We start from the raw sequence: 119,601 nt of genomic DNA, 5'->3' as shown, positions 1-119,601 counted from the left end.
ACTGGAAAATTTAATAGAGAAGCTTCTGAAATCCTGGTCATGTTCTGATTCTCCATCTGAATGCTGGTTACATGAGTGGGCTCGGTTTGTAAAGCTATAGATGATATGGGCATTTTTCCATATCTATATTATTTTTCATTGAATTGTAAAACAAAAAAATCAATTGGCCATAGATATATGGGTTTATTCTAGATTCTCAATTCTATTCCATTGATCAATATGTCTGTCCTTATACCAGAACCATGTTGTTGTGATTACAGTAGCATTTTAGTACATTTTGAAATTGGGAAGTGTAAGTCTTCCAAATCTCTACTTCTTTTCCAAGACTGCTTTGGCTATTTGGGCCCTTTATAATTCCATATGAATTTAAGGATCAGCTTTTCCATTTCAGCCCAAAAAAAGGCTGTTGGAATATTGATAGGGGTTGTGTTGACTCTGTACATCACCTTGGATTATACTGATATCTTAACCATAGTAAGTCTTCCAATCCATGAACATGGGATGTGTTTACATTTATTTAGGTCTTTTAATTTCTTTCAGCAATGTTTTGTAGTTTTTAGTGTACAAGTCTTTCATACCCCTGGTTAAATTTATTCTGAAGTGTTTTATTCTTTTAGATGCTATTTTATTTGGAATTGTTTTCTTACTTTCGTTTTCAGATTGCTCATTGCCTGTTGTCTTAGTTTCTTGGTGGTGCTATCACTGAAATACCACAAGTGGGTGGCTTTAATGAACAGAATTTATTTCTCAGTTTAGGAGGCTAGAAGTCTGAATTCAGGGCACCAGCCCTAGGGGAAGGCTTTCTTTCTCTGTTAGCTCTGGTGGAAGGTCCTTGTCTTTTCAACTTCTGTTCCTGGGTTCCGTGATGATCTTCATGTGGCGTGGCCCCTATCTACCCCCATCTGTGTGTGTTTGCTTGCCTTTGTGCTGAATCTGCTCTTTTATATCGCAAAAGTGATTGGCTTATGACACCACTGATATGACTTTATTAACGTAACAAAGAAACCCTTTTCTAATATGGGATTACATTCACAGGTTAGGATTTACAACACGTATTTTGAAGAACATAATTCAATCCATAACGTTGATGTATAGAACCCACCCAAAACTAAACAAATGATTTTTGTTTGTTGGCCTTGTACCCTGCAACTTTGCTGAATTCATTTATTAGTTCTAGTAGCCTTCTTGTGGAATCTGGGATTTATATATATATATAGGATCATGTCATCTGTGAAAAGAGATAGTTTTACCTTTTCTTTTCCAATTCAGATGTCTTTTATTTCTTTTCTTGCCTAATTTCTCTGACTAGGACCTTCTGTACAATGCAAAATAGTAACGGTGAAAGCGGGCATCCTTGTTTTGTTCCTGAGCTTATGGAAGAAAGATTTCAGTCTCTCACAATTGAGTATGATGTTAGCTCTGGATTTTTCATAAATGTCCTTTATCATGCTGAGGAATTTCCCTTCTATTCCTGGTTTGTTGAGTGTTTTGAATTTTGTCAAATGACTTTCTGTATCAATTGAGATGACCATATATGTATTTTTCCTTGTTCTATTAATGTTATATATTACACTGATTTTTTTTTATGTTCAACCAACCTTGTATTTCTGGGATAAATCCACTTGATCATTGTATACGGTCCTTTTAAAATGCTGTTGGTTGTGGTTTGGTAGTATTTTGTTGAGAATATTTGCAGCTATATTCATGAGGGTATGGCTTGTAGCCAAGAACCTTTCTGTTCTTGTGATGTCTTTGTCTGGCTTTGACTTTGGGTAATAATGTCCTCGTAGAATGAGTTAGAAAGTGTTTTCTCCTCTTCTATTTTTTTGTTTGAAAGTATTGGTGTTAGTTCTTTAAATATTTGGTAGATTTCACCAGTGAAGCCATCTTGTTCTGGATTTTTCTTTGTTGGTAGATTTTTGATTACTTATTCAATGTCTTTTGTAATTAGTCTGTTCAGATTTTCTATTCTTGAGCCAATTTATGTAATTTGTGTATTTCTAGGAATATGTCCATTTCATCTAGATTATCTAATAGGTTTGTATAAAATTGCTCAGAGTGTTCTCCTATAGCTTTTTTTTTTTTTTTTTGGTAAGATCAGTGTTAATATTCCACAATCATTTCTAATTTTAGTTATCTGCCTCTCGCCTCTTTCTTCATTATCAGTCTAGCTAACGACTTGTAAATTTTATTGGTCTTACCAAAGAACCAACTTTTTTTTTTCCTATTGTTTTTCTTTCCTGTATTAATTTATCTTTACCCTAATCTTTATTACTTGCTTTCTTGGGTCGCTGTGAGTCGGAATTGACTCGACGGCACTGGGTTTTTTGGGTTCTTCTGGTAGCTTTCTGTTAGTTTGCTTTTCTTTTTCTAATTCTTCAAAGTATAAAGTTAGGTTAGTGATTTAAGATCTTGCTTCCTATTTAACCCGGGTATTTTTTTTTTTTTAACCAATAAATTTTTTTAAATTGTATTTTCATTTTCACTCATCTTAAGGTATTTTCTGATTTCCCTTTTGATCAACTGGTTGTTTAATAGTGTGTTGCTTGATTTCCAGATATTTGTGAATTTTCCAGTTTCTCTCTGTTACTGATGTCTATTTTCAGTCTACTGTGATAAGAAAGATACTTGGCATGATTTCAATATTTTTAAATTTATTGAGTTTTTTTTTAACCTAATATATGATCTATTTTGGAGAGTGTGCACTGGAGAAAAATGCATATTCTGCTATGGTTGGATGGAGTGCTCTAAATATGTCCATTATGTCAAGTTGATTTATAGTATTCAGATCCTGCACTTATCGGTCTTCTGTCTAGCTGTTCTATCCATTAAATCAGTTGACCATAGATGTACGGGTTTATTTCTGGACTCTCAATTCCATTTCATTGGTCTATGTGTCTATCATTATATCAAATTACCGTAGCTTTAGAGTATGTTTTGAAGTTGGGAAGTGTGAGTTATCCAACTTTGTTCTTCTTTTATGAATTGTTTTAGCTATTTGGGGCCCTACCAATTGATTTTTGACAATGCTGTAAAGTCCATTCAGTGAGGGAAAGAATAGTCTCTTCAACAAATGGTGCTGGAACAACTGTATTTCCACATGAAGAGGAATAAAGTTGGAACCCTATCTCACAGCATAGATGAAATCTAATTAAAAATGAATCAACAACCTCAATGTAAGAACTAAGTCGTAAAACTCTTAGAGGAAAACATAGGGTAAATCTTCATGACCTTGGATTTGACAATGGATTCTTGGATATACCAAAAGTATGAGCAATGAAAAAAAAAAAAGATAAATTGCACTACATCAAAATGAAAGACTGTTGTGAAGAAAGGACATTTTTGAAAAAAAAAAAGCACTATGCACATTCTACTCCAGTGCACATGGTTCATTCTCCAGGAGAGACCACATCTTAGGTTACAAAGCAAGTCTTGATAGATTTAAAAAGATTGAAATCATACAAAGTATTTTCTCTGACCACAGGGAAGCAAAGCTAGAAATCAATAACAGAAAAAAAAAAAAAAAAAAGAAAACCTGGAAAATACACGTGATTAAACTACCAATGGGTGAAGGAAGAAATCAAAAGAGAAATCACAAATTTCTTAGAGTCAAATGAAAGCACAACATACCAAAACTTATGGGATGCAGTGAAGGCAGTACCTGGAGGGAAACTTACAGCAATAAAATACCTACATGAAAAAGAAGAAAAACCTCAAATTAACAGCCTACCTCAACAACTACAGGAACTAGAAACAAAAGAGCAAACTAAGCCTAAACCTGTCAGAAGAAAGGAAATAACAAAGGTCAGAGCATAAATAAATAAAAGAGAAAACAGAAAAACAGAGAATAAATAAAACCAGAAGTTGGTTCTTTGAAAAGACCAATAAAATTGACAAACCTTTAGCTAGGCTGACAAAGATACAAATAACCAAAATAAAAAATGAAAGAGGTGATATTACAAATGACCCAATAGAAATAAAAAGAATTATGATGGAATATTGTGAACAACTATATGGCAAAAACTGGATAACACAGATGAAATGGACAAATTCTTAGAAGCACACAACCTACCCAAACTGACTTGAGAGAAAATAGTCTCAACAGACCCACAACAAGTGAAGAGATCAAATCAGTGATTAAAAATCTCCCAACAAAAAAAGTCCTTGACCAGATGGCTTCACTGGGGAATTCTACCAAACATTTAGAGAAGAATTGACACCAATACTATTTAAACTCTTCCAAAAGATAGAGAAGGAAGTAATACTCCCTAATTCATTCTATGAAGCAAACATAACCCTGATACCCAAACCAAACAGATACCACAAGAAAAGAACAACAACCAAAACTACAGGCGAGTATCTCCTATGAATATAGATGCAAAAATCCTCAACAAAATACTAGTGAACAGAATCCAACAACATATTAAAGAAATCATACACCATGACCAAGTGGGATTTATTCCAGAAATGCAAGGATGGTTCAGCATTAGAAAATCAATCAATGTCATACACCACATCCATAGAACAAAAGAAAAGAACCCCATGCCCATCTCTATGGATGCAGAAAAAACATTTGATAAAATCCAACGCCCTTTCTTGATGAAAATTCTCAAGAATATTGGAGTGGAAGGAAAATTCCTCAATATAATTCAGGGCACATATGAAAAGCCAACGGCCAACATTATACTTAATGCAGAAAGACTGAGAACTTCCCCCCTTGAAATCAGAAACAAGACAAGGGTGATCACTCTCACCACTTCTGTTCAATATTGTATCAGAAGTTCTAGCCAGAGCAATAAGACAAGAAAAAAGAAATAAAAGGTATCCAAACCAGAAAAGAAGATTCTCTCTCTGCACAGATGATATAATCCCATACATAGTAAATCCCAAAAAGTCCACAAGAAAAGTTCTAGACCTAATAGATGAATTTAGCACAGTTGCAGGGTATAAGCTCAACAAAGAAATCAGTTGGATTTCTATGCAACAGTGATGAGAAATCTGAAAGGAAAATTAGAGAAACAATTCCATTTATAATAACATCTAAGAGAATAAAATACCTAGGAATAAATCTCACCAGGGACGTGAAGGACTTACACAATAAAACTAATGAAACACTGCTGAAGGAGATTCAAGAAGACTTAACTAAATGGAAGGATGTTCCATGTTCATGGATTGGAGAACTTAATATTGTTAAGATGTCAATACTACCTAAAGCAATCTATAGATTCAATCCAATTCCAATCAAAATTCTAACAGTCTTCTTTACAGAAATGGAAAAACCAATCCTCAACTTTGTATGGAAGGGACAAAAACCCAAATCCATTGCTGTCAAGTCAATTCTAACTCATAGCAACCCTACGGGACAGAGTAGAACTGCACCACAGGGTTTCCAAGGAGTGCCTGGTGGATTCGAACTGCCAACCTTTTGGTTAGCAGCCATAGCACTTAACCACTACACCACCAGTGTTTCCATATGGACGGCAAGAAGACCCAAATAGCTAAAAAATGTTGAAAGAGAAGAACAAAGTAGGAGGACTCACACTTCCTGATTTTTTTTTTTAATTAACTTTTATTGAGCTTCAAGTGAACGTTTACAAATCAAGTCAAACTGTCACATATAAGTTTATATACACCTTACTCCGTACTCCCACTTGCTCTCCCCCTAATGAGTCAGCCCTTCCAGTCTCTCCTTTCGTGACAATTTTGCCAGCTTCCAACTCTCTCTATCCTCCCATCCCCCCTCCAGACAGGAGATGCCAACACAGTCTCAAGTGTCCACCTGATACAAATAGCTCACTCTTCATCAGCATCTCTCTCCTACCCACTGTCCAGTCCCTTCCATGTCTGATGAGTTGTCTTCGGGAATGGTTCCTGTCCTGGGCCAACATAAGGTTTGGGGACCATGACCACCGGGATTCCTCTAGTCTCAGTCAGACCATTAAGTATGGTCTTTTTGTGAGAATTTGGGGTCTGCATCCCACTGATCTCCTGCTCCCTCAGGGGTTCTCTGTTGTGCTCCCTGTCAGGGCAGTCATCGGTTGTGACTGGGCACCAACTAGTTCTTCTGGTCTCAGGATGATGTAGGTCTCTGGTTCATGTGGCCCTTTCTGTCTCTTGGGCTCTTAGTTATCGTGTGACCTTGGTGTCACACTTCCTGATTTTTAAACATACTATACAGTTACAGTAATCAAAACAGACTGGTTCTGGTATAACAATAACTACATAGACCAGTGGAATAGAATTGAGAGTTCAGAAATAAATCCACACATCTATGTCAGATGATTTTTGACAAGGTTGCAAAGTCCATTTGATGGGGAAAGAAGAGTACATTCAATAAATGGTGCTGGGAAATTTGGATTTCACAGGCAAAAAAATGAAACAGAATCCATGCTTCACACCATACACAAAAACAAATTCAAAATGAATTAACTATGTATGCAAATTAAAACGATAAAATTCTTTTAGAAAAAACAGGGGCAACACTGTCAGGCCTAGCTTTCAACAATGGATTATTTAATTTAATAACAAAAGCAGAAACAGCAAGAGACAAAATACATAAATGAGACCTCGTAAAAATTAGAAACTTGTTCACCAAAAGACTTGGCAAAAAAAGTGAAAAGACAAGCTACCGATTGGGAGAATATCTTCAGAAACCACATATCTGACAAGAATCTAATAGGCAAAATATATATAAAACTACAACAACTTAACAACAAAAAGACAACCCAATCATAAAATGGGCAAAAGACTTGAACAGACAGTTCACCAAAGAGAACATTCATATGGCCACCAAACACATGAAAAGATATTCAACATCACAGCCATTAGAGAGATGCAAATCAAAACCACAATGAGATACCATTTCACTCCCACTAGGATGGAAACCCTGGTGGTACAGTGGCTAAGAGCTACGGCTGCTAACCAAAAGGTCAGCAGTTCAAATCCACCAGGTGCTCCTTGGAAACTCTATGGGGCAGTTCTACTCTGTCCTATTAGGTCACCATAGTTGGAATCCACTTGATGGCAACAGGAGGATGGCTAAGCTTAAAAAAGCAAACAAACAGAAAATAACAAATGTTGACAAGGATGTGGCGAAATTGGAACCCTTATCCATTGCTGGTGGGAACACAAAATGGTACAGCTGTTGTCGAAAACAGTGTGATGGTTCCTCAAAAAACTAAAAATAAGACTACCATTAAAAAAAAAAACCCCGTTGCTGTCAAGTCACTTGGGACACATAGTGACCCTATAGTCCAGAGTAGAACTGACGCATAGGGTTTCCAAGGAGCGGCTGGTGGGTTCGCACTGCCAGCCTTCTGGTTAGCAGCCGAACGCTTAACCACTGGGCAACCAGGGCTCCAGAACTACTGTATAACACAGCAATTCCACTCCTACGCATATTCCCAAAAGTCTTGAAAGCAGAAACTCAAAAAGAGAACTGTACGCCAATGTTTATTACAGCACTATTCGCAATAGCCACAAGATGGAAACAACCTAAATGCCCATCAACAGATGAGTGGATAAACAAAATGTGGCACATACATACAGTGGAATACCACTCAGCTAGTAGGAGAAATGAAGTCTTGATACATGCTACGGCATGGATGGAGCTTGAAAATACCATGCTGAGTAAAATAAACCAGTCACAGAAGGACAAATATTGACCTCAATTATGGAAAAAGACAAGTATAGAGACCAAAGTTTATAAGTAGTTACCAGGGGTGGAACGGAGCAGGAAAAGGGGAATCAACAGTGATGGAAATGTTGCATTGATTAAGGGTAGGGTTGCACAGCCATTTATTGTAACTGCTGTCACTAAGTTGTAAAAAGTTGAATTGGCAAAAAAAAGAACACCATCAAGAAAGTGAAAAGAAACCTTCGGCCATTATCTGCTAAGGATTTAGAAAATGTCTATTCAAGTACTTTGCCCATTTTATGATTGGGCTGTTTATATTTTTGTTGTTGAGTTATAGTTCTGTATATAATCTGTATACTAAATCCTTAGCAGATAATGGCCGTAGGACATTTCTCCAAAGAAATGTCATATGAAAAATAGCTCAACACATTAGTCATTAGGGGAATGCAAATCAAAGCCACAATGAGATACCACTTCATACCCACTAGGATGGTTATGATCAGGAAAATGGAAAACAACAAGTGTTGGTGAGGATGTGGAGAAATTTGAACGCTCATCCATTATTGGTGGAAATGTAAAATGGTGCTGCCGCTGTGGAAAACAGTTAGGCAGTTCCTCAAAGAGTCAAAGAATTACCACATGACTCAGCAATTCCACTCCTAGGTATACACCCAAAAGCCTTTAAAGCAGGGACTCAAACAGCTACTTGTACACCAAGGTGCAGCATGATTCACAATATCATTGCAGCATGATTCACAATATCCAAAAGGTGAAAACAGCCTGAATTTCCATTAACAAATGAATGGATAAATAAATATGGCATATACATACAATAGACTACTACTCAGCCATGAAGAAAACTGAAATTCTGATACAGGCTACAATATGGATGATGCTTGAAAACATTATGCTAAATAAAATAAGCCAAACACAAAAGGACAAATAAAACATGATCCCATTTACATGAAGTAGCTAGACTAGATGTCAATAAAGACAAAAAGTGCATTTGTGGTTACCAGGGGCTGGGGGGAGGAAAATTGGGAATTATTGCCTAATGGGTATAGAATTTCTGTTTGGGGTGAAAAATGATAGTTGCAAAAATAAAAATAAAAAATATATTTAAAAACCACAAAAAGCCTCCTTTTACCCACTAGGAGGGCTAAAAAAAAAAAAAAAAAAAAAGACAGATAAAGCAAGTATCGGTATGGAGAAACCGGAAACCTTATACATTGCCGAAGGAGCTCTGGTGGCACAGTGGTTAAGCATTTGGCTACTAACCTAAAGGCTGACAGTTCAAATTCATCATCGCTCTGGGGGAGAAAGTTGTAGCAATCCGCTTGCATAAAGAGTACAACTTTGGAAACCTTATGAAGCAGTTCTATTCTGTCCTATAGGGTCATTATGTGTTGGTATCCACGCCACGGCACACCACAAGAACAATACACATTGCTGGTGGGGTTATAAAATGGTGTAGCCACAGCAGAGAACAGTTGGCAGTTCCTCAAAACTTAAACATTAAGTTACCATGTGAACTGGCAACTCCACTCCTACGTATACAGCTAAAAAAAAAAAAAGGCCACGAGAAACTTGTACAGAATGTTCACAGCAGCATAATTCAGGGGAGTCAAAGAATGAAAAAACAAAAAAACCTTGTATGTCCCTCAATTGATGGGTGGATAAATAAATTGTGGCATATCCATACATCAGAATAGTATTTAGCCATAAAAATGAATGATATACTAATACATGCCATAACGTAGATGAACCTTGAAAAAAATTATGCTAAGTGAAAGAAGTCAGACACAAAAGACTGTATATTGTATGATTCCATTTATATGAAATGTCCATAGAGACAGTAGATAAGTGGTTGCCTAGGTCTAGGGGGACGGGGAGCTGCTGGGGGATGTGGGGAGTGACTGCTGATGGGTACGTGGTTTCATGTTGGGGTGATGAAAATGCTTTAAAACTGATTGGGTGATGGTTTTTCAACTTTGTGAATACACAAAAAATACTGAATTGTACACTTTAAGTCAGAGAATTGTATGGTATGTGAATTGTATCTCAATAAATCTTTTAAAAATACATAGGATTACAAGCAAAACAATTGTTTTGAAATAGTTACGAGTATTTTTAAAAGTATAAAATAGTATTGTATGTGCTTCTTTATATGTTAAATAAGATCTAGAAGGGGATCAAATGACTACCATAATTTCAAAAAACTATGAACATAACTGATATTTTGAGATATTTGCAATAAATGCCATGAGATATTAAAATATTTACCATTTCTAGTGGTAATAAAATCACAGGTACTGTCAATACTATTGTGGTTCATTGCCAACGTTCATAAAAGGAAATATTAAGTTTTAGTTACAGGTTAGTGAAAGTAAAGATACAATTTTTTCCCATCTGATTTCTCAAATCCTCTGATTTTTACCCACAAACACTATGGGAGTCTGCAGACCCCACAGCAGTAGTACCTGAATTAGAAAGGAAACCCGTAATAAGGTTAATATGGAAGTCCAAGCCTGTGGTGGTGATTCGGGCTAAATTATAGGGGGATCTGGTGGTGCACTGGTTAAAGCGCTAGACTGCTAACAAACAAAGGTTAGCAGTTTGAATCCACTAGATGCTCCACAAAGAAAGATGTGGCAGGAAGTCTGCTTCCATAAAGATGACAGCCTTGAGAATCTGCTGGGGCAGGTCTAGCCTGTCCTATAGAGTTGGCAATGGGTTAATAGGTAGTAGGATTGAGAAGAGTGGGTAAATTATAGCCGTGCTTTGGGAGCAGAGTCTATATGATTCAGCAATTGAGCGGATGTGTGCAGTAAAGGAGATGGAGTAAATGATGCTGCCTGGGCTCCTGCTTGTGTAACGGAGTGGCCAGTGAGCCATTCATGGAGACAGGAAATGTGGAAGGAGCAGCAGCTTGAGGCAAGCGAAATTGCAGGAAAGTGAAGAGTTCCATTTGGAACGCGTTTACTATGAGGTATATTTATGGGACATGAGTGAAATAGCCAGTAGAAAATTGCATATATGGTTCTGGAGCTCAGAAGAAAAGGATAGAGTAGAGATACAGATTTGGGAGTCATCAAACCAGAACGGGATGCAGTGGCACAGGAAGCACATGTAGGGATGGAAGACAGCCAAAATTAGAAGCTAAGGCACCTGCAATGTTTAAGGGAAGCGGCAGAGGTCTAGGAAGCTGCAAAGATGACAGGTGGAGCAGTCAGAGAAGTAGGAGGAAAACCAAGAGAGTTATTGGATTCCTAGCACCAAACAGACTCAGGACACACGTAAAAAATTACACACTAAGTTTATATACTAAAGACATTTTTTCACTCAAGCAACTACAAAACAAGGCCAGGCAGTTGCTGATGTTCTGAAAGATAAAATAAGGAAAAAGAGAGGACACGTTTAATTACTTTAATTGGGTGCATTACAATTTCTTCCTTCTACTTAATAAATTAAAAAATGTCTTTTCTTGGAGTTAAGGGTAGAGTATAGAATTTCTCAAGGATTTCACAGGCCAAAGATGTGCATGTAAACTATTTTGTACACTTCAGTGTTTTATTTGCTCCAGCAAATTAACAGACCAACTAAAAGAAAAATTCCAAAATACGTGAGTAATTGGATTACTCAGAGAAAATTGCTGTGAAATTATAAGACAATGTATTATTAATAGGGAGTCCCTGGCTACTGTAAATGGTTAATGCACTTGGCTATTAACTGTTATAACCTAAAGGCTGGCGATCTGAGTCTACCTAGAAGTGCCTCAGAAGAAAGGCCTGATGATCTACTTCAGAAAAATCAGCCATTGAAAACCCTATTGTCTTGGTTATCTAGTGCTGCTGTAACAGAAATACCACAAGCGGATGGCTTTAACAAACAGAAAATCATTTTCTCACAGTTTAGGAGGCTAGAAGTCTGAATTCAGGATGCCGGCTCAAGGAGAAGACTTCCTGTCTCCTCCAGCTCAGAGGAAGGTCCTTGTTTATTTGAGCTTCTGCTCCTGGGCAGTCTTCATGTGGCTTGGCATCTCCCTTCCCCCATCTCTGTTTCTACTCTGTTTCTAGATCGCTTGTTTAAACTCTTTTATATCTCAAAAGAGATCGACTCAAGACACACACTATACTAATCACTTCTCATTAACATAACAAAGACAACGCATTCCCAAATGGGATTATAACTACAGGCATAGAGGTTAGGATTTGCAGCACATATTTTGGGGGAACATAATTCAACCCATAATATTCCACCCTTTGGCCCCACAAAATACATGTCCTTCCTACATGCAAAGCACATTCACTCCATCACATCATAGCAAAAGTCTTAAATCAACTCCAAGTCCAAAATCTCATCTTCTGAATCATCTAAATCAAACGTGGGTGAAGCTTTAGGCATATTCCATCCTGGGGCAAAATTTTTGTTCATCTATGAACCTGTGAAATCCAGAATACAGGTTATCTGCTTCCAAAGCACGATGGTGGAACAGGCACAAGGTAGACATTTTCATTACAAATGGGAGAAATTAGAGGGAAGGAAGGAGTAACAGGCACCAAGCAAATCCAAAACCCAGCAGAACATATTATATTAGCTCTCAAGCCTTGAAAATAATCCTCTCTTCTCTGAGATCATCTAGGCAATGGCCCTGCCCTCCAGACTCTGGATGTTGGCCATGCTTTCTGGATTCTGGGTGGAGGCCCCTTGGCTGTGAGCTTCAGCTCTGCCTTCCAGGCCCATTGGGATGGCAACTCTGCTCCCTTAGCTTTGGACAGCCCCATTCTCCTAGTCCATCCAAGTGGCGACCCCACCCCCTCAGCCCCAGCAATCCCTGTTGTTTTGCCTCTTGGTCATGACAGCCCTGCCCTCTCAGCTTTGGGGAGCAGCCCTGGAATTTATGAACAGCAGGCCTACATCTGGAACTGAGTTGATGAAGAGCTGTCTCTTTGAAACCTAGGAGGCCCTGGCCCCACCCTTTGAAACCCAGCAGGCTGTGCTTTCACCCTTTGAAATCGAGGCAGTCCTGCTTCCCGTGCTCCCTCCAACAGTCTGCTGACCTCCAAGCTGCTCCAGGGATGATCCTTTTCTTTTCTTGGAGGACAGCAGATGCAGAGAATTCCAAGAGGCAGATAGCATTCTTTCCTTTTGTTCTTTCTCTATCGTCTATGGTGTAAGCTGATAGGTTTTCTGCCATGGTAGTTGGTTAGATTCATCAGTCACAGGCTTAATCTCTTTAACAAAAGATTGTGTAGCCGCGTCTTTGGTGAACATTCTAGGACATGTGTCCTTAGTTTGTACAACAGAATTTTCCAAATTTTGTGTGACCGGACACTGATTCTCCCCTGGCACAACCTTCCACTTCACTGGGCCACCTTCAATTTTTAACAACAGACAGATATCTAGGTTTAGCTGTCTCAAAGGTTTAACATCTGAACTATTGTTGTGTATCATTCCATGCTTGTATAAAAGAAAAAAAAAGTATGAAGATTTGTAAAGGTCTAGAATGAAGTTCTTACAAACATATAAATTAAGATAATTCATGGGTTCTGGTACCAAAATCTTTAATCTTGAGACTATCCTCTATACTTCCCTGCCTGTCTTACTCTTTGTCTTCTTGGCATCACGCCCATGATATATTATCTGAATGTACTGAGGCAGTTTCTGCTTTTATAATGCCAAACAAAGCCCAGGAAGTGAGCTAATTGTGATATAACTTCTTTTAGACAACATCGTGGGACAGTTTACTGGTGGATATTGCAACCATGTGCATGAGAAAAGCATTCAGAGCTGCACAAAGGAAGGGTGTAATGAAGTATTTATGATAGGCTACACCTTGGAACTGAGCTCTCGTATGGTGGTGACTATCCCCAGTACCTATGGCTAAAGCTACAGAAGAGAAAATGCGTATAATCTACAAGTAAGATCCCCAGAGGCTAGCTACCATTACACAGTAGACACTGACTTTTTTCCCAGCTACATTCATGGCTAGGTGAATGGCCCAGATAAACTGTCTTATTGAACTCATAATAATGAGTTTTCTATGATAACTAAGTTTTTTTATTTTTTATTTTTTATGATGACTAATCCAGTTTAATAAAACCCTTCTCAATAAAAAAAAAAAAATTTTTTTTTTTCTCAATACCTGCTCCTAAAATGTGAGTTGGGGGAGGGGAGCAGGAAGTGCCAGATTTCAAATCTTTTCAGAGATAACCTCAATTTTTGTAAGACTACCATCATTTGGTAATTTAACATGAAAGTTAAGCAACAGGCAAGGAGAAGAAAAAGAGGAAGTATTTAGGCTGTAGCAGAGCTCTGCAGAGTTCTTTGTTTTGCAGTGATTATCTTTCAAAACCTCCTTGCCAACTTGGACAAAAAAATCAACTGAATTCATTGGTGCTGTGGAAAGGTGGGGAAATTTGGAGGAAATATGAAAGTCTTGTTAGTGGAGATGCGTGCCATGCTGCCTTTCCCTCCCCTCCCCCCAGCTTTTGTTGGCTTGAACAGATTTGTGTTTCCTTTCTAAATCTCTGCCATCTTCATAAAAGATAACTGAAAACCTCTTTCAATGCTCCTTCTGTATTGTGAGAAATGTGATTTATAATGGAATCATTATTCCATAGTTGAAAATATGGTTTAGTCTTCTGGGAAAACATACGCATCAGAATGAACTTGTAGCTCTGGAGGCCAGTGGTTGCTATAACAACCAGAAAAAAATGATGTAATAACAGCTCTTCCTCAAAGCTGGAGAACTCGCTAAATGATCAGAGTTGTAAATGCAGATGCTTGTCATATAAAAGCAGCAAACACATTCATTTATTTCTTCGTTCCTTGGGCACTGACTGCATATATGGCACTATGCTAGGAACTGATGAAAAAGAGAGGCGTGGGTCCTCCCGTGTTGGGAGAGTACGTTCTAGGGAAAGAGACAAACACTAAAGTGTAAAACAAATCAATAAACTGAATAATTCTGGCATGTGAGAAGGGCCCTGTCGTCGTTACTTGCTGTCAAGTCAGTCCTGACTCATGGCAATCTTATGTGTGCAGAGTGGAGCTGTTCCATAGGATTTTCCAGGCTGTGCCCTTTCAGAAGCAGATTGCCAGGCCTGTCTTCCAAGGCAGCTCTGGGTAGGTTCAAACCGCCAACATTTCTGCTAGCAGTCAAGCACTTAATCATTTGCACCATCCAGGGACTCCAAGAAGGGCCCCTACTGGAAAAAAATCGGGCGTGATCCTGACCTAGCCGCGAAGTGCTGCTCCACTTTAGAATATGGAGGAGAACCTGGTCATAGCATATATCATACATACATGCTGTCTTTCAGCTTTTAATAAAGTGAAGGAATGAAGAGTGAAATCTTAAAGTCTTTATGAAAATAATTGAAGAAAAAAACACGGAACTGCTAACTGAAGCATTATATATTTTTTGCTGACAGAGTTTAACATATACGATTTCCAGAATTCCCCTTGACGTGGGTTTCATACGAAAATAATTAAACTTGCTGATCTTAGAAAATAAGAGTTGTGTGTTTTAATAATGAGTATTGTTTCATACCAGCTTTATTTGTGATAGCAAAAACTGGAAACAACTCAAATGTCTTTCACTGGGCAAATGGTTAAACAAACTGGTATATACACACTTCATAGTGTATGTGGTATACACATACTATAGTGTGTGTGTATATAATGTATAGCAAAACATATATATATATACAACATATAGCAATAAAAAGGAAATTGTTCTTTAAATAATAGTTTTATTGGAATATAATTCATATACCATAAAGTTCACCTGTTTAGAGTATAAAATTCAGTGGTTTTTAGTACATTCACTATACAAAAACTGGTTAAGATATCTAAGCTCCTTAGAGATTTGTGCAACCATCATCACTAATTCTGGAACATTGTCATCACCTGCAAAAGAAACCTCATCCCTATTAGTAGTGGTTGCCACTTCCACTTAATGCTCCATTCACCCCATCCTCTGGACCTAGACTACAATGAAACTATTCTCTGTCTATATGGGTGTGATCGTTAAGTTTGTGTGTCTACTCGGCTGGCCATGATTCTCAGTGGCTTGGCAGTTATGATGTAGTTTGGCAGTTTTATAATGATGTGATCACCTCCATGATGAGATTTGATATAATGTGATCACCTACTTGATGGGATCTGCTGTGAGTAGCCAGTCAGTTGAAAGGAAGTATCCTTGGGGGTGTGACCTGCATCCAATATAAGTGGACTTTCTGGCAAGGCCCATGGGCTTTTGCTTGCGCTGGATCCTGCAGCTGGCTCCTGTTTGTCTGGTCTCTGGTTCTTGGGACTTGAGCTAGCAGCTTACCTACCATTTTGCCTGCTGATCTTGGGATTCATCAGTTTTTGCAGCCTGTGAGCCAGGGCCCTGCTGTCTGACTTGCTGATCTTAGTTCACCAGCTCCTACAACTGTATGAATCAGCAGAAGCCTCCAGCCTGACCCACATTCCATCCTCTACAACCACATGAGCCATTTCCTTATTATGCTTTACTGGTTTTGCTTCTATAGAGAATCCAGCCTAAGACAATGGGTTTGCCTATTCTGGATAGTCCATATAAATGGAATCATGCAATATATGGCCTTCTGTGTCTGAGTTCTTTAACTTAGCATAATTTTTCAAGGTTCATCCATGTTTTAGCATGATGTATCAACACTCCCTTCCTTTTATGGCTAAATACTATTCCATTGCATGGATATACAGTGAAACCTGTGAGAGCTGAAACTTGACAGGTCTATCTTTTTTTTTTTCTGTGTCTCAAAATTCTTCCACTTTTGACAGGTGCAGCCTTACCACTTTTCTCTCTGTATAAGTGGAAAATATTTGAGTTTTCTGCTTTACATAGGTTTCCACCTTACATAGTTTCCGGCTTTTGCAGTTTTTACTGCGTGACATTTTGTTTATCCATTTATCAGTTGATGGACATTTGGGCTGTTTCTATTTTGGGGTTATTATGAATGATGCTGTTATGAACATTTGTTTACTAGTTTTTACGTGGACATATGTTTTCAATATCTAAGAGTGAAATTGCTGGGTCCCATGAAACCATGACCCTAAACCTCCAAACCAAGAAACTAAATCCTATGAGGTGTGTGGTTGTACATAAGCAACCTCAGCAGCTACTTTTTTTTTTTTGTCACTGTTGTAAATATGTCTATCACACAAGTTTTGCCAATCCAACTTTTTGTAGGTGTACAACTTAATGACAGCACTTACAATAATCACCTGCAACCCTACCCTTAATCAATGTAATTTTTCCACCACTGTAAACCAAACTCAGTACACCCTAAGCAAGAATCCTCACTTTTCCCTTCCCTTCTGTCCCTGGTAACCACTAATAAACTTTGATCTCTATACATTTACCTTATTTTTTATATAAGCGAGGTCAAACAATATCTGTCCTTTTGTAACTGACTTATTTCCCTCAGTGTAATGTCTTCAAGCTCCATCTATATTGTAGCATGTGTCATGACTTTGCTTCTCCTATTGGCTGAGTAGTATTCCACTGTATGTATGTATGTACCACATTTTGTTTATCCATTCAGCTGTTGATAGGCATTTCAGTTGTTTCTACTTTTGGCTATGGTGAGTAGAATGTGCACAGATTTTAGGTTTAAATTTAGATTGCATTTTGAAATAAAATATGACATGATTGTATCTTTAAATTAGTATTATAACACTATGGAAATTGATTCAGATTCAGAAACTATTTTATTGTTCCTCAAACATTCATTGAACTCATATTCAATGAGTAACAGAACAGAAAATTTGGGAAAGCACATTTTATTATTCGACATGTTTAATATCATAACCATGAATTTAAATACAAAAATAATTTGACATTTATTCAATTTTTTTAATGTTCTGATTGAGATTACTAAATCTGAAATGAAATGGTAAAAATATACTAAAAACACAAATACTATAAATACTAAATTTAATACTAAAAAATAAGTATGATATAATCCTAAAAAATAATGTTATGTGTTTTAATATACATAAACCTTCAAAACCCACTGCCGTCGAGGCGATACATAAGAACTTATAATTTGATCACTGGAAATTTTGGTGGGTTCTATTTTGAAACAAAACAATATTTCTTCATTTCCTTTCTCAACTGTCCTAAATTTATTTTGCTTCAAGTCTGGGCCTCTCTTTATTCAGAGTTCCAAGTAAGGGGTCCAGAAATTCCAGACTCAGTACCCTAAGGTGTATCAGAACTCAATTGGAGGACAAAAAAAATCTCAAGCAGGATAATGGTGATTTTACTTTCCAAGTCCTATGTTTGAGATCTTTATCTCAAACACACTGGAAAAATGGTATAGATTCCATCATAAATGCTACTCAGGGTACAAGAGGGTATACTAGAATGCCATGCTTTAGGAGACAGAAAACATAGTTCTAATTCAAGTTTTACTAATAACCTAGGGACCCTAGATAAATCATTTAAAGTTCTTTGAGTTTAAATGAGAAAACTGGGCTCTGATATTCTATGATTCTAATTGATGAAAGAACCAAGAATCAACTTATGACCAAGAACAAAACATAGAAATTAAAAACATTTAAGGATTTTTTTTAAAAAAAATAGAAATTTCAGTAATATATCTTATACTGATAATATCTAGGCTATGCACAGCTCTACTTCACAATGATACTTCCAGTATTAACTTTTTTTTTTTTTAAATAACATATTTTCGGTGAAAGTTTACACAGCAAATTAGGCTCCCATTTAACAATTTCTACACAAACTGTTCAGTGACATTGGTTACATTTTTCACAATGTGTCAGCATTCTCATTATTTCCATTTTGGTTGTTCTGTTTTCTGTAATCTAATTTCCCTGCCCCCTTACCGTCTCATGTTTGCTTCAGAGTTGACCATTTGGTCTCATATGGCTGATTTTTTAAAGGAGCACAGTACTCATGGATAGTATTCTTTAAGAGCCAGTCTGCTATTTAGTTAAAAGGTGACCTCAGGGGATAGTTTCAGTTCAAGGTTTAAAGGGTATCTCAGAGTGGTAGTCTGTGGGAGTCCTCTAGTTTCAACTGGTCCAGTAAGACCAGACTTTTTAAAAATTTGAATTTTGTTCCACGTTTTTCTCCCATTCCATCAGGATGCATCTGTTGTGGTCCTGATCAGAATGGTTGGTAGTGGTAGCCAGGCACCATCTCGTTCTTCTGGTCTCAGGGTTAAAGAGGCCATGGTTCGTGTAGACTATTAGTCCTGTAGAATAGTTTCTTCCCTGAATCTTTGGTTTTCTTCTTTATCTTTTACTCTGGATGAGTAAAAATACTCTGGATGAGTAGAGACCAATAATTGTATCTTGGATGGTGGCTAGCAAGCTTTTAAGACCCCAGACACTACGCACAAAACTAAGATGTAGACTACAAGTCCAACACCAATTCCTGACAAAAACCCTCAATAAAATAGGTATACAAGAGAAATTCCTCAACATAGTAAAGGGCATCTATACAAACCAACAGCCAACATCATTCTTAATGGAAAGAGGCTGAAAACATTCCCCTTGAAAACAGGAATAAGACAAGGGTGCCCTTTATCACCACTCCTATTTAACATTGTGCTGTAAGTCCTAGCTAGAGCAACAAGGCAAGAAAAAGAAAGGCATCCAAATTGGTAAGGAAGAAGTAAAACTGTCCCTGTTTGCGGATGATATGATACTATACATACAAAACCCAAAAGACTCCATGAGAAAACTCCTGGAATGACTGGAATAGAAAGATTCAGTGGAGTAGCATGATACAAGATAAACATACAAAAATCAGTTGGATTCCTATACACTGATAAAGAGAATGATGAAAAGGAAATCAGGAAAACAATACCATTTATAATAGCCCCTAAAAAAAAATAAATAAAAAATACTTAGGAATAAATCTAACCAGGGATGTAAAAGACCTGCACAAAGAAAATTACAAAACACTACTGCAAGAAACCAAAAGAGATCTACATAAATGGAAAAACATACCATGCTCATGGATAGGTAGACTTAACATTGTGAAAATGACAATTCTACCCAAGCAATCTACAAATGCAATGCAATCCCAGCCCAAATACCAACAACATTCTTTAAAGAGATGGAAAAACGAATCATTAACTTTATATGGAAAGGGAAAGGGCCCTGGATAAGTAAAGCACTACTGAAGAAGAAAAATAAAGTAGGAGGACTTCCACTACCTGACCTCAGAACCTACTATACAACTACAGTAGTCAATACAGCTTGGCACTGGTACAATGACAACCACATTGACCAATGGAACAGAATTGAGAACCCAGATGTAAATCCATCCACCTACAGTCACCTGATCTTCTCAAGGGTCCAAAGTCCATCATATGGTGAAAAGTCAGTCTTTTTAACAAATGGTGCTGGCAAAACTAGATGTCCATCTGTAAAAAAATGAAACAGGACCCATACCTCACACCATACACAAAAACCAATTCAAAACGGATCAAAGACCTAAGCATAAAACCAAAAATTATAAAGATCATAGAAGAAAAGATAGGATCAACACTAAAGGCCCTAATACATGGCATTAACAGTATACGAACCACAACCAACAACACACAAACTCCAGAAGATAAGCTAGATTACTGGGATTTTCTAAAAATTAAACATGCTCATCAAAAGACTTCATCAAAAGAGTAAAAAGAGAACCTACAGACTGGGAAAATAATTATGGCTATGACAAACCCGACAAAGTTCTAATCTCTGAAATCTACAGGAAAATCCAACACCTCTACAACAAAAAGACAAATAATCCAATTAAAAAATGGGCAAAGGAAATGAACAAACACTTCACCAAAGAAGACATTCAAATGGCTAACACACATGAGGAAATGCTCTTGATCGCTACCCATTAGAGAAATGCAAATCAAAACCACACTGAGATACCATCTCACCCCAGCATTACTGGCAGGAATCAAAAAACAGAAAATAACAAATGTTGGTGAGGCTGCTGGGAGATTGGAACTCTTATGCACTGCTGGTTGGAATGCAAAATGATACAACCATTTTGGAAAATGATATGGCACTTCCTTGGAAAGCTAGAAAGAGAAATACCATATGATCCTGCAATCCACTCCTATGAATATATCCTAGAGAAATAAGAGCCATCACACGAATAGACATGTGCACACCATGGTCATTGCAGCATTGTTCATAATAGCAAAAAGATGGAAACAACCTAGATGCCCATCAACAGATAAATGGATAAACAAACTATGGTACATACACACAACAGAGTACTATGCAACAATAAAGAACAATGATGAATCTGCGAGGCATCTCACAACATGAATGAATCTGGCGGGTCTTATGCTGAGTGAAATCCGTCAATCACAAAAGGACAAATACTGTATGAGACCACTACTATAAAAGGTCGTGAAAAGGCTTACACGCGAAAAGAAACAATGTTTGATGGTTATGAGGGAGGGGAGGGGTGGGGATGGAAAAACACTTAATAGATATGTGGAAACTTCGGTGAAGGGTAAGACAGTATACAATACTGGGGAAGCCCGCACAACTTGTAAAAGGCAAGGTCATGGAAACTCCACAGACACATCCAAACTCCCTGAGGGACCCAATTGCTGGGCTGAGGGCTATGGGTCCATGGTCTCAGGAAACATCTAACTCAATTGGCATAACAGAGTTTATAAAGGAAATGTTCTACATCCTACTTTGGTGAGTAGCATCTGGGGTCTTAAAAGCCTGTGAGCAGCCATCTAAGATACTCCACTGGTCTCATCCCATCTGGAGGAAGGGAGAATGAAAAAAACTAAAGACAGGCAAGATTAGTCCAAAGGACTAATGGACCAGAACTACCACAGCCTCCACCAGAAACTGAGTCCAGTACAACTAAATGGTGCCTGGCTACCAACACCAACTTCTCTGACAGGGATCACAACAAAGGGTACCAGGCAGAGCTGGAAAAAAATGTAGAACAAAATTCTAAGTCACAAAAAAAGACCAGACCCTACTGGCCTGACAGAGACTGGAGAAAACCCTGAGAGTATGGCCTCCACGCACCCTTTTAGCTCAGTAATGAAGTTAACTCCTGAAGTTCACCCTTCATCCAAAGATTAGACAGGCCCATAAAACAAAATGAGACTAAAGGGGACACTGGGCCAGCAGCAAGGACTAGAAGTCAGCAGGGGACAGGAAAGCTGGTAATAGAAAACCCAAGGTCAAGAAGGGAGAGTGTTCACATGTCATGGTGTTGGTAACCAATGTCACAAAGCAATATGTGTACTAACTGTTTAATGAGAAGCTAGTTTGTTTTGTAAACCTTCCTTTAAAAAAAAAGTGTCATTTTTTCTTGCGTATGTCTTAGTGACATCATTTACCTTGATCAAGCTGTGCACACCTCACCCACATTCGTTGTTACCTTTCCCACCACCAAAAAATAACAGGTGTCTACTTTTTTTTTTTTTTTACTATTTAGAGAGTGATTTCTGTTCTCCTCCACCCACTCATCCCTTGTAACCACCAGTGAACATTGGTTTCTGTGTGTATCCAGTCTTAAATGTTTTTTCAACTGTTCAAGGCATTTTGATTGGCATTATGAGAGATACAAAGATGAAGGAGACTTTATCACCTCTGCTCTCATGATGCTCACCAGTTAGCAGGTCACCTTCTCAAGCCCTCTTCCCCACACTGCTCCATTTCTTTCAGCAGAAAACCTTGTCTTCTAATTCCAAGAGAGAATTAAGGTTAGAGGTATAAACTACCACAAGTTTAAAGTCATACCTAGTAACTCATCTCCCTCTACGTTATTCTCTCCTTCTTCCTCCAATTTTGGAAGAACAGAGATTCTGGCTCCCATCCCAGTATAATTCTGCCTCTTGTGCCCATGGTCTATCCCTCCCTTTCCCTGAGTTTGTTCTAGGTCCAGACCTGTCTCATTATTCTTTCTAGTGGCTTCTTGCCTGAAGCCTAGTAAAGTGTTCAAGACTCTAACCATAAAATAACAGCAACAACAAAACTAAAAGACAAAACCTAGATCTTCTCTCCCTCCCTTGTGGAGAACAACCCGTGCTTGCTGTTGCCACTTTCTCATATCTCACCATGTTAAAAAAAACCATGTTAGGGAAGTTAAATTACCGTTGAAACTGTGCCAATTATCTTGTGGATGTCCAACATTCTGGATTTGACTAACTGCTTCTTCATAGTGTTTTTAATTCATCCTTCTAGCCACTGTGTTGCCTGTAAAGTGGATGTTAGTTCTAATGACTTAATTAGATTGAGGTCAATGTTTATGGCAAGATATTTCTTTATAAGAATATGAGGTTTCTTTTTGTTATCATGTCTCAAGAAGGGCTGTGGAGCTTGAATTTGCCTGTGACTTTTAGAGGTGGTCGAGCCCATATTTGGCATGTGGCTAACCAAAGCTTCATCCCATTTACTCTAATCCATTCCTACCAGGCTTCTGCCCCCAAACAATTGTTCAGCTTAAAATTCTTAGCAAAATTCCACCAATCACCTTCTGCCTGCCAAATTAAATTTCTGTAATGTGACATGGTTTACCACACCCTGAGAGTGATATGGCATAGTGATTAAGAGCTCAGCTCCTGGGCAAAATGTTAGCGGTTTGAATCCACCAGCTGCTCCTTGGAAACCCTATGGGGCAATTCTGCTCTGTCCTATAGGGTCTCTATGAGTTGGAATGATGCCACAGCAACGGGTTTGGATGTGTTAGTGAGTTGATTACCGCCGTGGGAAACTGAGGTTCAATCCAGCAGGGGATCCTCTGAGGATCCATATAGAATGTATTTCAGAATTGTTCCCTTTGAAGGTTGGAACACTGATGCACTTATCCACCACCTCCCACGCTCTATTGCTTAAGCATGAACTGGCGACATTAACTTCCCCCTAAACTCCTGGGCTGTGGTTGCAGAAGCATTGCCCAAGAGAGCAACTACACCTTCAGAGAAAGTCCTGAGGCCAAAAGCCAAGCAGGTGGCCTGTTAGCATGTTTGGAGAGTGTCCATCACAGCTGCAGCTGACATCAGAGGTGGGACAAGGGGCTGTGATGTTGAGTCCCCAAATCTACTCTGCCTCTCATAGCCCCCAGTGCAGTGAACAACAGCACTATCCACCTAGTCACTTGTTAAAAAAGTTACAGACTACTAATTGCTCCAGTCCATTCCCTTCTTCCTTTTAGTAACAGTGAAACCTTCTGGCGGGATAGGATGAGTGAGCAAAGCTGGTAGGTTCCCAGAGGAGAAGGAGAGGGAATTAGAGAAGAGTTTAGGGGTTTTAGGGAGAGGATCCGGGACTTTGGAGGCTTAATTTCTGCCACTTCTGGAATGAGGTGGGAAATAGCTGGGCTGATAGGACTTAATGGCAGAGGATGCAAGGAGTATTCGTGTATATGTTTGTGTGTGTGTGTGTATGTGTGTGTGTGTTAAAGGTGCTGAGGGTTACAGTTGTTTGTAGAAAATCATTATTCAGCATGATATGAAATGTAAATGTTGGCTGTGAATTTTTTGTGGGGAAAAGTTTACAGGGAGATTTGAAATGACTGTCATAGCAATGGCACTCGCATGGTGTTGTGAAATGCCTGTATCTGAGTACAGGGTGCCTAAATATGTCTATACTAAAATATATTACTTTATTAGTCTACTTAGCAATAGAATCCCCTGAATTTTAGCCAAACTAAAGCTAGTGACAGTATTTCCCAGTCTACCTTGAAACCGTATGTGGTAATATTACATTCTCACTAATAGAATTCAAGCAGAAGTGATACAAAAGCCCTTTAAAATAGAACTTTTTGCCCTCCATTTCCTCTCTTTCCCTTTTTCTTAAGGCTGAAATAGAGATACAATTCTGGTGAACTTGCTTTGCCCACGAGGATGACAACTTAATAGGGCTTGGGGGAAAAAAGATGAAGGAAACTGGGCCATGAATGATCTCATAGGGCAGAACCATCCTGCCAACACTTGACTGCTCCTTCTGGACTGAATGCAGAGAAACAAGTCTCTATGTTATCGTATTTTGGGTTTCTTTGGTATAGAAGCTTGGCCTATATCCTAACTAATGCAACACCCAAGCAAGAAACTTGGGAACCAGCCTACATTCCTTCCTTTCTTATACTCCCCAGAGCTCACTCACACCCCAAACATACAATTAGAGGTCCAGATCAATCTCTTTAACCTCCCTTTGTATCTATTCCTTCCTTATCGAGCCCCCAACTGCTGCCTCTCTTGAAGTCCACATCATCTGTCACTGTCTGGAGGCTATTTTACCCAGCCACCCTTGCAGCTAGGCGTGGCCATGTGGACTAGAACTTTAACTGTTCTCCTTGCCCCCACCATCTTGTACTGTGAATACATCCAGCAGAGGGATCTCAATAAGACATAAACTCAATCATGTCGAATCGCCACTTAAAAATTCTCAGTGACTTCATGCTGTATGTAAATAGTTCACACACTTTGGCATGGCACACAAGGCCTTCAAGATCTGATGCCTACCAATTTTCCAGCTTTGCCCACCCCAAGCTTCTCCTCATATCCTAGGATCAAGACACATTAAATTACATGCTGTATCCTGAATATGCCCACCTTTGGAACCCTGTTGTCTCCATAGAGTCAGACACTTTATTGATCTTATCTCCCTCCCAGAGATATTATAAAATACTGCCTCTTTTCACTGGGGTTTCTAAGCTGGTAAGATGTGGGTCTTGGGAGTTCTGGCAATCATTCTGCCCGCCATTTCATAAAATTTAACTTGAGAGATGGTGTGTCAGATTGCTATTTAAAATTTAGTGACATGTCTTCTTCATTCTACAAGAAAAAAAAATTGCTGTCTAGTCAATTCCAACTCATGGCAACTCCATGTGTGTCAGAGTAGAACTATGCTCTATGGGGTTTTCAATGGCTGATTTTTTGGAAGTAGATCACCAGGCCTTTCTTCCAAGGTGCCTCTGGGGACTTGAACCTCCACCTTTTGGTTAGCAGCCAAGCATGTTAACCACTTGCACCACTAAGAGACTCCATTCTACTAGAAGGAACCACTGAATTTTAACTGGATATATGGTGATACAAAATAAAGACTACCACTCCCAACCACCCTTGCAGCTAGGTGTGGTCGTGTGGTTAAGATCTGACAATGTTATGTGACCAGGAATGATATACACAACTTCCCTTACAGGGTCATGCCCTACCCTTCCCCTTTCTCTCTTCGTAATAGCTGGAATATGGGCATGATGATGAACCAGCTTAGACCATGTGAGCTAGGGCAATACCCTAAAAATAGCAAAACACAAAAATAGTAAAGCCTGGGTCTCAGATGACTTTCTAGATCAGGGCTGACATACCAGATTGGACTTCATATGAGAGAGAAACTTGTACCTTACTTAAACAACTAGTGGGTCCCTGTACATATAACCACACCTAGATCATATCTAATACATAAAGTGAGAGAATGCTATTGCTCCATGATATCATCTCTGTACAAAGAAAGCTCTGAGGACATTCAGGCTCTGGATCACATGGTGCGTGAAATGAGAAACATTGTGTGTTTTTCAGATACAGTAAGCAAAAAAAAAATTTTTTTCCTTAAGTTGATCTGAGTTAAGATTCTGTTGTTTGCAGCTGAGCATCCTGGTTCTTCTCTCTCTTTAGAGCGCAAACATATCCATTTTGGAAGATGTTGCCTTTCATTTACATACAGTCTTGTTTGCTAGTTTTCCCAGAATTAAGGAATTGTTTGCCCTAAAAGAAATTCCCGATAGAGATATGGTGGTTCTAAGAAGCTAAAATTGCCTTGTAGGTGAGAATGTAAAAGGTTTACTCCACTGGAGAAAGGTGACCCCCTTCCCCATTAACTAGGCTGTTTTAGGAGAAAATAGCTCTGATATGGAAGGAATGGTATGCAGTAGCGTGTTTCCTATTCACACTCTGCCTTGGACCGCGTTGAGTCCACAAGGTTAGAGATGTGAAAAATGGAAGGTGATGAAATAGATCCAGGTGACAAAACAGTCCGAAGTCCAAGAAAGGGCGCCCTTCTCCATTCTGCACGAAACCTACCGCTTCTTTAGTCCTCTTCCATACCAGAAGGTTTGCCAGCTTCTGTGAACGAACCTTTATGATTTTTTTGCCATTAAAAAACGGTTTGTATATATTTAGCCCTCTTTTCAATTCTAAAATAGCTTACCAATGAATTCTCTTGGGGTTGCTAGCTAAAGCCACATTTTCTATAATCTTGCCTCCTAATACTTTCCTGTTTATCATATTTAAATGTTCTTTTAATGTTAGTTGGAATGACAAAAAGGGTGTTGAAGATTTTAAGCAGATATAGGAAAGAGACTTGATGAGAGGACAGAGGCAAGTAAAGCACCTAAAAAGTCAGCAACATAAAATGATTCCAAGAGTTCAAACTCAAAGCAGAATGTACATATCTCATTCAATGATAATCAGACTTTTGGATTTCAAAGACCAGTAAATTTTCTTTTAGAGGACAAACATAGGGTTCCACCTTTTTACATTTCCAATTTATGAACGTTAAATCAAACAAACACAAATGAATACTTAGTTTTACATCTCATTGTATTTTCCCACTTCAGCACAATATCAGGCAAAGGATCCTGGTTTAAAGAGCGTGAATAGCAAATTGACTGTTTTTATTGACAATATTTTAAATACGTTCCTTGTGGATAGATATTCTTTTCCAACCACCTGTCTACCTGTTCATTATGAGATAAAAAACTTTGGCTGCTTAGACATATTTCTAATAAATAGCTGTGTCAGCGATGTGAAACGTATTTTGCTTTATGACTTGATATGCACACAGCATTCTTGGATATATCACTTTTATTTATATAATGCTTAATTTTTCAAAGTTTTCATATACATTAGCTCATTCAATTGACTCCTTTAGATCATTCAAGTTATTTAAAATATTCTCATGTTAATCACCATGAGGAAGTTTAAGTTTCAGAAATAAAATGTCAACTTGGCCTTTCTTCTGAGGTAGGCATTTTCACATCCCTTTCAGATGGTGAACGTACGTATGTGTATCTTTATCTCAGTTTTAGGAATGGCATAACATTATGTACTCTACCCTTGACAACATTTGAGCTATGTGCCTTATGAAAAAATGCTAATTCCTTTTATAGACATGTTCTTGGGACTGTGTCACAGGTGTTCTTTTCCTGGGTATGTGGATGAACTTCAGAAGTGCCATGACACCATTTGAAATTATGAAAATACGAACATGTGCCTTTTTCTGGAGGTATGGATCAAAAGCTTTGTCAGATTCTCAATACAATCCAGGTATGAAAACAGAAAAAACGCTGTTGAACTAAAGGAAATAGAAGGGAACTTGGAGTCTGTTAGTGTCCTCCCAAAATTCATGTCCACCCAGAACCTCAGAATGTGCCCTTATTTGAGAACAGGGTCTTTGGAGATATAATCAGTTAAGAATCTCGAGATGAAATCATTCTGGATTTAGGGCAGGCCCTAAATCCAATGACTAGAGTCCTTGTAAAGAGAAAAGGTCATGTGAAGACGAAGGCTATGCCCCCGCCTCAAACCAAGGGACACCAGAGGCCCTCACACTAGATGCAAATTTTAAAAAGTTAATTGCTAAATTGCTCTTTTATTTTATCCTTTTGGAAACACCGATGCCATTTATCCTTTGAATTTCGGGTATCTGAAATAATTTGCGTTCTCTGAGCTTTTTAGAATATAGGCACATATATATAAAAGACAGTAATGGTCATTTTAAATCTTACAAATAGTAGTCCTGTAAGCCATATTGAGCATTTGCTAAAAGATGTGATTAACTGGAAAACTGAGACAAGGGTGCTTTCCTGTCAATTAGGAATTTCAACACTACCTAGTTGTGTCATTCACTGACTAAGCAGAAACACTGAATTAAGAAGTCAGGAGGCCTGGGTTCTAGTGCCAATTTTATTTGCAACTAACCACATACAAATCTCTTACCTATAAAATAATGGCTAACATCTACTCCAATTCACAAAAACGTAAATTATGAAACTGTAAAAACAAAATGCTTCCCAAGAAAAACCTCATGGTAAATGAAGATATTACTACTATTTACTTTTGGCTTTAACTCAAAGGCTGAAAATGACAAATGGGAGAATTTGTCTTTTATAAATTAGCTGCATACCTTAATTCTGCAGATGGATGATCTGGTTGAGATAAGCATTGTCTTATATTTCAACTTTATAAAACAAAAAGCTATCAACAAGAAATTACTGATGAAAAAGTTGGCCAAGAAAATTACACTATCGAGAAATAGCTATGTTAAAAGCAGTGCTTATAACATCCTGATATCAAATGGGACAAAATTTAGTTTTAGGCCACTAAAGCATGTTTGCCCTTTTGAAAGAACACATCGATAGGGCAAGCATATCATTTCACTAAAAGTAATGTTAAACAGGAACGTCCTGTAGATTCTTCTAAAGGCCAATCAGAATGGCTAAGAAAACATTGTTTTTCCTTATCTTTTTCTCTCTCTCCCTCTTTTTTTTGTCCTCTGACATTTCATTAAAAAATTCAGTTCCCCATACCAGAGCACACTCCTCTGTACTCTGCCAGAGTGAAAGAAATGATAGCATTCTGTCACTAGAGAACAATCATACACGAGGGATTAGCGTGTTATCAAAAAAGAAAAAGATTCAGGAAGATCATTCTAAATGGGAATAGAAAAATTAATACACTATAAGCATCTGGCCATTTATCATGTATACGTATCAGGCCAACCATATGTATTACAAGCCTTCAAAAGGTAAGCACCTGTATTTTCCTGTACCTAACAATGTCAGTTTTGTGCGATTTAGTCTCTATTCTGGACTTTCCCTTACATTATGGTGACTCCTCCCCCCCAACCCCCGCCAAAAAACACTGGACCATGATTCACATAAAAACACGGAACAGATACAAATGCCATAATAAAATAACCATGTATACCACTTCTTAGGGAAATATTTTAGAGGAAACATACTTTCACAGTTGGCCCCAAATGCCATCATTCACTTATGTTCTTTAACTGTCAACTTTTAATACAAAAATACCTTAAAGCTGATAATTAAGAACATTTACAGGGACTTCCAAAACTGACAGAATATTTCAATGCTATACACAGCTTAAAGTTTTAAGGTTTTTTGCTGGCACTTGATTTCATAGTTGATAGACACAATGACTACTGATCTCAATAAAATACTGTTTTTAGCTTATACATATTTTCAAAATCCCGTAGTACCTCACAAAAACAGTAAAGAACAAACCACTTTCTAATCAAGAGTCCTCTAAGATGAGCACCAAAACTATAGTCAAAAGGTTTTAGGAAAGCAAAGCTTTTAAGTCAAGGCGTGACCAATTGATAAAAATTTACCTTACCCAATATGTCCAATGAAAAAAAGGATCATTACTCTGATTCAATAAAACATCTATCAGGTATAGATCAAAAATATGAACCTATAAAACTTGTTCCTTTTTTTTTTTTTTTTTTTTGGTTTAGAAGGGTTTTTAAATGATTGGTGACATTATCAGAATGGCTTTTTTTTAAGATAGAAAATAGAGATCATTTAGCAAATACACATTTTATATTCCAAATTAAAACTGGAATTTCTTTCAAACAGTGAAATCCTGATTTTTTAAAAATCTTCCATGAGCTAGTAAGGCCATTCTGTACATTATCAAAATGAAATCACTATTCAATAATCTTAACGCACATATCCACTTTTTTTTTTCTCTGCAAAGGGGAGGAGAGCCAAACAAAAACTTAACAAATTATGTTTAACTTAAATATACATTTTTAAAAAAACAACTAGTTTAAAATTTTGGAAATCTACTGCTTTCATTATTGTGAAGGAAAATACATACCTTCAAAACCCTACCTAGCAATTCGTAGTCCAGTAAGTTTTCTATTATAAAAATTCAAATAAAAAGTTACATTGCTTGCACCACTGAACAGAATTTTAAAATCAATGGACTAAACTAGGATAATTAAATTATAAACATGCTAATTAATCAAAATAATCCACTGGTACTTTAACAATGAAAAAAATCTCCAAGCATTTTAATCGATTATAGAGTTTAGTTTTTTCATAGAACTTTTACTATTTTAATTTTGGACTTTTAGCACGGTAAATTATTAAATAGGCTGATTTCATGAACTGTTTAAATTTTGTAACTTTAAGTTAGTATTTCAAAATATTACCCTTTCTAAACCAAATCTGTGGTCTTACTCAAATTTTTTTTTTTTTTTTTTTTTTTAGGAAAAAGAAGGCTCTTTTTAAGATACATTCCAGAGCAGTAGAAACGCCTTAGTATTATTTACAATGAACCCTGCTGATCCTGTGCATTTCGCTGAGGCGCTACTTGCACCCAGACTTCATCATCAGAAAAAGAACTTGAGCTTCCTGACTCAGAGTCCAGCTCACTAAATCCATCTAAGTCCCACTCAGTACTAGACTCACTCCGTGCATCATCTTCCTCAGTGATGAAACTCTGACCAGGTTCAAGGCAGGAAGGATACACACGAGCACAGAGGCAAATAAACCCAGAGTCAAACTGCAAGAGGCCTAACATGGTACCGATGTTAATCCACTGGTCTTCTCTGGTATCATATTCATACACAGTCACCCTGTTCTTTTTCCACTGTGGAGTGGTCGAGGTGATGAGCAGCAATTTTTGGCCATGATTGACAATCTGATAGTTGTGGGTCTCTGAGTCCAAGGGAATATTACTAATACGCCTCCATTCTCCCCTGGCTGGGTTGTAGACCTTCATGACCGGGATGTCACAGATACAATAGATCTCATCATTGAAGACACAGGCTTCCTGAAAGTCACTACGTTTAAGAGAAGCACAGTTCAGCCACATATTGTGGCTAGGATCATAGCAGAGCATGCGTTTACTATTTACAGCATAAAGATAGTTCTGAACCACTATTAGTTCAAAGGAATAGAAGGAATGGGGTACAGGAGCCACCAGAGCCCACTGGTTCCTCTGAACACTATAGCATTCCACTTCCTTCAATTTAACACCAGTAACAGGATCTCGTCCACCCAAAATGTAAATGTAGCCATTGAGGTATGCCACATCCATGCCCTCACGACACAGCAAGCGGTCTGCAAGTTGCTGCCAACTATTCTGGGCCGGTTTATATACCCAGAGGTCTTTCCTGGGCTGGGCAGCTAGATAGATGTCATGGTCTGGAGAGATACAGACAGCCGAGGAGGTGATGGTCTTAGTGTGAGCCAGGCTGGTCAAAGGTGAAGGCATTGTGTAAATGTCCCCTGAGTATGGGTCATAGCAGAGAAAAGGATCTCTGGGGTGTCCAAAGAAAATCACCATCTCCTTGGCACACATACCCATCCTCTGGGGTGGATTTTCTGCTGAAGATACAATAGAGCCGGTGCTGCTGTTTGGCGTGGGCACCACAGTCTTGTACATCGTATCACCATAGCGCATTTGTAGGGCCCCTTCAATAACGTCCAGACAATGCTTCTTCACAATGGGCTTGGTCAGCAGCCCTTCCAGGTAGTCCTGATCCTTTTCAGTGAAGTGTGTCCAACGGACACACTTGAAAACTTCTGCAGCGCTGGGACCACGCTCTTTGGGAGCAGCCTCCAGCCACTGAACAGCCACATGGCACACAGTCCGCTCACTCTCTATGTCCAGACTATCCAAGCGCAGGACAGCCAGCAGCTGGGCCAGGGTCAGATCTGCCAGAGTCTCCTCCCGATTTGAACCCATTCTACTGAGCTGCTTGAAGTTGTGAGCTATAAAGGACTGGGCCTGAGACCGCAACTTGTGATGGTCGAAGGCGTCTGCGAACTTCAGGATGGCGGTGCAATTGGTCAGGTCGAGGCGACGGGCTAAGAAGGAGGCGCAGGCTTCCCGCACATACTCGAGCTGAAGCATGTCAGAGGCCGCATAGAGGCGCTGCACGTTGGCCTCGCTCAGCGCCACGCGGCCCGTGTAGCAGTAGTCAACCAACACCTCGAAGGACTCGGCGTCCACATCGTGCATGGTCACACTCGCCTGCTGGCTCTCGTACATGCCGCCCGTGAACATACTCTTGAAGTATGGGCACGCGGCGGCCAAGACGTTGCGGTTGCAGGAGAAAAGGCGACCCGTGCCAGGCCCACTACCAGGTGTCACCACCTCGATGGTTACGTCGCATAGCAGACGCGCGTCGTAGAAAGACTTGAGCTGTGCCAGCAGGGCTGCTGAATGGGCCGAGTCCTTCAGCTCCTCTGGGCCGGTGAAAAATGCCGAAACCGAGGGTTTGGAAATCCTCTTGGGCCGTCTCCCGCCGCGGGGGCTAGCGAGGCGGCGAGAGCGCGGGGCTTCCTCCCGGGACTGCATGGTGGAGATGGCGGCGTACTGAGGGCGAGAACGATCGCAGCCAGCGGGCTCTGGCTCCTCCTCACCCTCCTCTCGCTGACGTTATTTGCCGGGCCCCAGAAGAGACTGCGGCACGGGCCGCACTTAGTGAAGTCAGCCCTACACCGCGGAGCTCCCTCGATTTATCGCTTAGACAGTGCCTGACTCACCCTCTTTCAGTTTCACGCCCTTTCGCCACCTCAGCACGCCCTCACAGGACCCGCCGGATAGAGCCGAAAGAGCCGCCACTGCCGCGCTGGCAACACCGGTAGACACCCAGGAGAACTACCTCTCCCAGGGTGCCTCTCGCGCCCCGAGGCATGCTGGGGCCATTCAGACCCAAGGGAAGGGCCTGACGGACAGGAGCCGCTTTGCATGTTGGGAGTAGTAGTTTGAGTAATATCGCGAGATTTCTAGGCGTTAAACTGGTTTAAAAGGCTGTCAGAATTACTGGCAATTTTCCTCGATTTTATGGTTAAGAATATTGACCTTGCAAATCAGATTAGACGCTCCTTACTAATCTTCATAAAACTGTTTCCTCTTCCTAAAATGGATATTTCATATGGTTGTATGAGGCCTGAACGAGACACCTTGCATCGTGCGTAGGGCGCTTCATTAAATATTTGATAAGTAGAATAATACAGTGCTTATTCAATGCTTAACATATAAATATTCCATAAATGTTAGCTCTTATTTTAGAATTTATTAAAAATGAGGCACACACTCATTTGAAATTGTGAGTTTTTAAGAAAAAAGCTTGCATATTTCTGCAAAGGAATCCATTCCGGTTTTAAATATTGCATCTTTTGGATAGTTCAGAAGGGTATGACAATAGTTTAAATATTACACAATATCTGTAGGGTCTTTTAGATGTTCTTGAGACTATGTGGAGGTCCTATAAAACAACATTTATGGATGGCCTCAAATATGCAAATCAGCCATAAATACCTGATTTGGTCTCATCAGATCAACATTTTATCTCGTGGAAAGAAAGAGTATTTTCATTAAGCTCTTAATATGAATGTTTTCAAATTGTCTAATACAGCTCCTTTCACTGCTACTCCACAAATCAACTGAAGGTTCTGGAATTGTATTTATTAAGCAGTTTTAGAGTTTTAAATACAAATATTTCAACAAACAGATCTTGTAATGTACCTTACACCTTGTCAGTTCTACACGTCCTAACATTCCTTGACTTAATACAGTTTAGTCTATGTACAATCGTGTTTTATACATGCACTGATCAACATTGTTAAATCATCAACATAAACACTGCTAAGTCATTGATGGTTAAGTTCTTTGTATCTTCCCTTACTGTGTTGTTTGGCATAGATTACCTTTCACAGAGTCCAAAATACTAGTAGGTTTTTTATGCCCTAAGGTCTAGAACAGTGCTGTTCCATAGAACTTTCTGCGATGATGGAGATATTTTCTAAATATATAATGTATATTTACATGTTAATATTTATAAGTATTTTATATTTATACCAATAAGGTAGCTACGAGCCACACATAGCCCTTGAGTACTTGATGTATGGCAAGTGCAACCTAGGAACTTAAGCATTTTAAATTTTAGCAACACCACATTGGCACCAATGCAATTTGATGGGGGATAGAAAGTCTTTTCAACAAATGGTGCTTGAACAACTGGATCAGTATATTTAAAAAAAAAAATAACCTTCGACTGCAATATTTCACTATAATTAATTTGAGATAGATCTTAGTAAACAGAGAAGTAAAAATTATACAGCTTCTGAAAGAAAATATGGGAGACTTTCTCTGTGATCTTGGAATAGGCAGAGATTTCTTAGGACACAAAAAAACACTAATTGTAAAAGAAAAAATTGATAAAATGATAAAACAAAACAAAAACCAAACACACTGCCTTTGAGTCGATTCTGACTCATAAAGACCATACAGGACAGGGTCGAACTGCCCCATGGGGTTTCCAAGGCTGTAAATCTTTACGGAAGCAGACTGTCAAATCTTTCTCTGGTGGGGCAGCTGGTGGATTCCAAAGACTGACCTTTTGACTAGCGCTTAACCACTGCGCCACCAGGGATCCTTAGCGTAATACTTCTCAGAAATAAAAAGGAAACAATCTTTGATCTGCACAATAATGTGAATGAGTCTCAAAAATATTTTTATTATGAGCAAGAGAAACCAGACGCGCCAGAGTACATATTGTATGACAATTTATGTGATGTTCCAGAAAAAAGAAAATAAACTATGGTGAACAAAAATCATGACAGAGGCTGCCACTGTTAGGGGATAAGGGTGATGGGTTGCTGGGCTGATTGAAAAGGAACATGAGAAAGCTTTCAGGGATCCTGGAAATGTTCTTTTCTTGATTGGGCTGCTGGTTACACAGGTGTATACAGTTTGCCGAACTCTTTGAACTCTACACTTAAGATCGGTACATTTTAATGTTAAACATATCTCAATTAAAAAATATATACAGCATCAATTTGGGGAGAATTTTTGTTGGTGTATATTTTACTTTTGCTTAATCTTTTCTGATGTATATTATTAGGGTGATTACGAATTTAATACCAACATTGTTCTTCAAAAAGCAAGTAACAGTAGTTTCTTGTGCACATGGTGATTAAAGGGTTAAACAGTGGTGTTACTAGGGTTGTTGTCACCCAGTGCGCTAACTCATGGTGTCACCCCTCCATGCTGATTATCACAATATTGTAGCTAAAACACCAGAAAAATCGACAAAATCAGCAACTATTAAAAACACCAGCAGGAACAAAAACAACACCATGTGATTGTAGTGTAGGCAAAAACCATGTGATTTGAAGCACCATTGTAATTAGGTAATAATGACAAATCTGATCTGAATGTATTGGAAGGTTCAAAAAATAAACTAGCGTACACTTTTAGACTTGTGGGTATATTGATCCATGTAAACTGGGCTTATGGAAAAATGTTTTTGTTGTTATAACCAACTACAGAGATATTTTTATAAAAAATAAATTTCTGCTGAAACAGCACAAAAAAATAGTCATTTTGGTGTCACCCCCCGTCACTGGGTGAGGTCCACACCCCCCACAGCCCCCTAATGATGCCACTGGGGTTAAAAGAAATAATAAGTGAAAATTACTCAGAGAGTGCCTGCACACAATAAATGCTTAGCAAATGGTTTCTATTATTACGATTACACATACAATCATAATTCACTATATATATGACTCCACCCTATTTCCTGTGAAGCCACCAAATACAGCTCTAGAAGCCTTATTCACTAAACTGTTGTCTAGGGTATTTGAATATTTTGGCTTAGCTCTTACCTTCCGCCTCTCAAATTTTTAACTCTAAATATCTACTTGTTTCCCTTCCTTTCTGTGCACAGAAATAAAACTCTGCTCCAGGAATAGGGAGAATGTGTGATTCTGTTCTAACAGATTCTAGAGCAAGGGCTGTAAGTGATCTAGAGATAGTCTACAAAATCCCATCTAAATTGAATAGTCTGATTATCTGAATATGGAATCCTTAATACCTCCCCAGACCTATGAATGGCATACATTAAATCCTATACCACAGATAAAAAAAAACGCAAAAACATAGAGATATTAAAATGGTAGATTATATATTTAAAAGGTTATGTATATTGATGTGTGTCATTGCTTCTGGAAACCCTGGTGGGGTAGGGGTTAAGAGTTCAGCTGCTAACCAAAAGGTTGGCAGTTTGAATCCACCAGGTGCTCCTTGGAAACCCTATGGGCAGCTCTACTCGGTCCACTATGAATCCGAATCGACTCGATGGAGACAGGTTTGGTTTGGTTTTGTTCATTGTCTCTACAGACATTGATATCTACTGATTAACAACCTTACTAAATGTATAGTGAAGTTTTCCCTTCTTCAGTGTTCTATTGCAGATGACATTGGCAGTGATACAAAATCTTGTTTTCATATTCGATAACATATCTGAAAAAATACCAAATAATTAATATACGGGTTTAAATAGGAAAAGTGTTACAATATCCTAAATTCATTTGATGAAACCTTGTTTATTTAGTTGTACATGTGAATCCATTGGTTTGGAGTGATCAACATCTAAACTAGACATGAACACTTATGACTAAATATGTCTTTCCTATCTGACCTCAGCTGGGGCCTTCTCTATTGACTCTTATCAAACATATACCTGTGGAACCTTACCTTAAATACATCCACCAACTTGCAGCCCTCCCCCTTTACTTCTTTTGAGTTAGGATTTCCATCTTTAAGAGGATGAGAGTATTGGGAAAAAGAAGGTGAGAAAGAGCCTGTTGATTCTATGTATATCATAGAAAATATATTCAATGATGCCCATATTTCAGAGACTTAGTCTTCTGGAAAAGACCAATCTTGAACCCAGGTTGGTCTGAGCAAGGATTATATATAAGTTACGATTCAATGCAGAAAAGGTAAATATGAATGATAGAGAAGAGTTTTTCCTGTCATAGACAGGATGAGAGAAAATGAAGACTAATGGAAGCATACGTGTAGGAGAATAAAATTAATTTATGTTTGCAGGAAGATAGTAAACTCCAACTGAGAACTTGTGTATTGACACTACTGCCTGACTAAAGTATATACTAGCTAACCACCCCATAGAAGTAAGAGGTGAGCTACATTTGAAAGCCCTAAATGCGAAGGATCTCCCAAAAAGTCACGAAAGTGATAAATTCTAACAGTAATTTTTTTATACTATTAATTTTTTTTTTAATAATCTGATATTCAACTAGAGCCCTGGTGGTGCAGTGGTTAAGAGTTCAGCTGCTATCCAAAAGGTCGGTAGTTCATATCCACCAGCTGCAACTTGGAAACCCTGTGGGGCAGTTCTACACTGTCCAATGGGATCACAATGAGTTGGAAGTGACTTGATGGAAATGGATTTGGTTTGGTTTGGTTTGATATTCAAACAGAGTGTAGAATCTGTTCACTCCTTTTTTTCTATATTCAAACCGACTCTGCACTGACTTTAGTGACTGGCTACCACAAAAGTTTTTATGGGTCTCTTCTCCTTCTACTGGAAAATGGATAGTCAGTGGGCAACCCCTAGTGAGTGGGCATTATTTAGTGGCTGCTGTTGTTGTTAAGTGCCGTTGAGTCAGTTCCGACTTATAGTAACCCCATGTACAACAGAACTAAACTCTGCCTGGTCCTGTGCCATCTTCATAATCATTGCTATGTTTAAGCCCATTGTTGCAGCCACTGTGTCAATCGATCCTGTTGATGGTCTTACTGTTTCGCTGACCATCTATCTGCTTTACCAAGCATGATGTCCTCCTCCAGAGACTGATCCCTCCTGATAACATGTAAATTACGTGAAATGAAGTCTCACCATCCTTGCTTCTAAGGAGCATTCTGGATGTACTTCTTACAAGACAGATTTGTTGGTTCTTTTGGCAGTCAGTGATAAGTTCAGTATTCTTCGCCAACACCATAATTCAAAGGCATCAATTCTTCAATCTTTCTAACTTATTGTCCAGCTTTCGCATGCATATGAGGCAACTGAAAATACCATGCTTGGGTCAAAGACACCTTAGTCTTCAAGGTGACTTCTTTGCTTTTTAACACTTTAAAGGGTCTTTTGCAGAAGATTTACCCAATACATCGTTTGATTTCTTGACTGTTTCTTCCATGGACATTGATTGTGGATCCAAGGAAAATGAAATCAATCTTTTCTCTGTTTATCATGATGTTGATTATTGGTCTGGTTGTGAGGATTTTTGTTTTACGTTAAGGTATAATCCATACTTAAGGCTGTAGTCTTTGATCTTCATCAGCAAGTGCTTCAAGTCCTCTTTATTTTCAACAAGCAAGGTTGTATCATCTGCATATCACAGGTTGTTCATACTCCTTCCTCCAATCCTGATAGCATTCTTCTTCATATAGTCCAGCTTCTCAAATTATTTGCTCCGTATACAGATTAAAACCCCCATATGTCTGTCAGTTTGTCATAATGTGGGGGCTTGCGTGTTGCTGTGATGCTGGAAGCTATGCCACCAGTATTCAGATACCAGCAGGGTCACCCATGGAAGACAAGTTTCAGCTGAGCTTCCAGACTAAGACAGACTAGGAAGAAGGACCCGGCAGTGGACTTTATTATTATTATTATTGTGCTTTAAGTGAAAGTTTACAAATCAAGTCAGTCTGTCACAGAAAAACTTAAATACACCTTGCTACATACTCCCAATTACTCTCCTCCTAATGAGACAGCCCGCTCCCTCCCTCCACTCACTCTTTTCGTGTCCATTTTGCCAGCTTCTAACTCCCTCTACCCTTTCATCTCCCTTCCAGGTAGGAGATGCCAACATAGTCTCAAGTGTCCACCTAATCCAAGAAGCTCGCTCCTCACCAGCATCCCTCTCCAATCCATTGTCCAGTCCAATACATATCTGACGATTTGGGTTCGGGAATGATTCCTGTCCTGGGCCAACAGAAGGTCTGAGGACCATGACCACCGGGGTCCTTCTAGTCTCAGTCAGACCATTAAGTCTGGTCTTTTTATGAGAATTTGGGGTCTGCATCCCACTTTATTATTTTTATTTTTTCTTTTTTATCCCACTGCTCTCCTGCTCCCTCAGAGATTTTCTGTTGTGTTCCCTGTCAGGGCAGTCATCGGTTGTAGCCAGGCACCATCTAGTTGTCCTAGTTTCAGGCTGACGTAGCCTCTGGTTCATGTGGCCCTTTCTGTCTCTTGGGTTCGTAATTATCTTGTGTGCTTGGAGTTCTTCATTCTCCTTTGATCCAGGTGTGTTGAGACCAAACGATGCATCTTAGATGGCCGCTTGCTAGCGTTTAACACCCCAGACACCACACTTCAAAGTAGGATGCAGAATGTTTTCTTAATAGATTTTATTATGCCAATTGACTTAGATGTCCCCTGAAACCATGGTCACCAAACCCCTGCCCCTGCTATGCTGGCCTTTGAAGCATTCAGTTTATTAAGGAAACGTCTTTGCTTTTAGTTTAGTCCAGTTGTGCTGACCTCCCCTGTATTGTGTATTGTCTTTCCCTTCACCTAAAGTAGTTCTTATCTACTATCTAACTAGTGAATACACCTCTCCCACTCTCCCTCCCTCCCCCACCTTGCAACCACAAAAGAATGTTTTCTTCTCAGTTTAAACTATTTCTCCAGTACTTATAATAGTGGTCTTACACAATATTTGTCCTTTTGCAACTGAATAATTTCACTCAGCATAATGCCTTCCAGGTTCCTCCATGTTTTGAAATGTGTCACAGATTCCTTACTGTTCTTTATTAATGCGTAGTATTCCTTGGTGTGAATATACCATAATTTACTTATCCATTCATCTGTTGATGGGCACCTTGGTTGCTTCCATCTTTTTCTTATTGTAAACAGTGCTGCAATAAACATGAGTGTGCATATATCTGTTCGTGTAAAGGCTCTTATTTCTCTAGGATATATTCTGAAGAGTGGGATTGCTGGATCATACGGTAGTTCTATTTCTAGCTTTTTAAGGAAGCGCCAAATCTATTTCCAAAGTGGTTGTACCATTTGACATTCCCACCAGCAGTGTATAAGTGTTCCAGTCTCTCCACAACCTCTCCAACATTTACTATTTTGTGTTTTTTGGATTAAGGCTGGCCTTGTTGGAGTGAGATGAAATCTCATCGCAGTTTTGATTTGCATTTCTCTAATGGCTAATGATCGTGAGCATTTCCTCATATATCTGTTAGCTACCTGAATGTCTTCTTTAGTGAAATGTCTGTTCATATCTTTTGCCCATTTTCTAATTGGGTTCTTTGTCTTTTTGTAGTTGAGGTTTTGCAGTATCATGTAGATTTTAGAGATAAGGCTCTGATTGGAAATGTCACAGCTAAAAACCTTTTCCCAGTCTGTAGGTCGTCTTTTTACTCTTTCGGTGAAGTCTTTGGATGAGCATAGGTGTTTGATTTTTAGGAGCTCCCAGTTATCTAGTTTTCCTTCTGCATTCTTAATAATGTTTTATATGCCATGTATTAGGACTCCTAACGTTGTCCCTATTTTTTCTTCCATGATCTTTATCGTTTTAGATTTTCTATTTAGATTTTTGATCCACTTTGAGCTCGTTTTTGTGCATGGAGTGAGGTATGGGTCTTGTTTCATTTTTTTGCAGATGGATATCCAGTTATGCCAGCATCATTTGTTAAAAAGACTGTCTTTTCCCCATTTAACTGTTTTGGGGCCTTTGTCAAATATCAACTGCTCAAATGTGAATGGATTTATGTCTGGATTCTCAATTCTGTTCCACAGGTCTATGTATCTGTTGTTGTACCAGTACCAGGCTGTTTTGACTACGGTGGCAGTATAATAGGTTCTAAAATCAGGTAGAGTAAGGCCTCCCACTTTGTTCTTCTTTTTCAGTAATGCTTTACTTATCTGGGGCCTCTTTCCCTTCCAAATGAAGTTGGTAATTTGTTTCTCCATCTCATTAAAGAATGTGGTTGGAATTTGGATTGGAATTGCATTAAACGTATAGATCACTTTTAGTAGAACAGACATTTTTATAATGTTAAGTCTTCCTATCCATGAGCAAGGTACGTTTTTCCACTTATTTAAGTCTCCTTTGGTTTCTTGCAGAAGCTTATTGTAGTTTTCTTTGTATAAGCCTTTTACATCTCTGATAAGATTTATTCGTAAGTATTTTATCTTCTTGGGGCCTACTGTAAATGGTATCAGTGTTCTTTTTCTTGGTGTAGAGGGATCTGATTTTTGTATGTTGGTCTTGTATCCCAAAACTCTGCTGAACTCTTCTATTAGTTTCAGTAGTTTTCTTGAGGATTCCTTAAGAGTTTTCTGTGTATAAAACCATGACGTCTGCAAATAGAGATAATTTTACCTCTTCCTTGCCAATCTGGATGCCCTTTATTTCTTTGTCTAGCCTAATTGCTCTGGCTAGGACTTCCAGCACAATGTTGAATAAGAGCAGTGATAAAGGGCATCTTCGTCTGGTTCCCGTTCTCAAGGGAAATGCTTTCAGGGTCTCTTCATTGAGCATGACATTGGTTGTTGGCTTTGTATAAATGCCCTTTATTATGTTGAGGAATTTCCCTTCTATTCCTATTTTGCTGAGAGTTTTTATCATGAATGGTTGTTGAACTTTGTCAAATGCCTTTTCTGCATCAATTGATAAAATCATGTGATTCTTGTCTTTTGTTTATGTGATAAAAAAAGATGGATTACATTAATTGTTTTTCTAATGTTGAACCATACCTGCATACCTGGTATGAATCCCACTTGGTCATGGTGAATTAGTTTTTTGATATGTTGTTGAATTCTATTGGCTAGAATTTTGTTGAGGATTTTTGCATCTAAGTTCATGAGGTATATAGGTCTGTAATTTTCTTTTTTTGTGATGTCTTTACCTGGTTTTGGTATCAGGGATATGGCGGCTTCATAGAATGAATTTGGGACTATTCCATCCATTTCTATGCTCTGAAATACCTATAGTAATAGTGGTGTTAACTCTTCTCTGAAAGTTTGGTAGAACTCTGCAGTGAAGCCGTCCAGACTAGGGCTTTTTTTTTGTTGGGAGTTTTTTTGATTACCTTTTCAATCTCTTCTATCGTTATGGGTCTATTTAGTTGTTCTACCTCTGTTTGTGTTAGTTTAGGTAAGTACTGTGTTTCTAGAATCCATCCATTTCTTCTAGGTTTTCAAATTTGTTAGATTACAATTTTTCATAGTTATCTGATCTGATTCTTTTCATTTCAGTTGGGTGTGTTGTAATATCGCCCATCTCATTTCTTATTCGGGTTATTTGCTTCCTCTCCTGTTTTTCTTTTATCAGTTTGGCCACTGGTTTATCAATTTTGTTGATTTTTTCAAAGAACCAGCTTTTGGTCTTGTTAATTCTTTCAATTGTTTTTCTGTTTTCTATTTCACCCTAATTTTTATTATTTGTTTTCTTCTGGTTCCTGAGGGTTTCCTTTGTTGCTCTTTATTTGTTCAAGTTGTAGTAATAATTCTTTGATTTTAGCCCTTTCCTCTTTTTGTATGTGTGCATTTATTGATATAAGTTGACCTCTGAGCACTGCTTTTGCTGTGTCCCAAAGTTTCTGATAGGAAGTGTTTTCATTCTCATTGGATTCTATGAATTTCTTTATTCCATCCTTAATGTCTTCTATAATTCAGTCTTTTTTGAGCAGGGTATTGTTAAGTTTCCAAGTGTTTGATTTCTTTTCCCTGCTTTTCCTGTTATTGATTTCCACTTTTATGGCCTTATGGTCAGAGAAGATGCTTTGTAATATTTCAATACTTTGGATTCTTCTAAGGCTTGCTTGATGACCTAATATGTGGTATATTCTTGAGAATGTTCCATGTGCACTAGAAAAGAAAGTATACTTGGTTGTTTTTGGGTGGAGTGTTCTGTATATGTCTGTGAGGTCAAGTTGGTTGATTGTGGCATTTAGATCTTCTGTGTCTTTATTGAGCTTCTTTCTGGTTGTCCTGTCCTTCACCGAAAGTGGTGTGTTGAAGTCTCCTACTATTATTGTGGAGCTGTCTATCTTGCTTTTCAATGCTGATAGAGTTTGTTTTATGTATCTTGCAGCCCTGTCATTGGGTGCATAAATATTTAATATGGTTATATCTTCTTGGTGTATTGTCCCTTTAATCATTATATAGTGTCCTTCCTTATCCTTTATGATGGATTTAACTTTAAAGTCTATTTTGTCAGAAATTAATATTGCTACTCCTGCTTGTTTTTGATTGTTGTTTGCTTGATATATTTTTTTCCATCCTTTGAGTTTTAGTTTGTGTCTCTAAGTCTAAGGTGTGTCTCTTGTAGGCAGCATATACATGGATCGTGTGTTTTAATCCATTCTGCCACTCTTTGTCTCTTCATAGGTGCATTTAGTCCATTTACATTCAGTGTAATTATGGATAGGTATGAATTTAGTGCTATCATTTTTATGTCTTTATTGTGTGTTGTTGACAGTTTCTTTTTCCCACTTAATTTTTTGTGCTGCGTAGCTTATCTTTATGTATTATCCTTTCCTCATATTTGTTGTTGATTTTGTTTCCACTGAGTCTCTATTTTTTTCTTGTATTTTATTTTGATGAGTACGATTGTTTGTCTCCTTTGTGGTTACCTTATTATTTTCCCCTATTTTTCTAAATTTAAACCTAACTTTTGCTTCTTTGTATCGCCATATCTTCCTCTCCATAAGGAAGATCTATGATTACATTTCTTAGTCCCTCTTTGTTGTTTTAATGTTGTCTTCTTTTATATAATAACATCGCTGTTATCCTGTTTTGAGCATTTTTTTTTTTTATAACCTTGCTTTGTTTTTTTGATTGCCCTGTCTGGGTTGACTTCTGATTGCTCTGCCCAGTATTCTAGTCTTGGGTTGACACCTGATATTATTGATTTTCTAACCAAAGAACTCCCTTTAGTATTTCTTGTAGTTTTGGTTTGGTTTTTACGAATTCCCTAAACTTCTGTTTATCTGGAAATGTCCTAATTTCACCTTCATATTTAAGAGACAGTTTTGTTGGATATATGATTCTTGGTTTGCAATTTTTTTCCTTCAATTTTATAAATATGTCGTTCCATTGCCTTCTTGCCTCGTCGTTCCTGTGAGTTTATCCTTCTTGGCTCTCCTTTGTAAGTGACTTTTCATTTATCCCTAGCTGCCCTTAAAATTCTCTCTTTATCTTTGGTTTTGGCAAGTTTGATTACAATATGTCTTGGTGACATTCTTTTAACATCTACCTTACGTGGAGTTTGATGAGCATCTTGGATAGATATCTTCTCATCTTTCACGATAACAGGGAAGTTTCTGCCAACAAATCTTCAACAATTCTCTCTGTATTTTCTGTTATCCCTCCTTGTTCTTGTACTCCTATCACTCGTAGGTTATTTCTCTTGATAACGTCCACATGATTCTTAAGTTTTCTTCATTTTTTTAAAATTCTTTTATCTGATTTTTCTTCAAATATATTAGTGCCCAGTGATTTATCTTTGAGTTCAGAAATTCTGGCTTCTATTGCTCAGTTCTGCTTCTCACTTTCTACTGAGTTGTCTACTTCTGTAATTTTATTGTTAATCTTCTGAATTTCTGATTGCTGTCTGTCTATGGATTTTTCCAGCTTATTAAATTTTTCATATGTTTCTGAATAATCTTTCTAATTTCTTCAATTGCTTTATCTGTGTGTTCCTTGGCTTGTTTTGTGTATTGCCTCATTTCCTTCCTGATGTCTTGAAGGGTTCCGTATATTAATCTTTTGTATTCTGGCTCCGGTAATTCCAGGAATGCACTTTCATCTAGAAGATCCCTGGATCCTTTGTTCTGAGAGCTTTTTGAGGTGATCATGGTCTGTTTCTTTATGTGACTTGATGTTGACTGTTGTCTCTGAGCCATCTATAAGTTATTGCACTAGTTTATGCTTCCTTACTGTGGCATAGCTTCTTGCTTTGTTTTGTTTTGACATACACAAATGGGTTTATTGAGCAAGCTAGCTTGATTATTTTCACCTTTGGAGCTCTGACGTCTTATCCCAGATGGCTAGAGCTGTTATCAGGTATATTAATCTAGAAGTCTGTTCACTTTTCTTGTATGAATTCAGCTCAGGTGTCCAGGAAGCTGATCATCAAGTATGTGGTACAGGGTCTGTCCTACAGTCTCAGAGGGGCAGGGGTGATTGATGGATGTACCGGTATCTGATTGCAGTGGGTGGTTATGCTCTGAACAAGGCAGGGGGCTGAGAACCGACCCCCAAGTATCTCTGAGGGAAGCGCCTCCCTGTTCCCTAGAGCATGCTGGTGGTGGGTTCTGCAGACGGACCATGGGCAACCAAAGTTTTTGGTTGTAAGGACTGGGAGGTATCAAGTATCCTTGGACCCATGTCGCGGGTGGCCTGGTGACCTGAGTGGAGCTACCAGTCCTTAGGTCCCTGATTTGGGTAGGTGAGGACCTCGTTTAATAGGCAAAGCAATGTCAAACATGAAACACCCACCTCTCCACTGCACAGCTGCAGCAGTTGGAATCTGCCAACAAGGGCTTTTTCTCCCAAAATAGGCCCACACAGGTACATGCAGAAGGGAAAGCTGCTCAAAGTCCACGGACTGTTTATGCCTGGACAGGGGTCACTTCTATTTTAAGCTCCCCCAGGATGAGGAGCTCGCAAGTTATGTTTTCCCTCAAGTGTAAATTTTTTTCCTTCTCCAACTTCAGGAGAATGGCTCTGGATGCTCAACAGGGCCTAACTCAGGCCCAGGGAATTCAGCCACTGAAGCCAGCTTGGGGGTGGGAGGGTGTGATGAAATATACGCAAGTATTTAGCTTTTGCCAAGAGCACCGTTCTTCTCTGGTTCTGGTGGTGTGAATAGGCTTTGAGGCTGGCTGCATCTCCCTGAGGAAACTGCGGCCAAACGCTAGTAGCAGCCCACCGCTGCCATTCCGGGAATGGTGCCTGAGGGCTTCCCGCGATTCAGGTCTGGTAACTCCTCTCGCTTCTGAATGATCACTTCCTCGCTTTGCCCCTCAGTTCGTTTTCTAAGACTGCCTCTGTAGCTCAGGGCTCCCAGATTGTCACAAATATATTCATTTCACTTGTTTTTTCAGGTTGTTGTAAAGAAGGCTTGCCAGAAGCGTCTGTGTATTCCACCATCTTGGCTCCACCTCCGGCAGTCTACTTCTGAAAAGCGTTAACCAGTGAAAACCTTATGAATAGCAGTGGAACATTGTCTGATATAGTGCCGGAAGATAAGCCCCCCAGGTTGGAAGGCTCTCAAAAGATGAATGCGGAAAAGCTGCCTCCTCAAAGCAGAGTCGACCTTAATGATGTGGATGGAGTAAAGCTTTCAGAACCTTCATTTGCTGATGTGGCGTCACTCAAAATGAGAAGAAACAGCTGCAAACATCCATTAATAATTGGAACCTGGAATGTATGAAGTATGAATCTAGGAAAATTGGAAATCATCAAAATGAAATGGAATGCATAAACATCGAAATCCTAGGCATCAGTGAGCTGAAATGGACTGGTATTGGCCATTTTGAATCAGACAATCATATAGTCTACTATGCTGGGAATGACAACTTGAAGAGGAATGGTGTTGCATTCATCGTCAAAAAGAATGTTTCAAGATCTATCCTGAAGTACAACACTGTCAGTGACAGGATAATATTCATACACCTACAAGGAAGAGCAGTTAATATGACTATTATTCAAATTTACGTACAAACCACTAGGGCCAAAGATGAAGAAATAGAAGATTTTTATCAGCTGCTGCAGTCCAAAATTGATCGAACACGCAATCAAGATGCATTGATAATCCCTGGCGACTGGAAAGCGAAAGTTGGAAACAAAGAAGGATCAGTAGTTAGAAAATATGGCCTTGGTGAAAGAAACAACGCCGGAGATCAAATGATAGAATCTTGCAAGACCAACGACTTCTTCATTGCAAATACCTTCTTTCACCAACATAAATGGCAACTATACACATGGACCTCGCCAGATGAAACACACAGAAACGAAACTGACTACATCTGTGTACAGAGACGATGGAAAAGCTCCATATCATCAGTCAGAACAAGGCCAGGGGCCAACTGTGGGACAGACCATCAATTGCTCATATGCAAGTTCAAGCTGAAAGTGAAGAAAATCAGAGCAAGTCCATGAGAGCCAAAATATGACCTTGAGTACATCCCACCTGAATTTAGAGACCATCTGAAGAATAGATTTGACGCACTGAACACTAGTGACCGAAGACCAGACGAGTTGTGGAATGACATCAAGGACATCATCCATGAAGAAAAGCAAGAGGTCATTGAAAAGACAGAAAAGACCAAGATGGATGTCAGGGGAGACTCTGAAACTTGCTCTCGAACATCGAGCAGCTAAAGCAAAAGGAAGAATTGATGAAGTAAAAGAACTGAACAGAAGATTTCAAAGGGCGTCTTGAGAAGACAAAGTAAAGTATTATAATGACATGTGCAAAGAGCTGGAGATGGAAAGCCAAAAGGGAAGAACATGCTCAGCATTTCTCAAGCTGAAAGAACTGAAGAAAATTCAAGCCTCAAGTTGCAATAGTGAAGGATTCTATGCGGAAAATATTAAACAACGCAGGAAGCATCAAAAGAAGATGGAAGGAATACACAGAGTCATTATACCAAAAAGAATTAGTCAATGTTCAACCATTTCAAGAGGTGGCACATCATCAGGAACTGAAGGTACTGAAGGAAGAAGTCCAAGCTGCTCTGAAGGCATTGGCGAAAAACAAGGCTCCAGGAATTGATGGAATATCAATTGAGATATTTCAACAAACAGATGCAGTGCTGGAGGTGCTCACTCGTCTATGCCAAGAAATATGGAAGACAGCTTCCTGGCCAACTGACTGGAAGAGATCCATATTTATGCCTATTCCCAAGAAAGGTGATCCAACTGAACGTGGAAATTATAGAACAGTATCATTAATATCATACGCAAGCAAAATTTTACTGAAGAGCATTCAAAAACAGCTGCAGCAGTATTCAGGCCGGGAACTGCCAGAAATTCAGGCCGGATTCAGAAGAGGACGCAGAACCAGGGATATCACTGCTGATGTCAGATGGATCCTGGCTGAAAGCAGAGAATACCAGAAAGATGTTTACCTGTGTTTTATTGACTATGGAAAGGCATTCGACTGTGTGGAGCATAACAAATTATGGATGACATTGGAGAAGAATGCGAATTACAGAACACTTAATTGTGCTCATAAGGAAACTTTACATAGACCAAGAGGCAGTTGTTCGGATAGAACAAGGGGATACTGATTGGTTTAAAGTCAGGAAAGGTGTGCGTCAGGGTTGTATTCTTTCAACATACCTATTCCATCTGTATGCTGAGCAAATAATATGAGAAGCTGGACTATTTGAAGAAGAACAGGGCATCAGGATTGGAGGAAGACTCATTAACAACCTGCATTATGCAGATGACACAACCTTGCTTGCTGAAAGTGAAGAGGACTTGAAGCACTTACTAACGAAGATCAAAGAACACAGCCTTCAGTATGGCTTGCATCTCAACATAAAGAAAACAAAAATCCTCACAACTGGACCAATGAGCAACATCATGATAAATGGAGAAAAGATTGAAGTTGTCAAGGATTTCATTTTCCTTGGATCCACAATCAACAGCCATGGAAGCAGCAGTCAAGAAATCAAAAGACGCATTGCATTGGGTAAATCTGCTGCAAAGGACTTCTTCAAAGTGTTGAAGAGCAAAGATGTCACCTTGAAGACTAAGGTGCGCCTGACCCAAGCCATGGTATTTTCAATCACATCATATGCATCTGAAAGCTGGACAATGAATAAGGAAGACTGAAGAAGAATTGATTTCTTTGAATTGCAGTGTTGCTGAAGAATATTGAATATACCATGGATTGCCAAAAGAATGAACAAATCTGTCTTAGAAGAAGTACAACCAGAATGCTCCGTAGAAGCAAGGATGGCGAGACTGAGTTTTACATACTTTGGACATGCTGTCAGGAGGGATCAGTTCCTGGAGAAGGACATCATGCTTGGCAGAGTACAGGGTCATGGAAAAGAGGAAGACCCTCAATGAGGTGGATTGACACAGTGGCTCAAGAGTACAACGATTGTAAGGATGGCTCAGGACCGGGCAGTGTTTCGTTCTGTTGTGCATGGGGTTGCTATGAGTCGGAACCAACTCGACGGCACCTAACAACAACAAGAACAACATACAGATTGAATAAGTGTGGTGAAAGGATACAAAACTGATGCACACCTCTCCTGCCTTTAAGCCATGCAGTATCCCCTTGTTCTGTTCCAACAACTGCCTCTTGGTCTAAGTACAGGTTCCCCATGAGCACAATTAATTTTTCTGGAATTCCCATTCTTCAAAATGTGATCCACAATTTGTTATGATCAATACAGTCGAATGCTTTTGCAGAGTCAATAAAACACAGGTAAACATCTTTCTGATATTCTCTGCTTTCAGCCAAGATCCACTTGACACCAACAATGATATCCCTCCTTCCACGTCCTCTTCTGAATCTGGCTTGAATTTCTGGCAGTTCCCTATTGATGTACTGCTGCAACTATTTTTGAATTATTTTCAGCATAATTTTACTTGTATGTGATAGTAATGATATTGTTCAATAATTTCCACATTCTGTTGGATCACCTTTCTTTGGAATAGGAACATCTATGGATTTCTTCCAGGTAGCTGTCTTCAAAATTTCTTGGCATAAATGAGTGAGTGCTTCTAGTATTGCATTCATTTGTTGAAACATCTCAATTTTGCAAAACCAATAACTGACTCATTGGATATATCTTTTTTCAGCAATATAAACAGCAACTATACACATGGACCTTCCCACTTGGAATACGCAGGAATCAAACTGACTACATCTGTGGAAAAAGACAATGGAGAAGTTCAATATCATCAGCTGGAACAAGGCCAGGGGCCGGCTGTGAAACAGACCATCTGTTCATATGCAACTTCAAGTAGAAGCTGAAGAAAATTAAAACAAGTCCACAAGAGCCAAAACATGACCTTGAATATATACCACCTGAATTTAGAGATTATCTCAAGAATAGATTTGACACATTGAACACTGATGACTGTAGACCAAATTGGGGGATGACATCAAGGACATCATACATGAAGAAAGCAAAAGGTTATTAAAAAGACAGGAAAAAAAAAAAGATCAAAATGTATATCAGAAGGAACTCTGAAACATGCTCTTGAACGCAGAGTAGCAACAGTGTAAGGAAGAAATGATGAAAAGAGCTGAACAGAAGATTTCAAAGGGAGTCTTGAGAAGAAAAAGTATTATAATGAAATGTGCAAAGACCTGGAGTTAGAAAACCACAAGGGAAGAACATGGTTGGCATTCCTCCAGCTAAAAGAACTGATGAAAAACTCCAAGCCTCTAGTTGCAATATTGAAGGGTTCTATGGGAAAAAATTGAACAACACAGAAAGCATCAAAAGCAGATGGAAGGAATACACAGTCACTATACCAAAAAAAACTAGTCAATGTTCGACCATTTCTGGAGGTAGCATATAATCAATAACTAATGATACTTGTCTTAGTTATCTAGTGCTGCTATAACAGTAATCCACAAGTAGATGGCTTTAACAAACAGAAGTTTATTCTCTCACAGTCTAGAAGGCTAGAAGTCCAGATTCAGGGTGCCAGCTCCAGGGGAAGGCTTTTGTCAGCTCTGGAGAAAGGTCTTTACCATCTATCTTTCCCTGGTCTAGGAGCTTCTCAGAGCAGGGACCCTGGGTTCAAAGGACTGGCTCTGTACCAGGCACTACTTTCTTGGTGCTGTGAGGACCCTATGTCTCTCTGCTCACTTCTCTCTTTTATGTCTCAAAAGAGATTGACTCAAGATACAATCTAACCTTGTACATTGAGTCTTGCCTCATTAACATAACCACCTTTAATCCTGCCTCATTAACTTCATAGAGGTAGGATTTACAATACACAGGAAAATCACATCAGATGACAAAATGGTGGACAATCACACAATATTGAAAATCATGGCTGTTTTAGTCATCTAGTGCTGCTGTAACAGAAATACCACAAGTGGGTGGCTTTAACAAAGAGAAATTTATTCTCTCACTGTCTAGTATGCTAGAAGTCCAAATTCAGGGCATCAGTTCCAGGCAAAGGCCTTCTGTCTCTGTCGGCTCTGGAAGAAGGTCCTTGTCATCAATGTTCTCTCAGTCTGTGAGCATCTAGTGCAGGAACCGCAGGTCCAGACCTCTGTTCCTGATGCTGCTCTCCTGGTGGCATGAGGTTCCCATGTCTCTCTGCTCACTTCACTCTTTTATTTCTCACAAAAGATTGGCTCAAGACACCATGTAATCTTGTAGATCTCATCAATATAACTACTGCTAATCCATTTTATTATATCATAGAGATAAGATTTATAACACATAGGGAAATCACATCAGATGACAAAATGGTAGACAATCATACAACGGAATCATGACCTAGCCAAGCTGACAGACATTTTTGGGGGATAGAACTCAATCCATGACAATGGCCTAGTCAAACTGACACACATTTTTGGGAGACACAATTCAATCCATTAACAGTACTGAAGGAATAAGTCCAAGCTGAACTGAAGGCATTGGTGAAAAACAAGGCTCCAAGGATTGATGGAATATATAGCAGCAGACAACCTATTTCAAGGACCCCTGGTGGCATAGTGGTTAAGTGCTCAGCTGCTACCCGAAAGATCAGTGGTTCAAACCTACTCAGCTGCTACCCGAAAGATCAGTGGTTCAAACCTACCATCCACTGGGCGGGAGAGAGATGTAGTAGTTTGTTTCTATATTTACAGCCTTGGAAACTCTATGGGGCAATTCTACTCAATCCCATAGGGTCGCTATGAGTCAGAATAGACTAACAGACAATAGATTTGGTTTTTTTGGTTTCACCTGTTTCAAACCTATCACATACTTTCAGACATAATTCATTTTAACTTTTTATTGACTGTCAATAGTAGTTTGTTGATCTTATGTTCCCTGACTCTAATTCAAATTTAATTTTAAAATACTTCTAAAGTATATATTGGAAATAAAGTTTGTTGTTTCTTGATATTCTAAAGGTGTTGTGCATATGAAGCAATAAACTTTGGCTTGCAGAATTTTTACAACAACCCTAATATATCTTTGGCTTATATGTTCATTTCCCAAAATTTTCTACTAACAGTTAAAAGATGCCAAGTTTATCTTTGTACCTTGGGAGACTGATAGTCTAGGTGAAAGAAGTGAGATAGTGAATTTAATTGAATCCCTTTGTATGAAAATAAAGTGTATAACAACTGATCTTATTCATTAATTGAATAATAGATCCTCTAGATCCTTGGTACTCCAAGTGTTGTTGTGGACCAGCAGTATCCATCGACACCTGGAATCTAGTTAGAAATGTAGAATCACAGGCTCCAGACCTCCTGAATCAAAATTTGCATTATAACATGATCCCCAGATTTGTGTGTATACTGAAATTTAAGAAAAACTGTCCTAGATTTTTGTAGGTTTATAACTCCTCATTTAATTGTTTTGACCTTTTTTTTTCTTTCTTCATACAATGTATGTGTTTTTAAGAAAAGCCAAAGCTAGTGAAAGGCGGAAGGTCAAAGGCCTCCATAGTTAATACCACTGGGCAGTGGTAGGAGTTTAACTGGGTACTTCAAGGGGTCCCTCACATTGGCTAAAGAAATTTTCCCTTTTTCATTTTATTGTTCTTGAAAATATACACAGTAAAACATATCAATTCAACAATTTCTACATGTACAGTTCAGTGACAATGACTACATTTTTCAAATTGTATAACTATTCTCACCCTCCTTTTCCAAATTGTTCCTCCTCCATTAACATAAACTCACTGCCCCCTAAGCTTAGTGTCTGACCTTACAGGTTGCTATTGTCAATTTGATCCCATATACGCAGTTCTTTAAAAGAGCACAATGCTCAAAGCAAACATTCTTCACTAATTAAGCTAACCTAGACCCACCATCACCTATTTTTTTTTTTTTTCTGGTTCCAACCCCTGCTGAGAATTTGTATTTCTAACAAGTTCCCTGATAAGAATGTGCATTTTCATCCCAGATATAAAAGGGGATTCTTAACGTGTAACTTCCTGGGAGCTTGTTAGAAATGCAAATTCTCAGCAGAATTTCAAATGGGAAGAACCTGGTTCGAAAACCTGGTTTAAAGATGACTTCAAGGGTTATTTTTAGTTTAAGGTTAAGTATTTTTTTTTTATTATCTCAGGGCAATAATTTCAGGGGTTCATCCAGCCTCAATGGCTCCAGAAAGTCTGGATTTCATGAGCATTTTAAATTCCATTGTACATTTCTCCCCCTTTTGATCAGGATTCTTCTAATGGGTTCTTTGATCAAAATGTTCAGTAATAGTAGCCAGGCACCATCCAGGTCTACTGAGTACTTTCTCTTTTGTGTTCTTTCACTGTTAGACTCTTTCCTTCCTTGGCATGTATAGAATGTTAACACTAATCACTAAGTGAATGAATGATAATAAACTAAAGCCCCTTTCTCTTGCTTTCCCTCTTACAATTGCTTACTTTTTTAAATTAATAATTCTGTTTTGCAGAAATCATGATTTGGTGTTTAAGTATTACTGTTCTTTTGAGGAAAAGAAAGCAAAATTTTTAAAATGACATGTGATCTCTTACCTGATGCCCTGTTTCACACGTTTAATATTCATATTTCCTGGAATAAATGTTCCTGTTATGTACAATGACTGAGAATGATCATAGTTCCTGTGTTTGTAACACTTACATCCTAATTTCTTATTAAATTCAAAGTTTTCTTGAATTAAATCAGATTTTCCAGAGACAATAATTATTCCTTAGGGCAAGGCCTACCCCCAGGGAAATGATAATAGTATTGATTCAAATACGATTAAATTATCTCTCAACTTTGAAAAAGTGGGAAGAACAAAGGAAAGCTTTCTTTACAGAATGCCAGCTAATAAATACAGAAAGAATGAAAGAATTAGAACGTCATCATTTTGTAATCCCCATATAACGGAGCAAAGCAAGATTCATTCATTAATGGATGCTAAATCCATGAAATAAAAGGTCATTAGGTGTGTTAATTATGTATTACTGTGTAACAAAATACCTCAACATTTAGCAGCTGAAAACAATAAGCATTAATTCACATGAGGGTCAGGTATCTGAGAGCAGCATAGATGGGTGCCTCTTGTTCAAGGTCTTTCCTAAAATTATAGTTAAGCTGTTGCCCAGGGCTGCAGTTTTCATAAGACATGACTAGAGCTGACTTACTTCCAAACTCAGTCATGAGGTTGTTGGCAGGCTTCAGTACCTAGAGAAGGATGTTGAACCGAGAGCCTCAGTTTTATCACACTATGTTGGCCATCCCATGGAGTTGCTCACAGCAACCTAGCTTTCATCTTTCTCTCAGTGAAAATGGTCTGTGAGGAGAGAAAAGAGATGGAGCCAGAAGCCATAGTCTTTTCATAACCTAACACCAGACTTATCATCCCACCACTTCTGTCCTATATTTGTTGGGAATAAGTCCAGTGCACATTCAAGGGCAGGAGAGTACACAAGTGCATGAACGCCAGGAACAGGAATCACTGGGGTCATCTCGGAGGCTACCTATCACATTGAGGCATAAAATGTTTATACGACGCCAAAAGCATTATCCCACAAACATACTAATTAGTAAGGAGAAAATGCACCATTACAATGCAGTTATGTTTGTGATCAAACTTAACATCATTAGTAATGGGACTTCTCAACATTATGTGTTTCTAGGTGTGACACAATACAAACTGTACAGTGTCATCTATGAAATAGTCTTGCCCAATGTTTAACCTGAATTTAATTAATCTTTAGGTTTAACTTTAGTTTATAGCACACTGAAGGCGTGGATGAAAGTTACCAACACCATGAGGCAGCAGCCACACAAATCCAGAATGTAGGCTATCCTTCAAAACAACTTTGCTGGACTCTTCAAAAAGCCAGTATCACGTGGGAAAAAAGGTAGAGGGTTTATCTAGAAACTGAAGAGCCAACCAAATGCAATGTGTGAATCTTGATTGGCCCTGGACTGGACAAAACAAGCAAGTTAAAAAAGGTATTTGGGAACAACTGAAGAAATTCTAGTAAGAAATAGCCTTTTAATATTATGTAATTTCAGATTTTACTAGGTATGATAAGCAAATTATGATGTTCTAGGAGAACGTCCTTATTCTTAGGGGATGCATACTGAAATATTTTGGAGTAAAGTGTCATGAGGTCTGTAACTAAACAGCTCAACGAGAATCTATCAAATAAAAAAACAAATCCTGATTTAGTAAGGAGGCTATTCAAAAGGAGTACTGCAGAAGGCAGGGAGAGACTACTCCAACAGGGACAATGCTCTGATGGGAAGATCAGCAATCATCTTAAAACTTAGGAGTAAAGGCTTTTTCTTTTATAAAGACAAGCGTAAACAAGGTTAGAAAGGACCAGGTGTGGGGAAGTGGGATGAAAGGGTGGCGTGATCCGATAGTAGAGAAGTATTTTACACGGAGGCCTATTCTCCAGGACGGGTCCTTACGGAGGGCTAGTCCATTGGCTCAGCTGAGGGTGGGCTGTCAGGGGCCTGGGGAAGGGAAGAAGCCTAACCAAAGTTTAGTTATCAAGCATTTTGTTCACATTGATTGACCAGGAAAACCAATTCAGCTTATCGTTTATGAGGCAAAGACCTCATCACAGGTTAACAAGGGGGCATCCATGAGTCTTCTCTAACTTGTGTGGGGACAGGTGGCTCCTGGCAGTAAGCTGTTTTCTGGAACACAAAGGATGGCGATGGTGGGGAGAGTTCTTAACTATCAATGCTTTCTAGGGTCACAGGACTCAGGTAAAATTCAACATTGTCACACCACACAGGTGTGTGTGTGTAGAGCGAATAAATGTGGTAAAATGTTAACAGTAGTTAAATCTAGCGCTCACTGAACTTACATTTTTTAATTTTTTAAAATAACTTTTCAGTATGCTTGAAAATTTTCAAAATAAAACTTTGGGAAAAAATGTCTTTACCTTCAAATAATGCCATTTCAGCTAGTCTTTCCTGGCATACTCCTTTTTTTACTCAAGAAACTTTCCCAGAACAATTACTAAATACATCATGCCACTTGGCATTACAATTTATGATTTATGTTTGGCTCTTTCACTCAACTGGAAGTTCCTTAACGTAAGGACTGTTTTATAAATCACTGCACAAAACTTACTACAGTGAGTTACTTACCTTAGACCACCTGTTGATGCTCATTAAGCCAAAGAACAATAAGAAATAGAAGCCACACAGAGTTTACTTTAAATATTGGTTTGTAATTTACATGGTACAGAATTCATTCAGCTTTCAAAGAAATTTATAATCTTTTTCCTGGGGATGTTCACTGTTACTGAGGGGCTCAAATTCTTCCCAATTTGTATTTATGTGTTACTTAAAAGTAGAACTTAAAGTCCTAACTTTGACATGATAAATAATACTTTGTCTTTAAGTAAAGGCTTTATAAAAAAACTTTATAACCTTAAATCACTAAATTTTACATTTTCCTGAACTGAAAAATGTTTTTAATTTATTAAAAAAACATTTGCCACACTGCGGGTGGAAATGTAAAATGGTACAACCACTTTGGAAATCGATTTGGCACTTTCTTAAAAAGCTAGAAATAGAACTACCATATGACCCAGCAATCCCACTCCTCGGAATATATCCTAGAGAAATAAAAGCCTTTACATGAACAGATATATGCACACCCATGTTTACTGCAGCACTGTTTACAACAGCAAAAAGACTGAACCAACCAAGATCCTCATCAACTGATGAATGGATAAATAAATTATGGTATATCTACACAATGGAATGGTATGCACTGATAAAGAACAGTGATGAATCTGTGAAACATTTTATAACATGGAGAAACCTGGAAGGCATTATGCTGAGTGAAATTAGTCAGTTGCAAAAAGACAAATATTGTATAAGACCACTATTACAAGATCTTGAGAAATAGTTTAAACTGAGAAGAACAAACTCTTTTGTGGTTATGGGTGGGGGAGGGAAGGAGGGTGGGAGAGGGGTATTTACTAAACAGATACTAGACAAGAACTACTTTGGGTGAAGGGAAGCACAACACTCAACACAGTGGAGGTCAGCACAATTGGACTAAACCAAAGCAAAGCAGTGTCCTGAATAAACTGAATGCTTCGAAGGTCAGCGAGGCAGGGGCAGGGGTTTGGGGACCATAGTTTCAGGGGAAATCTAAGTCAATTGGCATAATAAAACCTATTAAGAAAACATTCTGCATCTCACTTCGAAGAGTGGCGTCTGGGGTCTTAAATGCTAGCAAGCAGCCATCTAGGATGCATCAGTTGGTCTCAACCCACCTGGATCAAAGGAAAATGAAGAACACCAAGAACACAAGATAACAATGAGCCCAAGAGACAGAAAGGGCTACATGAACCAGAGGCTACATCATCTTGAGACCAGGAGAATGAGATGATGCCCAGCCACAACCAATGACTGCCCTGACAGGGAACACAACAGAGAACCCCTGAGGAAGCAGGAGACCAGTGAGATGCAGACCCCAAATTCTCATAAAAAGACCAGACTTAATGGTTTGACTGAGACTGGAAGGACCCCAGTGATCATGGCCTCCAGACCTTCTGTTGGCCCACTACAGGAACCATCCCCAAAGCCAGCTCATCAGACATGGACTGGACTGGACAATGGGCTGGAGAGGGATCCTGCTGAGGCGTGAGCTACCTGGATTGGCTGGACACTTGAGACAATGTTGGCATCTCCTGCCTGGAGGGGAGATGCAAGGATAGAGGGGCTTAGAAGCTGGCAAAATGGTCACAGAGAGAGTGGAAGGAGGGAGCGGGCTGTCTCATGGGGGGGCTGAAGTAATTGGGAGTATGTAGCAAGTTGTGTATGGGTTTTTGTGTGAGAGACTCTCTTGATTTGTAAACTTTCACTTAAAGCACAATAAAAATTATTTTAAAAAAAGGAAAAAGAAAAACACACACACACACACAAAAAACAGTTGCCATCGGGTTGACTCCAACTCCCGGACACCCTATGTATGTCAGGGTAGAACTGTTCTCCAGTGTTTTCAGAAGCTGATTTTTTGGAGCTGACTGCTGGGCTGGGCCTTTCTTCTAAGGCGCCTCTAGGCGAACTCTAACCACCAGCTTTTCAGTTAGCAGCCGAGGACATTAACCGTTTACACCATCCAGGGACTTTTTATACGGCTAAGAAAAGGCATATAAAGAGATCAAGTGATCTATTCTAACACCTATAACCAATTCTCAATACTTTCTCTTTTTAATGATGCATGCTTGTTTTCTACTTGAAGAGCTGGATTGTGCCTTACAGGAAACCTAAAATAAACTTTTAGATTAAGAAATGTGACTCGATTCATTAAAAAATATTTGTAAGTACTATGGACTTTTGGAAACCCTGGTGTAGTGGTTAAGTGCTACGGCCACTAACCAAAAGGTCAGCAGTTTTAATCCGCCAGCCGTTCCTTGGAAACTCTACGGGGCAGTTCTACTCTGTCCTACAGGGTCGGTATGAGTCGGAATCGACTCGACGGCAGTGGGAGTGGGTGCACGTTTAGCTGTACTTTATGAAAATTCATTAAGATTTCCACGCCTCAGTCTTCTTCTTGATCTAGGTCCATTTCATTTACAATAAATAATAAATCAGCATTTATTTTGCTGATTTAAGGTTTTTATCCAAAAATTCAGCCATGGCTTCTTCATCTGCTGATTGAAGCAGTCTCTGAATTAGCTGATCCAGGGCCTTCTCACCACACAGAAATTCCTGATAAAAGACAGAGATATTATGAAAATCTGGTTACTAGAAATAAATGACAAACAAAGCAAAGAGTTACGTGTATTTACTTCATTTCCTTATGTTGTTGTGTGTCACTGAGTCGATTCCCACTCATAGCAGTCCTACATGACAGGGTAGAACTGCCTCATGGGGTTTCCCAGGCTGTAATCTTTACAGGAGCAGATCACCAGGTATTTTCTCCCATGGAGCTGCTGGTGGGTTTGAACTGCTGACCTTTCAGTTAGCAACTGAGCTCTAATGCAACTGAAATCCCTCCTCTTGCAGAAAACTTTCTAGTCCACACTAAATCTATTCTTTCTTTGAACTCCTATAATATTTACTGTGTTTACCATTCATGAATTACCCTTCAAAATTTTAAACTTTTTTGAGATAAAATTTACACACAATAAAATGAACAACTTTTAATCATCCACTTCGATGAGTTTTGACAAATATATACCCCTGCATAATCAGAATCCTAATCATGATGTGGGATATTCCCATCCCCAGAAGGTTCCCTCGTGGCCTTTTGCAGTCAGTTTCCCTCAGTCCAGGCAACCACTGATCTGTTTTCATCATTATCGTTTTACCTGTCCCAGAATACTATCTAAATAGTGTCATACAGTGTGTATTCTTTTGTGCGTAGCTTGAACGATAGAAGCCATGCCCGGACTGATGGAAACTGACTGCAAAAGGCCACGAGGGAACCTTCTGGGGATGGGAATATCCCACACCATGATTAGGATTCTGTTTATGCAGGGGTATGTATTTGTGACTCATTCATGTTTTTGCATGTACCAGTAATTTTAGTTTGTTCCTTTTTATTACTGAGTAGGATCCTACTATAAGGATATACCACAATTTATCCGTTCACCTATTTATGATCATTTGGCTTGTTTCCCATTTTTTGACTGATTCTTTTTTTTAAGTCAGGTTTTTTGGAGTATAATTTGCATATATTAAAACTCATCTTTTTTGGTGTAGTTCTGAGTTCTGACAAATGCATACAGTCATGTAACCAATGAACAGCCTGGACATCTCTTGAATCAAACTGTCACTTACATTTCTATTTATCACTGAACACACAGTTGTTTCCATAACCTGACTCTTAGCTTTGTGTATCTTTAGATCTGTCATGGTTTTTTTTCCATAACCTGACTCTTAGCTTTGTGTATCTTTAGATCTGTCACGGTCATTTTCACCACAGGGGTTTAAATAAACATTGTTCCTTTGCCCTTGGACCAAGCCCAGATAAGTGGAACACAAAAGATGAAAGGAAGAGAGAAACATTTTTTAAAAGTAGTATTCCCCATAGAGTTTATTCATTTTATGGCCTTGATTAAATTACTGCTACTTCAGTTTGCTCTACCACTGCTTTTAGAACTGTTCTCAATATTAGTAAGGTATAATCTCTGAAGCAGGGTCACTATGAGTTGAAATCGACTCAATGGCAACATGTTTTGTATTACTACATCTTCCTCCAGTTAGGCAGATTGACTTAATTAGCAGCTGCATTTCCTTGTAGGTAGGTAGTGAATGATTCTCCTTGCATTTCCCTTTCAGGCAAAAAAAAAAAGGTGGGGGGTCAGGGAGAGAAGAATGTGGAAAAGCCAAATAGGGTACTCTAATTTTAAAAGTCAATCAAAATGTATATCAATTATCATACTGCATACTTGTTTAAAACCTCTAAAGGTATAATCTTTATGATGAACTATCAGACAGAGACATACACACACACACATCTGATTATTAATTCAAGTTCACCTTTTGGAATGAATTTATTCTTCATTCTGTCTTTCCAATAGGCTGTTCTTCATTCTGTCTTTCCAACAGGCTGGTTAGTGATTATTAAAGCCAACCTTTTACCATCAAGTTGATTCTAACTCATAGCTACCCTATAGGATAGAGTAGAACTGCCCCATAGAGTTTCCAAGGCTGTAATCCTTATGGAAGTAGACTGCCACATCTTTCTCCCGTGGGACAGCTGGCGGGTTCAAACTGCTGACCTTTTGGTTAGAAGCTGAGTGCTTTAACCACTGTGCCACCAGTGCTCCCTATTAAAGCACACTAATATAATTTTCCTTATTATTTTTGAGTCTGGCAAGATAGTGCAGTTAGCAATAGCATGCCAGTATTTTGGCTAAAGTCATATATTTTACAACTCTAGAATCTAAATTTGGATGTTTCACAGCTGAATACTATACTGTGCACCTAGGTGCCCATGTGAAAAATAATACTGGTTACAACAATGTGGCTGTCTCAGGAAAAACCATCTCCACTACCAGAAAAACAACGGAAAGAACGTGGTGTATTAGAACAATATGGCTAAACATATTTTGTTATTACTGTGTGCTTCCTGAAGAAAGGGAAGTTAGCAAATATTTCCTCCATTTCTACCAGACTACTATGTTCATATGCAAGGAAGCCTTAAATTGCCTAGAAGACAGAGGAAGTGGCATAAGATACACAGAAATGTATACATATGTCAAAAATATACTAACTACAACAGGCAAGTATATAGAGATCAAAATTTAACTAGTGGTTACCAGGGGTGGTCAGAAGGGAGGGCAAAAGGAAGACACAATGCCTAGGGAACACTGAGCATTTGTTAAGGATGCTGGAAAAATTCAGGAGTGGTTAATGGTGATGGTTGGATAACATGATGAACATAATTGTCATTAAACTACACATGTGATGATTGTAGAAATGGCAAATGTTCTGTCACCTATACATTTAGCTCAAAGTAAATAAATAAACATCTCCATTGTAAAATTAAGACTTTGAATTTGAGTATGGAATGGGACAGAATCAAGTAAAAGAATCGACATGGCACCAAGAATAGGACCCAAACTTTCTGTCTTCTGCCTTTTCCACATAGCCATTTACGGGAACTTGTTCACTTTTCCCCTTCAACAGAAGTAAAAGGGAAAATTTTTGTGTTTCCTTATTCATGTATAAATGTTAGTGGTCCTGGTTACAAGGAATTTCATTAGGTTAATGTTCAAACCATCTTGACATGGTCTTTTCCTCAAGAGTAAAATTGTAATGGCTGAATTTAATGAATACAAATTGTGGTAGGTAGAATTCTAAGAAGCTCCTTGGTTTACACGACTCATGTGATTTCCTCCCCTTAAGTGTTAGCAGAATCTGTGAATATGATGGGATATCACTCCCATGATTAGGTAACTAATCAGTTGACTCTGAGTTAATCAAAAGGGATATTCTCTAAGTGGACCTGAGCCCTTCCTGCAAGAAGAGATTTGAAACATGAGAAGGCATGTGGAGGGGGCCACATGGCAAGCAACTGTGAGTGGTCCTTGCAAGCTTAAAGCAGCCCCCAGCTGACTGCCAGCAAGAGGATGGGGACATCAGTACTACAACCTCAAGGAAATGGAATTCTGTGGACAACCACACGAGCTTTGAAGAGGTCCCCAAGCTCCAGAAAGATGTGCAGTCTGGTCAACACCTTTGATTCCAGCCTTGTGTGAGACCCACAAGGCCATTCCTAGACTTCTGACCTACAGAAACTTAATTCTTATAATTTCTAATAGAAAGCGAATATGCACGTGTACATGTATGTTGAATGTATGTTAATACACTGTCACTGCAGAACAAAGAATTTGGAATTGTAAAAGATAATGTCGTTTCAAAATGTTACAAAGACCATATTTCTGACCAAACTACTAATAAAAATGTTTGCAAATTTTAGAAGACTAATATAAACTGGCTTAGGGGTTTTTAGTCACTTGGTAATATTTTCTAGTTGATTCCAACTCACAGCAACCCTACAGGACAGAGTAGAACTGCCTCATCGGATTTCTGAGGAACGACTGGTGGATTTAAACTGCTGAACTTTTTGGTTAGCAGTCCAACTCCTAACTACTGTGCCACCAGGGCTTCTATTTTAGAAGAGCTCTCTAAAACTTGACTATACATCCTTCAAAAATCAAAGGTATATAAAGTATGTGATATAATGTTGTGTCCCGTTGAATCAATTCCAATTCGTAGCGGCCCTATATGACAGAGCAGAACTGCCCCTTAGGGTTTTGTAGGCTATAACCTTTATACTCAGTAATATTACCTTAATATCACGAACTTCATATGCTATCCTGTGGTCAGTGACTCTATCCTGGGTGAAATTATATGTCCGTATTCTCTCTGATTGGGCTCTTGTTCCCACCTGTGCCACGACAAAAAACAATTTGTATTTTAACTTTACAATTACTTTAATTACCGTGGAAAAAGTATTTGCAATTGACTTTTAACAGTTTAAATTAAAAAATCATATATATAAGTGGGAGGAACAAGAAAAGGCAGAACTTAACATTCAAGACTACACAGGTGTAAAGCTTAACTACAGAAACAGAATCAATGTTTCTTTGCTATGCCAAATTCCAAATATTTCAACCAAATTAGTCATTTCTCCACAGCAATCAGTTCCTCCTGGTGTCTGTGACACTACCATGTTCCCATTCAAGCAGCAAATGCTAATATTCAGCAATGTAACACTTTCTGGGAGCTTACTATCTGCTGGGTTCTGATAACACGGGGGGCGGCGGGGGCACCTCTGACTCATTCCGTTCTCTAACTGCCCACTTCCAACTGGGTCTTTTATATCCTGTCCTTTCCATTTTTACTATCATTCAAGGGCTCATTACTTTCACCTATGTTCCTGCAAAAATATCTTGATTAGTCTTCTCTGTTTAATTGTGTCATCCTGCTTAGTCTTCCTAAAACACGGTTTTCTGTTAAATTTTCTTTGGTTCTTTCTTGTCTGCTATGTAGACAAAACTCAACTCAGCATTTAAGGCATCATAATGTGGCCAACCTCCCCAATGATATTTCTGAAAATTATGTGAACCTCTAACATGCTGCTTATTATCCCATATCATTATTACGTGTCTGTTAACTCTGCTAAAACACCATCTCAAGGAATGTACTTTCCTAACAATCTCCTACCATCTCTGCCTTTCCTGGTCCCAACAACTGAAAAGTGTTACCTTCCTCCTGTGAATCCAACTGCACTGGTAATCCTCCTCACAGCACACACAATTTCTAGTTTCCCTTATGCTACAGTTATTTGTATTCATCTTAGTCTTCTTATCTCCCCCTACCTCCCCAACACACCACACCTTCTCTCATCTGCTTTCGCTTTTTAAGATTAATACCAAAAAAAAAAAAAAAACCCAGACATTTCCATAATTCATTTTCTTAACTCCTAAGGCAAGCAATATGAAACTGAATTCCTAAACACGGCTGATTATCAGGGGAATTTAAGAAAAATTGCAGTTACTAAACCCAACCTCATATATACTAAGTAATCAGAGATTATGTATTTTTGAAACATTTCCTAGGCCATCCATTCTGACGATCAGTTGGGTACGGAAACTGCTATCCTGAAGCACGATATTAATGCTCAGGGCCCACCCCAGATCCATTATATCAGAATCTATAGGGGTAAGTCCTAGGGATCTACAAAGCCCTTCAGATGATTTCAGTGCAACCAGGGTTGAGAACCTGGCCCAGGATAAAGCCTTCCATGTAACAGCCACTGTATATATTGGCTGAAGAAAAACTTCTAAAAGCATTAGAAATTCCTATTAAGAAATTTCAGGCCCTAATATATGGCATAAATAAAGTATCAAACATAACTAAAAATGCACACTTGATACAAGATGAACTAGATAAATGGGACCTCCTAAAAATTAAATACATAGGCTCAACAAAAGACTTCTGCAAAAGAGTCAAAAGGGAACCTACAGACTGGGAAAAAAAATTGCCTACGACATATCCGAAAAGGGACTAATCTCTAAAATTTATAGGAAACTTCAACATCTCAACAATAAAGAGATAAACAGTCCAATTAAAAAATGAGCAGAAGATACACCAAATAAGACATTCAGGCTGCTGACAAACATATGAAGAAATGCTTGCAATCAAGAGCTATTAGAGAGATGCAAATCAAAACTACAATGAGATACCATCTCACCCCAGCATTACTGGCACTAATTAAAAAAGCCAGAAAATAACAAGTGTTGGTGAGGTTGCAGGGAGACTGGAACTGTTGGTGGGAATGTAAAATGTTACAACCACTTTGGTAAACAGTATGCTGCTTCCCCAAAAAGCTAGAAATAAAAATACTATATGGTCTAGCAATCCCACTTCTAGGTATATACCCTAAGGAAATAAGGGCTGTGATACGGACAGACATATGCACTATCACTGCAGCATTACTCACAATAGAAAAAAGATGGAAACAACCTAAGTGCCCATCAACAGACAGATTAACAAACCGTGGTACACACACACAACGGAACACTACACAACAATAAAGAATAATGACAAATCTGTGACACATTTCACAACATGGATGAATCTGGAGGACACTATACTGAGTGAAATAAGTCAATCACAAAAGGACAAATACTGTATGAGACCACTACTAGAAAGTCACAACAAAAGGTTTACACACCGGAAAAAAAAGAATAAAATGTTCTTTGATGGTTACCAGGGACAGGAGGGGGAAAATTATCAATCAGACAGAAGACACGAATACTGGTGAAAGGAAAGGCAATATATAAGGGGGAAGTCAGTACAATAGGACCAAGGCAAGAGAGGACACTTAGCGGAACAAAAGAATAAAGAGTAACTCCAATAACTACTCTAGCTTAGACCATTCTTCAGCAATAGTATTAATGAACAATAAATTACGCATGGACACATAGGTAGATAGATATCCCAAGAGGCGTGGGAGGATGGATGTAAGGGAACACGCTGACCAGCATATATAGGTTTGGTAGTGGATATTTCTATATACATGATGGTAGATGCAGCTCATACAGAGCTCTTAGACATAACCAAACATCTTGTGGGATAAAGTTTCTAGGTTAGACGACAAAGCACCACAGACACGGGGGCTATCTACGTCAATTGGCACAACACAGTACATAAATTCAATGCTCTGCATCCTACTTTGGTGAGTGGCATCTGGGGTCTTAAAAGCTTGCGAGCAACCGTCTAAGATACAACTCTTGGTTTTTTACCATCCAGAGTGAAGGAGACCAAAGACTCAATGAAGTAATCTGTCCAAAGGACTAATGAACCACATGAACCACAGCCTACATGACCCCAAAACCATCAGAACTAGATGGTGCCCAGCTACCACTACCAACTGCTCTGACTGGGATCACAACAGAGGGTCCTGGACAGAATGGGAGAAATTCGTAGAATAAAAAAAAAAATCAAATTCACAAGAAAAGACCAGGCTTGCTGGTATGATAGAGACTGGAGGAACCCCCAAGACTATGGCCCTAAGACACCCTTCTGACCTGGAAATGAAGCCATTCCCAGTGACCACCTCCCAGACAAACAATAGACAAGTATATAAGATAAACGGTAATACCAGACAGGAACACACTCCTTAGAACACTCAATTATAAGATGAGAAGCCAGAACGGTTTAGATAATGAGAATGAAAGAAAATGTGGAAGCCAAGACAAAAATGAGGAGAGTGCTGACACATTGTGGGGAATGAAATCAAGGTCATGAAACACTTTATGCACAAACTAGCAAACAGAAAACTAATTTGCTCTGTAAACTTCCACCTAAAGCACAATTAAAAAATAAAAGAAATTCCAGGCAAGTAGACAAGTGATTTTGGAAAGACGGGGACAGGGAGGTCTTTTCTGGCCTCTGAATCAGACTGCTAAGGAAGAAACACACAATTTGCAAAAGGCCAATTTTGAGTATTAATTTAAAAAATTACTATGTGGAATCCCTGGCACCCAAACGTAAAATGACAAGTAAATCTTAACGTCTTTTATTAATTCAGATGTGCCAGGGTTCACAGTGTTTATGTTACCATTTAGTTGCCAAGAAATTACAGATACAGACACTGATGCTGCTCCACAGTCTGGGATTACCACAGACTGGGGATTAATAGATGATTTAACCTGTCCCTTTTAAGTTAGAATGCAAGTTAGAATGTGGCAGAAGGGCAAAAATGTGAAAAGACTAGGACATTTAAGTGAGAATAATAATCAATGTTAAATGTCAATAAATAATTAATATTCAGGCTTATACAATTCATCATCCCAGTAAATTTAATTTACTGAAGGTACACCTACCTGCAAATGACACAAAAGCACAATTATTTCTGCATTCCACTTTCTCTTTTAACCTCTCTCAGAGACAAACTTTACTAATGTTTCCAGAATTGAAAATCGTGCAACACTTTATTTAAAGAAATTATCTTTAGTCATTTGGCTTACAATTTACTATTTAAGTACTGCAATAAATACTGTATATACATATACAAAATTCAAAAGCTATAAAAGGGTACATTGCTAGCTGCTGTCGATTCCAACTGGTGGCAACCCCATGTGTGCAGGATAGAACTGCTCCATAGGGCTTTCAAGGCCGTGACCTTTCAGTAACAGGTTACCAGGCCTTTTTCTGGTGGGTCTGAACCGCCAACCCTTCGGCTAGTAGTTGAGTGCTCAACTATTTGAGCCACCCAGTGAAAGAGAAATCTCCCACCTGCCCCTTGTCCCCAGGTTCCATCAACAGGGCCATTTCTTTCAGTGCCATTGATTTGTGATCTCACATAAAGTTGTAATAATAAAAGCATAGGTTTTTAAGCTAAAAATCTGAAAGTCTATTAATTTCCATGAACTTATTATTATTTTAAACCAATTTCCTCCTAAGACAGGCTAGAACCACTGGAGGAAACAAATGGAAAATAACTTTTATACATATCTCATCACTGATTTGCAAACTGGCAGGCCCAAATGTAGCCATAATCTGTCAATCCATAAGCATATAAATTATTCCTATTTACAAACAAGCACGTTTCCCTATGTTCTCAGACATTCACAGTCACAGAGGGGCAAACATCACATTTTCTACATAGCACAGGAACTTTTTATACACTTATTAAATTATTACACTAAATTAATCTTACCTGCAGTTTCCTAGCACTTTGTTGTTGACACCTGTCCTTCTCAACAATCTGCTGGTAGAGCTTAGCTCTCAACACACGCAAGGCTATTTCTTTATTTTTTATCTGTGATCGTTCTTGTTGGCATTCTACTACCAGCCCTGAAAAATGATAGGGATCAGAGGTAAACTGAAGCCTCCACAAGCCAAATTAATATAGAACTGAGGAACTTATTAAAGGGGAAAGGTTAAACTGGCAAAGTTTACAAAGAGAAAATATGTTTTTGATTTAGCGCATTCAGAAACCATACATGGGGTATGATAGTAATAGCTACAGGTGGTTGTTGAGATTCTACTGAACTCCCCACATGGGAAGATGAGTCGCATCGCCTGCAGATGGCTGCGGCATTCTTCCATCCCCAGACCTTGGCCTCTCCCTCCCACTCCTTCAGACGCTTCCGCAGCTCAACAGCACAAACCACTGGCACCCCTGTGCGGTGCTGCTCCTTTCCCTGTCCTACTCCAGAATTCCCCTTTTCCCCTTTAAGTCACAGATACACACAGCTGAAGTTTTAGAAATAACTTCATATAAAAAAACCAGTAGAATGGAGCTACTCAAAGTCTTAAAAAGGAAGAGTTTATAGTGAGTGTATTTCTCAGTTGTCAAAGTTCTAAATCCAGCTATCAACGTATCTAGCCACACACATTTTGGCTGGCCAAATTCTGGATTTGAGTGGGTTTGGCCTATTTTTTATAGTCAGTTCCTAGCTTAAAACTAGCCCCAAGTAGTGACCCTTGAGAGTTTAGCCTGTGCTCTTCTTATCTGTGGGTCTGTGTCCAGTTCTGCTTTCATTACATTAGAAGAAAAAGGTACTTTTCTTTCTCACCCCCAACCCCTCCAAAAAAAATTCCTCTCAGCTTAGGCCAGTTGCACTGATAGAGGCAGTGAATATTGTGCTGGAGAAACTGTTTTCTCCCTGTCTAAATAGGCTCCAGTCTATACCTGCTGGTCCTCCAATTAGAACATACAGGTTTCGCCTCTATTAGTGTAAACTTATTTCTTGATGGCCTTAGTGCAGCCATATGGTTGGGCTGGGGGTTACTTGCCTTCACCTTCCATGCATTTGCCTGGAGATCTCTTGAATTTGGTATCTTCCTTTCACCACCCCAAATATGAAAACTTCCATTTCAAGGTGGCCCTTCTTTCATAAGCTTTCCTCGAAATTCCTCTTCTTATCAGCTGACCCTTAGTGATTATTACCTAGGCACCTGCTATGGATTCACATCTACTGGCTCTGATCAGAACGTTTAGCCTAAAACTACTGCTTAGTCCCTCTGTAATTCCTAAGGAAGTCACTTGATTACACATTCTATACACATTCTAGAGAAGTGTATTTAATCTTAAGTGCTCTCCCAAGAAAGAATGATCTTGAAAAAAAAAAAAAAGGGATGCTGAGTAACAGAAGAGCTGTTGAAACCGCAAGGTGCTGGGGTTGGTAGAGAACTTTATAAAAGGATTTTAGAGAAAATAAATTTTATCAATGTTGTTTCAACACTCTAAAGAAGATTCCAAAATTCTAAGTAGCACAAAGTAGGCATTTAATATATATGCATTTAATACATATTTGCTGAATTACTAACCATATTATTTAAAAGATTTATGGTTATACATGGAAACAAAATACAATATTTCATACAATCTATAAAGCACATTTTTTCACATTTTAGTATCTCTTAGCTATCTTACAATCACTGGTATGTCATAGCTTAATTGGTAGTGTCTTTTTTATTTTATCATGGTAATAGAAGTTATGTGTCTTTCAATTGATGGTATCTTAGATTCGATGAAAAAAGTTATATAAAACCAAAGGTAAAATAAAAACCCATTAGTCTTAAAACAAAGATGAGAATGTAAGGAGGCAGAAATTTGATGAATGGAAACAGAACAACCAGTATGAAAATAATGAGAACGTCTATGCACTGTGAAGAAAGTAACCAGTGTCGCTGAATAACTTGTGTGGAAATTGTTAAATAGGAACCAAAACTGCTGTGTAAACCTTCACTGAAAACATGATAAAATATTTTTTTGAGAAAAGGACTATTCTGTATAAAACAAACAAAAAAATCTGTCAGCCTTGAAATGATAAACTGATATAAAAGATTAAATTTACCTCAGAAGAATTAAGTGTTATTGATAATCTATGGGGATGAAGGACAGCACTGTAAGGCTTACAGAGGCCCACTTTCACTCACTAACCGGTAACCAACTGACAAGTCTGCTTCAAAGCACAAACTATACACTTGTCTTCATCTTTGTTCTGGTAAATTTTACTCAAAAAAAAAAAAAGTAACTCTTCCCTGTACATACATTTAAGCATACCCCTACGTACTACACTCTTCTGGTAGAATATGGGGTTTATATAGAAGCAGTAGAATAGAAAAAATGTGGTTCTTCAGAGTCCATGGGCATGGAGAAAATGGAGGAATGGCCCACAAGGCTGACTTTCGATTCTAGCCGGGACATAGCTCCCTTTCTAAGGGTCTCAGAATGGAAGAACTGGGAAAAAGGCTGAGTTTTTTTTTCTTGAAATAGATGCTGAAATCATAGCAACACACAATGTGTGAAGAAGTGGCCTCAAGATGTCATGTACTCAACTAGGGCCACACATACACACACACAGCAATGTGTGTAAGTTTTTATATGAGCACCTGACCTAAATTGTAAACTTTCACTTAAAGCACAATTAAGAAAAAAGATATTATATACTCATAACTACATGGAGTATTAAGAGTTAGTAGGCCTTAAGAGAAATGAAGTCTTAATACATGCTACAGTGTGAACGGAGCTAGAAGACATCACGCTAAGTGAAATAAGTCAATCACAAAAGGACAAATACTATACTACCTCACTTATATAAAAGGACAAAAAGAGGCAAATTTATAAAAAAATAGAGACCAAAATTTATTAGTGGTTACTGGGGTGAGAGGGAGGGAAAAAGGGGAGTTACTGCTTATGGAGTACTGAGTTTCGGTTTCTGGTGATGGAAAAATTGCACTGATTACAGGTAGGATTGGTTATACAGCTGATTACAATAAATGCTGTCAATAAGTTGTATACCCATAAAAAGTTGAATTGGTAAAATCTGCATGATAGATGAATTTACATCAATGACAAAAAAAAAGGAACAGCTGCTGAGGCTGCTTATGTACAAACACCTCATAGGATTTGGTTCCTGGTTTTGGAGGTCCAGGGTCATGGTTTTATAGGACATCCCAGTTAACTGGCCTAATAACGTGTTTAATGCTTCTGTTCTACCTCCTAGTTTGCTGTGTAGTGCCCAGGGTCTTAAACGCTTTCAAGCAGCCATCCAAGGCACAACTGGTCCCTATTCGCCTGAGGCAACGGAGGAAGAAGAGTCAGGAATAGGAGGAGGAAATGGAATGTGTGGCTAATTGCCTCCATGAACAACTGCCTCCTTTGCCATGCGACTGGAAGAACTGGATGGTGCCCAGCTACCATTACTGAACATTTTGCTCAAAGATTCCATAGATGAATCCTTACCAAAACGGAGAAAATCTAGACTCCCTGGAACAATGGGGGCTGCGTGAACCTTTGAAATTATTGCCCTGGGATAATCTTTAAACCTTAAACCAAAAATATTCCCTGAAGTCTTCTTAAAACCAAGCAAGAGTTCAGCTTAACTAGTAACAAATACCTGCCTTGAGCATTATACTCTTTTAAGATCTACCTACAACAACTCAAAAGATTAGATAGGAACCTTAGGGGAAAGTGAGTTTTATGTTAATGGTTAGGAACAACTCAGAAAAGGAGGGTGTGAATGGTTGCACAACTCAAAGAATGTAATCAATATCACTGAATTATACATGTAGAAATAGTTGAATTGGTGTATTTTCTATTGTGTATAGCCTCAACAATTAAAAAAAACAAAGAGTTAGTAGATCTTGATATGCCTTGCCTAAAGGGGAAGTTTAAAGGTAAGCTTTAGGGCCTCATGTAAATCAAAGAACAAGATATTAGTTAAATAATTTGGCCCAAGGTTAAGTCTGGAAACACAACGATCAGTGATGTTTTTAAAAGCAGATAATTTATTGCTGCACAGGGTAGTTTTAAATCCATTTATATGTTCTGAAATAGTTTGGATCAATTGTTTGAACTTAGGTTAACTTTTACCCCATTTTTTGTCATTTTTATTTTAAATTCACTTTAAGATAATGATTCCTGTTCTGGACTGCTTACAATATAGAACAATATCGAACAATATAGGCCTTAGTTGAAACACCCTAAAATCTAACAACTTGTGAATTGCTTAAATAAATTACGGTAGTCTCAATATATATATATATTCCCCTTTTTCTGAAAAATGATACATTAGATATGCATAGAGAAGAAAATAATCTGAAAGAATATATACCAAAGACAAATACAATAACAGCTACTGGGTATGGTTATAGGTGTTTTATATTCTTTTGCTCATATGTATATCCTAGTATTTTACGGTTTCTTATGGAATAAAAAATCAATAAAACTTAAGAGAAACTATAAAATTATCCCATTGTTGTGCACTTAGGTTGTTTCAACTTTGCTACTATGAACTGTGCAAAACAAAACAAAACCCATTGCTGTGGAGTCAATTCCAACTCATAACGACCCTACAGGACAGAGAAGAGCTGACCCACAGGGTTTCCACAGAGCGGCTGGTGGATTCAAACTACCAACCTTTTGGTTAGCAGCTGTAGCTCTTAGCCACTGCGCCACCAGGGCTCGTAAACTGTGTGAAGCAGTAATAATCAGCTGGAAAATTAATTTAAAATTTAAAAGGGGCATCTGATTTCAAGATGGTCTCCTTTCTTTTGAAAAATCACACTAAAACAATTAAAAAAAAAAAAACTCCATCTGAAATGAAACTAGGTGACATATGCAATCCCCAAATACAATATATGACAGAAAGTGGATGAAGAATGGTGTTATAGATTGAATCGTGTCCCCCAAAACATGTGCTGAATTTCACCCTTGTATCTGTGGATGTAATCCTGTTTGGAAATAGATGTTTTCTTTTGTTACATTAATGAGGCCACACCAGTGTAAGGTGGATCCTAAACCTAACCACTTGTGAGTTATAAAAACACCAGAACAGACACAGAGGCACAGATGGGGGAAAGATACGTATGAAGACAGACACAGACACACACAGCGGATGCATCTACCAGCCCAGGAACTTCAAGGATGGCTGGCTACTAGCAGCTGAAACTGACAAAAAAAAAGAACCTCCCCTCTCCTAAACTCACGCCCTGAATTCAGACTTCTAGTCTCCTAAACTGTGAGAACATAAATTTCTGTTCTGTAAAGCCACCAACTTGTGGTATTTCTGTAACGGCAGCACTAGGAGACTAAGACAGTGGCCTTAGATCCACAATCTCAGTGTCACCTTTGAAGGATACAAGGAGCCAGGCACTAACATAGGATTATTTCCTTCCAAGTGCTGAATCAAGTTTTATAAGATGTGGAAAAAGGTTAAAAGTATACAAGCAAAGGTCATGCTTACCTGTGGGGATGTGGACAAGCCTGACAGCACTATCGGTTGTATTAACATGCTGTCCCCCTGCTCCTTTGGCTCGAAATGTATCTACTCGCAAATCGTTGGGGTCCACTTTCACATCTATCTAGAGCAAAAGGTACAATATAAATAATTCTGCACTTAGTGAACACTTTAATACTAAATTTATTCCAAGATTTTTCAAATAATTACTGTTTTGTGTTAAAATAAGTCATAGTCATTAGGCTAAGAGAAGAAATAACCTACAAAAAAGAATCACAAACTCCCTATTTCAATGGCACGCTATTTTTTAACAATGACTTAAGATGTTTTGAGATCAGTGAGTTATATAATCTCTCATAAATTTCATCATCCATCATCCTAAAATAACCAAACCCAAACTCGCTGCCGCCAAGTTGAGTCTGACTCATAGCGACCCTGTAAGACTGAATAGAACTGCCCCATAGGGTTTCCGAGGAGTGGCTGGTGGATTTGAACTGCCAACCTTTTGGTTAGCTCTTAACCATTGCACCATCAGGGCTCCCATCCTAAGATATAAAATACTAAAAAAAAAAAAAAAAGAATACGTATCTATTTTTGAAAGGAAGTCTAACATTTTGTTCCATATACATCACTCATTTGTATGAATGAAAGACATCATGGGTGATTTTTCTCTTTGAAAAGTACACTAATAACAGGATCACGGTTAGCATCTAAAATACCGTTCAGGTGTATTTTTCCCCTAAGATGAGTATTATACAGTGAATTGTTCCAGAAAGCAACATTATACAGTAGGAAGACTATAATATACAGTCAATTCCGACTCAGAGCAACCCTACAGGACAGAGTAGAACTACCCACAGAGTTTCCAAGGAGCACCTGGTGGATTCGAACTGCCGACCTTTTGGTTAGCAGCTGTAGCTCTTAACCACTATGCCACCAGGGTTTCCATAAAGCAAGTAAGTAAACATATATATATGGTGATTAAGAAGTAAGAGTTTTACTCTAAGAGGTTGTTCTTGTTATGTGCCATTGAGCCAATTCTGACTAATAGCCACCCCACGTGACAGAGCAGAACTGCTCTATAGGGTATTGTAGGCTGTAACCTTTATGAAAGCAGATTGCCAGGTCTTTCTGCCATAGAACTGCTGGGTGGGTTTGAACTGTCGACGTTTTGGTTAGCAGCCAAGCACTTAAGCCTTGCACCACAAAGGCTCCTTATTCTAAGAGAAAAGACATATAAACACAAATGCAAGAAATTGAGCGGGCCGGCGGGGGGCGGGGGGACGACTCTGTTACTATTAAATCTGAATTGGTAATAATAATATGACCTTGTGATTTAAAAACATAAGGTCCTAGGTTTGTCCCCTGATACTACTGGCGAAATTTGGACAAGCTTGGGCAATTTGACAAATTTGGACAATTTGGGCATCAAAAAGGAACAATGATTATAATTTATTGAACTAAAAAATAAATACATGAGCCTATAATGCTCTTTATAGATAAATGCCAGATGGGACGATACAATTAGAAATTCACCATTTTCCAACTGCAAACTAAGTAACTGATTCCAGCAAGGAATACCAACTAATGTTAAAATCATGAATAAAAAGCACTGGGAGCAAGATATGTGTACACTAGAGATTACTTATTAATTAAAAAGGGAAAAATATACTTTTACAATGGAAAGATTTTTGTGGTCACCACCTTAACTAAATGCTCGAACTAAGCATCACTAACAGTGGGACAATCTGACATTATGTGCCTTCTGATAAGATGTAACATGAATATAACGTCACCTATGAAGTATTCTTGCTCAAAACATGTAACTGGAATGGAATGGAACATTCAGATATAAATTTCAATACAGTACAGGCAATAAAGGAACAAGTTAAATAGCACCATGGGGAAACAATCAGTCAAATCCAGAATGTGAGACATTCTACAAGATAACTGCTCTGAACTCCTAAAAAAGTCAATGTCATAAAAAAATACAAAACTTGGGAGACTGTTCCAGACTTAAAGAGACACAACAACTAATTCCAATGTGTGAAACTTGATTGCATCCTGGTTTTTAAAAAATATGACTAGGAAATTATAAAATGGACTGAATATTAGTTGTTACAGAATTACTGCTGATTTTCACAGATAATGGTATCATGCTTACACAGTATAGGAGAATGTCCTTATTCTTAGAAGATATGTTGAACATTTGGGGGGTGAAGTCTCATGATGTCTGCTATGTCCTTTATAGTTCATTAAAGAAATGTACATACATATGTATAGGAATCAAGCAAAGAGCCTTGGTGGTACGATTAAGCACTTGGAGCTAACTGAAAGGATGGCAGTTCAAACTCACCCAGGACTCAAATGGAGAAAGATCTGCTTCTGTAAAGACCACAACCTAGGAAACCTTATGGGGCAGTTCTACTCTGTCACATGGAATCGATGTGAGCTGAAAGCTGGCTCGACAGTACCTAACAACAACAAACAACAGGAATCAAGCAGATATGGCAAAATGTTAACAATTCCTGATTCCAGGAAGAGTTATATACCTACTCATCATTTATCGACTATCTCATTATGTGACACTTCACAAGTATGACAATGGTAAAAATTCTACTATCCAACTATTTTGCACATTTACAACATACATCTGACAGTAACGAACACCAAGGTGCAAGGCGAGAGTCATGCTAGTTGTGATGATTAAGGTTATGCGTCATCTTGGCTGGGGCATGATTCTCAGTGGTTTGGCAGTTACACAGTAATGTAATCTGGCAGTTATGTAATGATACAAGCATCTTCCATTTTCACATAATGCTAATTTTCATATAGTGACCTGGTCTTTGGAACCTAACCATGTTGTTAAGTGAGGAGTGGGTGTACAAGCTTCCATTGTACTATTCTTTCAACTTTCTCCATGTTTAAAATTAAAATTTTTTAAAAAAGGGAAGATGGCTATAACATAAACCCTCCAGAGATATTATATCGCTGACCTCAGTGATACGATATTATCTATGGAATTCATTTTCTTTTTTAAGATAGAACTTAGGTGGCAACATTAAAGAAGCTCTGTGGATTGTTTCTGAAAAGAAGTGACTTCTATTTAAAAAACAAACAAATATCATAGTCATGGATAAAGTGACAACTTTACATGGAGAAGTGTTCAGGATTCCCCATTTGAGACTGTAAAGTTTAATCTGTAACCATGAAAATAACAGATTTTCCTAGAAGCTAAGGCCTCTCCACACAGTGCCTGTTTACATGGATGGGTTGGCAATGCCTCCTGGTGAGGTTACCTCATCTGGTTGAGGAAGGACAATAACCGACATTGTTCCTGTGTGAATACGCTGCATCCTTGATGACAGGCCAACCTCTGGAATTCGTTGAACTCGGTGAATCCCACCTTCATACTTCAAATGCCTGTAGACATTACCACCAGAAATTCGGGCAGCTGCATGATGTAGCCCACCTAGGAATTAAAAAAGAAAAATCCAAATCTAATAAATCCTACTTAGAAAGGGATCATGATCCTACATGTAATTAACCTAAGGCCTGAATGTAAGTATAGAGCCTGGGATGAGAACATAAAGTAGGTACGAAACTGCATATTTTCCCAATGTACATGTAAACATATAAAAGGAAACACCAAAATATTATTTATAGTTATCTCTGGGTAATAGAATAACAGGAGTTTTTTTGTTGTTGTTTTTTATATTTTTTATTTCTAATTTTTTAAATAATGAACATGTTTTACTATTACAAACCAGAAAAAAAATACTATTAGGAAAAAAGGATACTGGGACCTTATCTACATTGAACTACCCTATGCAGTCTTAGGCTATTATGGTGCCATATAGAAGAGAACGCTCAAAACATAATTTGATAATGTTGAATAATTCTATAGGTCCTCCCAAGTTCTCAAGAACCTATTGAAATTTAGCTCTTACTTATCTATGGAGTAGGAAGATTATTACACACAAAAAATCTTAAAACCCAGACTAGCTTCTTCTCATCTGATGTTTTTCTCCCATCTTTTTATTACAAAATAATATACAGATACAGAAAACAACATGAATCAAATGGCTTAAACGACCATCACCAAGGTCAAGAAAAAGAACTTCGCCAACTGCCCAGAAGCCTCCGACCCCAGTCACCCCTGTCCCTTCCCCAAGAGTAAACACTATCCTAACTTTCACAGTGATCACTTTTCTTTAATATAAGTGCTCCACCTAAATGCATATCCCTAGGCACTATAGTTTAGTCTTGTCCATTTTAAAATATTTGATTTTTAAGTCTCTATTATCTACAAATTTGTCATCTATCTCTTTAATTTCCTACAAATTATCTGTTGAAGAACCTGAGCTGTCTGACCTGTAGCATTTCCCACAGTTCTGATTTTGCTGATTGCATGCTCTTGGGGCAATTCTACCTGTTCCTCTGCCCTCTGTATTTGCTGCAATTTGGCAGCTGGATTCAGAGGCTGCATCAGACATATTACAAGACACATGTAATGTTTGGTTGTCTCTCTTTTTACAATCTTGACAGCACTTGATCCATCATTGGGGGTTGTAAAATGGTAGGAGTCTAATTCTGACATTTCTTTCTCCTGTGCTAGTTAAAATATGTTTATGAGACACTCTCCCTAATTTACTATTTGATTACTGAGTCCCTGGGTAATGCACAATTAAGTGCTTGGCTACTTGCCAAAAGGTTGACAGTTCAAACTCACCCAGGGGTGCCTCAAAAGACAGGCCTGGCAATCTCCTTCTGAAAGGTCACAGCCTTGAAAACCCTGCAGAGCAGTTCTACTCTGCACACATGGGATCACTATGAGTCAGAAATGACTCAATGACAACTAACAACAAAAGTAACAGTTAAGTAGGAGAGACAGGCTAAATACTTGATTTTGTCCCTTTACCAGTTTTACCAACATATTTTGCAGTATAATGAACTGGGGTTCTTGTAATCCTCTGAAGATGACCAATTTAAAAAAATATATATCATTATGAACTCAAGGATTTAAGCATATGTGGCACGTTTAAATCAAATGTAATTATTACTGAAGCTCAACCTGTCCTATCTTTGGCCAATGGAAGCCTCCTCAACGTAGCTCTGAAGATCTTTTGAAATGTCTCTAGTTATTTAATAATTTTCCTGCTATGGTATAATAAGATATTCTAGGGTCATTCTGGACATATCTTGCCCCGGAACTATAATTAGTCATTTCTTCAAGAAGCCCTGGTTCCTTTAACAGAGAAATCATATTTCAACACCACAATAAGGCACTAGGGATGTTCATTGCTACTGGGTTGGTCATATTTTCTAGGTCTTTTCAGTAGACCCAAAAAAAAAAAAAAACCAAACCCATTACTTTGGCCATGGAGTCAATTCCGATTCACAGTGACTCTACAGAACACAGCAGAACTGCCTTACAGGGTTTCCAAGGAGTGAGTGGTGGATTCGAACTGCCAACACTTTGGTTAGCTGCCAACCTCTTAACTACTACGCCACCTAGGCACCTTTCAGGGGACGGAAGTAGGAAATACCTCCTTAGTTTATACTGATGTTGGGAGACAATTCTCCATCGATGTATTCGTGCACATCTGGCAAGTGACTGCCCTTTGTTACAGGCTACCTTTCTAAGGGTGTTTATATAGCAAACAGCTTTGGCAGATAGAAATAATGTCTCCCTCCAGAGCAAAGGGCAGTCTGCTCTGGAGGGAGACATTATTTCTATCTGCCAAAGCTGTTTGCTATATAAACACCCTTAGAAAGGTAGCCTGTAACAAATAAAGTGTCTCTCTCTAGAGCAACAGGCAGGCATGCTTACTGCTCATCAAAAAAGACTAGAGTTCCCTAAACTCAGTGTTCCTCTCCTGTAATGCAAGATATCATCTGCCCTCTTCACGTTGCCCTGTGTGTTGTGGGACTCAGAGAACCAGCACAAAAAATGCCGATGCCCTGGCTATTGGTCTTGCTGTGAGTAATAAACTGTCCTTTGTCTCTGACCCATAAAACTGTGGCAGGCTAACTTGTTAGCTTGCAAATAGGGTAAAATCTCAGTCCCTTCACAGTTCTTGACAATTGACACTTCTGCTTTAAACTCAAGACTACAGAGCTTTTAGTTAACCTACTATTACATTTTTATCTTTTTTTCATATCAAGAACCCCAGTTCTCAAGGACAGAGAGAATGTTAAAATTAGGATACCCCATAATTACACATTTGTTTTATACTGTATTACACAACAATCTCAGAATAACAACACTAGTTTTACTAACAAATATAATTAGTAAAAATGTTAAAACTTTTTTGCATGTGCTCTCCCCATTCTCCACCCGTTTTTCAAATGGCTATGCTAGCTATATCTACCTTGTCAGAGCACATAGTTCTTACATACTAGTCTCTCCCTCTTAGCCCTCAACTATTCCTAGTTATAGAGGTTACCATAGCACAGCCATTACAGTGATTGACTGCTAACTGAAAGGTCAGCAGTTCAGATCTACTAGCCGCTCCTTGGAAACCCTACTGGGCAGTTCTACTCTGTCCTATAGGGTCACTAGGAGTCAGAATTGACTCAACAGCAACGGATTTTTTCTAGAGGTAACCATATACTTAATGTTTACCCTAATCCTATGTTGATCCCTCTGCAGTCATTTAGTTGTCTGAAACTTGTTCTCTAGTAGATTCCTCAGAAAGGGCTCATGGGAAGAGTATTTCCTCAAGTCTTGCATACTGATAATACTTTGTGCCCTTTATACTTATAAGTCAGTTTTGCTGATTATAAAATCCTTGAGCGAACCATTTTCTTCTGCCACAAAGTGTTATCAAATAGTCTGATGAAAGCCTGACTTTCTTTCCCTTGTAAGTCACGTGTTCTTTGTTCTATATATCCAAAGGATTTTTTTTTCTTTTTCTTTTTTTTAAAGTCCAATAATTTTACTAGACTATGTCTTAATGTTGTTCGTTATGGCAGGATATTTCAGACGTGCTCATTAAACATGTGGTTTCAATTTTTTTTTTATTTAAATTTCAGGAGAGTGTTCTCAAAATATAGGTGTTAGTGTATTTGTGGCAGCCAGACTCCAATATGGCCCCCAATGACCCCGCCATCTGATATTCACACCCTTGTGTTGTTCGTTCACACTATACCAGGGCTGGTCTGTAAGATCAATAGCATATGGCAGAGGCAACAGTATGCCAACTTGTGAAATCAGTTATGACGAATTATATTGTCTGTCTTGGTGTTGCCTTTCTCTCTTGGCATCACTCCCTCTGGGTAAAACATGCTGCTTGCTGCAAGTAAGCCCCTATAGAGAGGCCAACATGGTGAGAAACTGAGATCTGCCTACAACCACAGGGGTGACTGGGAAGCAGTTTCTTCAGCCCTATTCAAGTGTTGAGATGACTGCAGCCCACGGCCTGACTCCAACCACATGAGAAACCCTGTGCCAAGAACCACAATTACAGCCACCCCCACATTCCTGACCCTCGGAAACTGTGAAATTAAAAAGTACTTGGTGCTTTAAAGTTGTGAAGTTTGGGGGTAATTTGTTACACAGCGATAGATAACTAATACAGTATCTACTCTCACTCTTTTAAAATCAATATTCAATATTCTTTGCCTATATTCAATATTTGCCATTTTCTCCTGGCTCCTTTCTCTTTCTTCATTTCTGATTAAAAACAACCCTCTTTTTGACTTCTGTTTACTGCTCGTATGTTCCCTCTAATTTATTCTTTGTTTCTAAAAATGATATTTTTATTTCTAATTCTTTCCTGAGTCTGTTACTTCATTTCTAATCTTGTCGAGTCCTGATTGATGAGGTTCTTTTACATCCTATATCATTTTCTTAATGTTACGTAACTTGTTTTGAAACAGTAGGTTAGACTTTTTATCTTTTTGCAGATTCATCCTTCCGGTGTGCTTCTGTTGTCTGTAGGAATGTTATTCTTCTAATTCTCATTTTTCTTATATATTTTTGTTGGGAATTTGACCTTTATGTTGGTTAATATTATGTGTCAATTTGGCTAGTCTAGGTTCCTAGTTGCTTGGTCAAACACTAGTCTAGTTGCTATCTAATTGCTATCATGGAGCAGTTATACATGATTAAATCAGTTGGCCTTGGGCAGACCCAATTACCTTCCATATAGTAACAGAATGTAACGAAATCACCTTTAATAATGCAATCAAATGTAATATAATCAATTAATCATGACAGTATAGGGTAGATCCTAAACCTAATCACTTCTAAGTTATAATGACCAAAACAGACAAAGAGACACCCACGGAAAGACAGATACCACATAAGGACCTATCTAAAAGAAAAGGAACACAAGGATTACCGGCAGATACCAGAAACCAGAGGGCTCACAGAAGGAATCCACATGGCCAAGACCCTCATTTGGACTTTTAGCCTCCAGAACTGTGAGAAAATAAAATTCTGTTCTTTAAAGCCACTCACTTGTGGTATTTGCAGTACAGCAACACCAGGTAACTAAGAAAATCTTGATAGTTTTCTGTTGCTTGTTTTCATGTGAAATTACTTTTCCTGAAGTTTTAGAAAGAGGCAGAGTTCAGGAAGACTTTTTTAATTTGACAGAGTTCTCTTTACTGTTGCTTTTGTGTAATGTTCAAATAAACAGTGGCTTGTGTTCTGGGATTCATGGCTGGGATTCCCGCAAATTCTGAAGAATAACTGTTAGTTATTTGAGGGGTTCCCCATATTTCAGGTCTATCAGATGTCACCTCATTGCTTCCTTCTTCCTCCTGCACAGATGCTTATATCTATGTAGGCCTTGTGGCTGTTGCTGATTTGCCCGCCCACTTGTATTTTGGTGTTTTGTGGGGATACCTTGCAGTTGTTTTAGTCAAAGTGCTATTCACGAGTTTTCAGTTTTGCTATTTAGTTGCTCTGCCTGTTTTAACATGCTGATTCAGAGACACTGAAAACTATATTGCCACTGTTGCTGCCATCATCCCAAAGCCCCCAATATGCTTATAATGAAGACACACTACAATGCCTTCAGATCTGGTCCAGTTAGGTTCTGAAGCAGCATGTGTCTTAGTTATCTAGTGCTGCTATAACAGAAATACCATAAATGGGTGGCTTTAACAAGTAGGAATTTATTTTCTCACAGTTATGAGGCCAGAAGTCTGAATTCAGGATGTCAGCTCCAGGGGAAGGCCTTCTCTCTCTTTTGGCTCTGGAGGAAAGTCCTTGTCTCTTTTGAGCTTCTTGCTCCTGCGTGATCTTCATGTGGCTTGGCATCTCTCTTCCCCCATTTCTGCTTGCTTGTTTGCTTATTTAATCTCTTCTCTATCTCAAAAGAGATTGACTAAAGACACACCCTATACTAATATTGCCTGATTAACTAACAAAGAAACCCCATTCCCAAACGGGATTATAATCACTGCAAGGTTTTTACAACACATATTTTGATGGGACACAATTCAATCTATAACAGTATGTTAGGCAAAACTTGGATGTTGTTTTAGATTATCCTTGAAAATGCCTTAGGAAAGTATCTTATTGGAGATGATAATACTGTCTCTTAAAAAGTCCAATCCACCACTTGTCTGTCTGTTTGTTGTACTGTAGTGGCTTGCGTGGTGCTATGATGCTGGAAGCTATGCCACCATATTTCAAACACCAGCAGGGTAACCCATGGTGGACGGGTTTCATCAGAGTTTCCATCCTAAGACAGATTAGGAAGAGAGACCTGGTGGCCTACTTCTGTAAAAGACTGGCCAGTGAAAAACTTACGAACAGCCTCGGAACATTGCCTGCTATAATGCTGGAAGATGAATCCCTCGGGTTGGAAGGCACTCAAAATACTACTGGCGAAGAGCTGCCACCTCTGAGTAGAGTCGACCTTAATGATGTGCATGGAGTCAAGCTTTCAGGACCTTCATTTACTGATGTGGCATGACTCAAAATGAGAAGAAACAGCTGCAAACACCCATTAATAATCGGAACATGGGACGTAAGAAGTATGAATCTAGGAAAACTGGAAGTCATCAAAAAGAAAATGGAACACATAAAGATCGATACCTAGGCACTAGTGAGCTGAAATGGACTGGCACTGGCCATTTTGAATCAGACAATTATATGGTCCACTATGCTAGGAATGACAAATTGAAGAGGTATGGCATAGCATTCATTGTCAAGTAGAACATTTCAAGATCTATCCTCAAGTACAATGCTGTGAGCGACAGGGTAACATCCAAATGCCCACAAGGAATACCAGTTAATACATAACTATTATTCAAACTTCACACCAACCAATAATGCCAAAGATGAGGAAATCAAAGATTTTTTACCAACTTTCAGTTTGAAATTGATCAAACATACAAGCAAGATGCATTGATAGTTACCAGTTATGAGAATGAGAAAGTTGGAAAACCAGAAGGATTGGTAGTTGGAAAATATGGTCTTGGTGACAGAAATGACACTGGAGATTGCATGATAGAATTTTCAAGACTAACAACTTAGTCATTCCAATACCTTTTTTCAACAACATAAACTGTGACTATACACGTGAACCTCACTGGATGGAATACACAGAAATCAAACCCACTACACCTGTGGAAAGAGACAATGGAGAAGCTCGATATCGTCAGTTAAAACAAGGCCACCGCCCGACTAACAGACCATTAATTGCTCATATCCAAGTTCACATTGGAGCTGAAGAAAATTAAAACAAGTCCATGAGAGCCAAAGTATGACCTTGGGTATATTCCACCTGAATTTAGAGACAATCTCAAGACTGGATTTGATGCATTGAACCCTAATGACCAAAGACCAGATGAGTTGTGGGATGACATCAGGGATATCATACTTGAAGAAAGCAAAAAGTCATTAAAAAGACATGATAAGAAAAAAAAGACCAAAATGGATGTCAAGGAAAGACTCTGAAACTTTCTCTTGAATGCAGAGTAGCTAAAGCGAAGGAAGAAATGATGAAGTACAGAAGCTGAACAGAAGATTTCAAGGGGTGGCTCAAGAAAACAAAGTATTAAAATGAAATGTGCAAAGACCCAGAGTTAGAAAACCAAAAGGGAGGAACACACTGGGCACTTCCAAAGCTGATAGAACTGAAGAAAAAATTCAAGCCTCGAGTTCCAATACTGAAGTATTGTATAAGCAAAATATTGAACGATGCAGGAAGCATCAAAGGAAGACGGGGAATACCTAGTCACTGTACCAAAAAGAATTGGTCAATGCTCAATACGATCAAGAACCAATGGTACTGGAAGAAGTCTAGTCTGCGCTGAAGACACAGGTGAAAAAAAAGGCTCCAGGAATTGCTGGAATACCAATAGAGATGTTTCAACAAATGGATGCAATGTTAGAAGGACTCACTCAACAGAATGCAAGAATTACCAAACGATATCATTAATATCACATGCAAGTATTTTACTGAAGATAACTGAAAAACGGTTTTAGCAGTATATCAACAGGGAACTGTCAGAAATTGAAGTGGGATTCAGAAAAGACATGGAATGAGGGATATCACTGGTGATATCAGGTGGATCTTGGCTGAAAGAAGAGAATACCAGAAAGATGTTTACCTGTGTTTTACTGACTATGCAAAGGCATTTGACTGTGCGGATCATAACAACTATGAACAACACTTTGAAGAATGGGAATTTCAGAACACTTAATTGTGCTCATGCGGAATCTGTGCACAGACCAAGAGGCAGTCATTCCAACAGAACATAGGGATACTGCGTAGTTTAAAGTTAGGAAAGGTGTGTGTCAGGGTTGTATCCTTTAACCAAACTTATTCAACCTGTATGCTGAGCAAATAATCCAAGAAGCTAGACTACATGAAGAACGCAGCATCAGGATTGGAGGAAGACTCATTAACAACCTGCGATATGCAGATGACACAACTGTGGTTGCTTAAAGTGAAGAGGTCTTGAAACACTGGTAAAGATCAAGGGCCACAGCCTTAAGTATAGATTACACCTCAGCATAAAGAAAACAAAATTCTTCACAACTGGATCAATAAGCAACATAATGATAAATGGAAAAAATACTGAAGTTGTCAAGGATTTCATTTTACTTGGCTCCACAATCAACACCCCTGGAAGTAGCAAACAAGAAATAAAATGATGTATTATATTGGGCAAATCTGCTGCAAAAGACTTCTTTAAAGTTTTAGCAAGCAAAGATGTCACTCTGAGGACTAAGGTGCACCTGATCCAAGCCATGGTATTTTCAATCACCTCATATGCATGCAAAAGCTAGATAATGAATAAGGAAGACCAAAGAAGACGAATTGATGCCTTTGAATCATGGTGCTGGCAAAGAATATTGACTCTACCATGGACTGGCAGAAGAATGAACAAATCTGTCTTGGAAGAAGTACAGACAGAATGTTTCTTAGAAGCAAGGATGGCAAGACTTTCCATTCATTAGATGCCATGCTTATAGAATAATGTAGTGTCAAACCTACAGTACATATCAAGAGATACTAACCTCCACTGCTTCCACAAAGACTATTTTGTGATCATTTAGTTTGGGGCTATTTATGTAACAGTTGACTCCTGTCCCTATCCGTACCTATAGTTAAAAAACCAAAAGACTTTCAAAGTCATTAGATATATAAATTTTTATATGAAACTCTTCCTTATTTTGGAATTTAAGGGTTGATATTTTACTCATTAATAACAATGAATAAGATTGATATTTACAGAGTTTTTTTTTTATAAACACAGACTATCTAATATTTTATTGTATTTTTGGTGAACGTATACCCAGCAAAACAAGTTCCCATTCAACAATTTCTACACAAAATTGGTTAGAAACTTTCTTTTTAACCTCAGTTTTTAGTGTTGATACAATCAATACATAAAATACAGTCATGCACTGCATAACATCCTTTAGGGCAACACCAACCACATATCTGTCTGATATCCACGGGGGATTGGTTCTAGAATCCCTGAAGGATACCAAAATCTGAGGATGCTTAAGTCCCTTATATAAAATGGTGTAGTATTTGCATATAACCTACACACGTTCTCTCATATACTTCAAATCATCTCTAGATTACTTATAATACCTAATACGATGTAAAATGCTATGTGAGTAGTTGCTGATGCTTACATTTAACACTTAATGTTTTCTCCATCTTTGCAAGTTCAAACAACAAGTGCTGGAAAGAGACTGAGGATCTGTGAAATGGCAGGAAGCTACAACAGGGTATGTCTATACATCATTTCATTCTTGTGGGTTCAGCATAGCACTCTGTGCTTGAAAAATTCAACTTCTGCTTTTTGGAACTTTTTTCCAATTATTTTTGATCTGCGGTTGGTTAATTCGTGGATGCAGAATCCATGATATGGAGGGCCAAATGTATAGCTTTGCTAAGTATATACAGTGTATATGGCTAAGTGCACTGTATTTTTATGCAAATAACATGTGCCTTTTATGTTTCTTTGCACCTATGCCCTCCCTCCACAAGGTATTTTCCTAAGTGCCACTATGCCAATTTTGTTTTACATGTTCCTGTAAAAAAAAAAATACTAGCATAGTGCACTTATGAAAATACCTCACAGGGAGAGGGCGAGGTTGGCAAACAAATGTAGAAGACTCACGTTATCTGTGTGAAAATTCTGTATACAGCCAAGTATATATGCTTGTGTGGACCCAGGAAGAAAAGAGCAGAGGGAGGAAGAAAGAAAGTGGGAGAGGGGGACAGGGAGCCCTGTGCAGATGCAAGGAAGTCACTGGCGGTCAGTGAACCTCAACAAGTCAAGCTGAGAGGTTCGGCTGAGTGGTTGAGCAGCTGCCACACTTGGAATAACCTCCACAACCTGCTCATGGACAGCAGTGAGCAGCTGCTCTTCCAAATCAGGTTAGCGTAGCTGGGATGTGGGGGCTCGGGAAGGTGGGCGCACTGGGGAAGGGGCCACGAGGCAGGGGTGGGCTTAGGAAAGGGCGCGGAGTGGGGGTTCCAGGGTCAGAGAAGAAGGATCAGAGAGATGCCCTGGAAATGCCACTGAATTGGGAGGACCGGAGAGGGGGACAGAGGCTGAGGAAGTAAATATACTTTGCTGAGTAGTGTGATGTTCACACAATGTCTGAATCACATAACGTCCTAGTGCACAGAATGTATCATGGACGTTAAGGGATGCATGACTGTATATAAAATAAGGTAGGTGCTTTTTTCCCCTTTCTCTACTTTAGTCTTTCCCCAGCCACATCTTTTTCTTGTGCTAAGTAGTTACAATAAAGAAATCAATTTTTAAAAAGTACTTTAGATGTGAAGACGGGGGGCCAAGACAGCGGACTAGGTGGAGGCTACCGCGGATCCCTCTTGCAACAAAGACTCGGAAAAACAAGTGAATCGATCACATACATAACAATCTACGAAATCTGAACAACAAACACAGATTTAGAGACGGAGAACGAACAAAAACGGGGAGACAGCGATTGTTTTCAGAGCCAGGAGCCAGCGTACCAGGCAGGTGACCTTCGGAGCCCGATTGGGGGCAGAGCCCAGGGGGGCAGACGGCACAGACAAGGGGCGAAGCCCTAGCCCCCGAACTCATCCTGGGGGGAGCCCAGCCAGTTGGCGCGGGCAGCGCGGCGGCACAACTGGTGGGAGAAGTCCCCGGGAGGCAGTGACTGGTCTTGGAGCGGGGAGAGCAGCATCCCAGCCGAGGAGCTGTCCCGCCGGGATTTTGGGGGGCAGCAGGTGTGGCGCAAGCGCGGGGACCAGCTACATTCCCCTGAATTGACCCCGGGGGGGGGCCCAGCCATTCGCGCAGGCGGCGCCCACTCAGTTCGCGCGAGCGGCGCGGCGTGCCAGAGGGAAAAGTCCCCGGGAGGCAGTGACTGGTCTTGGAGCAGGGAGAGCAGCGTCCCAGCCGGGGAGCCGTCCCGCCGGGATTTTGGCAGGCGCGGGCGGGGCGTGAGCTCAGGGATCAGCTACATTCCCCTGAATTGACCCTGGGGCGGTCCTAACCGGTTCGCGCGGGCCCAGCCGGTTCGCACGGGTGGCGTGGCGGCGCAGCCAGTGGAAGAAGTCCCCGGGAGGCAGTGGCTGGTCTTGGAGCGGGGAGAGCGGCATCCCAGCCAGGATGCGCAGTCGCGACTCAGGCGCGGGGAGCTGCTCCGCTCTCCTGAGCTGACCCCGGGGTCGGGGGGAGCCCACCTGGTTCGCGGGAGCAGCGCGCGACGCAGCTGGCGGGACAGGGAGTCCCCGGGAGGCAGCAACTGATTTTGGAGTCGGGAGTGCACCGTCCCAGTAGGGGAGCCATAACCTTGGGGGTGGGGCTGACAGCGGAGGATCTGACCGTGACGCCAGCAGGCCAGACCCCCCAGGGGGCAATCTCCACACAGCCACTACATATAGGCGACGCGCCCCGCGGAAATCTCAGATATAAGAGACATTCCAAGTAAGACAAACAACTCTGGCTGTATTCTGAGGTGCTACACTCCTAGCTCCCTGATCCCTCCCCCACCCTCCCCAGGCGGCTCCATTAACATCCGAATAGCCTGAGCCAGAGGGAGAACTCTGATAGGGATCTGACTGCATTTTTTTTCAGCGGATTTTCTGGATAAACTAGTTTCCCAGTGATGGCTCGGAGACAGCAGTCCATATCAAACCACATAAAGAAGCAGACCATGACAGCTTCTCCAACGCCCCAAACAAAAGAATCAAAATCTTTCCCAAATGAAGATACAATCCTGGAATTATCAGATACAGAATATAAAAAACTAATTTACAGAATGCTTCAAGACATCACAAATGAAATTAGGCTAACTGCAGAAAAAGCCAAGGAACACACTGATAAAAGTGTTGAAGAACTCAAAAAGATTATTCAAGAACATACTGGAAAAATTAATAAGTTGCAAGAATCCATAGAGAGACAGCATGTAGAAATCCAAAAGATTAACAATAAAATTACAGAATTAGACAACGCAATAGGAAGTCAGAGGAGCAGACTCGAGCAATCAGAATGTAGACTGGGACATCTGGAGGACCAGGGAATCAACACCAACATAGCTGAAAAAAAGTCAGATAAAAGAATTAAAAAAAATGAAGAAACCCTAAGAATCATGTGGGACTCTATCAAGAAGGATAACCTGCGAGTGATTGGAGTCCCAGAACAGGGAGGGGGGACAGAAAACACAGAGAAAATAGTTGAAGAACTCCTGACACAAAACTTCCCTGACATCATGAAAGACGAAAGGATATCTATCCAAGATGCTCATCGAACCCCATTTAAGACTGATTCAAAAAGAAAAACACCAAGACATATTATCATCAAATTTGCCAAGACCAAAGATAAACAGAAAATTTTAAAAGCAGCCAGGGAGAAAAGAAAGGTTTCCTTCAAGGGAGAATCAATAAGTTCAGACTACTCAGCAGAAACCATGCAGGCAAGAAGGGAATGGGACGACATATACAGAGCACTGAAGGAGAAAAACTGCCAACCAAGGACCATATATCCAGCAAAACTCTCTCTGAAATATGAAGGAGAAATTAAGATATTTACAGATAAACACAAGTTTAGAGAATTTGCAAAAACCAAACCAAAGCTACAAGAAATGCTAAAGGAGATTGTTTGGTCAGATGACCAATAATATCAGGTACCAGCACAATACAAGGTCACAAAACAGAACGTCCTGATATCAACTCAAATAGGGAAAGCACAAAAACAAACAAATTAAGATTAATTCTTAAAAATAAATAAATAAATAAAATAATACACATAACAGGGAATCATGGAAATCAATAGGTAAAAGATCACAATAATCAAAAAGAGGGACTAAATATAGGAGGCATTTAACTGCCAGATGGAGAGTGATACAAGGCGATATAAAACGATACAAGTTAGGTTTTTACTTAGAAAAATAGGGGTAAATAATAAGGTAACCACAAAAAGGAATATCAACTCCATAACTCAAGAAAAAAGTCAAGAAAAACGTTAACGGCTCAACTAACATAAAGTTAAACATTATGAAAATGAGGATCTCACAATCTACTAAGAAAAACGTCTCAGCACAAAAAAGTATGTGGAAAAATGAAATGGCCAACAACACACATGAAAAGGCATCAAAATGACAGCACTAAAAACGTATTTATCTATAATTACGCTGAATGTAAATGGACTAAATGCACCAATAAAGAGACAGAGAGTCACGGACTGGATAAAGAAACACGATCCATCTATATGCTGCCTACAAGAGACACACCTTAGACTTAGAGACACAAACAAAAACTCAAAGGATGGAAAAAAATATATCAAGCAAACAATAAGCAAATAAGAAGAGGAGTAGCAATATTAATTTCTGACAAAATAGACTTTAGACTTAAATCCACCACAAAGGATAAAGAAGGACACTATATAATGATAAAAGGGACAATTGATCAGGAAGACATAACCACATTAAATATTTATGCACCCAATGACAGGGCTGCAAGATACATAAATCAAATTTTAACAGAACTGAAAAGTGAGATAGACACCTCCACATTTATAGTAGGAGACTTCAACACACCACTTTCGGAGAAGGACAGGACATCCAGTAAGAAGCTCAATAGAGACACGGAAGACCTACTTACAACAATCAACCAACTTGACCTCATTGACTTATACAGAACTCTCCACCCAACTGCTGCAAAATATACTTTTTTTTCTAGTGCACATGGAACATTCTCTAGTATAGACCACATATTAGGTCATAAAGCAAATCTTTGCAGAGTCCAAAACATCAAAATATTACAAAGCATCTTCTCAGACCACAAGGCAATGAAACTAGAAATCAATAACAGAAAAACTAGGGAAAAGAAATCAAATACTTGGAAAATGAACAATACCCTCCTGAAAAAAGACTGGGTTATAGAAGACATCAAGGAGGGAATAAGGAAATTTATAGAATGCAACGAGAATGAAAATACTTCCTATCAAAACCTCTGGGACACAGCAAAAGCAGTGCTCAGAGGCCAATTTATATCGATAAATGCACACATACAAAAAGAAGAAAGAGCCAAAAGCAGAGAACTGTCCCGACAACTTGAACAAATAGAAAGTGAGCAACAAAAGAACCTATCAGGCACCAGAAGAAAACAAATAATAAAAATCAGAGCTGAACTAAATGAATTAGAGAACAGAAAAACAATTGAAAGAATTAACAAAGCCAAAAGCTGGTTCTTTGAAAAAATTAACAAAATTGATAAACCATTGGCTAGACTGACTAAAGAGATGCAGGAAAGGAAACAAATAACCCGAATAAGAAACGAGAAGGACCACATCACAACAGAACCAAATGAAATTAAAAGAATCATTTCAGATTACTACGAAAAATTGTACTTTAACAAATTTGAAAACCTAGAAGAAATGGATAAATTCTTGGAAAAACACTACCTACCTAAACTAACACATTCAGAAGTAGAACAACTAAACAGACCCATAACAAAAAAAGAGATTGAAACGGTAATCAAAAAACTTCTAACAAAAAAAATCCTGGCCCAGACGGCTTCACTGCAGAGTTCTACCAAACCTTCAGAGAAGACTTAACACCACTACTACTGAAGGTATTTCAAAGCATAGAAAAAGATGGAATACTACCCAACTCATTCTATGAAGCTACCATCTTCCTGATACCAAAACCAGGTAAAGACATTACAAAAAAAGAAAATTATAGACCTATATCCCTCATGAACATAGATGCAAAAATCCTCAACAAAATTCTAGCCAATAGAATCCAACAACACATCAAAAAAATAATTCACCCTGATCAAGTGGGATTTATACCAGGTATGCAAGGCTGGTTTAATATCAGAAAAACCATTAATGTAATCCATCACATAAATAAAAGATAAAAACCACATGATCTTATCAATTGATGCAGAAAAGGCATTTGACAAAGTTCAACACCCATTTATGATAAAAACTCTACCATAATAGGAATTGAAGGAAAATTCCTCAACATAATAAAGGGCATGTATGCAAAGCCAACGGCCAATATCACTCTAAATGGAGAGAACCTGAAAGCATTTCCCTTGAGAACGGGAACCAGACAAGGATGCCCTTTATCACCGCTCTTATTCAACATCGTACTTGAAGTTCTAGCCAGGGCAATTAGGCTAGACAAAGAAATAAAGGGTATCCGGATTGGCAAGGAGGAAGTAAAGCTATCACTATTTGCAGATGACATGATTGTATACACGGAAAACCCTAAGGAATCCTCCAGAAAACTACTGAAACTAATAGAAGAGTTTGGCAGAGTCTCAGGCTATAAAATAAACATACAAAAATCACTTGGATTCCTCTACATCAACAAAAAGAACACCGAAGAGGAAATAACCAAATCAATACCATTCACAGTAGCCCCCAAGAAGATAAAATACTTAGGAATAAATCTTACCAAGGATGTAAAAGACCTATACAAAGAAAACTACAAAGCTCTACTACAAGAAATTCAAAAGGACATACATAAGTGGAAAAACATACCCTGCTCATGGATAGGAAGACTTAACATAGTAAAAATGTCTATTCTACCAAAAGCCATCTATACATATAATGCACTTCCGATCCAAATTCCAATGTCATATTTTAAGGGGACAGAGAAACAAATCACCAAATTCATATGGAAGGGAAAGAACCCCCGGATAAGCAAAGCATTACTGAAAAAGAAGAAGAAAGTGGGAGACCTCACTCTACCTGATTTCAGATCCTATTATACAGCTACAGTAGTCAAAACAGCCTGGTACTGGTACAACAGGCACGTAGACCAACGGAACAGAATTGAGAATCCAGATATAAATCCATCCATGTATGAGCAGCTGATATTTAACAAAGGACCAGTGTCAGTTAATTGGGGAAAAGATAGTCTTTTTAACAAATGGTGCTGGCATAACTGGATATCCATTTGCAAAAAAATGAAACAGGACCCATACCTCACACCATGCACAAAAACTAACTCCAAGTGGATCAAAGACCTAAACATAAAGACTAAAATGATAAAGATCATGGAAGAAAAAATAGGGACAACCCTAGGAGCCCTAATACAAGGCATAAACAGAATACAAAACATTACCAAAAATGATGAAGAGAAACCAGATAACTGGGAGCTCCTAAAAATCAAACACCTATGCTCATCTAAAGACTTCACCAAAAGAGTAAAAAGACCACCTACAGATTGGGAAAGAATTTTCAGCCATGACATCTCAGACCAGCGCCTGATCTCTAAAATCTACATGATTCTGTCAAAACTCAACCACAAAAAGACAAACAACCCAATCAAAAAGTGGGCAAAGGATATGAACACATATTTCACTAAAGAAGATATTCAGGCAGCCAACAGATACATGAGAAAATGCTCCCGATCATTAGCCATTAGAGAAATGCAAATTAAAACTACGATGAGATTCCATCTCACACCAACTAGACTGGCATTAATCCAAAAAACACAAAATAATAAATGTTGGAGAGGCTGCAGAGAGATTGGAACTCTCATACACTGCTGGTGGGAATGTAAAATGGTACAACCACTTTGGAAATCCATCTGGCGTTATCTTAAACAGTTAGAAATAGAACTATCATTCAACCCAGAAATCCCACTCCTCGGAATATACCCTAGAGATACAAGAGCCTTCACACAAACAGATATATGCACACCCATGTTTATTGCAGCTCTGTTTACAATAGCAAAAAGCTGGAAGCAACCAAGGTGTCCATCAACGGATGAATGGGTAAATAAATTGTGGTATATTCACACAATGGAATACTACGCATCGATAAAGAACAGTGACGAATCACTGAAACATTTCATAACATGGAGGAATCTGGAAGGCATTATGCTGAGCGAAATGAGTCAGAGGCAAAAGGACAAATATTGTATAAGACCACTATTATAAGATCTTGAGAAATAGAAAAAACGGAGAACAACATATACTTTTGTGGTTACGAAGGGGGGAGGGAGGGAGGGAGGGAGAGGGTTTTTTATTGATCAATCAGTAGATAAGAACTGCTTTGGGTGAAGGGAAAGACAACACTCAATACAAGGAAGGTCAGCCCAATTGGACTGGACTAAAAACAAAGAGGTTTCCGGTATAAAATGAATGCTTCAAAGGTCAGCGGAGCAGGGGCGGGGGTCTGGGGCACATGGTTTGAGGGGACTTCTAAGTCAATGGGCAAAATAATTCTATTATGAAAACATTCTGCATCCCACTTTGAAATGTGGCGTCTGGGGTCCTAAATGCTAACAAGCGGCCATCTAAGATGCATCAATTGGTCTCAACCCACCTGGAGCAAAGGAAAATGAAGAACACCAAGGTCACACGACAACTAAGAACCCAAGAGACAGAAAGGGCCACATGAACCAGAGACCTACATCATCCTGAGACCAGAAGAACTAGTTGGTGCCTGGCCACAATCGATGACTGCCCTGAAAGGGAGCACAACAGAGAACTCCTGAGGGAGCAGGAGATCAGCGGGATGCAGACCCCAAATTCTCATAAAAAGACCATACTTAATGGTCTGACTGCGACTAGAGAATCCCGGCGGCAATGCTCCCCAGACCTTCTGTTGGCACAGGACAGGAACCATCCCCAAAGACAACTCATCAGACATGAAAGGGACTGGTCAGCGGGGGGGAGAGAGATGCTGAAGAAGAGTGAGCTAATTAAATCAGGTGGACACTGGAGAGTGTGTTGGCAACTCTTGACTGGAGGGGGGATGGGAAGATAGAGAGAGAGGGAAGATGGCAAAATTGGCACGAAAGGAGAGACTGAAAGGGCTGACTCAATAGGGGGAGAGCAAGTGGGAGAAGGTAGCAAGATGTATATAAACTTACATGTGACAGACTGATTGGATTTGTAAATGTTCACTTGAAGCTTAATAAAAGTTAATTAAAAAAAAAAAAAGTACTTTATAATTTCAATGAATGGAGGCCTGTTCTTAGTTTTTAATTTTAAAGGCTGGAAACCCTGGTGGCACAGTGGTTAAGAGTTTGGCTGCTCTACAAAAGGTCGGCAGTTCAAATCCACCAGGCGCTCCTTGGAAACCCTGTAGGGCAGTTTTACCCTGTCCTGTAGGGTTGCTATGAGTCGGAATCAACTCGACAGCAGCAGGTTTGGTGTTTTTTTTTTTGGTATCTTCGGCTGGGTTCTCTAGAGTAGCAAAACCAGTGAAGTGTATATGTAAATATACAGAAAGAGATTTATTTCAAGGAAATGGCTCATACAGTTGTGGAGGCTGGCAAATCCCAAATCCGTAGGTCAGGCTGGAGACTTCTCCTGACTCACGTGGTTGTAGGGGCTAATGAACCCAAAATCAGCAAGTCAGGCAGTAGGCTGCTGGCTCAGGGGTGCAGCAGTTAGCAAATCCCAAAATCTACACATCAGGCAGCAGGCTGCTGGCTCACATCCCAAGAATCAGAGGTCTGAGGATGACGAGTCAGATGCAGGATCAAAAGAGGGCACACTTTGCCAGAATATCCGTGTATACTAGATGCAGGCCACACCCCAAGGAAACTCCCCTTTCAACTGATTGTCTGCTCACATCAGATCACGCAACGGAGGATGATTACATAATACCTGCCAAACCACTGAGAACCATGGCCTAGCCTTAATCATCACAGGTACGTAAGTGAAATATATTAAATTTCTCTTTTTTTTTAAAAAAGGGCCTTTTACTTCTAAAAAATCTATCTTTTATTTTGCCAGTGAGTAAGTACATCTAAAAGAAAGGTTCCCCAACCACTGTTCAGGTTGGTCTCCTTTCCTGGAACAGAATCTCTGTTCTTGTTATCAAGCTCATCTCTTTCATTCTTGAAAGTCCTATTCAAAATATACATTCCAGAGGTCACCGATGACATTTCCCACTATGCTCTTTTATGTACTGCTGCTTCTGATTAGGAGCCCTGGTAGTGCAGTAGTTAAGAATTCGGCTGCTAACCAGAAGGTGGGCAGTTCACATCAAGAAGCCGCTCCTTGGAAATCTTATGGCGCAATTCCACTCTGTCCTATAGGGTCGCTATGAGTCACAATCGACTCAATGGCCGTGGCTTTCTGACCATATTCCCCTTGAACCTCTGTCCTCTCTTGCTTCCATAATACTTTATCACCCTCACTCTTTTTCTGCTCATCTGGCTGCTACTCTTCTTTTTCTTTTACCGACTGGTCTATCTTTCTAAATGGGGCCATCCTCCAAGGCTTGGTCACCTAAATGTTCACTCTCCAACCTCTCCCTCATTTATTCTCTAAGTATCAGATATTACCTCTGTGTTGAGAGCTATCAAGTATCAAATGGCAATCACCAATTCTATTCTCTCACCAAAGCTCTGGTCACACAACTTCAGCATTTCCTGGGTTCTTTCTAAATGGATGCCCACTACAAGCCCAAATTTAACCATTCGAAAACTACTACTTGTCATTATTTTTCCTGAATGGGCTTTATCTCCCAACTTCTATTTCACTCAGTGGCATGAACGAAGGTCCCAAACTTCCTGGCTAGAAAGATTAGAATCCCTAATGGCTCATCTCCTCTGTATCAGGACAGACCAATGGGATGTAGTGTGGCTTTGCATCAGACAGACTTAAAGTTAATCCCAGGGCTTCCATTGCTTATTGTGTGACCTTGGATTAGTTACTTACTCTCTGAGTCTAGATCTGCATCTATAAAACAGGATTGGTAACATCTACCTCATAGGTTTGTGAGGGTCAAATAACCCACAATGCACATGGGACACAGTGGGCAAGCAACAGTCCCTGTCGTATCTACCTGGTTCTTAAATTTTGCCCACTGTTCCTCTGAAGGCCTGTCACATGTATCCCTACTCCTGGATTACTCTAATAACCTTTTTGCATCTGCCTTTAATCTAGCCTCTGCAATCCACCCTTCATACTGTTGTCAAAATAATTTTCTTAAAAATATTTTTAATCATATTGTATTCCTATTAATAAAATCAACAGCTCTTCATCTTTGGGTGCCATTGAGTAGATTCTGACTCATGGCAACCCTATATGACAGAGTACAATTACCCCATTGGGCTTCCTAGGCTGTAAATCCTTACAGGAGCAGACTGCCAGGTCTTCTTGGTCACGGAATGGCTGGTGGATTCAAACTGCCCACCCTTCAGTTAGCAGTCAAGTACTTAGCCACTGTGCAACTGGGAATCCTTTAGCAGCTTCTTATTTCCTATAAATTGAGGCTTATTCAGCTTTCAGGGCTATTCAAAATCTATCCACTCAAATCTACTTCCCATTACTTCCCATCACAAGTATCAAAAAAACAAAACACAACAAAAACCAAACCTATTGCCATCATTTGATTCCGACTTAGCAACCTTACAGCAACTCTATATGACACAGTAGAACTGTCCCATAGGGTTTCCTAGGCTGTAAATCCTTACAGAAGCAGACTGCCAGATCTTTCTCCTCTGGAGCAGCTGGTGAGTTCAAACTGCTAACCTTTCAGTCAGCAGCCGAGTGCTTTAACCACTGTGCCACCAGGGCTCCTTATCCCTTGATTGGGAATCACAGATATACTCTGGGTAAATGAGCCTCCTCATTGTCCTACACACACACACACAGCAGCTCAGCTTGTTCCTTCCCTCTGCTCTCACTGACAGTCCTCCTTCCTGGCCACTGGTTATATTTAGAATCTGTACCAAATACAACTTACTTATGCCCTATACTGGTTTTTATTCCCTTCTTTTGTTTAATTTATATGAATCATCTTTCCCTACTTTGATATTTTGTAATTTATTATTGGGGCCCTGGTGGCACAGTGGTTAAGAGCTCAGCTGCTAACCAAAAGGTAGGCTGTTCAAATCTACCAGCCATTCCTTGGAAACCCTACAGGACAGGTCTACTCTGTCCTATAGGGTGGCAATGAATTGCAGTCGACTCAACGGCAGTGGGTAATTTATTATTGATGACCCTTCTGTCTACTACAGTGTTATCACATGATGCAACCAAGGACATAAGACTTACAAATGGATTAAAAGAATGGGAAAAAAGGAGAATTACAGACAGATACTCTGATTTAACATACCTGAGTACAGGTACTCCCTGACTTACAATGTATTCAAGTTACAACGAACCCCACTTATGACTGTCCGTTGGGGTTTTTTTTTTTTTTGGTACATCTTAACATCAGTAATTGTATCACATAACTGATGAACTTCTTTAAAGCAAAAGCCTTAGAATTTCTTCACTTTGAATAATAGAGAGCAATGGTTTTCAAGGCAAGGTATACAGCTATTCTCCACAGGAGGATTTTTCTCTGGTTCTGATACTCCTTCCTAGTGGGGATGTTTCCCTCCTTCCCACTCTCTTTTCCCAATTAGGGGCCCCGCTTTACCAAGCCTCTGTGACTGATGAGCCTGTATGAGTATTTAGTAGACACAGAAGAAATGTTTTAAAAATGGGACAACATGGTTTTAGTCGAGATCAGAAGTAAAATAATTTTGAGCATCTTCTACTGATAAAGATACTCAATACACCTACCATAATCAGCTGGTGTATAATTCACAAGTTCAAAGTTCCAGTCTTTATAGCATGAGTAACTCTGGTACATGTCAAATATTTCCCGGGTAAACTGCTGGCAAATATCACCTAAAAGGAAATGCAGAGAATATTCAGTCAACACAAGTTTTTAAGAGAGCCATCCGCAGGTAAAGGCCCTCTGAGTGTAGAGTGACTATTTTCAAAGTTAAACACATTGAAAGGATGTTTAAAGCTATAGTGATGTCAGATCATGGTAAAATTTAAGTACTTTTAGTCTTTAGGAAAATTATTTTACTCTGAGATAATCTTTAAACCTTAAACCAAAAATATCCCCTGAAGTTTTCTTAAAACCAAACAATAGTTTAGCTTAACTAGTAAAAAATGCGTGCCTTGAGCATTATGATCTTTTAATAACTATCTATATGGTATCAAAGTGACAACAGCAACTTGAAAGATTAGATAGGAAACTTTGGGGGCAGTGAGTTTATGTTAAAGGGGGAGAAACAACTCAGAAAAGGAGGGTGAGAACGGTTGTACAACTCGAAGAATGTAATCAGTGTCACTGAATGGTACACGTAGAAACTGTTGAATTGGTATATGTTTTGCTGTGCATATTCTCAACAACAACAAAATTAAAAAAAAAAATAGACAGGAACCATTAAAAATAAAAGTTAATTGAATTAAAAAAAAATATATATATATACATATATACATATGTATATATATTTACTGACCTCCAGTAGTTCTTCCAGATGTTACCTCTAAAATCACATCATTTTTATCACATTTATCCTTTGGCACTAGGCTCTGGAAAAGCTGAAAAGAAAAAAAAGAAAATCAGCAGTGGTGTGTATATCTTCCTCGGTACACTATTTTTTAGGAGCCCTGATGGCACGGTGGTTAAAGCACTTGCTGCTAATCAAAAGGTGAGCAGTTTGAACCTGCCAGGTGTTCCACGGCGGAAAGATGTGGCTGTCTATTTCCATAAAGATTTACAGCCTCGGAAATCCTATGCGGCAGTTCTACCCTGTCTACAGGGTCGCTAGGAGTTGGAATTAATTCGATGGCAATAAGTTAGATTTTTTGGTGATACTATATATTACTTGAAGTTACATAAAAGATCCCAAAACGTTAAGAAATCAGTAATTAACAAAATAATATAGCATCTCAATGAAGTCCAGTCCTAAAATGCTATAATAAATACAATATTAGACCTGAAATAAATGCTCAATTCATGTTAACAATGAAGTTACTGTCAGGATATTCTCTTCAGTGCTTTCACATTATCTTAATTTTCTTAAATGCAGAAGTTTAGATCAAAGTACAAAGTGTTCCATTCGATTTTCTTCAGACTTTCCTGCTGATAATTACTTCTGAACACTAGCTTCTTTCATCTAAATAAAGTACAGCTTTGAACATCTTCGTCTGGGAAAAACAGACTTTTAATAATAAGACTGTTCATTCTCTGCTGCCATAAATTTCAGCAGATGCCACGCCTTGCCTTTTCCACAGAGTCACTTTTTTAAGAGTATGTTGGCTCAAATGGAGTTTCTGAGGAAAAAAAAAAAATGAATTTCCTAATAAAGTAACTAACTTTTCTCTTAAGAAGAAAAAAGAATTTTATTATTACCAAAAGGTCTCTCGAATCAAACTAAAAGCACCTAAATCCCCTAACTCTTCCTAAAACCAAAAAAAAAAAAAAACCAAACCGGCTGCTGTCAAGTTGATTCCAACTCATGGCGACACCATGTGTGCCAGAGTAGAACTTGCTCAATAGCGTTCTCAATGGCTGATTTTTCAGAAGCAGATTGCCAGGCCTTTCTTCTGAGTTGCCTCAAGGTGGACTCAACCCCCCAACCTTTCAGTTAGCAGCCAGGCACTTAACCGTTGTGTCACCGAGGGGCTCCCTGCCTTTCCGTACTGCCTTTTTTTTTTTTTTTAAATACTTTCTCTCTGCTGGAAATTATACAGCCTGTGGGAGAGAACACTAGACTAAGAGTCAGACATCCTCCTTCTGCCTTTGATTAGCTGGTTAAATCAGTGATAAAAATAACTGACACCTCCATCTCACCACTACTAGGCACTCAAAAACCCCTTCCTGGATTTCCTGAAGAAACACTGGTGGCATAGTGGATAAGTGCTACGGCTGCTAACCAAGAGGTCAGCAGTTCAAATCCACCAGGCACTCCTTGGAAACTCTATGGGGCAGTTCTACTCAGTCCTATAGGGTCGCTATGAGTTGGTATGAACTCGACGGCAGTGGGTTTTGTAGGTTTGGGATTTCCTGAGTAGGAATGACTGAAGACAGGAGGATAACAAACTGGTATATAGTACCATGTTCTTCACTGTTTTTGTAAACAAGCCACACTTTTAATTAGAAGGAAAAGAAATCACCATCGGAAGAAAAATTTTCCATTTACTTATCTAGGAGATATCAAAACTGAATTTTCTGTTTCAGCATAGCTGGTCACACTAAAAAAACCGAAAACCAAACCTGATGCCATGGAGTTGATTCTGACTCCTAACAATCCTACAGGACAGAGCAGAACTGCCTTATAGGGTTTCCAAGGAGCAGGTGGTTGATTCGAACCACCGTCCCACCAGGGCTCTGCTGGTCATACTAACTGACACTATTTAAAGTATCATGAGCCTTGAGAGACATTAGTATGCCAGACACTTACTTGTTGTTAGGTGTTGTGGAATCGATTCCAACCCATAGTGGCCCCATGTGACAGAGTACAACTTTCTCAAATGGTTTTCTGGGCTGTAATCTTATGGAAGCCAGGTCTTTCTCCCACTGAGCCACTGGGTCGGTTCAGACCCTTACTAGACCTAGTTAAAAACTTGTGTTAACCAACTATACCTACACCTATGAATTCATTTCATCCTATCTACAGTGCAAATTTTCAGTTTTAACACATTCATCATGAACTCCCCCTTTTAGAACTCAAAAACCCCTGATTCTTCCCCCATGATGAACTAAATTTCTTCAATGGTATGTGTTTCTTTCCCTGGCAAGGTAATAGACTCAGTTTTGAAATTTTTTTTAGCTCTAGCGGTCTTTATTTTATTCTTTGACATCACCATCTCTTCCATCTCATTCTGCAGCAAATTATAATACTGAGTTTGGCTTAATCACTTATTACAAAAAAACAAATCAGTTCTCATTGAGTAGATTCCAACTTACGGTGACACCATGTAGGACTATGCTCCAGAGGATTCTCATGGCTGTGACCTTTTGGAAGCAGATCATCAAGACTTTCTTTCAAGGTGCCCCTGGGTGGGCTCAAGCCACCAACCTTTCAGTTAACAGCTGCAAAGACTTAATAAGCTGGTGTCCGGAAAGTATTCTGAGCACCAAAGCACTGTTTAGCACGGACAATATTCACTTATTACAAGAAAAGGTTTATTAAGCTGGTGTTTGGAAAGTACTCTGAGCACCAAGGCACAGTCTAACAAGAACAGTATCCCTTTATATTAACACTGTTGAGATTAGGCTGCCTGCTAAAACATACCTCATGGTATAACGTGCTGATTTTTTGATCAATAGTTTGCCTTTCTTCTAATGCAAGTTCTTGTAACTGCTTTTCATCTTGTTTATTTAGACCTAAAAACCAGAAACAGAAATAATGGTAAAAGTTTTAAAATACTGAAAAATTCTCAAACAGCCGCCTAATCTTTGCCCACTAAATTTCAGTTGAGAAGGCAAAGGATTATGCAAAAAGAACAATTAGAAGAGCTGGAGATTGTTGATTAACAAGTATTTACTAGGCATATCCAAAAAACTCAAGGTTTAAAATAGTATGTTCTTGCCACAAGGAGCTGGTTATTTGAGTAACTATAAAAATTACATTATTTTATATATTTATGTAATATTATTATATAATTACATTATACATTACTACAAGCAAAAATAAATAAATAAATACAGACAAAAATAGATGTCAAAAGAGACTCTGAAACTTGACCTTGAACAGAGGGCAGCTAAAGCGAAAGTAACACAACTGAACAAAAGCAAAGAAGTTCCCTAGACACATCCAAACACTCTGAGGGACAGAGGAGCTGGGACTGGGGCCTGGGGACCACAGTTTCGGGGCACATCTAGGTAAATAAAAATAAAAAAGTGAAAGAAAGAAATGATGAAGTAAAAGAGCTAAACAGAAGATTTTAAAGGGCAGCTTGAGAAGGCAAAGTATAACGAAATGTGCAAAGACCTGCAGTTAGAAAACCAAAAGGGAAGAACACACTTGGCATTTCTGAAGCTGAAAAACTGAAGAAAAAAATTCACACCTTGAGTTGCAATACTGAAGGATTCTGTGGGCAACACACTGAATAATGCAGGAAGCATCAAAAGAAAATGGAAGGACCTCCTAAAAATTTAAACACCTATGCTCAACGAATGACTTCTCCAAAAGAGTCAAAAGAGAAACTACAGACTGGGGAAAAAAATTTGGCTATGACATATCTAACAAGGAACTAATCTCTAAAATTTATAGAAAACGTCAACATCTCAATAATAAAAACACAAACAATCCAATTGAAAAATGGGCAAAGGATATGAACAGACACTTCACCAAAGAAGACATTCCAGTGCTAACAAACATGAATGCTCTCAATCATTAGCTATTAAAAAACCATTGCCATGAAGTCAATTCCAACTCATAGCAACTCTACAGGACAGAGAAGAGCTGCCCCACAGGGTTTCCAAGGAGCAGCTAGTGGATCCGAACTGCTGACCTTTTGGTTAACAGCCAAACGCTTAACTACTGCACCACCAGGGCTCTTTATAGAGATGCAAATCAAAACTACAATGAGATACCATCTTACCCTGGCATTACTGGCATTAATCAAAAAAACATAATAACCAATGTTGACGAGGCTGTGGGAGACTGAAACTCTTATATTGCTATTGATGGGAATGCAAAATGGTACAACCACTTTGGAAAATGGTATGCTGCTTCCTCAAAAAGCTAGGAATAGAAATACACTATGATCCAGCATTCCCGCTTCTAGGTATAGACCCTAAAGACATAACAGCAGTGACAGGAGCAGACATATGCACACCCATGTTCATTATAGCATTATTCACAATAGCAAAAAGATGGAAACACCTACATGCCATCAACACATGAATAGATTAACAAACTGTGGTACACATACAATGGAATACTATTATTATTATTCCACACAATGGAATATCATTATTCAACGATAAAGAATAATGACGAATCTGTAAAACATTTCACTACATGGATTAATTCGGAGAACATAATGCTGAATGAAATCAGTCAATCACAAAAGGGCAAATATTGTATGAGACCACTACTATAAAGTAACAACAAAAGGTTTACACGCAGGAAAAAAAGAAAAAACATTGATGGTTACCAGGGATGGGGGCAGGGAGGGAAAATTACCAATTAGATTGAAGACACGAGGTAATACTGGTGAAGGGAAAAACATATAATATGGGGGAAGAAAGCACAACATGACCAATGCAAGAGAGGACACTTGACAGAAACACAAGAATAAAGGACAACTACGGTAACTATTATAACTCAGACAATCCTGCAGCAACAGTATTAGCAAACAATAACTTGCAAACAGAGAATACGTAGGGAGATACTGCAAGAGTTGTGGGAGGATGTAAGGGAACATACCTACTGACAGATACAGGTTTGGTGGTGGGTATTTCTACATACGTGACTGTAGGTGCAGCTTAGATAGAACTCACAAGGGGTATAGTCAGGGAAGCCTCTTGTTGTTGTTGTTAGATGCCGTCAAGTCAGTTCCAACTCACAGCAACCCTACAGGACAGAGGAGAACTGCCCCACACTATTTCCAAGGAGTGGCTGGTGGATTTGAACTGTCGACCCTTTGGTTAGCAGTCAAGTTCTGAACTACTATGCCACCAGAGCTCCAAACACTTTGTGGGATGAAGTTCCTGGGCTAGAAGACAAGGGACCAGAGACTGGGACATCTATATCAATTGGCACAACATAGTACTTAAAGACAATGCTCTGCATCCTACTTTGGTGAGTAGTGTCTGAGGTCTTAAAAGCTTACGAGTGGCCATCTAAGATACAACAATAAGGCTCTTAACGTCCAGAGCAAAGGAGAGTGAAGAAAACCAAAGACTTGAGGGTACAATTAGTCCAAATGACCAATGGACCACATGAACCACAGCAACACCCTACATGACTCCAAGGCCAGAAGTCCCTAAATGGTGCCTGGCTACCATTACCAATTGCTCCGACTAGGGTAACAGTGGGTCCTGGACAGAGTGGAAAAAAAGTATAGAATAAAAAATCAAATTCACAAAAAAGACCAGATTTACTGTTCTGACAGACTGGAGGGGCCCCCAAGACTATGGCCCTAAGACACCCTCTGACCTGGAAATGAAGTCATTCCCAGAGACCACCTCTCAGCCAAACAACAGAAAAGCCCATAAGACAGACAATAATACCTGAGAGGAACATACTCCTTAGAATAATCAATTATATGAAATCCAAAGGGCATTATCTGCCCAAAAGCAAAGACAAGAAGGCAGGAGAGGGTAGAAAAGCATGATGAAAGAAAACGGGGAGCCCATGGCAGAAATGAGGAGAGAACTGACACACTGCATGGAATGAAACCAAAGTCATGAAATACTTTATGTACAAACTATCAAATGGGAAACTAACTTGTTCTGTGAACTTTCACCTAATCCACAAATTAAAAAAAAAAAGATGGAATACACAGAGTCACTGTACTAAAATGAATTGGTTGACTTTCAACCAATTCAAGAGGAAGCAAGTGATCAAGAACCAATGGTACAAAGGAAGAAGTTCAAGCTGCACTAAAGGCATTGGCGAAAAACAAGGCTCCAGGATCGACGGAATACCAATTGAGATATTTCAACAAACAGATGCAATGCTGGAAGCACTTACTTGTCTATGCCAAGAAATTTGGACGACAGCTGCCCAGCCAACCAACTAGAAGAAATCCATATATGTGCCTATTCCAAAGAAAGGTGATCCAACAAAATGCGGAAATTATCTAACAATATCATTAATATCCCATGCAAGTGAAATTATACTGAAGGTAAATCTAAAATGGCTGCAGTGGTACATTCACAGGTAACTGCCAGAAATTCAAGCCAGATTCAGAAGAGGTCCTGGGACGTGGGATATTATTGCCGATGTCAGTGGGTCTGGTTGAAAGCACAGAATACCAGAAAGATATTTACCTGTGTTTTACTGGCTAAGCAAAGGCATTCGACTGTGCAGATCATAACAAATTTTGGATAACGCTGGGAAGAATGAGAATTCCAGAACACTTAATTGTGCTCATGCAGAATGTGTACATAGACAAAGGGGCAGTTGTTCAAACACCACAAGGGGATACTGCACGGTTTAAGATGAGGAAATCTGTGCATCATGGTTGTATCCTTTCACCATACTTATTATATCGGTATGCAGAACAAATAATCTGAGAAGCTGGGCTATATAAAGAATGCAGCATCAGAACTGGAGTAAGACACATTAACAACCTGTCATATGCAGATGACACAATCATGCTTTCTAAAAGTGAAGAGGTCTTGAAGCACTTACTGATGAAGATCAAAGACCACAGCTTTCAGTAAGTATGGATTACACCTCAACATAAAGAAAACAAAAATCCTCACAACTGGACCAATAAGCAACATTATGATAAACAAAGAAAAGAGTGAAGTTGTCGAGGATTTCATTTTACTTGCATCCACAATCAACACCCATGGAAGCAGCAGTCAAAAAATCAAACACTGATTTGCACTGGGCAAATCTGCTGCAAAAGACTTCCTTAAAGTGTTAAAAAAGCAAAGATGTCACTTTAAGGACTAAGGTGCACCTGATCCAAGCCAGGATATTTTCAATTACCTCATGTGCATGTGAAAGCTGGACAACGAATAAGAAAGAGTAAAGAATTGATGCCTTTGAATTATGGTGTTGGTGAAGAATATTGAATACACCATGTACTGGAAGAATGAACAAACGCATCTTGGATGAAGTATAGCCAGAATGTTCCTTAGAAAGAAGGATGGCGAGAGTTTCTCACACACTTTGGGCTTACTACCAGGAAGGACCAGTCCTTGGAGAAGGACTTCATTCTTGATAGAGAGTCAGTGAGGAGTGGAAGACCCTCAACAAAAATGACTGACACAAGAGCCGGCAACAATGGGCTTAAACATAGCAATGATTATAAGGATGACACAGGGCCGGCAGTTTTTTCTTCTCTTGTACATGGGGTTGCTATGAGTCAGAATCGACTGGATGGTACCTAACAACAATAATAATTATAGAGATCGGTGATTAATCAAACAGAAGGTTCAAAACAGAACTGGTTAATTAAAAATCTAAACCCAAACATGATAAATTTTGGAGCAAATTAGGGTGACCACATACTGTCTAAAGATGGCAGCACTGTGATGTGGGTCCAGCATGGCTTGATCCTCCCAATTTTTCAAAAGTCAGAAATAAGAACTCTTAAAATGAAACCTCGTTGTTCATATGCAGCACACATTTTCAAAAAATACCATTTGTGTCAAACAAAACACATCTTCGCAATCTCTGCTTTATATAAACAACAATCCTTTTCACATCATTTCAAAAACAGAAAATTAAACTACGGGCTTCTGACAAAGGAAGATAACAATGAGATAGTGGCTAAGTATGGTAGATTCCAGGGCCTTAGACTCCACTGCTTTAGATGCCTAGAGACTTCATTGGTCACTGGTGCTGGCTACAACCTGAGACAAATTCTTGATTCCTCCTAATTACAAAGAAGAAATGAAGAGTCTCAGTTACAAAAGAGACAAAGCTGTTTTCAATTCTTTTCTACTCGTGAAAGTCATTAGGGCTTGTTTGAATATTGTGGCTTCATACCTGCCACACTTAACACTTATTACATGCTAGACATGGAGTCACTGGATGATGCAAACAGTTAAGTACTTGACTCCTAGCTGAAAGCTGGCAGATGGAACCCACTCAAAGGTGCCTTAGAAGACAGGTTTGGTGATCTGCCTCTGAAAGGTCACAGCCTTAAAAACCCTATGGAGCAGTTCTACTCTGCATACAAGGGGCTGCCTTGAGTCGGAATCGACTCATCAGCACCTAACAACAGGATTGGCAGGGAAGCGGGGGTTTGGACAGTGATGGCTAAGGGGTACGAATTTCTTTTTATGGTGATGAAATATTCTAAAATTGATTGTGGTAATGGTTGCATAACTTTGTAACTAGGCTGAAAGCCATTAAAATGTGTGGATTTTGTGGTGTGTGAATCATAGCTTGATAAAGCTTTAAAAAATTAATAAACTCCTCTCCACTGGTTAGAATGCTCCCCTAGCTGTGATCTACCTGCACAGGATCTACACTTATGTGGATCCTAAAACCTCCTTAGCAGGACATCAAGGCCCATCACAATCTTTGGCTAATACACTGTTCCTCTGCACCAAAAACTACATGCTACTTGGAAGTCCACTGCCATTTCCTGAAACTGCTATACAGTCTCACCCTCCCCTAGCTTTGTACATACTGTTCCCTGTCTGGAATGTCGTTCCTCCTTCTTCCATCAGGGAAATTCTAATCATTCTTCAAAGTCTATATAAAAAGCCTACCCCACCCATTTCTGACAGAACTAATTATATTCTTCTTCGAACCACTACGGAAATCCTGGTGGCATACTGGTTAAGTCCTACGGCTGCTAACCAAATGGTCAGCAATTCAAATCCACCAGGAGCTCCTTGGAAACCCTACGGGGCAGTTCTACTCTGCCCTATAGGGTTGCTATGAGTTGGAAATGACTTGACGGCTATGGGTTTGGTTTTGAGTCACTATAGTGGTTAATTTGTATTGTGAATCTGGCATTTATCACATCATCTTTCACTTATATGTAGTATGTCTTCCAAATTAGATGGAAAACTCCTTACAGCTTACTCTTTAGCCCTGGTGCCTACAACAATGCCTGGCATATAACGCACTAGTTGCTGTCTGGTCAATTCTAATTCCTGGTGACCTCATGCGTTCAGAGTAGAACTGTTCTGCATAGAGTTTTCATATTTTTCAGAAATAGATTACCAGGACTTTCTTCCAAGACCCTCTGGATGGACATGAACTTTCAACCTTTAGGTTAGCAGCCAAGCATGTTACTGTTTGCACCATTCAGAGACTCCTGGCATATAAAAAGTCCTCAGTAAATGGAGGCTGACTAAATGACTAAATGAATGACTGAATTAACCTTACCAAATTCCTGGAAATAAATTCCTTTAATTAAACTACATGAAATTTAGAGCCAGTATTTAGATAATTCCACCATGAAATTCAAGGTGCCCTGGTGGCACAATGGTTAAGCACGTGGCTGCTAACCAAAAGGTCAGCAGTTAGAACCCACCAGTCACTCTGTGAAGAAAGACCTGGTGATCTGCTCCCGTAAAGATTTCAGCCTAGGAAACCCTACGGAGCAGTCCTCTGGAGTTGCTATGAGTCGGCATCAACTCGATGGCATACAGAAATGTCAATCTCGAAATCCTAAAGTGGCAACCCAAGGACATACATACTCAGATTTTAAAAGGTTCAAGATGTGAAAATCAGGTGGAAGTGGTTTTCTTGACCACTAGGTTGGAAGTGTGCAAACTGCTGGAGGATGGGGCCTTGTCGGAGTGGAGACGCTTGGTTCGGTGCTTAAAGTGAAGTAACAATGAAGACATTTAGGCTTATTATTTGATCATGGTGACAATGAATATTCCATGGTTCTAAGAAACCTGTAAGCTGTTTATCCTAGAAATATTTTCATTCATCAAACACATAAAAATTTTACTAACTCTAAAACAATAGAGTAAAAATTAATGAAAAATCTCAAGGCATATAACACAAAACACAAGCTTTGTTACTCAACTACGGTGTAGTCTCATCCAGGTTTCTGACTCATCCTGTATGGTTTGAGCGCCTCTCCTATTTGCTTCTGTGGAACCCTGCATATATCACACTATTCATAATACAGGAAATAAATATAAAAAAATATATATAGTCACTCTCAGTAGACTGTAAGCCCTTTGGCACGGTAGGAAGTATATTTTTATGTCCCTGGTACTTAGGACAGTGCCCAATATTAAGGTCTTCTGAATAAATTAAAGCTTCTGAAATTGTTAATATTGAGTTTAACAGACCCTAGGAACTTCTCAGCAAGCACCACAAGGAGCCCAGTCACGTAGTAGTTGATCTTTAGTAGCTGAAATAAGTTAAGCACACAGAGCATAGACTCCTATCCTTTATAAGTGTACAGCTTATTACCTGTAAGCTTTTTAAGAGACTGAGTTCAATAAAACTTAACTCGAAAAGGCAATACCATACTTGTACATACATATATCTTTTACCTACTTTTACACATTGATTCTAATTCTTCAATTGCTTGTTCAGCCTTCTGAATTTCTTGATAAATGGCTGCTAGTGGTGCCAACTCAGCATGCCTTTGGTTCAAGGACCTTTGATCACCTTCATTCACAGAGATATGCAGCAAACACTGATCAAGTTTCAGGTACTCCTTGTTGAGGTCCTCCATATATTTCTGTAGGGCTTCATGCTTCCATGGCAAGCTGGTGTCTCGATGACAATGTCTTCTGGATGAATTCTTATGTAACAGAGAATGGAGAATGTGATTCCTATTTTGTCTAAAAATCCACATCCTTGTGTCAAGATCTATGTGTCTAAACCGTTGAGAATGAAGGTGGATGTGATGCCGGTGATAGCCATTAAGCGATGGATGTCTAAAAAGCCAAACACATAGCTGACGGTTCATCTCAGCATCTAAAATATAATAAGCACAATCTGATAAAAATGTAATTCATCACATAAATAAAACAAAATACAAGAACCACTTGATCTTATCAACTGATGCGGAAAAGGCATTTGAAAAAGTTCAACACCCATTCATGATAAAAAACTCTCAGCAAAATAAGAATAGAAGGGAAATTCCTCAGCATAATAAAGGGCGTTTATACAAAGCCAACAGCCAACATCATCCTAAATGGAGAGAGCCTGAAAGCATTCCCCTTGAGATCAGGACCCAGACAAGGATGCCCTTTATCACCACTCTTATTCAACATTGTGCTGGAGGTCCTAGTCAGAGCAATAAGGCAAGAAAAAGAAATAAAGGACATACAAATTGGTATGGAAGAAGTAAAAGTATCCCTATTTGCAAATGATATGATCTTATATACAGAAAATCCCGAAGAATCCACAAGAAAACTATTGGAACTAGTAGAAGATTTCAGCAAAATATCAGGATACAAAATAAACATACGAAAATTCAGTTGGGTTCCTCTACACCAACAAAGAGAACTTTGAAGAGGAAATCAACAAATCAACACTATTTACAATAACCTCCAAGAAGATAAAATACGTAGAAATAAATCTAACCAGGGATATAAAAAAAAACATACAAAGAAAACTACGAGACACTACTACAAGAAACTAAAAGAGATCTACATAAGTGGAAAAACTGTGAAAATATCAATTCTACCCAAAGTAAGTTACACATACAATGCAATCCTGATCCAAATTTCAATGACTTTTTTTTTTTAATGAGATGGAGAAACAAATCACCAACTTCACATGGAAAGGAAAGAGGTCCTGGATAAGCAAAGCATTACTGAAGAAGTAGAACAAAGTGGGAACCTCACGCTACCTGATTTTAGAACCTATTACACTGCCACAGTAGTCTAAACAGCCTGGTACTGGTATAACAGATGTATAGACCAATGGAACAGAACTGAGAATCCAGACATAAATTCATCCACCTATGAGCAGCTAATATTTGACAAACACCCAAAGTCTGTTAAATGGAGAAAACAGTCTCTTTAACAAATGGTGTTAGCATAACTGGATATTCATCTGTAAAAAAAATGAAACAAGACCCATACCTCACACCATGCACAAAAACTAACTTAAAATGGATCAACAGCCTAAATATAAAATCTAAAACGATAAAGATCATGGAAGAAAAAATAGGGACAACGCGAGTAGCCCTAATACATAGCATAGACAGAATACAAAACATAACTGACAAGGCACAAACACCAGAAGAGAAACTAGATAACTGGGAGCTCCTAAAAATCAAACACTTATGCTCATCAAAAGACTGCACCAAAAGAGTAAAAAGACAACCTACAGACTGAGAAAAAATATTTGGCTACAACACATTTGATCAGGGTCTAATCTCTAAAATCTACAATAGACTGCAAAACCTTAACAAAAAAAAGATAAATAACCCAATTAAAAAATGGGCAAAGGATATGAACAGGCACTTCACCAAAGAAGACATTCAGGTGGCTAAGAGATACATTTGGGAAATATTCATGATCATTAGCCATTAGAAAAATGCAAATCAAAACTAAAATGAGATACCATCTCACTCCAATGAGGCTAGCATTAATCCAAAAAGTACAAAATAATAAATGTTGGAGAGGCTGTGGAGAAACTAGAACACTTATACACTGCTGATGGGAATGTAAAATGGTACAACCACTTTGGAAACCAATTTAAGCACTTCCTTAAAAAGGTAGAAATAGAAATACAATACAATCCAGCAATCACACTCCTTGCTTGGAATATATCCTAGAGAAATAAGAGCCATCCTGTGAATAGATACATGCACACCTATGTTCATCACAGCTATTCGCAATAGCAAAAAGATGGAATCAACCTAAGTGCCTATCAACAGAACAAATTATGATACATACACACAATGAAATACTATGCAACAATAAAGAACAATGAGGAATCTGAGAAACATCTCACAGCACTGATGAATCTGGAAGGCATTATGCTAAGTGAAATCAGTCACGAAAGCACAAACACTGTATAAGATCGCTATTTTAAGAACTCAAGAAAAGGTTTAAACACAGAAGAAAACAATATTTGATGGTTACAAGGGTGGGGAGGGAGGGAGAGGGGAATCCACTAACCATATAAAAAAAACAAAACAAAACTATATAGTGGACAAGAATTACCTTAGGTGAAGGACAACACACAATACAGGGGAAGTCAGCACAACTGGACTAAACCAAAAGCTAAGAAATTTCCTGAACACAACCAAACACTTCAAGGGACAGAGCAGCAGGGGCGCAGGTCTGAGAACCATGGTATTGCGGGACATCTAAGTCAATTGTTATCACAAAGTTTATTAAGAAAATGTTCTGCATCCCACTGTGGTGACTGGCATCCGAGGTCTTAAAAGCTAGTGAGCGGCCATCTAAGATGCATCAATTGGTCCCAACCCATATGGAGCAAAGGAGAATGAAGAACAGTAAAGACACAAGGAAAATACGAGCCCAAGAGACAACGCGGACACATAAACCAGACTCCATCAGCTTGAGACAAGAACTAGATGGTGGTCTGCTACCACCAATGACTGCCCTGACAGGGAACACAACAGAGTCCCTGATGGAGCAGGAGAAAAGTATGGTGCAGAACTCAAATTCACGTAATAAGACCAGACTTAATGGTCTGACTGGGACTAGAGGAACCCCAGAAGACATGGCTCCCGGACTCTCTGTTAACCCAGAACTAAAACCATTTCTGAAACCAACTCTTCAGACAAAGATTAGACGGGACTATAAAACATAAAATAGTACTCATGAGGGGTCTGCTTCTTAGTTCAAGTAGAAACACGAGACTAAATGGGCAACTCCTGTCCAGACGTGGGATAAGAAGGCAGAAAAGGATAGGAGCTGGTTGAACGGATACAGGAAACCCGGGGTGGAAAGGCAGAGTGTGCTGTCACATTACAGGGATTGCAATTAGGGTCACATAACAAAATGTGTATAAATTTTTGAATGAGAAATTAACTTGAGCTGTAAACTTTCACCTAAAGCACAATAAATAAATAAGATTACAGCCTTGGAAGCCCTATGGGGCAGTTCTACTCTGTCCTATAAAGTTGCTATGAGTTGGAATTAACTCAGTAGCAACAGGTTTGGTAAAGTCCTTCCAACTCTTAGATTCTATGATTCACTGTCTCTGACTGATTTGGGAAATGAAGAAGTAGTCATTCTTCCCGTCATATTAGTAACCACGCATTACTTTATCAGCTAGTCTTACATATTTTAGTAATATGTGAAAGAGACTGAGGTTGTTTTTTTCCTATTGTAAGGGACTTTGGTAGTTCTTCAGGAGCCCTGGTGGTGCAGTGGTTAAGAGCTCACCTGCTAATCAAAAGGTCGGGCAGTTCGAATCTACCTGCTGCTCCTTGGAAACCCTATAGGGCACTTCTACTCTGTCCTACAGGGTTGCTGTAAGTCAATGGCAATGGGTTTATAACTAACAAATTTATCAGGAGAATGGGGTTGAATCAGCTATTTTCAAGAAAGTATCTAGAATCTGGAATTAATTATGTGAACAAGCACTTAAAAGGTATGAAATAATCTTGCAAACTTAAGATAATTACATATTCATAGATTTCCAATGCTTGAAGGAAATATTGACTATTATCTTGTCTAATTCTTTCATTTTAGGTCCAGTGAAGTCAAGTAACTCAATCATGATCATGATCATGATCATTCGTTGAGTAGAGGCAGAGCTGGTATTAGAATGCAGGTCACCTGTTCAGAGTTCACTGCTACTCATTATCTATTCATCAATCACTCTTCAAAAGTGCTGCCCTTATACTAACACCCTAAAAGAAGAACTTCAAATATTAACAGGTCAATTAAGTAAAAACCTGGTGAAGAGAGGACAATGACGATAATTATGTTAAGTGAGAAAGCACAAAACAGAACAGTATAATCTCAATTATGTTTTTTAAAAAAATTCTACGATATATGGCATACATGTAGAAAGGAATATCCAAATCAAAAACCAAACCCACTGCCATCGGGTCAATTCTGACTCTTGGCAACTCTACAGAACAGAGTGAAACTGCCTCATGGGATTTCCAAGGCTGTATATATGGGTTTTTTTTTTTTTTTAATGTAGCGAAACAGACTGCCACATCTTTCTCCGGTAGAGCAGCTGGTGGGTTCAAACCACCAGCCTTTTGGTTAGCAGACAAGCCGTCAACCACTGCACCATCAGGGGTCCTAAAAAGGTATGCCAAGAACCAAACCAGCTGCTGTTGAGTCAAGTTCAACACACAGGGACCCTATAGGAAAGAGCAGAACTGCCCCACAGAGTTTCCAAGGAGCGCCTGATGGATTCGAACTGCAGCCCTTTTGGTTAGCAGCCTTAGCTCTTAACCACTACATCACCAGGGTTTCCTAAAAAGGTATACAGAGTATTAAAAAGAAAATCTAATAAAGAAACATACCATAATGTCAATAAAATGATCTCTAGGTTTTATGGTTATGGATACCTTTTCCTTGGTTCTATTTTTCAGTGTTTTCCAAGTCTTCCACACATACATCACGTATTACTTTTATAAACAGAAAAAAAAGTTACTTCAAAAAATTACAGGTTAAGTCAAATTGGCTGTGTACAATAGTTATCTGTTCTCTTCCCCTCCAATAGGGATGATTAAAAGCTAAGTAAGATACAAAATGGTTTTGCTGAGTAAGGAGAAAGACAAAATGTCCTAAGAAAATTACTTTGGCCCCAACATGCATAAGTTCAAAGTTGAAATGAGGGTCAAAATTTATCAGAATAAACATTTATTATCTCCAATCTTCCTAGTATGTAGGAGGTGCATTCACTTATTAATTCATTTGATCATTTTAAGTCTGCTGAGATAGCATTATTTCCTAGGAAATAAAATATTCAGAGTGGTCTCTAAAATATTCAAAGTTTGCAGGGTTCTACTAACAAATGTTAAAATACTGAATCATATTCAGAAAGGCACAGTGGAAGAATGCACCAAGCCCCAAACCCATTGCTGTCGAGTGGATTCTGACTCATAGCGACCCAATAGGACAAAGTAGAACTACCCCGTAGGGTTTCCATGGAGGGGCTGGTGCATTCGAACTGCCAACCTTTTGGTTAGCAGCCTGAGCTCTCAGCCACGGCGCTACCATGCCCCCGATCCCCAGTACTCACATATCTTTTACACTCCTACAGGATTCTGGGTCTTTTTATATCGAGTATCCAGCACATCGGAGGAAACGCAGGTTTTTTGATAATGGACAAGGTAAACGGGTGGTAAGCAAATTTTTCGTTAGAATACTTCTGGTTAAAACGTCCATCTTAGTAGAATGACTCTCAAGGTCATGAGCCTCAATGTTAAGAAAAGCAAACTAAAACGTTTCTACGGTTATCTATACCTGAGGACAGCACTCTTCTCCATCACCCACCACAGTTAACAGGACTACTCTGAGACTCTAGAAACATTTCTCTGCGTTGGCACGTGAAAACTGACACCGAGCCCGCACTTCCGCACAGAAGCAGCGCGTGTAAGCCGTTCTGTGTAACTCAGCATAAGACACGGAATGATTCCATGAGGGACTATAAGACAACAGGAATAAAACTGAGAAAAACAAAAACCCCTTTTAAGGTCAGGAAAGTACTGTGAGTACCTAAGAAAACGAAGACAGGACATTACATTTCTTTACTGAAACGAAACCTTCTGTAACCTCCTACTTTTCAGCCCGATAGACCCGGGATCACTTTCACATCCGGGATCACTTTCACATCCTGGATCATTCCTTCCGGGGTGACGCTAGCTCCCGGTTCCTCTTCCGTCTCAACCTGTCCTCAGAAAACTAGTCCTGTGTTAACAGGAATTACAAAAGAAAAATAACAACGCGATGAGAGAACTCAGGAGACAACCTCTCGTCGCATCTCTTCCAGTACGCGCCTAGGGCTTGGTGGGGCGGTGGGGGGTGCGATGAACTACGACTCTCAACGCCGCCACCAATGCATCCTGGGAGTTGTAGTTTATTCCCCCGCCAGGCTCCCTGCTCTCCCCGCGGCCAAAAGGTGGGGCGTTGGTTTTGATGTTTAGACGCAAACCTAGGAAAGAAGTTCCGTATGGTTCTGGTGAAGAGATCAAGATTTACAATATACCCCACCTGAAGATACAGGTTTGGTGGTGGCTATTTCTACATACACAACTGTAAAAACCCGTTGCTGCTGAGTCAATTCTGACTCATAGCAACCCTACAGGACAGAGTAGAACTGCCCCATAGAGTTAACAAGGAGCAGGTGGTGAATTTGACATACCGACCTTTTGTTAGCAGCCAAGCTGTTGACCGTAGCTGCTGCTTATATGTTAACATAGACAACAGAGCAGAGAAGGGCCAGTTAGGACAACTTCTTAGACGAAGTTCTTGGTCTCCAAGGGGAAGGACCATAGACTCAGGGGCATCTACGTCAGTTGGCACAACATAGCTCATAAAGACTGAGTTCCGCATCCTACTTTGGTGAGCAGCATTTTGGGTCTTAAAAGCTTGCTAGCAGCCATGTATTGGTTTCTTACCATCCAGAGCAATGGAAAGTGACAAAACCCAAAGACTCAAGAGAGCAATTAGTCCAAAGGACTAATAGACCGTATGAACCACGTGAACCACAGAAGAACAAGATGGCCTGGCTACCACTACTGAGTCCTCTGACTGGGATCACAACAGAAGGCCCTGGACGGAGTGGAAGAAAATTATAGGGAAAAAAAAAATCAAATTCACAAAAAAGATCAGGCTTGTTGGTCTGACAGAGACTGGAAGAATCCCGGAAAGTATGGTCTTAAGACACCTTTGTGACCTGGAAATGAAGCCATTCCCGGAAACTACCTTTCAGCCAAACCATAGGCAGGCCCATAAAATAAAACAATAACACCCGAGAGGAACATACTACTTAGAACAATCAATTTTATGAGCTCAAAAGGGCAACATTTGCCTAAAAGCAAAGATGAAATGGAAGGAAGGGGTAGAAAATCAGGAATAAAGGAAAATGGGGACCCTAGGGCAGAAATGGGAAGAGTGCTGACACATTGTGGCAGATGAAATCAATGTCATGGAAAACTTTATGTATAAACTATCGAATGAGAAACTAATTAAAAAAAAAAGATTTACAGTATATGGGAAATAGCCCGTATTATTGACTTCACGGGGATATTTTAAAAAGTTACGACCACATATATAAGAAAGAGAGTTAATCATACATGCAAAATACTATCTAACATTTATCACCTACTTGTCACATACCAGAAACCGTTTTATATGATTTAAATCTATTAATTCATTTAATCTGCACAACAACCCTATAATACCCAATTTGCAGAAGAGAAAACTAATGTACAAAGAGGTTAAGTGACATATCCAAGGTAAAAGAACTATCAAGCGTTAGAGCCAAGAGTCAGTCATGGTAGTCTGTCTCAATAGCCTCTGGCCTTAAATTCTGATACTGCCTCCAAAACAAAATAAATAAACAACTTACCCTCTGCCCAAGGAACATTCAGTCATTCACTCAGTTTAAGTATTGAGCACCAGTTTTGTGCTACTCACTGTTTTATGTATGGAGGTTCAGCAGTGAACAGAAGACAAAAATCCCTGCTCATATAGAGCTTGTGTTTCAGTAGGGAGCAAATTTCAAAGGATTCCCATAAGTAATTTCCTTAAATTATCCAATGAAGTCCTTTAATTCTCTCTTTTGATTTTTGTATATGGATATATAACTTAAGAATTATATAACATATTATTCTATTATAAAAAGCCTTATATGTATAAAAATTCGTTTTGATATATGCAAAAATTTATGCACTGTATATGTTATGGGAAACCCTGGTGGCGTAGTGGTTAAGAGCTTCGGCTGCTAACCAAAAGGTCGGCAGTTCAAATCCACCAGGCCCTCCTTGGAAACTGTATGGGGCAGTTCTACCCTATCCTATAGGGTCGCTATGAGTCAGAATCGACTTGACAGCAACGGGTTTGGTATATGTTATTCCTCAATTTTTAAAAAAACCCCTAAAGAAATTTATACTTGGTAGTATAAGCACTGCTCCCCTATGCCATATTTTTTTAATTAATAGACTTAATTTTTTTAAAGCAGCTTTAAGTTTATTAAAAAAATTGAGCATAAATGCCATATTTTTTTAGGAAAGAAAATAATGTGGTATAGCTATATTTATTAATATATGAAGATGTTCACAATATGTTTTAAGTGAAAGAGCATGTTTTTAAAAAAAGCTATTTCATTTAAAAAACATGGGAAGTGTATATATTCAAAAGTCCAGTAATATTACAGGTAATCTTTATTTTTCTCTTTATAGCATCCTGTATTTCCCGAAGTTTCGCAGTAAGTATTATTGTAAATG

At 39.0% G+C, this 119,601-nt stretch overlaps 2 protein-coding genes across 7 annotated transcripts; both read right to left on the bottom strand.

Annotated features, from left to right (window-relative positions):
* Positions 1-27,081: 27,081 nt before the first annotated feature.
* KBTBD7 (kelch repeat and BTB domain containing 7) lies at positions 27,082-33,313 on the bottom strand. Its single transcript, XM_049853205.1, has one exon. It carries the CDS (start codon positions 33,016-33,018, stop codon positions 30,979-30,981), a length of 2,040 nt encoding a protein of 679 aa, XP_049709162.1. The 5' UTR covers positions 33,019-33,313; the 3' UTR covers positions 27,082-30,978.
* Positions 33,314-56,847: 23,534 nt separating this feature from the next.
* On the bottom strand, positions 56,848-117,091 carry MTRF1 (mitochondrial translation release factor 1). 6 transcript variants are annotated; one of them, XM_049853114.1, is made up of 10 exons: positions 116,870-117,091; positions 110,748-110,997; positions 102,873-102,964; positions 100,092-100,173; positions 99,358-99,465; positions 77,176-77,348; positions 73,883-74,000; positions 68,344-68,480; positions 63,463-63,561; positions 56,848-59,369 (listed from the first exon to the last, which is right to left on the bottom strand). In XM_049853114.1, exons 2-10 carry the CDS (start codon positions 110,926-110,928, stop codon positions 59,256-59,258), a joined length of 1,104 nt encoding a protein of 367 aa, XP_049709071.1. In that variant the 5' UTR covers positions 110,929-110,997; positions 116,870-117,091; the 3' UTR covers positions 56,848-59,255. The 6 variants fall into 6 exon arrangements, with proteins under 6 accessions (XP_049709071.1, XP_049709072.1, XP_049709067.1 ...); XM_049853115.1 differs by having other exon boundaries at positions 116,896-117,091; XM_049853110.1 differs by having other exon boundaries at positions 110,748-111,173; positions 116,870-117,090.
* Positions 117,092-119,601: the final 2,510 nt, after the last annotated feature.

The sequence above is a fragment of the Elephas maximus genome, chromosome 14 (assembly GCF_024166365.1).
Source record: "Elephas maximus indicus isolate mEleMax1 chromosome 14, mEleMax1 primary haplotype, whole genome shotgun sequence".
Taxonomy (NCBI): domain Eukaryota; kingdom Metazoa; phylum Chordata; class Mammalia; order Proboscidea; family Elephantidae; genus Elephas; species Elephas maximus.
The sequence above is the reverse complement of the archived record's forward strand: the minus strand, read 5'-3'. Positions and strand labels throughout refer to the sequence as shown.

What these genes read in the sequence shown, in the direction of transcription:
- MTRF1 (XM_049853110.1), bottom strand. Translation starts at nt 111,165, where the DNA reads ATGAACCGTCAGCTATGTGTTTGGCTTTTTAGACATCCATCGCTTAAT. An exon ending in ATCTGGAAGAACTACTGGAG is followed by an intron (nt 99,466 to 100,091) that starts GTCAGTAAATAT and finishes ATTTCCTTTTAG; the next exon opens with GTGATATTTGCCAGCAGTTT. An exon ending in ATGAAGTTCGTGATATTAAG is followed by an intron (nt 59,370 to 63,462) that starts GTAATATTACTG and finishes GTCTTTTATCAG; the next exon opens with GAATTTCTGTGTGGTGAGAA.
- KBTBD7 (XM_049853205.1), bottom strand. Translation starts at nt 33,018, where the DNA reads ATGCAGTCCCGGGAGGAAGCCCCGCGCTCTCGCCGCCTCGCTAGCCCC.